The sequence below is a fragment of the Equus asinus genome, chromosome 15 (assembly GCF_041296235.1).
Source record: "Equus asinus isolate D_3611 breed Donkey chromosome 15, EquAss-T2T_v2, whole genome shotgun sequence".
In the NCBI taxonomy this organism is placed as follows: Eukaryota; Metazoa; Chordata; class Mammalia; order Perissodactyla; family Equidae; genus Equus; species Equus asinus.
Window position 1 is genome coordinate 16,487,077 of NC_091804.1, and position 144,179 is coordinate 16,631,255.

Sequence of the window (144,179 nt, forward strand, 5' to 3'; positions counted from 1 at the left end):
CTGCCTTATCATTTCATAAATGGCCTTGCTTCTCTTTCTTTATTTTCTTCACACTTTCTGGCAATTCCCACACATAATGTAATATACTTTTTGGGTGCTCCACCCAAGCATTCAAATGTTGTTAGAGAAATTCACATAATAGGGCTATTGGATGCAACTATCAAATGGTAATAATCATTAGGAATGGGCTGTCAACACTGCTGGGGACTTGTAGACTGCTTTCATTAAGAGTCCTGATTCTTTGCTGTTCCCTGTTTCCATACCCCTTGACATGGACTTTTGAGTTTCTCCTACTAAAGAAGAAGAGTCTGTTACCCCACTCTTTGATCCTGAATTTGGGCGTGTGACTGGCTTTTGTCAATGGGATGTTAGCAGATGTGATGCATGCAGAGGCTTGAGAACATGCTTGCATGTTTCCACTTCTGCTCTTGCATCTCTGTCTTGGCCATGAGAACATGCCTCGGCTAGCCTGTTGGAGATTAGAGACACTTGGAGAGGAGTCATTCATCCCAGTGGCCCAGCTGAAGCCGGCCTAGATCAGTGAAGTCAGCTAGTCTCAAAATATGTGAGGAAGTTCAGACAACTCCAGAACTACGAGGTTAATCTACAGACTCACAAACTAAATAAAAGTGTGTTATTTACCTTTGGGTTGGTTTGTTATGCAGCACTGCCGTGACGATATACTGGTACAAAGCTCCTGCTGTGTGTCTCTGATTTACTTGTGCTCTAATTCCCAAAACAATTTGTTTCATCTCAGTCTCAAAAAATAGCCAAATGCTTCACAGTGATAATGGAGGCCATCTAAGGCTAACTCCCTCAACCTCCTTCCAGGAAATCTATAAACTTTCCAGCATCCACATCATACTATCCTGTGTCTGTCCAATCTCAGTAAAGAACTTACCCTTTAGCTGTCCTTAGAATTTGTGCTTTAAATCCTATTGCTTCCCACTGTTATGTTTTCTATCTCATGTGTGTTCAGCCTTTCCTTTTCCGCATGATATATTCATCCTCAACTCATTTCCATCTGGCCTTTAGCCTCTTCTTTCCATGCAAAATTTTACTTTGGGTCATCAGTGACTCCTAAATAGAAATGTTTTCAATTCTCATCTTAATTTACCTTTGAGAATCACTCAGTAATACCGACCATGCCTTGATTCTTAAAACATTCTCTTCTCTTTATTTCTATGACACAGGCTGTTTTGGTTTCCCCCTTACATCTTTGTTTACTTCTCTTGTATCTCCACTTGAGATTTAATCTTATTTATCCAGCCAAGAAACGTTATTTTTTAAGGTTTGTTCCTAGGCCCTCTTCTTATATTTGACATGAAAACAAAGAGATCCCATCTGGGCTAATGGCTTCAATTATCATCTCACCATAAATGACTCACAAATTAGTGTCTCTATCACAGGCCCGCCGCTGAGTTCAAAACCCCTTCATCCAGCTGCCTCCTTGATATGTCCATTTGGATTTCACTAAGGCACTTCAAATTCAGCAGTTTCTGAATAAAGTTCATTATCTACTCCCCTCCAACTATCTCAGGGAATGACGACCATCATCCATTTGGCTACATAAACCAGAACCTTAGAGCCACCCTTTCCAACCTCCTATCAAACACGGCCACTTAGAAGTCCTGTGGATTTTATCTTCCAACATCACTCAGAGGTGGCCATTCTCTCCTCCTCTAGGGCCATCACCTTATTCCAAGCTTCTGCCTTCTCTTGCGGAGGTTACTGCCTCACCGTAGCCTCCCTGCCACCAAAGTAGACTTGGTCTAGTGTGCAAAGTCATACTTTCTTTCTTTCTCTCTCTCAGACACACAGTCATGTTTAAAATACATCTAATTTTTCATTTCACTTGGAATAAAGATCAAAATTCTTAAGACAACCTGCAAGGCATGATCTGGTCACCACCTATTTTTACAGCCTCATTTCATACATGTACCCCCACTCTCTGCCTTCTAGCCATTCTGACCTTTTCTCCAGTTTCTTGAACTTTTCATGCACCCTCCTGCCATAAGGCAGACCTCCTGATGAGTTGCAGCTTGAAGGTGCCAACTCCCCAGGCACTTGCTCCTTCTCTGGGCAGGAGCATCACCTCTCATATACCACAGTATCTTCCAGAAGTCAAAGATCTACCTATATGGACTTTTCTATGCTTCCTGCTGCTGAAATTTCTTCTAATCATATGCTTTACTTTGTCTTGTCTTCTTAGATTCTATAATCAGCTGGTCTCAGTTTGCCAACAAAAGTGCCTTGATTTTGACATATATCTTTTTCTTTTTCTTTTTTCTTTTTTTTTTGGTAAGGAAGATTGGCCCTGAGCTAACACCTATTGCCAATCTTCCTCTTTTTTTTATTCTCCCCAAAGCCCCAGCACATAGTTGCATATCCTAGTTGTAAGTCCTTCTGGTTCTTCTCTGTGGGATGCCACCACAGCATGGCTTGATAAGTGGTATGTAGGTCTGTGCACAGGATCTGAACCAGTGAACCCCAGGCAGCCAAAGCAGAGCATGTGACCTTAACCACTACACCACCGGGCCAGCCCCAACACGCATTCCTAATTATGAAATATTTTAACTTCACTGTATTCTTGTTTATAAACCCCTGGATGATCCCTGCTCAGATGAGTGTATAGGAGTTTCAAAGAAATCCTTCACACAATCCTTCCTCTGACTCTAGTTAAGTTTTACAATGTCATGGCCTGTATCTGTCTTGTTCGCTAATGCATTCCCAGCTCCTAGAGGAGTGCCTGGCAGAGCAAGCATCAATAAGCATTTATTGAATGAGAAGAGAAGAAAGGGAAAGAGGGAGGCGGGGAGGGAGGATGAGAGAGGACAGAAAAAAAAGAAGGAAGGAATGAAGAGAGGAAACCACATGGAATAAACATGATACTGCTGTTTTCAGGCTCCAGAATTCAATGGTCAATAATAAGAATTAATCCTGCCCCCTTGCTTTATAATTACCAAAGCAGTCTTTCCCTAAAGAGACGTGAAATCCACTGAACGTGTACCCAGCTCTCCATATTGTGGTGTCTAGTCTTTCTTCTAAGAAAAATATAGATGTGTGTTTTTGATGTAGCACTGGAAAGACAGAGTCTGAAATGGCCTCGTAAATCTCCAGAAAGCAAGGGTGAACGCAGACCTTCAAAGGCTCCTGCAGAGCAGTGCTGCCTGCCTCTACAAGCTCCCCCTGCAGCCTGCAGCCGCTTTGGAATGCAGCTGCTCTCCCAGAAACATCTTAGGGCCTACAAGCTGAGGGCTTCTCCTTTGACCTCTCACTTCCCTCTCTTTTGATCGCTTATGTCACCTTTACATTCTGACATGTATTATAGGCACTTTTCTGTCTCTTGGCCTGATTCAGCAACTGTCTAATTTGTTGCCATGGTTGTGTTTTTGGTTTTAGTTCACTGGCAACATTCTGAGAGGTGGGGTCTGAAAATCCAGACGAGTTTCAAGCTCTTCTTTTGTCACGAGATTTTTTTGGGTTCCCTACAGAACGATGATTTTCAGCTAACACTACCTGCATCTTCAGTTCAACGACTCGACAAATAATGTTGTATTGGGAGGGAGGCAGAAGGAATCCTGCTGCCGCCTCAGAAGCTAAGGCAGGGTGCTGTTAGGAAGCGTCGACAGAGAGAACAGAGTTAACAAGAAAGAACAAGGGGGTTGGTCATATCCTATTACCCCGATTCAGAGGCAGTCAGTCCCAGGTTAGCTCAGGTGGATACACAGACCAAAAAGAGAGCAGGTCCATTTTACACATTCCCAAATTCTATTCTTTAGTTTATAATGTGAATATATATTCTGAAGCAGTATATATACATATATTTCAATGGATCTGATTCCCTCCATCTGGCCAAAGTCCTCCTAGATCACTTTTCTCTGGAGGATTTAGATGATCCTGACCCAAAAGGGGTTATTTGAATGAAGGTGCAATGGTGTGTCATCTCTCCCATTCTATTGACTGGGATGGGTCTTGGCGTCGGTCCGACAGGCTTGGTTTCTGACTCCCAACTCTACTACCAGATGGCCCTAAGGACTTGGGTAGGGCAGGTTATGTAACATCCCTAAGCCTCTGTCTTCTCGTCTCTTAAAACGAGCTAATGATAAATACCAACCTCCTGGAGCTTTTGTGAGAACTAATGCCTGAGGTGCCCAGATAATTGCAGGCTCTGATAGGTGTTGAATTCCTTCCCATCTTTCTTGTGGAACATAAGACTTACAGAATCCTATAAAGTAGCATGATTTTAGGATCTTCCTGATTCAGGAAGAGCTGCTTATCTGAACAGAGAAGTTTGATCTTCTACAATCTATAGTAGTTACTTCCTTCTTCCAATGAAAAACTCTGATCCCCAAATTAATTCTTTTATTTATTTTTATATGTGTTTTGCTCGTACTGTTTTTAGCACTGATAATGGTCAGGAGGTTGTTTTATCTGAAGGTAGCACCAAAAACATTATGTGCATTAAAATGCACAAAAATCTATTTGAACTGTAGAACATCTTAGTTGTGTGTATGTGCTAATCTTATGAAAGATACTACAAGGAAGGGTAACACAAAATTCCTGCCTTTCAGCATTTAACACTTATACCACACATGAAGCATTGAATTAGGATTCAGTGATACATTAGTGACCAAAGCACAACAAAGTCCTTGCTTCCGTGAACTTATGATCTAAAGGGTCAGGAACTCTTGCACTAATAAATCTATAATTATGAGGCCGTGCCACTGCTGTGTGCTCCATGCTTGGAAGCACGCATGATGCAAGAATTCGAAACATATTTGCTGAATGACTGAATGAATGTTAGTTGACTGAAGTTGAAATAAGTATTTAAAGAGACAGGAACCTTGATTTAGAGAATGGAGCAAAGAAACTTGACTCTGAAGCATTTTCACAAGGGGTTGATATGATTGGTTTTGCATTTAAGAAATCACTCTGATTTTTGTAAAAAATAGATTGGAGGACGTCCAGAATAACCACAAGGACACCAGTGAGAAGGCGAATATAATACTCTGAGTGAGAGATGATTTGAACCTGGACTCAGGAGTTGACAGGACTGATAGAGAAAAGTCAAAATGGTGATGGTCTGGAAAGCAGAGAGGAGACAAGTAAGGACAACAGCTGGTATTTACTACATGCCAAGAATAGTTTTAAAACTACACAGGTATGATCTCAATTAATCCTTTCCATAACTTTATGAAGAAGATTCTATTGTTATCCCTTTTTACAGGTGAGAAAACTAAAGTAAGAAGGCATTAACTAAGTTGCCCAATCACAGAGTAAGTAGTTGAGCCAGAATCCAAACCTAGATTTTCAAAATATTTTAAGAGAATAGCCTTGTTAAGTTTCTGGATCATTCCAGAAAAAGAGAAGTATCATTATCTCCATTTTCTAGATGGGCTAAATGAAGCATAGAGTGAAGAGTTGACCTACAAACCAGATATAGAATCGCACGCTGTTAAATAAACAACAGTTCTTATATCAGTTCAGGATTTTTCTGTCTTCTGTTACCTAACATCAATATCAATGCAAGTGATAAGTGGTGATACTGTGTTTGCAGCGCCCCATGCTGTGTTTCCTGAGGACTTAAATTTAATGTCATCTTCTTGCATTCTTCTTTGGCCTTCTCCTCCTCCTCCTTATCCAGATTAAATAATCATCACTTATGATTCCCATTTAAATCTCTAAGATTGAGGACAAATATAAATTTGCTATAACTCTTGCACAATGTTCTCTTATAAATGGGAAATGCCTTTGTAACTGTAATTTTCTATTATTTATCTAGGTTATTGATTAACCTTTAAGCAAAGAATTGCGTATTCTTCGATTATTGAATAGAGTATTGATTCTAGAGTATTGATTAACCTTTAAGCAAAGAATTCCTTCCTAATTGTGTTGTAGTCTTCATGGACTATAATAGTCCTTTAGATTATATTTCCTAAGAAGATTCTGAATTATTCTAACATATTTCTCTGACTTGTCCTGGGACCACCATGATTTATAAAATAATCATTTATTATACATATATCATGATCTGGTGCTGAGTATTCAGTGGTGAATGGATCAGACATTGTCCTTGTCTTCATGAAACTTATACTCTACCGAGGGATTGTTTGGTTTTCTAAACAACAACCAATTCTCCAATTCTTCAACACCAACTGGGCGTCCAACAATTCAATTCAATTCTGACACTAGCTACCCAGAGTTAATGCAGACCCTGCAAGTTAAGGGCTCAGGCCCACAAGACTACCTCCACTTTAGATGCCAGCCACAAATGGGGTCCCCAGGCTGCTTGCACAGTCAACTACAAATTATGGGGTTCCCTTAAACTTGCCCTTTCTGGTTCAATAATTTACTAGAACATCTCACAGAACTCAGGAAAGTGCTATGCTTATGATTACAGTTTTATTACAAAGGATACTACTTAGGAAGAGCCAAATGGAAGAGATGCATAGGGCAAGATGGTGGGTAAGGGGAGGCCACAGCTTCCATGGCCTCGCTGGGCACAGCACCCGCTCAGCACATCAACGAGTTCACCAACCTGAAAGCTTCCTGAATCTCGCTGCTCAGAAATTTTTGTTGAAGTTTCATTACACAGGCATGATTGAGTAAATCATGAGCCACAGGTCGTTGGACTTCATCTCCAGCCTCCCTCCCCTCACCCAGAGGTTGGGAGCAGGACCTGAAAGTTCCAACCCTCACATGCTTGGTCTTTCTAGTGATCAGCCTCCATCCTGAAGCTATCTAGGGGCCCCACCATGAGCCACCTCGTTACTATAAACTCAGGTATGGTTGAATGGCACTCATCATGAATAACAAAATTCACTCCTATCTCTCAGGAAATTCCAGGAAGTTTCAGGAGATTTGTGCCAGCAACCAGGGACAAAGACCAAATATCTGTGTTACGCTGTATCACAGGGATACAAGTAAATAGCCAGGAAATTAATTATAGAGATTCGTTCTCTCTGACATCATCTCTAATCAACTTTACTGCACACACAGCTGCTATCAGCCGTGCCCACTCCACTTCTCCCCATCTGGAGCTTGTTCCAACCCTGTGTGGGGTCCAGTGTCAGGATCTTCTGTCCGCACTATATTTGTCAGGTATATGTTAGGTCCTGCAAGGAGCAAAAGGCATGCTTATATGGGATTCTGAAAAAAAGTTAGTGATCTGCCTATGTACAGAGAGAAGCAGGGTTTAGAGATCCAGCAAAAGATGGGAAATGCTCCTTGATTAACAACAGTAGAAATCCATCATCATCTCAAGATCTGAGAGCAGCAAAGACGGAAAATCACATTATTGAGAACTGGCGAGGATTGGAGTGGTAGAAGAGGGGTCACCCTATAGGAGCTGGAGTCCTGGAGGGACACCGGCACTGGCAGAACCCGAGGTGCCAGAAAAGGGAGAGAATAGAGAAGGAAATAACCCAACCTCTCTATTCTCCAGCCACCAGTTCTTTACAGAGCTTAAGTGAGCCTGCGAGATGTAGTCATTGACCCAATGACATTATGACCCAGGAAAGAGAAACAGGAAAAATTCATCTATGAGAGAAATTAGAGAAACACCATCACATTTTCTGCTCAAGTTCATATCTTTGCAATGACTTCTGTGACCACAGCATGCTGGTCCTATTAACATGAATAGCTAGTTGCTAGGAACAATCTTGAAATGCTCCCAAATTTTATTTTAATAGATAATATCTTCTAAGGCTTATGAGTCTTTGGTTTGATGTAATCAACTGCAGGGGTGTGTGTGTATGTGTGTGTGTATGAGTGACTACAGATTGCTTTGGATATTTACCATCCCTTGAATAGAATTAGCTGAAAAATCTAATTAGTAACCAAAATATCTGCTGTTTATTTAGACTTTCTCTAATTTAGGGCTTCTCAATTATCAGCACTACTGGTATTTTGTGCTGGATAATTATTTATTGTGAAGGGGTATCCTGTACCCTCCCCACAACAGTTGTGACAATCAAAACTATCTCCAGATATCGTCAAATGTCCCCCGGGGACCGAAATCACCACTAGTCGAGAACCACCACTCTAATTGATTCTGTGTTCATTAAAAAACAAAATGAAGTTAATAAATCACTGAGTTCTTCTGACACTAATTCATTTATCACCTGTGGTAGACAGCCTACAAGATGGCCCCCAAGGATTCTTGCCCCCTTGTATTCACACCCTTGTGTATTCTAAGCCATATTCTATGAGGGTTGCTTTGTGTGACCAGTAGAATATAGCAGAAGTGATGGTATGGCACTTCCAAAATCAGATTATAAAATATTGCAGCTCGATCTTAGGCTCAGTCTTTGTTGTGTTGCTTGTTCTGGGAGAAGCCAATTGATACGTCACAGGGACTCAGGCAACAAATGAAGAGAGCCATGTGGCAAGGAACCGCGATCTCCATCCAAAGCCAGGAAGAAACTGAGACCTTCCAGTAGCCACGTGCTTGAGGGCAGGAGCACATTCTCCAGGCCCAGTTGAACTCAGATGACTGCAGTCCTGGCCAACAGTTTAACTGTGACCTCATGATAGACTCCAAGCCAGGACAACACAGGCAAGCTGCCCCCAGATTCCTAACCTCAGAAACTGTGAGATGATAGCATTTAAATATTACACAACAAAGCACATTATGAATACAATTAAAAGAGAAGTGATGTTCTGAGAAAAGATCTGTGCAGTTTAATTAATTAATTTGTAATTAAAAACTAAGAATACAAAGCTGTACTTAAAACTGGTGAGAAAAATATGGGTACAAGTTATGAATAGGCAATTCATAGTAGAGGAAAAATATTGACTAATATGAATAGTCCAACAAAGATAGGCTGATGGAAATTTAAATGGATGCCATTTTAGAGACCAGTTTAGGACTATATTATAAAATGTAAAAATCCCAATTTTAGGTATATCATGGCTAAAAAATGTAACTTTTGCACATGTGCATAAGGAAATGTGCAAGAATACTGATCTGTTAATTAATTTAACAAGTATTTATTGAGCACCTATTATAAGTTAGACACTGTTCTAGATTCTGGGGATTTATCAGTACTAATTAGACAAAAATCTCCTCTTACAGAACTTACATTTTACCTGTGAGAAGATACAAAGAAAATAAAAATTGAGTAGGTGCTGTTACAGAACGTGTGGTAAGGAAATATCTGTCTGATATGGGGAGATTTGAGCATAGACCTCAAAAAATAAGAGGGCAACCTAGGGCAGATATCTAGGGGGAAACAAAGGCTCTGAGGCAGGTGTCATTCTAGAAACAGACAGAAGGACAGTAAGACTGGAGCAGAATGGTTGACAGAAGATTTATGAGAGATCAGAATGGTGGTTGAAAAGGCTTGTAAACTGTGATAGTGACTTTGGATTTTATTCTCGATGACATGGGAAATTAGAGGAAAGTACTAAGTCTAAAATGGCATGGTTTGCCTCATATGTCACCCTGGCTGCTGTGTTAGAATAGATTTTGAAAGGCATGAGTAGAAGCAGGGAGATGAGTTAACCAGAGGCTCTTGACATTAATCCAGGTGAGAGGGATGGCGATGGCTTTGATTACCGTGGATATATTCAGAAGATAGAGCTGATAGAATTTGCTGATGGGTTGATAGTGAATGGCAATGGGAAGAGGAGTCAAGGATAGAAAGAAAAGAGTCAAGGATGACTCCTACACTCTTGTCCTACTTTCAGTACTCATAGGAACATTGAAAATTGTAAACAATTGAAGTGACTACCAATAGTGGAATGGATAACCAAATGGTACACATTTGTATATTATATTAGACTAGTATTAAATGAAGGAATTTGATCTATATGTATCAATTTGAATAAATCTTGAAATTATAATTTTGAATAAAAAATGCAACTTGGAAAATTATATTCATGTATAATATCATTCATGGAAATTTCAAAAGATATAAAATGGTAATATATTTATTATGGATACATATATAGTGAAAATAAAGAAATACGAATAGAGGACAGTAGTTTTCTTGGGGCCAGGACTGGAGGAGAGAAAGAAGTGGCAGACCTTTTGTTAGCCATTGTGGTCCCTTTGTACAAATTTTTAAAATGTAAACCAACCCTTTGCAGCAGCTCCACACCAGGGTATTGGCTGGACTAAACCCCTCCATCACCCCTCCTTAGCTGGACATTCTTGGGCAGCACCTTTGTGAAATGAGAAATGGTGCTGCGGAGGGAGAGAAGAAGCCTGCATGCGTATCTACACTGCTTTATTTTTCTTGAAATAAAACAGAACCTGATCTGGAGAAAATATGTCAAATGTTAGTGTATGACGGTTCTTGGTGTAAAGTAGATGAGGAATTGCTATAGTGATCCCTGCACATTTCATATATTAGAAATATTATATTTTCAAAAACTTCAAATTTGGTAAGGGCTACCCTGTCTTAAGGACCAACTATGTGTATCACGGCATCAGCACTTTCACGCAGCCTGAGGGTTTGACAGACCTGCTAGGAATCAGGCTCAGCAACTTAGTTACTAAGACTCCTTCTCCTCATCTGCAAAATGAGATCATAAACCTATCTGCCCCAAAGAGTTGTTGAAGACGTGTGATCTACCGTTATTATTGCCATCAATGCCAGTAATGACTATACACTCACAAAAACATGACAGAGATACGATCAATTCTATTTCCAATGATAGAAAACATAATGTCAAAGAAATTATGTCAATGAAATATTTTAGTTTTCACAATTGGTGAGAAAGAAGACTTAGGATTCCAATCCAGATCTGCATGATGCAAAAATGTGTGATCTTACCCTGATACATACACCAAAAAGGCATTAATTGAATGTGCCATGCATTGGTTTAAGGGACTTAAACATCATAAGGAAGAGAAGAGTAATGCTCAGGCATGTTGTGATGCATATGCAGAGTGGAGAGTGGCTAAATGCATAAAGACGAAGGAGCAAAATCTTGCCTTCAAATAAAAAAGGGAGCATGCAACTACATGTGTGTAAGTATCAAGGTCAGAACCGAGAAGTCAGCTCCCCTGGGGTAAATGCCTGTTTCCTGGGAGTGTGCCACGCCTGTGTTTTATGAGTTCCTTATCACTGGGTGGAGAAAAATTGTGATGGACAGAAACGTTGTCACTGCCTTTAGAGCAAGCATTCCTAAAGGCAAACGAACACATGGTTTCGTTTAAATTTGTAGTTTTAAACATCAAGGCCTATGATAATCAAATTTGTTGTCATCCTTAGAGGCTGCTGTTGGAATCTTTAGTTTGACTGAGAAAGCAACTTCTTAAACTCTTACTTGTCTGTGTCCTGCACTCCCTGTGTTTTACAGAGCGAAGTTTCACTGAGATTGTGCACGTAGTTCCGCAATGGATTATACGCTCAGCCCAGATGAATTAAATCTACTATTTCTGTTTTATAATGATTTGCAGACTGAAAGCGTGTATTTTAAACATTAGCACCCGTAGATTTCTTGTTGACCAGGATCTCCTTTTCATTTATAATGTGAATTCTTCAGATGTTATTGCATTTTGTAAAATGAGTTGACGTTTGAAAGCTAATTGAAGAGGATTTTTTAAAAAGCAAATCCCTCACTGACATCAATAATGTGGCTAAGGAATGTGTTATGAGCCTTGAAAGTTCAAAAGGAGCTTTTTCTTCTAACATGGTTCAATTAGCCTTTTTTCTCCAATTATAATTTTAAACAGTAAGTTCAAATACAGTACACAAATATATTGTCCAATACAGTAGCTATCAGCCACATGTAGTTATTTAAATTTAAATTAATTAGAGTGACATAAAATTAAAAATTTAGTTTCTCGGTCACATTAGCCACATGTCAAGGGTTCAGCAGCCACATTGAGACTATTGGCTGGCATATTGGGCAGCAAATATTCTAGAATGTTTTATAGGATTTCTATGATTGCAGAAAATTTTATCAGCCCTTCTGTAAGGCATATAGAAAAGGACCAGGACAAAAAAATATTCATTTTATAATCCCATCACCATTCTCCCTTACACATAAGAAAACATTTTATTTTATTTCAAAAAAGAAAAGCACAACAAACAACAAACAGATTTCAAGTATTTTAAAAATACGTCTATCAGAAAAATATATCCATGATTAAAGAAACCTCAGGTTTTTTTCTCTGATTAAATACTTTAAGATTTGCTATGCTAAAAACATTACAGTAAAAAGAAAGAAAAACAGTGCTATTATTAACTTCTATTAAAATATGTGCATTTCTTCTAGGATTTTGTTTGAACAAGCCAGATGTCTGAGAATGCTGAGTACCAGTGAATGCATTAATCAATGCAAAACAACGATAAAATATAGGAACAGGCCCCAGACAGGACCGCTCAGGTCACTAACACCCAAGTGGTGGCAGTCTTATCTCTTCTCATTACTCAGCCTCCTCCACTCAGACACAAATATTTTTCTACTGAAAGAAAGGACCCAACCCTAAGAAATTTCATAGTAGAAATTATTCTCCTTGAAAGATTACTTGAGCTAGAAGAATTTCCATCTGGGAAAGGAAATCCATCAGTTGGAAATTCTAACAAGCTTTAAGTAAACACCTGCTTTGACATTCAGAAGGAAAATGTTTCACGGGCCTAGATAGGGTAAAGAAGTGCTTCACTGAGATGAGCTGAAACTGTTTGTACACACAGGAAAGGTCTTGTTGACGCCAGGAACAGTCATACCCATCTCAACCTTTATGGCTATTTTGAACTTCTGATTTGATCATCCATTTAAGTTCTTATATTTACACCCCACAATAAATGACATACTGCTACTTATTATTTTTATTACGGTGAAAAATACATGACATAAAATTGACCATTTTAACATTTTTGGGGCATCCCACATAAAATAGAGGAGGACTGGCAGAGATCTTAGCCACCACAGCACGGCTTGATGAGCTGTGCTGGGTCTACATGGGATCCGAACCTGCAAACCCAGGCCGCAAAAGCATAGAGCACAGACTTAACCACTGCACCACCCGTCTGGCCCCTTAACCATTTTTAAGTGTATGTAGAATGATCATCCACTACTACTACTGCCTCTCTTTAGTTCAAAAATGTAATTATCTCCCATTGCTCTTAGGATAAGTTCTCTAACATTGCCTGCAGGCCCCACACGATCTAGCTATCTGCCCCCTTCCCCGACTCACTCCCTGCCAAGTTCCACCACCACTTTTGCACTCCATCAACCCTGTCCTTCAGATTCTTTGCTTTACTCCTTCCATAGGGCCGACCCACACAATAATTCCTTTCTGTGAAGTGTTATCCTTCTTCCTTGCCCATGGATGATTTCTACTCACCATTTAGGCTTCATTGCAAGCAAGACTTCCTCAGACATGTCTTCCCGGATGATCCTCTGACTAGGTCACTTCCCCTTATTAGAAACTCATCATCACCGTTTAATACTCATTTCCGGTATTTTCAGATATGCAAATTTACAAATGCTGAAGCACTTATTTGAAGAATGTCTGTCGTGCTCACAAGCTGAGGATATCACTGTTGGATCACCATTTTATCTCTAGTGCAGGGTGTCATAACCTCAGTACTACTGACATTTTAGGCTGAATGATTCTTTGTTGTGGGAGGTGGTCCTGAGCTTTGCAAGATTTTTAACAACATCCTTGACCTCTAACCACTGGATACCAATAGTACCCTCCTCCTTCCCACTTTGTCGCAACCCAAAATTCTTCAAGTCATTGTCAAAATGTCCTTGATGGCAAAATCACCCCCATTTCAGAACCACTGCTCTACTGCATAGTATAGAGCTTAACACAGAATATTCTCTCTTTCTCTCTCTCTCTCTCTATATATATATTTATGGAAAATGAATAGAAATTTGCTTCATCTCTGCCCGTCATTGCTACTCCCAAATATTTAGTTGGGCTTCCTATGCTTTGCAAAAAACAGAATGAACCATAACTACAGTAGAATTTAAAAGGCGAGAGGGGAAACTACTTAAGTTAATTTTCAGATGTGCGCCTCTGACTGTTAGGCTTGAGGGATGGACCAAATGCCACTAGTCTCACACAATATAGGTATCTATGTAAGTAAGTTTCTTGCGGAAAGTACGTAGGCAAAGAATCAGCAGAATACAAGCCGAATTCACTGTCTAGCCATTTCACAGAGAGGCACACTTAGACAGACAAGGCTGGATATACTGAGGGTTATGATCCAGGACAGAGGTCCCATGCGCCTGCTGCCATTTTTTACATTTACAGGGAAGTTAGTTGCTCTTTGCTCAGGTGAAATGACTAAATTTGAACTCCCATCACCTAGAGAAATTTGTATGCAAGTGCCAAGTTTGAGTTGAAATCCTAAATCCATTGCTGGTGACCCAGCTCATTGCTGGTGACTCAAGATACAAAATGGAGACGGGACTGGGCAAGGGAGTCCATCTGGGTTGTCCAACACAACAACAAAAAAGATTTAATCTCCCCTCTTTAATGGATGGCTCACTATTCCCTTTTTCAAATGGGCATCCAACTCCTTACCCACTAAAGTAAGCCTAGGAGGCACTAATTTTCATCCCCAAGGGCCTTGGTAGACTAGCCTGTTCAAAGGCTGCCAAAAAGTTGGTAGGGTCTGAAGGCATTCTTTTCTCTTTGTTATGCATATGGATTTACTATGAGCCTGTGTCTGTTCCCTCACTGGGGGGAGGGTGTGAATATGTTTGTGTTTAAAATGTGTGTTTATACATCTCCCGGTCTCCTTATTGTTTCTTAGATCTAAACAAAGATTAGTGAGTCATCTAATTCCTAAATATTCTCTTCAAATGCACTTTTAGTGGCTTGGAGTAAATATACTCTTTAAATCTATATACACCAGAAATGCCGGCTCCTATCCAGGCTGAGGGGGTGAATATCAGGACTCTATTTGCAGAGCCAAGGATTCAAACTGTAGACTAAGCGAGAAAAAGATGTCACTATAAGAAACCCCAAATCACACTAGTGGGAGGTGGCAAAATTAAATTAGAATCCAGGCTCTCTGACTGTAGTCACCATGCTCTTCACTTTGAATTAATACCTTCAAATACTTGGATAGAGGGCATTTGAATCAGTATGTGTTTGTGTGTGAGTGTCTTTGTAGCTGTTAATGATGTGTATAACACATGCTTTGTTGTGAGCTATGAAGCCCAATCCCATAGGCCTATTGTGGAACGGGCTCTAAATATATTCTAGACTCTCAACTAAGGCTGCAGTAAGTATTGATGGCAGAACTGTGCCCAGATCAGCTCTGTGGATAGATAGAGCATTCAGTATACTCAGATGTAAAGGTTCTTTAGCAGAAAGGCCAGAATTTTCTTATCAGAATTTCCACTTGGATATGTTGTAAGTTGCTCTCAGGCAACATCTCAAATTGAACTTACTGTTTCATATCAAAACTGCTTGCTCTGATGTCCCTTCTTGGTAAATGCATCATCTCCTTGTCAGTTACTCAAGCCAGAAACTGGGCCTCATTGTTGAACAGTCATTTCCTCAAACCTGTCACGTCAACACTAAATCTTGGCACTTGTGCATCCTAAAGAATTTTCAAACATAGCCTTGCTGTCCCAGTGTGGTGCCAGTGCCATCACCCGCTTTGGGATCACACTATCGCTTCGTGCCTGAATGGAGACAGACTCCTGACTGGGCTTTCCTCCTCTACGGCTTCATTCTCCACACTGATGCCATGGTGACCTTTCTAATTACAAGTCTGGTTATGTCTTTCCCTGGCCTTTTCAGTTCTCCCGCCTGCCCTCATTGCTATCAGGATGTGGTGCAAATTCTGACGTGATGGAGTCCCAACTAAACCGCACCTTCTAGCAATCCATACTGAAATTATTTTGAAATACATGAAGATTCTAACATGTGCTTCTTGTGCTTTTCTTGACCAACTTCTACTCATCCTTTAGGAATCAGCTTAGATGTCTCTTCTTCCCTGGCAGGCTACCACAATGGCTGATTTTACCACCCATCCTCATACTCCTAGCTAGTACTTATTGCACTGTATTAATGAACTCGTGGATATGGCAGAGAAGATCCACACACAAGCTTCTTTTGGAATTGCATTTAATGATGGATGAGAAGAGAGAGATGAACTACAGAAGGAGATATTCAATTTGCCAGCAGAATTTAGAGGAAACACAGACTTGAGAGGTTGGAAAATCAAACTATGTCATCTCTTGTCTCTCCAGCAGACATAAAATTCTCAAATTAAGAAATAGTCTCACAGTAAATATCAAACTGATAGTGTAGCTGTAAGATAGTTTGCTAAGATCTCTGAAAGATTTAAGTTGGTATCTAGTAAGCCCTCTTATCTGCACAAAAAAGCTTTTAAGAAATTTAAGAGCATGATCACAAAGAAGCCTAATTCCAAAATGGCTCTGAAAAAGCCTAAGAAAGAGGTTACATGAAGAATTATGGGTGTGTTTTTCACTGAATGGAGTAGACTATAATCTGATACATAGGAAAGCCAAAATAATTTTTAAGGAGTTATAGCACCTTGAGCTATAAGTGGCACAGACAGTGCAAAATGAAAACGTACCTCTGGCCCCCCAGTTTTCACAAGTATGAAACAGGATGAGAAAGCTGCTCAGTTAGAAATATGTGGCATTTCTTATGGAAAAGGGAAGACATCTCAGAGGCAAAGCAAAAATCCTAGACAGCAGAGCCAAATACACAAAGAGTAATGTCAAGGCCTAAGGACAGCAATGGACTACAGAGTTACTCTCATGGAGCAGATCAGGGCCCTAATCAAGGACTCTTGTTGCAAGCTCCTGGGGCAAGGAAACTTGATAATATGTGCTGTATATGAATTGCTCTGCACCAGTCTCTGCTAAGTTAGGTTCATTCCTCTCCTTTTTGAATGACACTGACTACTCTAGTAATATTGTCACTATCTCAAAATTATGCCTTGAGCATACGTGAAGCAGATAATGTATCTTTTTACTGGCCTATAGGTCAGGAGAAGCCACACTCAAGAAGCCACATCTACGTCTGGACCAGATGCAGATTTTGGTATATTTTGGTATTTTGGGTCTGATGCGATAATTGGATAAAACTTTGGGGCAGTGGTGTGCTGGGGCCAGCTCATACCAGCTGTCACGAGCTAATTGTGTTCATCCTTTCCCAAATCACACTCAGTGATGTCATACTAGTAGCTTGAAATTATACATGCTGGTAGTATTTAGACCACAGAAATTAGCAAATGCTCCAAATTAGAGCCCTTTGTTTCTTCTCTAGAGAGTTGGTTTCCATACACCACTATTTTGGTGGTCTTAAGAGATGATAAGTATATTTTTTATAATAAGAATCTAAATAATTGTGCCCAAAGAGAGGACTGTGCTACATTTAAAATGACCACAAATTATTTGTAGTTCCTCTCTTTGACAGGTGGAATCAATTTCCTTACCCTTCGAATCTGGCCTGGCCTAATGACTTGTTTGAACAACAAAATAAAGTAGAAGACACATTGTGTGATTTCTGAGTATGGGCCTCAAGAGGCCTTGCCTTTCCTTTGTCCTCTTTGAACATGCTGTTCCCACGTAAGTCCGGGCTAGCCAACTGGAGGGGGAGACCATGAGGGTTATGCTGTCCAGCTGAGGCCCCTTTTCCCAGCTAGCCTCCAGCCAACCCTCCAGCTGACCAGAGCTGTATGAGCAGCCTTAGGAAAGGTCAGAAGAAAAATCACCCAGCTGAGCCCCACTCAAACTGCTGAACAACAGTATCATAAGCAAATAAAATTATTGTGGTTTTCAACTACCAAAATTTTTAATAGTTTGTCATGCAGCAATAGATATCTAATACAGACATGATTTATTATGTAGCCCTGTTGTGACAGAAAGTGATGTAAATCCAGTATTGAGCCAAACATTTGATGGTATTGATATCTAGAACACCTGCTCAAATTGCATTAATAGTTCACTAGAAGAGAATCAAGGTCTAATCCTCATAGATCATCTTGAGAAATCTGTTCTTTAAAAGGCAACTTTAGGATATGGTCTCCATCTGTTTCTAACCCATGTAGTAGTCTTCCACTTGTACATATTTTTACATAACTGTTCATTTAGAGTGTTTGTATTGATTTATTTTGTTTCTGTTTTTTATTTAATCAGGACTATTAAATAGGAGCATGTAACAGGATTTTTATTAAGACTTTACAATTTGTTGTGCCATAATTGTTTTTTCTGGAAAATTTAAATGAATACTTTTGGAACTACGCAACTGGAGAGCTATTAGAAGCCTGTGCTGTAACATTGTCATGATTAATTCATTAATTTATGTGCACAGTCCCTGCAAGTATCTGAGGGGAAAGTACATCAGTCCCATACATACCTCAGAGCTTAACTTGGCTGACTTTCCTGAACTTGACAAAGTGATGCTAAGAGACTTATTTAGGTCTATTACGTCTAAGAATTTTAAAGTTCTCTGAAAGCTAGGTCAAAGCTTCCACTTTAGTTCACCAGAAGAAAGAGCCAAGGGACTAACGTGAGCTCTGAGCTCTTACTATTAATCTTTTGGATTTAAGTGCATTGATTTATATATCTGGACCAAAATTTTTAAACTCATGCCCAATAGCAGGAAGCCAGATGTGTACATGTTTTCCAGAATCACACGCAAGGTGCTAAATTCACATTTACCATGGATGACTATTTATGGGAGCACCTGTTTCAAATTCACCAGTATTTCTAAACTCCTTACCTTTATTAATTTTATTTTTCATGTCTTCAGTCTTTCAATTTAGATTTTGGTTGCACTCATAGACTTAAAAGGAAATGAAAATATTCTCACTCTGTTTTCTTCTTCCATTCTCTCTGCTCTGGGGAGCTGTTAGAAACAGGTGCCATATAAAGAATGATTCACATTAAATATGGATTTCACTACTTCTTATTGAGCAAATATTATTTTTGCATCTTCACAGCAATACAATTTGCATAGAGGTATTACAATTTTTTTTAGTGTACCAGTGTTCAGTATAATTTATGTACGTGAAAATGCTCAATTCTGTTAAGTGTACAGTTCTATGAACTTTGACATATGCGCACAAGCATGTAACCATCTTCCCGATAAAGATACAGAATGTTATTATCACTCCAGAAAATTCTCTTGTGCACCTTTCTAGTTAATATTCACCCAAATCTAAGATAATCACTATGCTGACTTCTATCACCATAGTGTAATTTTGCTTTTTCTTGGATTTTGTGTAAATGGGATCATACAGTATGTACTCCTTTGTGTCTGGCTTATTTTACTCAATATAATTTTTTGAGGTTAAACATGTTTGTGTCTACCAACAGTCAACCGTTTTTATTGTTGTGCAGCAATTATACTAAGTAAAATAAGACAGTGATGAAAGGCAAATACTGCATGATTCCACTTACAGGAGGTTCCTAAAATAGTCAAACTCAGAGAGAGAGGCAGAGAATAGGATGATGGTTACCAGGGGCCCAGGGGAGAGGGAAATGGGGGGTTGCTTAATTGGCCTACAGTTTCAGTTATGCAAAATGAACAGGTTCTAGAGATCTGCTGCACAGTATAGTGCCTATAAGCCAACATTCTATCGTACACTTAAAAATTTGTTAAGAGGGTAGATCTTGTGTTAACATTTCTTATAACAAACCCAGAAAAAAACAGAAACACAAGGAAACTTTTGAAGGTGAAGGATACGCCCATTACCTCGATTATAGTGATGGTTTCATGGGTATATACAAATGTCCAAACTCATCAAATTGCATCCAGTAAATATGTGTGGCTTTTTTTTTAATATCAATCATACCTTGATAAAGCTATTAAAAAAAATCTATCTTGAGGGGCTAGCCTCATAGCGTATTGGTTAAGCTCACACGCTCTGCTTCAGTGGCCCAGGGTTCACAGGTTTGGATCCCAGCCACAGACCTACACAACGCTCATCAAGCCACGCTGTGGCAGCATATTACATACAAAGTAGAGGAAGACTGGCACAGATTTAGCTCAGTGGCAATCATCCTCAAGCAAAAAGAGGAAGATTGGCAACAGATGTTAGCTCAGGGCCAATCTTCCCCACAAAAAAAAAGAAGAAAAACTCTTATCTTGATTTCCCTTTGACATGTGATTGGTCTAACGTTGCGTTCAGACCAGAAGAGAATATCATGCTATACTGTATGGAGGTGGCTATTGCATAATATAAGGGACTTTTATAACTGCTCTTTAGAGTGGAAACAGTAGAGTAACACTTGCAGCAAGCAGATCCTGAACAAGAAGTACCTATCTATGTCCAGGGGCAAATATAGTTTTATAAGTGAGTGCTATATTTTTGTTATAAGCTTTCTATTCCCCTAATGCCCTCAGGCCTGCCCCCTGTCTGCCAGAAGAGTTTAATTCAGTACCTGCATCCACAGTTTTCTATTCCCTCCAACCTTTGCCATTAAAATTTCACCTGTCCTCTGTTGCATACCTTCCGCCATTTGCATTGAGTTAGGTAATTTAATACATTCATCATTCATGACAAAATAGTAATGCAATTTGGGGTTAAGTTATTACTTTTTCCAGTTAAGATATTAATGTTTTGCTGGGAATCCTGTGAAGACAATGATGAATCCAGCAAAGTCCCTTTCATAGTGGATCGTAGGAATCACAGCTGATTGTTGAGTAATGGGATATATTGGTGAGGTGGTATTTTCAGTGCCTCCAAGGGGTTCTGCACTGGCTTAATCCATCTGTGTGGAAGGTATCCTGGCCAACAAAACAAGCTTGATAGAACTACCAATGCCATTTATTCCTTTCAATCTCATAAAGTTTTGTTGACGCCCACAAGGTACGTGAGAGCCAAGGGAACGGGCTGGTAGGCCAGGAAATAGTAGAGACTATTTCAATATTTGAATATCTATAACATTATCCTGCTTATAATGCCAACTTATGTTATAAGCCTCATAACATATATACATATATAATATATATATATTTTTTGACCCAGCAGGGAAAAAATGCTCTTTCTGATCCTGTCTACATAAGTGCTGAGTAATTTCTAAAGGGAGATACCATTAATAAGATAAAATATCTCCTGCTGACTTGTCTTTGCAGGCAATACCTGCCAGAAAATTCAGATACGTAGATCATTCCAGAACAAATAATTCTTACAAAACTTAGTCATCTTCTTTTTCAAATTTACCGTATTAAATAGGGCCCATATTGTACCACATTATTAAAGTGGATTTAAAGGAGAGTTTTGCCAACACTGGCTAGCTGCTAACCAAACCCATTTCCTCTTCTTCCTGAGCACATATTTAGTCTATATTACCTGCCTCCTTAACTGTGATCATGTGACTGAGGATTAGTCAATAGAATGTGAGTAAAGATAATATTTGCCATTTCCGGGCCTGGGCAATACAAAAATGCCACTTGAGGAGGACAAAGGACAGGATGGAAGGAATCTGAGTCCCTGTAAGATTTCTATGAGAAAAAAAAATCAGTAAAATCTTTGGAAAAATTCAATAAGAACAATTCACCAAAAACAAAACAATCAAAAAAAAACTCTGCCAAATTATGTTTGGGAGACATATCTACAAACAATAAAAAAGAAATATCAATATCTAGAAGGAATTGACATTCTAATTGTCTCACAGGTGTCTTTAGTTTTCGTTTTATTTGTTTATTTTTACTGAAGCATAGTTGACATACAATATTATATCAGATGTACAACATCGTGATTCGACATTTATATGCATTACAAAATGGTCACCACGACAAGTCTAGTAACTGTCTGTCACCATACAAAGTTATTACAATATCATTGACTATATTCTCTATGCTGTGCATTACATCCCTGTCACATTTATTTTATAACTAAAAGTTTGAACTCCTTAATCCCCTCTACCTGTTTCACTCATCCCCCAGCCGCCTCCACTCTGGCAACCCCCAGTTTGTTCTTTGTATCTATGAGTTTGTTTTGTTTGTTCATTTGCTTTTAGATTTAAATTAAGCAAGTCAAACTTGAAATCATAGCCAAAGCAGTGTGGGTTGTGCTATTGCAGGAAAGATCCAGAATAACTCCAATCATTCAACAACATACTTAAAGAAAAGTCCTTGACCTTATACAAAAAGGTAAGGAAAGTACATATCTATGTATTAAGTTAAAATAAAATGTTAATTTATAGACACACCTTTTTATTAACTTTAGTCTTGAACAGTCTTTTGGTTGTGATTGCAATTGTCTGATCAACTAGTGGTTCCAATCCACTGCAGTTACAACATACAGAAAGCACCCTGTAGGACTACAACACAAAACAGAGTGGTGGGGAAAAGACTAGTGGGTTATGGACAATAATCAAGTTAGGTTAATCACAGAAGCTCTTTCTAAAGAGTTAGCATTAAAGCAAAGAACTGGAGTTTGGGAAGATGATAGCATTGACAAAATTCAGCAGAAGGCTGGTCCAGACACACAGAACAGCCTGAACAAAGTGGGAAAGAAGTCAGCTTTGCGAGGACATGAAAGTAGGTCAAGTTGTGGTGACTTTAGAGAGAAGAAAGCAGAGGCCAGAGCAGGTAGGGAGCTGCTGTGGTGGGAAATCTGGATTTTACTACAAGTGTAAAAGAAGTTATTGCAGACTTTTAAGCAATGGAACAGTTTATGTTATTTTTAAGTTTTAAAAAGATCACTTTGGATATTCTCTAAAGAATATATTGGAGAAGACAACAGTGAAATGAGAATTTTTTTAGAGGATTTTACAGCAGTCTAGAAAATTTTAAATAGTGGTTTAGTCCAGGGTCGTAACAGTGGTGATGTCCAACAGTGGGTGCATCCAAGATCAATGTAGAGATGAAATTAAGAGGATGTGGATTGAATGTGCGAGTGAGAAAGAGCGGGTGGTCAAGGAAGCTGGACATTTTTTTGTTTGCTTTCTTTTTTCTTTTGTTTGTCTTGTTTTATTTTATTCTAGCAACTTTTTAACTAATAAAGTCATTTCCTCAGGGGTGAATGACTAGAGAAAGAACTAAGAAATTTAGTGGTTTTTATTTAAGATTTTTTTTTTCCTTTTTTCTCCCAAAGCCCTCCGGTACATAGTTGTGTATTTTTTAGTTGTGGGTCCTTCTAGCTGTGGCATGTGGGACGCCAACTCAGCATGGCTTGGTGAGCAGCGTCATGTCTGCTCCCAGGATTCAAATGGTGAAACCCTGGGCCGCTGAAGCAGAGCATGCGAACTTAACCACTGGGCCATGGGGTCGGCCTCTAGTGTTTTTTTTTTTTTTAATGGTAAGAACACTAAATGTGCAATCTACCCTCTTACCACATTTTTAAGTGTTCAGTATTGTATTGTTAACTATAGGCACAATGTTGTGCGGAAAATCCCTAGAACTTATTCATCTTGCATAACTGAAACTACATACCTGTTGAACACTTCTCCATTTTCTTCTTCTCCTTGCCACATCCACCATGATTCTACTCTGCTTCCATGAGTATAATTATTTTAGATTCCTAATATAAATGGAATCATGGAGTCATTGTCCTTCTGTGACTGGTTTATTTCACTTAGCATAATGCCATCAACGTGCAACAACATGTGACAGGATCTCCTTCTTTTTAAAGCCTGAATAACATTTCACTGTATGTATATACCACATTTTGAAGAGATATTTCTCTGAAAACAACATTCAAATGACCAACAACAAATGAAAAATGCTCAACATCACTAATCACTGGGGAAATAGACATCAAAGCCACATGAGATACTACCTCATACCTGTTAGGATGGCAATTATAAGAGGGGAAAAAATGATGTGTTGGTGAGGATGTGGAGAAAATGGAACCCTTGCACCTTGTTGACGGGAATGTAAAATCGTGTAGCCACTATGAAAAACAGTATGGAGGTTCCTCAAAAAATTAAAAATACAATTACCGTATGATCCAGCAACTCCACTTCTGGGTATTTAACCAAAAGAATTGAAATCCGGGTCTCAAAGAAATATTTATACACCCATGTTCATCGTGGCATTATTCACAATAGTCAAGATATGCAAACAACCTAAGGAATTTAGTCCTAACTTTACCTTTAATATACCTGTAAAGCATATAAGCTGAGATTATAAACACACAGTTCAATATATGAATATGGATCCATGAACGTATTGATGAAACTTAATGCCTCAAAAGGATTTTATGATGAAGAAAAAAAAAGAAATTTTTTCCTGAAGTAAATTTGAAGAAAGTCATGTAGAGAATGTATAAATAGTGGGTCTTGTAAGTGTATACTTGCATAGCACCAACATAATGAAACTAAACCATGACTTTGTGACAGTTTATCTCATGCTTGTAAAGTCAATATCCCCTCCTCATGAAGACTCATTATAGGTCAGGTGGCATTTTATAACAAAGCTGATATTTTTTTCTTGAGGCTCCTTTTGATGGAGGAGAAAATTTGAATTAAAATTTCAAAAAACTTTAATTACAACCAATATGAAAAAATTGTTCAATTTTTTTCTGGAGAATTTTTGGTTAAAACTTGTACTGTTTTTCTTCTCATTTTAGTGGGCTCTATTTTGTCTTATCCCACATAAAAAAAAAAATGGAAGAACACAGTTAACTCCACAAATATTTATTGAGTGACTAATATAATCTAGTCATTGTGTTTAAGTGATAAATTTCTCTGCTCTCACAAAAATATCATTATGTTTTTTCTTTTGCATAATTTTTAAAAATTGATGTTTTCAAAGACAATTTGATAGCTGTAACTTCAGTGGGAAACAAGTAAATTCAAGACAGTGATAAATATATTTTGAACCATTTCTGGAGGAGCATCAAGGGTAGATAAAAAAGATGCAGGTGCACACACTTCTGCCTTTCCTTGTATAAGAAAAATATTGATGCAAGACATGAGAAATATTACCAATTTAGAATAAAAGAGTAATCTGTCCCCAATTATCTTGTAGAGTCCCCTGCAGAGATGAGAAATATGTTTCTTCATGTCCATCTAATGTTAAATTAATTGCAAAAATGCTGTTGGCAATCTTAACCAACAGGAGTAGGAAATTCCATCTTAAAGAAAACTCACGTTACCCACCTGCTTAATTTCCAAATACTTTTCAGATGGATTGGCGAATGAGATGGGAATAGACATCTTCTTTTGACCTGAAAAGGTCTTGCTGTTAAATAGCATCTGAATTCCTTACCCCCCAGAAATCTAATATTGGTCAGATGGTTTGTGTCCAACAAATGTGATATGCACAGATACTGGTTTCTGGAGAGTATTCTGGGGTCTGGAGAAAACATGGCCCTCACAAACTCCATCCAGGCACCACAAGGCAGGTGCTGTAAAAGATGAGGCTTCATGTTCACGACCTTTATAATCTATCATTTCTGGTGCTAGAAGAAATCTTGGATGTTATTTTATTCAACCCACACTTAAAAAATATGAAGTACTCTGGCCCAAACACTATAAAACACTGTCTAAAGGAGAGAAGGAAAGAAAGAAAAAGAGAGAGAGAGAGAGAAAGGAAAAGAGACATTGATGTATCAAATCAATCTTGTTGTAAAAAATAAAACACGTCTGTTTTCTGTCACACCCTGGAGCCACAGATTGTGTCCCAGGTCATAACTAAGTAGGTATGGGGCATCAAGCACACTGTTTATTTCCTGGGGTCTTCTGGCAAAGTTAGAGGTGGTCTTGCAGAGGACAGATCAGCTGCTTTAAGAGCTGGCATTTGGGGGCTAGCCCCGTGGCCGAGTGGTTGAGTTCTCCACTCTGCTTCCACGGCCCAGGGTTTTGCCAGTTCCGATCCTGGGCACAGACATGGCACCACTCATCAGGCCACACTGAGTCAGCGTCCCACATGCCACAACCAGAGGGACTCACAACTAGAATATACAGCTATTTACTAGGGGGCTTTGGGGAAAAGAAGAAAAAAAAAGATTGGTAACAGTTGTTAGCAAAAAAAAAAAGCTGGCATATGGCATGTTGTGACTTAGGCACCTGGATGATTTGGGGCACAGCAGATAACAGCACCATAGAAAGACATAACCTCAATGAGGGCAGTAGAGTCTGGGGTCAGACAAATCTTTAAATCTGATCAGGAAAGACTTTGTGTACCAGCGTAAGGAGTTACACAACGTTCCTAGAAAGATGTGAAAATGACCAAATTTGCATGTTAGAAACAGGATATCTATAGAAGAGCCTGAAACCTTAGAGAATAGTTAGGAGATTTTGCCACAAATTTAGGAAGAGAGGATAAGACCTGAATAAAGCAGAAAAATTCTGACAGAGAAAAAGAGATGTATCTTTTGGGGAGATATTTAGTTGGTAGAATCAATTAATTTAATGACTATTTGATGTGGCAAAGAATGTTTAGCTGTTGATTCAAATCTTTTCTCTCTGGGAATCCGCTAGACTCTGTTCCCCAGCCTCTGTTACACTTAAGTGGGACCACATTCTTGAGTTGTCATTTACGGAATATGACAGAAGTGATGTGTGCTACCTCTAGAGGAGAGGGCTTCCTCCGTGACTTCTTCCTCCTTTTGCTGGTTGAGGACCAGTGATAATGAGGCCCCAAGGGATGGAAGAACCATTACATGGTTAAAACCTTGGTCTTTGGTCAATAAATAGGAGAGAGTCACCTGCTGATGAGAAACACCTGTATTGGACTATTATATGAGCAAGAAATAAACTTCTCTTGTTTCCGGCTTGGGAGATGGGGTGACTTTCATAAGAAATTAAGGTAAGGTAGTAGAGTTGGGTTGGGGAATTAAGTAAGTGAAATGAATTATTTACATGTTGGACAGTTTGGTGGTAAAGAGACACAGCAGGCAGAGCAATCAGAACCTGGCAATGACTTCCCCTTTCGTTTAGGACAAAGGCAGGAGTCTTTACGATAGCTTATGTGGACTCGCAGGATGTGGTCTGTGTTGCCTCTGACTTCTACTCACCTCCTCACTCACATTGCTCACACCTCCCCATTCAAACTGCTCTGGCAAACACCAGTCTACTGTCCTAGAAGACTCAGCCTCATGCCTGCAGGACAACATTTGCAGAGCATTGCCTATAACTTGAATGCTTCTCCCCAGGTGTGCAAGGCCTAACTCCTACATCTCTTTCAACATTTTGCTTGAATAAACCTTCAAATCAAGGCCCGCCCTGATAACTCTACTTAAAGCTGCAAGTTCCACATTCTTCCCGGGCACTCCTGATCACCATACCCTAAGACGAAATTTTTTCTCCATAACACTCACTGACTTATAGCACAATGTTTATTTTGTGAATTATTTATTATCTGCCTCTCTTTGTCTCTCTGTTTCTCTGTCTCTCTCTCTCTCTCTCTCACACACACACACACACACACACACAGATGATGACGTAACCTTCTCGAGGGCAAAGATCTTTGTCAGTTTGTTTACTAAAGCATCTCAAGCACTTAATTCCAGCACAGAATACAGCTCAATAACTCCTTTTTAAATGAATGAGTAAGGGAAGGGATGAGCTTGGGGCATGCTGCTGAGGGCATTCAGAAGGCATTTGAAAATGCAGGTCTTGAAGCAGAGTATTGATCTAAGCTAGTGAGTCAGGCATTCATCCATCATACTGGGACAAGGAGAATGGATGAGGTCACCCAGTGGGAATATGGAGACTGAAACTAAGATGAGGGCCAAGAAGAGAACTTTGGATTTCACAACGTTTGAGATTGTACAAAGGAAAATGAACCAGGCATGGAAACAGAAAATGAGTCAGAGGGGAAGAAGGAAAACTGAGAGATACATGGTGGGGTAGACATGAGGCCCAGAGTTTCAAGTTTCTCAAACAGGACAAAGTCAGGACTGAGTGTTGCCTCGCAGATGTGGCTCTCAGAGGCGAACTTTCTACCTAACACAGGCATAGACCATTCAGGCTGCTGGGGAGCTCAGAGTCAGAATTTTTGGAACATAATCACTTGGAAATGAAGGAGAGAAGAAAAGAAGGAAGGAAAAGAAAGAACAAAGACAATATAGCCAAAGTCTAAATGTAGCATCATAAATGAGTTCAATATTAATTATTTCTATTTAAAAAGTCTTTGTTCCCTTTCTTCAAATATATTCATCAGAAAAATATTACATATAAAATGTTAAATGTATGTTAATAATTTCATTGAACAAAGCTATACTACAATTATGCTTCAAGGTCAAATTTTAAATGGATATAGTCTGAACATAAGATTAAAATTTCCTAAGCAGTCATCACTCGAATGTCTATTGAATTGTCATACTGTCTTATACATTCATATGTTCATTTGTAAATAAAAGAGTATATTTAACACACAGTATTCACTCTTATATGGTCTACATTCATGGACTTATCATTATTATATTATCTATTTTTCCCTGGACAAACTGGGGATATGAGCCATGATGACATTTTGTTGATACTGTGGATAGATATCCATTACTAATAATGTTATTTTTAAACAAAATAATCTTCAATTCAATTGTGTTTTGGAGTGAAGATTTCTGTGAATCTGATGCTGGATTATACCACTTAAGTTTGGTAGCAGAGCTGTGGGAATATATGTCATGACTATCAATTTCAGTTATTACTCAATTTGTACAACTGCAGGTTAATCGCCCATAATATATTTTTTGGTGTGCTTAATTATTGTAACTTTTTAACACAGAGAAAAATTCCAAGCTAGAGAAAGAGAGCAAAGCTTTCAATTATTACATTTGCAAATCTAAAGGGGATTTAGAAATTCAAATAAATGCTTTGAAATAATTCTTGTTTGGTTGTTTGTTTTTCAGGGAAAGATTTGCCCTAAGCTAACAACTGTTGCCAATCTTCCCTCTTTTTTTTTTTCTCCCCAAAGCCCCAGTGCATGGTTGTATGTCCTAGTTGTAAGTCCTTCTAGTTCTTCTATGTGGGATGCCTCCACAGCATGGCAACTGAGAGATGGGTGGTGTGGTTCCATGACCAGGAAACAAACCTGGGCCACTGGAGTGGTGAGAGTACAGAACTTTAAACACTAGGCCATCAGCACTGGCTCTAGTTATAACAAAGGTATCCTGAGTAAACAAGGGGAGGTTACCTTAATTCTTCCAAACATTTTATCAAATAAATTAATTTTGAAGCTAAAAATTATGTAACAAATAATGTGAAGAGAAAATTACAACTCAAGGTAAGTTAAAAACACTAATAAATTTCTAATTACTAAGAACATATCTAGATACTATCAAAGCAGAGACAAATTTCAGTTTGGAATCCTAACAGGTCTTGAAGATATTATCTCAGAACTCTTGCTAATTTCTCAGAAATATTAGATAATGACAAAGTTATCAATAGTCCAGAGTGCGGTAAATATTTAATTAAAAGAAAGAAGAAGGAAGAGAGGGAAGGAGAACGGGAGGGGAGAAGGGAGGTAAGTATGGATTCTAGAGATCAGTAAATTACAGTTGTCTAAATTTCCATAAGAGATTATCAAAAATATAAGAAATTTTAAAAGAGTGATGTAATCAGTTGAAGTCAACACAGATTTGTTCAGAACAATTCACAGCATTATGAAAGCATAGAAGTATTTTTTTAAATTCTATCAAAGAAGTATCCAGCAGCCTTCAGGAGACATTACAGATACAATGGTAAATTGAGCTCATTTCTAAATTAATTATATAGATTCATAGATAGGTTAATAACTAATGCACAGTGCATTGATTAATGGCTCTATGCCTACCTGGATGGAAATTTCTGTGGTTCCGTCTTGATCTCATTCTATAAAATTTGTCTCAATAATTGTGATAAAGAGGTTGATGGAATGTTTAGCAAATTTGTAGATGAGAGTTAGTTAATACTTTGTATAACTGAACTTATATATTTAAAGTAATCCTGACAATCAAGAAGGCCATACCTAAAACAATATAAGACATTTAAGAGAGTTAAATGCGAAACAGCAAATTTAGTTGAAAAGGTCATTTGCAAAAATGAGAAATAGTGAAATTCTTAAGATATCAGTAGTTTATGGGCCTATCATCTAGAAACTTTAGTAACCTCTAAGCCTTAAAAAAGGCAGTCATAGCACAATTATTAACACCAATTCAAATTAAATTTTAACCATGGAAATTTACTGTTTGTGCCTCAAGATGAACCAGTCTTACAGATTTCTGCCTTAGTCAGATCATATTCAGAATAGTCTATGCAATTAAAATTAGCTCTCTTTGGGAGGGAAAGTGAAACTAGAATGCCTATAGATGAGACACACAAACTGTACCATAAAAGTTACTGGTCCACAGAGAATCATTCTAATTCTGTTAAATCAAAGTCTATGGAGAAGCATGCTATCAAGCAGAAATGGTTTTCAAGATTAGACAAAGGCAATTGGTCCATGAGTTGATAATGAATTCTTAATTGAAATATCTACACATATCTTCCAAAAAAAGAAAAACTATATAGGACAACACAGAGAACAAACAAAACCAATGGATAGTTGTATAACTAGGAGGTAGAGAATATTTTAAAACTTCAATTATCATGTAAGTGAGTGGACATCTGGTTTTATCTTAGACATGTAGAGAGTAAAGAAAAGAAGTACCCATCCTTAAGAAAGAAAAAGCTGGACAGGCATCCAATTAATAACTTTTCGTGAAACCATCAGAAAACAAGGTCACAGAACAGATGATGGTCCTGAGACCTGGAGAAACAGGCACCTGCAGTGAGATGCGGTACCCAAGCATTTGCTTGCTTAGAGTTGAAGCCATTGGAAACCACATAAGCTAGTAAAGACATTAAACTACAGATTTTGATCAATGAATTTTTGGAGGCTAAGAGTGGTTTAGTGCGAAAATGTGGAACCCCTGGGGGTCACAATCATGGGGTGAATTGCATATTATTGCAGACTTTTCCTCAAGGAACCCCACCAGGCTCTCACAGGGATTATTAGGAGAGTATGAAGAAAGTTCTCCCCATGGTGCTTCTCTGTAGGAGGGAACAGCAGCCACTGCTGAATCCTCCCAGACCCATGTCCCTTATGGAAAAAAAGATTTAATCTTCAGAGGTACATACTGCCAGATTGTACCATCGTAGCTGAAAGAAGAAAATTCCTTCTATCCCCAGCTGCCTTATCTCACCTAAAAAACAAAACAAAAGAAAAAAAGCAGGGCTGGCCCCATGGCATAGTGGTTGAGTTTGCGCACTCCACTTCAGTGGCCTGGGGTTTGCCGGTTCAGATCCCAGGTACAGGCCTACACACTGCTAATCAAGCCATGTTGTGGCAGCATCACACATATGAAAAACAGAGGAAGATTGGCACAGATATTAGCTCACTGACAATCTTCCTCAAGCAAAATGAGGAAGACTGACAACAGATGTTAGCTCAGGGCCAATCTTCCTCACCAAAAAAAAAGAAGAAAAAAAGCACTTAATCTTTAGGGTGGAGCACATCTGGTACATAGATTGAGAACACTGAAGGATATCCACTGCAGCAGGAGAAGGAAATAGGGGGAGGGGAGAAAGCACCATCCCTGGATGAGAGTCAGAATCACTTATAAAGGCCACACCCCCAAGAAACAAGTTCCCTGTGGACAAAAAACATTGATAATTAGTCAGACATTAAGACTGGCTCTCCACTCCATCCCACACTAACAAACCTCCAATAATAGTAGTAATGTATTTCAGTTGAGAGAGATGCACAAGACAGACTCTCTCTGAGTAAAAGCATAAAGTAACGAGCCAAGATAGAAGATAAAAGCAAGTCAACTAGAGGAATTTGAAGATTCTGGTACACACAGCAACAACAGCCCTCAACACTGGTAACCACAGGAACAACAAGTCTCAAACACAGGCCCAGCCCTGGAAGATTAACATAAATAGACTTACTCAGTATCTACTGCCCTATACAATTTATCCAGTTTGCAACCAAAAACTCCAGGGTATGTCAAAAGGCAATAAATGCGTACTCTGAAGAGAAAAAATGATAATTAGAACCAGACTCAGATATGTTAAAGGGTCAATGGAAAGAGAGCAAACATGCAAAATCAGATAGGTAATTTCAGCAGAGGGACAGAAACTATAAGAAAGAATCAAATAGAAACGCTAGAATTATAAAATACTATAACATAAAAGAAGACCTTCAATGGACTCATTACTAGATTTGACAAGAGCTGAAGAAATAATCAGTGATTTTGAAGGGAAGGCAATGAAAATTACACAAGCTGAAGCACAAACAGATAAAGTTTGGAGAAAAACCAGAAGAACAGAGCACCCAAGAGCTATGGAATAATATCAAATGTGATAATATCAAATGGCATAATATATGCATAATTGCAATGCCAGAAAAAGAAGAGAGAGCAGAGCAGGTAAAATATTTGAATAAATAATGCTCAAAAATTTCCAAAACAGGTGACACCAAACCAGAAATTGAAACAGAATAAATAGTCAAAACAAAAAACCTGGGATATCATATTCACACTGCAGAAAATCAAAGAGAAAGATAAATTCTTGAAGAAAGTCAGAGGGAAAGCAATACTTTACCTACAGAGGCAAAAGGATCAGAATCACAGCAGATTCCTCATCAGAAATAATGCAAACAAGAAAATAATAAATTGGGAGTTTTACAGTATTAAAAGAGAAGAAAAAGCCCTATCAATCCAGAATTCTCTATTTACCAAAAATACCTCTAAAGACTTTCTCAGCAAACAAAAGCTGAGAGAAATAGTTGTCAGCATGCATTCCCTATGACAAACATTGAAGGAAGCTCTTCAGGAAGAAGGAATATGATTAAAATCAGAAACTTAGATCTACATAAAGAAATGAGTACTGGAAATAGAATAAATAAAGGTAAAATATAACTTTATTTTTCTCGGTTTTAATCATCCTACAAGATACTTGTCTATTTAAAGCAATAAGTGTAACAATAGGTTAAGCATTCGTATTTCTAGAGCGTGTGAAAGTGGAATACATAATACCAGTGACATGGAGATAGGAGGGAGATATTGGGATTATACTGTAATAAGGCACTTTTATTACATGCAAAGTCGTATAATATATTTGAAATAGACCCAAATAATTTTTTTAAAGATTTTATTTTTCCTTTTTCTCCTGAAAGCCCCCCCAGTACACGGTTGTGCATTTTTAGTTGTAGGTCCTTCTAGTTGTGGCATGTGGGATGCTGCCTCAGCATGGCTTGATGAGCAATGCCATGTCCGCACCCAGGATCTGAACTGGTGAAACCCTGGGCAGCTGAAGTGGAGCGCACAAACTTAACCACTTGTCCATGGGGCCAGCCCCATTTAAAAAGTATATTTTAAACTCTAACACAACCACTAAAAATGTTTTATTAATTGTAAATAATAAGTGAATAGAGAAAATAAAATTGAAGGAAAAATATATAAAACCAGAAAATAGGAAACAAGAAATATGACAAATAGATAACAATATGATAAATTTTAATGTAAATATAGTAACAATTACTTTAAACATGTGTGGTTTAAACACATCTGTTAAATGACACAGATTGTCATACTGGAGAAAAAGACAAAACAAAACAAATAACAACAGCAAAAAATAAGACTCAACTATATTCTGTCTATCAAAACACATCTTCTTTTTTATCAATATCTAGATTTACTAAAAGTTAAGACATGGACAAAAATATATCATGCAAACACTAACTAGAAGGTCGGAGTAGCTATATTAATTCCAGACAAAGCAGACTTCAGAACAAAGAAGATTGTCAGGGATAAAGAGGGACATTATAAAATAGAAGGATCAATTCTCCAAGAATACATAACAATCTTGTACATGCATGTGCCTAACAACAGAGCTTGAGGCAAAAATTGATGAATCTGAAAGGGTAAATAGACAAATCTGCAATGATAGTGGGATAACTGAATGGTCTTATATTTACAAAAGGAATTAAATTTGTAGGTTTAAATTCCTAAAACAAAACAAAACAAAACTCTTCAGGTCCAGATAGTTCCACTGATGAATTCTACCAAGTGTTTGAGGAAAAAATAATACCAACCTATATATTTTCTTCCAGACAATGGAAGAGGGAAAATTCTGAAACCATTCTATGAGGTCAGCATTACTCTAATACCAAAATCAGACAAGGCATTATAAGGAAAGAACACTACAGGCCATTATCTCTCATGAACAAAGACAGAAAAATTCATAACAAATCAAACCCAGCAATATAAAAAGCATAATAGATCAAAATCAAGTGGAGTTTATCTCAGGGATGCAAGGCTGGTTCAACATTCAAAATTCAATCATTGCAATTCACCATATTATTAGACTAAATAAGAAAAACCATATGATCATATTAATAAATGCAGAAAAAGCTTTCAACTAAATCCAATAGACAGTCAGCCATGATATAGTTTGTATATTAACAGTAACAACTCTTGGTGAGCAAACTCCTTTAACCTAATAAGAGATATTTGTTTTTTAAAAAATCCTTCAGCTACCATGATACATAATGGCGAAATACTAAAGGTTTCCTCCTAAGTTGTACAACAAGACAAAGATGTCGTCTCTCACTATTCCTGTTCAACATCACAGCTAGTGCAGTAAGGCAAGAAAAAGAAATAAAAGGCACACACTGGAAAGGAAGAAATAAATCTATCTTTGCTTAGAGATCATATGATTGTCTATATAGAAAATCCCAAAGGATCCACAAAATACTCTTGGAAATGATAAATGAGTTTTACATAGTCTCAGAATAAAAGGTCATCCTACAAAAGTCAATTGTATATTCTGCATGAGAAATTGAAATCTGAAATTTAATAATAATAATAGTACCATTTAAAATAGCGCCCAAAACTGAACTACTTAGCTATAAATCTGTATACAGAAACCTACAAAACAGTAATGCAAGAAATCAAAGAAAATCTAAATAAATAAAGAGTTATACTGTGTTCATGGGTTGGAAGACCCGAAATTGTTAATATGTTATTTCTCCCTTTTTTGATCTATATATTAAATAATACAACCCCAAAGAAAATTCCAGGAAGCCTTTTTGTAAATATCAACAAGCTGACTTTAAAATCCATATCAAACATCAAAGGAAATTGAACAGCCAGATCAATTTTGAAAAAGATGATGAAATATAGAGGCTAATATGTAGTAGGGAACTAAACATCTAAGACCGGTTCAGTTGATCTTGAATGCATATCAGAGGAAAGGTTCAAATGGAGACTGCCAAAAAAAAAAAAAGAAACGATAAAGAAAAAATAATAGAAAATAATAACGCCAATTCATCAACTGCAGATCTGTGCTATAAGAAATGTTAAAGGAAATCCTCGGGCAGAAGGAAAATAAAACCAGATGGAAATGTGGATCCATCCAAGAGAATGAAGCATACCATAAATAGTAACTACATGGGAAAACATATATTTTTCTTCTTATTTAAATCTCCTTAAAGACATTGACTGTTTAAGCAAAAATAACACCTATTATGGAGTTTATAACATATGCGTAGGTAAAACGTGTGATAATAGCATAAAGCACAGGAGAGGAGAAATAGAAATAAACTATTAGAAGATTCTTATACTATATCTGAAGTAGTACAAAATCATTTGAAGGTAAAGATGCATTACTGTAAACTCTAAGGCAACCACTAAAATACAAAAAACCAAAGAGTTATAGCTAATGAGGCCACAAAGGAGATTGGAAAAAAATCATGTGTACTGTATGATTCCATTTATATAAAATTCTATGAAATGCTAACTAATGTATAGAGACGGAAAACAGATCAGTGGTTGCTTTGCAAGGTGTTTGAGAGAAACGCTGCAAAGGAGGAATTACATAGGGACATGAGGAAACTTTTAGGGATGATGAATATGCTCTCTCTTGATTGTGGAGTAGTTTCATGGGTGTATGACAAAAAAAAATTGAAAGCCAAACACTGGAGGAGTTTAGAAAATCAAAGTATGTGTTTTTAACCATAAAATGCAAGAATTTGTAATAAACCTCTTATTGTTTGTACCAAATGGCTCCCTTTGCACTCTTTCACACACACACGCACTTCTTCTCGCTGAATAAAAACCCGTTTTTATGGCTGCCTGAGCAACAGTTCAGGAGTCCTTTTGCAGGCTCAATAGAATAAAGCTGGATTCCCAGACAATATTCTAATAAGTCTTTTAAGATTCCAAATACAGTCTGTTTAGTTTGTAACGCAGTCAGATGAGAGTTACTGTTTTGGTCACAGCCACCTGAAGTTTGCTTGAGGGCCAAGCTCTGCCAGGCTGTGTTTGGAGGAAGCATTTGAGGTTTGCTAAATATAGGCAATAAGGGATTATCGACTGGATTTTTCATGGAAATATAAAATGGACCAAAATGGAAAATATGAAAACAAAGACGCATCCTTCACAGAACTGGGGGGAAGTAAACAACCAATTCAACTGAGTCAAAAAAGATGGTCAGCTTTTCCAAAGGCTGGAGGAGATGCTATAGGGAAGAACTGTGTTTCACCAAGTAGTGGGAGAGCTCAAACTCTTTTAGTGTCTGAGTGATGTGGATGTGCAAATGTGGGTGGCATGTGGGTACATTTGGAAAGGGAAGAAGGTGGTAGTGCTGAACTCCTGAGCTTTCAGAATAAAACAGAAAGAATCAAATGGCTCCCCAATTCTATGTTTATAAAAGAAAAATAACACCTCCCCTCCCAAAGAAAGGCATCCTGACGCGCCCCAGGATGGTTCAATGCAAGTCTTTATGGTGCTCCCAGTACGTTCATAAACAATTACTTTGATTTGCAGTAAAGCACTCAACCTTTCTAAGTCAATATCTCTTTATCTATAAAATGAAATATTGACCTAGATCAAGAATCTTCAATGACAACAATGGGCAGACAAAGATGTGCATAGTGCGAATAAAGCTGTGCAGCTGATTGTGGAAACCACTGGACCAGCTGATTTCTGATGTACATTTCATCAATAATCTACTACAACATGGTGATCATTCACTCTTCCCTCATATTATTATAATAGCTTTCTGCGTATTATAACATCATCAGAGGTTAGTATCTCATTCCAAGTCACACTCCAGGGAGTTCCTTGATCACGGTTCCCTTTGTTCCATCCACTTCTTTCAAACCTTAATTAGCTCCTGGTTTAGTTTCTACTGCATCAAAACTAAACCGGTCTCGTGGCTTACCCTATTCTGGTTGCCAAATCCACAATCTGTATCCAGACTTTCTAACCGTTCTTTGTTGTAGAAGATCACCTGTTTACTGACCGTCCAGGAGGATCCTTCTGTCTTCATAATGAGAAAGATCCTCCAGGAGGAGGCAATTAGGTTCAGAAAATCCATACAAAATCCTAGTGAAATAAATTTCCTATGAAGTAGAAAAAGAGTTGCCTATAATTTTAAAAACAGCCTATATATTCCCAAATAACTCTCTCGTCACCTTACATACAGACAAAAGAGGATATTCTACAGACTCCACAATTGCCCAAAGACAATGAATGAGAAGATTGGGAAATGAAGGTACAGAGGCAGAAAATTATCAGGAAAGGCCCAAAGCTCCATCTGTGTGTTTATTTCAACATTTCCTCTTCGTAGTTTTAGGGGCTGTTAACCAGGAACTATAGTTGTCTTTGTGGTGTATACAGTGTCTGTATTTATCTATCCTATTTATATAGAGAGACAATACATATAGGTATAGTATATGCCTCTTGGGATTAGAAATCATGATATTTCAAATGACTAAACAGTCATAAATTTATAGAGAAAGATGATAAACAACGGCCTACATAATGTTTACCTGTAATATACAAAACCTGAACAATAGATTCCTATGCAATGTCATCAATTTGAATAATCTTCTACTTAGCCTTGTAAGCCCTTGGAAAAGTTCAAAATATCGGCTGGTTTGTAAACTCTGTATGGCCTCACACCTATTTTAAACCTGTTCTCTCTGTGCCGTACATCCTGAATAAGCAAATCCAGATCTTCAGGACAGTGCAACCAGGAAAGGAGATGCTATTATGTTCTCTTTGTTATATCATGTGGACTTTCTCTCTGTGCTAGGGCTAGTGTAGAGTAAGTCTGGTCCAAATCAGTTTCACAAAATGATTATGAGGAAACTTAAACATCACATAGCCTAATATGGCCGGCCATTTGACAGAAGTGTAAACTGAGACACAGAGGTATTCCATTCAAACTTCCAAATGTGACTTAGTGCCATAGACTTTATAAAACGAAAGCTCAACGGCATGACAATGTAAGGAAAGAAACATGTGTACAGATGAAATCCTTGTGAGACATGTTTCTTCTGCATCTGTCTAGATTGGTCAATGGTCCTTTTTTATCACAGTCTTTAGAATTAAGGCAAGACAAATAGTGAACAATAGCAAGTGTACTTAGAGCAACAATGGGCAGATGTATGAACCAAGTAGTCTCAAGATAATCCAGTCCATATTTTTGCTATATTTACAGCTCTTACGAAATCTCCTGGGGCTAGCCTGGTGGTGCAGCAGTTAAGTTCACACGCTCCACTTCAGTGGCCCGGGGTTCTCCAATTTGGATCCCAGATATGTACCTATGCACTACTTACCAAGTCATGCTGTGGCAGCGTCCCACATATAAAGTAGAGGAAGATAAAATCTCCTTTACTCCTATTACCAAACCACCCATTTCTAAAATTTATATTTTACATAATTCAACACAGAGATATAGATAAATAGCTAGATATAAATTTCAATTTTTGAATTACTATGTAAGAGATTGCTCAGGCTATCATACCCTAGAATGACATAGTTGTGTTTTGTTCATTTCTTCTTTTTATTTCTTTTTTCTAATCCACAAGGAGTTAGACTTTGGCTACAGCTAGAATAAAAAACTAGGCTTCTGCAAGATCCTTTACAGAAAGAGCTCACTTCACTAGACTTACAGCAATAGCTGTGAATATGGACACCCTAAGGGAGGTGTGGGCATTGCAGTGATAGAGACAGATATATATGGTCTCTTTTCAGGGATAGTTGACAAACACGAGCTCCACAGTTGCTAGACAGTGAAGATACCAATGGTACCCTTCCTAGGACTGATGAAACTCCATCTTTAGATGGGAGGTGCCAATATCCACGAGAATAAAGTTAACAAGATGAGTATGGTACAAATGAGTATGAAAATAAAGGATGATCCATTTCCATGACTTCCAAATTTAATCAAGGGCATGTGCTGCTGTTTCATACAGCTTATATGAAAACGAGTGCCTGTGTCGATCAAAAGGGCAGGATTCTTACTGTTTACTGTCAACAATGGTGCCTTCTAATGGCCTGAAAATCTCATTTGGCCTGGTCTTTTCTTATTCACTTGTCACTCAAGATAAACCTGGTAATTAATACTTGTAGCATTTTAAATTGTAGAAATTTCAACTGGTTTTCTTTTTTTCATTTCTGTCCTGAAACCACACCAGGAAGTCATGGCTTTTACCATCACTACAAGAAGGGGCACCACAAGACGATGTTTAATTCATGACTGAGGAGATGCAGGTCTCCTGAGCAGACAGTGTGTGTTTGTTAAATAACACCGTGAAACCCAGACATTTTCCTGTTTCGTCCTGTTTGGAAATTTTCAAAAATGATTTTTCCAGGCTTTGCCCATCCATTACTTTTAATAATGACTTTATTGGGATACCAATTATTTTCTTTGGGCCCGAGGAAAAGTGTTAAGCCATATTTCTCCTGTAATTTAAGAATTCTTTTTATGGAATATAAGTTTGTTATTCTATATATAAGATGAAATCCAAAAAGCTGGAGTGGAGAGTTGAGAATGCTCAGTTTTGTGACAACCTGAGAAGTTCTTCGACATTTGTTTCCTACAAAGAAGGAGTCAAACAGAATGAGGGAATCTGTAATGCTGATTTCAATGTTGAGAAATTTCCATTTTGTAATGCTTACCTGAATATGGCAAGAAATTCTTTGGAGAAGACAAACATGTACCTACAACATGATGTGTGCTGACATCTGTCCTTTAACCTTCCAATTCCAGCTTGATCTTAGACCAAAAAGGTCAAGAATCACTGTTCATTTCAGTCATTTCTGCCAGCCAACACTTGCAGCCTCCTTATTCCCACACCCACTGATTCAAACTGTTTTAAATGTCTCTGAAACATTTCAGGGATCTCGAGGGATTTTTAGCTGAAAAGTGGCTGCAAGAGGACTTTTGAATAGTTAGAGTTGATGTCTGCCTGATAGTACGACTTTGGGGACATGGAAAACCTTGTGCCATCCCAGAAATAATTCCACATCTCTTCTCTTATGCCTGCCAACCCAGTAGGGGTTGGATAAGCCATTTATTTCATTTAAGCACCTGTTGAATTCAGAGAAAACCCATGAGGTAATTTATATTGAAGAATGTTTGCACTAGGGCAAAAGAATTGAAAATCTGTCCTTTTTAAATAAGTTGTTTTGAAAGGAAAGAGGAAAGATGGGATAAGGAGGGGAAACAGCAAAGGGGAAAAAACAGTAAAGGGGAGAGTTGCGGGAGGGAGAGAGGAGAAAATACGGGACAAAGGTAGAGAGGATGGGAAAGATCAGAGAGAAAAGGAGAAGAGAGACAGGAGAAAGAGGAGAGAGGGAATGAGGTAAGCAGGGAAAAAAGGGAGAGGAGAGAAGCTGGAGAAGAGAGGGAAGAATGGGAGAAAGGAAAGAATGATGAAGGGGAAGAAGAAGGCAGGTGGGACATCTCAACAAAGAATAAAACTGCTCAGCACATGCCACTTGCAGATGGTTAAAGGAAACCTTCGGTTGGGGCATAACAGGCTACCATCACCATCCATGTTCTAAATAAGCAGTAAGATATGTTCACGGGGACTGGAAAGTCCACTCTCTAGGAGTTAGAAACGTTAATGAATAGTTTCCCTGCCTCGATGTTTCCAAAAGCTGCCCTCTCGTTACTTTTTCCAGGTTGGGCGTTCAAAGAGATTGTGCTGGGGGTTGTACTAGTCTGCTAGGGCTGCTGTAACAAAGTACCACAGACTGGGTGGCTGAGACAACAGGGACTTACTTTCTCACGGTTCTGGAGGCTGTGAGTTCGAGATCAAGACAGCAGCAGAGTTAGCTTCCCCTGAGGTCCCTCAGGGAAGGATCAGTTCCAGGCCCCTCCCCTGGCTTGCAAATGGCCACCACCTTGCTGCCTCTTCACCAGGGCCGACTCTCTGCATGTGCACACCTGCTATCTCTTCTTCTTACAAAGACACCAGTCATATTGGATTAGGGCCCACCCTAACAGTGGTGGGCCTCATTTAACGTAATCAGCTCTTTAAAGACCTTATCTCCAAATAGTGTTACATTCTGAGGTACTGAGGGTTGGGAATCTAATACATGAATTTGAGGAGGACACAGTTCAGCCCATTAACAGAGGTAGAGGAGGACTCAGAATCATCTAGCGAGGAAAACATCCTGCTACATTTGCTCAGAGCCAACATTTCTCCCAAGTCGAACTCACAAGGTGACTCTGAAGATCTCGGGCAGCACATACTATTTATCCCATGCCCCCAAATATCTTCAAAGAGAGCACAGTGGGCAGAAAGGGCACTGGCTGCAAAGGGGTAGATTTTCATCTTGGATCCACGGCCTGTTATCTGTGTGACCTTATATTATTTACCTTCTCAGTCTGAGCTTTGGTTTCTCTCTGGGTAAAATAAGGCTATTCATTATCTGCTGCAAAACAGGGTTGGTCTAGGCAAAGCCTCAGTGAGAGATCATCCTTGATAAAATCTGAAAGTGCCCTGAAAAGCCTGTGCAAACTGTCAGGCTTTGAACAAATGGAAGGGATTATTTTCATCATCACTGTGTGTTTGATTTTAAGTGGTCGTCCACTTAAAATACTTACAGATTTAAATAGAGCCAACTTTAAACCAGTCACGTTCATAACAGACTAGATTCTCTGTGCATATGGCTTTTTCCATGGGGCGTGATCATTAAGCTTTGGTTCAATATTGATTAGCACATGCCTTTAGACTAACTTCTGTCAGGAACACATCTTGCCAGGGCATATAGCTGATGATGCTATCCACCTTTAGTCTGACAAAATGTTAAATAATGAGACAAACTTAATAAGGATCTCAGTGTTGACTTTTCTTCTTTTTATGGGAGACATACAGAAGCCTGAAGCAGGAAGAATTTGTCCCCATGTTCCTACTCTTGTATTTTTGGTGCCTCTAAACCCAAAATACCCCAAAGCCATCATAGGCCACCAGAAAATGACCCTGATAATGGGACACACAAGAAGGTACTCCTCTTAGACATAGCAGTATTTTGGAGAATACTCACGATGATTAAATCAGTAATATTGATAGTGGAATTGCAGGCACCGTGGTGGGGGGAGAGGGGAGAGCGTTAGAACAGTAAGACACTCTATAAGCCTGTCAATGACCCCAGGAGACTGACATTGCTTTCTTCAATAACAGCCTTGAAAATATTATCACATTTTTAAGGCCTTTGTCGTTAACATACTACCTTAGAGGTGAAAGGTAGTGTTAATTATTGCTCCTTGTTTAAAACATGCACTTAAAGAAAAGCACTGAATATGTACCCAAGACTGCCAAGACAAGACTGTAGTTTCCGTTTTTTAACATACTGAGGAAATGAAGTAAACTCTCCTTATCCAATGACATTTGGTAATTGGGGTTGTCTTTCCAATAAGATTGCTAACAATAACTTTATTAACACTAATGAGGCAGAATAGATTGAGATGTGAATAATGAACCAAGTGATTGTTTAGAAATAGTAAATAACATATTGTATACAATAAATAATGTTAATTATATCTATTACATGTTATAAATAAATATATCTTCCATATAGATACTTTACCTTTTAAACCATTTTCCTATATTAATATTAAATGTACATGTAATATGTTAATATATTTTATTTATACTTTGCATATAAATAATTATTTTTGAAATGGCTTTACCTATATCAACATGAACACAATTAATATATTATTCTATATGTTTACTTATGTCTTATGTAATATTTTACATTTTTAATATTTTATATGTAATATAATAAACATGATTAATTGATATTTGACATAATGTTAGATATAAACATATCATATGTATTATATTAGTACTATATATTGTATTAATATAATAAATATTCTTTAAAAATATTAAATAATGAAATATTGTATATATCTTTCATACAGATATTTTACTTTTAAAAAGTGTTGTGGATATTAATATAAATGCAATTAATATAGTAACCACTGTAATCATCATATAGTAATAGGATAAATATGTATAGAGATTATACTCCTTCCTTCTTTAAATGATGCTGCGTATATTATACCCCAGGGAGTTTCTGATTGTAATAATTGTTTTTATTAAGTGGCTTTCTCTGTGACAGTATTCTTCTATACTCTTCACATGGAACACAGAAAGCTTAGGTACTTGCCCAAAGTCTCATAAATAATGCTGGACAAAGCTATTTGCATTTCTTCTGTAGCAGTCTGACTCCAGAAAAAACCATCTAGCATACTATCTCCTTTGTGGTCAGGCCTTTGGGGAGATGCCTGCTCCATTTTACTACCTTGGGAAGGCTACAGTCACTCAACTTCTTTCTGAGACCCCTTAAACATAACGAATTTCTTCAAAGTTGGAGAGGATTGCTGGAGCTCAGGCTGGGGCTGCGGCTGGGGCTGGGATGGAGAAGAAAGTAACAGGCTGGTTCTGATCATTGGCACTGAATGGAAGAAAAGAAGGAACTCTCTGGGCACTGAATGATCCTGACGGGAGAGAGGCCCTGGAATAGCATAATAAGCAAGGAGGATTTCTGCTTAAATCAATTAGAGTGATGGTCTCCAATGTACTCCTGCAGCGTCAGCATCGGCTGATAACTTGCAGGAATGCAAATTCCCATGCAGCACACCAGACACACTGAGTCAGAAACTTGGCATCAGGTCCAGAACTCTGTTTTTTAACAAGACTGCCAGGTGATCCTGATTCTCTCTAAAGTTTGAGAACCACTGAATTAGAGAAAGGAAGGAGACATGAGGTGGTGAGTCTTGGAATTGTTCTGGTGAGTAGGGATAGGCTTTGTTTCACATGTGGCCCATTGAGTCAGAGCAAAGATTAACTGGCCAGATGCACTGATGTCACCCAACTGACCAGTGGCCCGTTGACATCCCTGTGTTCCGTAAAAACCGTTTCCAGGCATAGATCCCTTCCTTCTCCCCATCTACCGCTTTACAAACTGCCCCCTTGTAAAGTATGACAAACAACAAGAGGAATATGTAATATTGTCCGGAGTGAAGCTCGAGGAGAAGTTAAAAGCCGTCTTTTTCCGTAAAGTCATTCTGCACTTGTCTCATTTCCTGCTGACTGACTTTCTCTCGGGAACAGGAACCAGGAAATCTTTGAGGCAGGTGCAGTTATAACAGACGTCACACAGCCTGAGACAGCTCACTGTTTGTCATTAACTGACTAGTTCCTCCACAGAAATCACCTGGGTTCCTCACAGAGAAACGCCTCTTTCCCACCTAGTAGGACAGTATCTCTCTCCAAGGAACTATATTTTCGTCTGGTGTCCCAGACAACTTCTGCTGTTGGTCACAGACTATCAGGGGACATAAGGTTTGTTTTGCTTTTACTCCCACCTCTTAGAAACTGACCTTGACTAGGTACTCTCTTGGCCTCACCAATGTAAAATTTCAATTATCTGGAAACACAGTGTCTTTTGTAAGAACCATCCACGAACCAGATGTTTTTCCTGTCAATTCTGTCAAACAAAGAGAGAAAAAAAAGAGGAAACCTTTTCTGAAATGTACTTTTTTAGAAAGCATGATAAGAGTTGATATGCAGAGCAAAGAAGGCAGAATAGAATCATTGTTCAGCCTGGGCTCCAGGGCCACCTGACTCAGGTCCTGGGGCAAGTTACTCAACTCTCTTTTTCCGTCAATGAGGGTAATAGCTCCTAGCTCATAGGGCTGCTAGGAGGATTACATTGTTAAATACGAAAAGGTCTTACAAGAGTATCTGGAAAGTATTAAGCACTCCATAAGTGGCTGCTATCATATTCTTATTGTTACTATTATTGACCTAGTACACCACAAGAAACTATATCAGAAGAACGACCTAACTCTACCCACCATCTTGTATTTATTAGGGCAGGAAAATAAGCTGGTCTAGAGAATGAGAAGCTAACTTTTAATAGCTCCCTTTGCAGGTAAGAAATAACCTCCCTATGCTGCCCAATTAACTCTCCTGTTTACTAAATTTTCATACACATCTGTCTCAACTCCTCACCTGCCTTCTCTGATCCTTGAGAGCAGGTGCTCTGTGTTAGTTCTCTTTGTACAAACCAGAGTCCTGAGCACAGCAACTTTCATATCATAGCAGATTTAATTTTCAGAAAGACATTTTCCAGTCAACCAGAAAGAATAATTACCCCTAAATCCTCACTCATGCTGGCGTGTTGAGGTTTTACTTTTGATTCGGCTGTTTCTCAGGACACACCCTTGGTGCTGCGAATGGCGCTTGCTGTCCACACTTCTTACTTCGGTGTTTTGATCTTCAAAGTGACTTCCAGGTCAAACAACCAGGTGAGAAAGTACTTAGGAACTACTTATGGCAGCACTGGGAAATTCTGAGTCTACGACATAGCGCTTGCCCCCTTCATCTCCAAATCTTACTGGGCTACCAGATTACTCATTATGAAGAGATTTTTGGAACAATAAAGTAGATAGTCTGGGGGGCATGGGGCGTATTATGCTCATTTGGAAAAGGAGAACTCAAAGTAGATGGCCGTTGTGAGAAAAGACTTCGTGAAATAGTTGGGAACTGGTCTGGATTTTCTACACTCAGGAGCCTAAAGCTCCCCCACCTATCTGAGGAGCATGATTTCACATCATATAACACAGCCCTCCCATGTCCAAAGGACACTCTAACAGAAAAAGAGAATCCAGAAAAGAGTTCATGTTGGAATGACCGATAGAGACATTTCACATAGTGCTAAATGCCCTAACTAGTTCTAAATTAAATAAACCCAGTGAACACAAACAGCTTTAATGTCCTCTTCTTCTCACCCAACCATCCATCCTCAACAGGGCATAAAAAGGATTTCCCCTCTATGAAACTTCATATTGAGGCTGCTACACTTAAAAACGTAGTTTTCTTTTTAATATTGTTAGCCCTTGAAACCAGGTATTCTATTACTCAGGCATTTTGCATATAAAGCTCTACATTAATCAGCTTATCATAAGAAACTTAAAGGTCTTCTGGAAACTGTTGTGATACTAAACCATTAATTTAAGCACCTGGAGAATGAGGTTCTATCTTATTTATCATTTTCCACCAGCACTGCCACATATCAGGCACTTAATATATGTATAATGAATTAATTAATTTATATTCCGTTTAGATTTATTGTTGTGTATCTTACTGACTTCTGTTTTTAAAAGCTGGTAGATCACATAAAATATTTTGGGTTTTGCTTATAACTTGTATTTCATTATCAATCATAAAAGGTAACAAGAACTTCCAATAATAACCAACCATATTTGATAACAAAAATTTAGGCTAGCCAGCCAAAACAATAGTGATCATCATGATTGTTATGATAATTCAACCAGCTTATAGCTTAGACTATAACTTGAAAAATGCCTGAGTATTTTCTCACCCGTGCCAGGATGCCCAGAGGCAAGTTCAGATGTTTCTCTGTTTACCTCAGATTATATATTTTCTCTGTTTGCAGCACAGAGCTATCAGAAACACAGAATTCGGGACCACCATTATGTCTCTGTTATAGTTGTGTGTATGTGTATGTGTGTTCTATCTTGAAATGATAATCTAGTGGTTTCCAAACCTGACTTAAAATTCCATGAAGAGCTTAGCATATAAAATGTAGAGCCATTTGGGCCTCCACCCACACCCTTGACTGAACTGGAGCCTCTAATGGTTCAGGCTGACAGATAAAATTCAAGACACCCAGTCAAATTTAAATTTCAGGTAAACAGTGAATAATCTTTTAGTTCAAGTATGCACCACGCCATTTTTGGGACATACTTACACTAAAAAGTCATTCATTGTTTATCTGACATTCAGATTTAACTGGCATCTCAGTTTTCTGGGTTTTGGTGTTTTTCTCACTGTCTGTTTTCTTTTTAGTAAATCCGGGAATCCTACCAAGAGGAGTAACAATGAATCTGTATTATCAGTAGCTTCCAAGCTAATTCTGTTGAAACTGGTCTTTATTTTTTTTTCAAGTTTTCTCTTTGTTTATTCTTCTTTTTCAAATCCACATTTCAGACTCAAATCAAAGAGATATCACACAAGATATGTATTTTTCAAAGCTTGGAAGTTGACTAGTTCTTCTATAAGTAACACTACAGTAAACTTATTCGTGATTCAAGGAAAGTATTTTTAATTTGTTTTTTCATAAAATGTCTGTTTCAGATGTCTTATTCATTAGGTGTCACTTAATTTACAGAAGTTGTATCCATCATTTTATTTTTCTTCAAAAACCTTTCCACACTGCATTTGTTGTTATATGAGAGCCATGGTCATCCAGTTTGGGTTTTTTACATGATGTTAAATACACAGTTAAGACAATAGGATGAAAAACATGCAAGGGAGGCTCTTTTCCAACAGGATAAGGTTCTACATTTTCTCCAGTGGAAGTAGCCCCAATTCTGAAAGTTTTCTCACATGGATTCAGAATGAGGAAAAGTGTTAACTAGTGTTTCTTTGAAAATTACCCCAAAGGGAGAAAAAGCAGAGAACAAATGACCTATTAAGGCCAGCATAGTCAGATCTCAGGGGAGGAATTTCTTACTCCCTGCAGCATGTAATAGGGAGTTAGGACCCAGGGTGTGAAAAATCTCAAAGCAGGACCATGAAATCCTAGAAACACTCAGTAGGTGCGGAGAATCAAGATTGTATATGAGCAGTTGCTGGGAACCCAGGGTCTGGGAAACACTGCACATTCCAACACAAATCCCCAAGCCCAGGTACCATGGGAACAGCTGATCCTCCACAAACATTTGTCGATATGTGGAGATGAGATGGGTCCTGACATGCTGTCTGGATATTATGAGCAAGGTGAAGGGTAACCAAGGGGACCAGACCGACAGCATGAAGCTGCATAAATCCCAGCTGTGAATTCAAAAGGGATGCCTGGGCTTGACTATTCCTTTCGCCCCCAGCTAATGTGTGTACTGACCTCTGCTAAGGAGTCTGGAAATGTTTCTAAAGTAATTTGCTTCCCATAAATAAAATGTCCTCTTCAGGTGTTGTGTGAGGAGGATCTAAAAATAATTAGGGCAAAAGACTCCCAGACCCTCGACCACCTGAAAGAGCTAATAGAAAAAAAAAAAAAACAGAGAGAGAGAAAGAGGTAGAAAGGAGTAAACTTAGACGCTTTTTCTTAAAAAAGTGTTCTCTACTGGGAGAGGTTGGTAGGAAGTTTTCCTGGAAAAGTTTCCAATAAATTGGACCATTCAGCCACATTCCTCATTGCTCATTAAAAAAATGTAAAACATAATTATTAAGTTCATTTAGTATGATCTCTAAGTGGTTGCTTGAGGAAATGTGTTGCAATTTGTTTGCTATACCTGGCTTTGAATCCTCTGAAACACCCATTTAAAAAATAGATACATTCTGTAGCATTTAAAATACACCCTTCCAAGTCTTTCTGGCTTCTGAATTCAGTATCAAGCTGAAATTCTATGAGGGGCAAATTTCATTTAAACTTGGCAAAAGACAACCTTGGTTCAAGCAAAAGGGAAAAAAGTATAAACAAGTAATAAAATCAGACTTCCTGGAGTGTTGAGTTGTGAAACTTTTAATTTTGGAAAATATTAGGTATTTATTGGGAGTTTCACTGATGCCTTCTAAGTGTTCTGTGAAGTACAAACAGGAGACAGAAATGGGAATCTTATGGAGAAAAGAAAGGAAAAACTGAGGTCTCCTTCATTTTTCCCTGTTTCAGGAATAACCAGTAAGCCAGCCAGGGCTCCACATGGATTGTCTCAGCCATTTGCTTTGGCTCCAAAATACTGAAGGAAACAGTACTGAATGGAAAAAGCCATCACTTCAGGTCACAGTATTTCAGTGACAGAAATTGACCACAGTGACATACAGATCATGAACAATACTGGCCTTTGATCCATCTCACTTGTTAGGTTCAAAGATACTTATTTTGGGACATGTACCTGGATACTGACTTTGGGGATGCCCATCACAGATGTTTCTTGAGCTCAGACAAATCTTCAGAACCAATTGTTTTTTTCACTCTCCTTTTTCACTTTCTTGTCCTTTCCAATGTGCTATCAGGCCAAATATTTTTATAAGGTGTTATGTGTTCTCTCAAATTACTGAAATCAGAAATCAAAGTGGAAATAGTACTACCAAATCTATAAAGGAGTATAAGAGAGTACTATGAAAAATTGTATGCTCATGAATTGGGTAACTGAGATGAAATAGACAAACTCCTAGAAACATACCAAGACTGAATCACAAAGACATAGAAAACCTGAATAGACCCATAACTAGTAAGGAGATTGAATCAGTAATCAAGAACCTCTCAACAATGAAAAGCCCTAGACCTGATGGCTTTACTGGTGAATTTCTACCAAACATTTATGTAAAAAAAAAGCTAAGACCATTCCTCCTCAAACTCTTCTAAAAAGTTAAACAGGAGGGAGAACTTCCTAACTCATTCTATGAGGTCAGTATTACCCTGACACCAAAGCCACACAAAGACATTACAAGGATAAAAAACTACAGACCAATACACATTATGAGCATTAATAGAAAAATCCTCAACAAAGTACTAGAACACTGAATTCTTCAACATTTTAAAACAATTATACACCACGACCACGTGAAATTTATTCCTGGAATGTAAGGATGATTCAACATACAAAAATAAATCAATGTAATATACCACATTAACAAAATGAAGGAAAAAAACCATAAGATCATCTCAATAAATACAGAAAAAGCAATTGACAAATTCAACACCTTTTCATGATAAAAAAGCAAACAAACAAACTCAACAAACTAGGAATAGAAAGAAACTACCTCAACAGAATAAAGGTCACATATGAAAAACTCACAGCTGACATCCTACTCAATGCTGAAGGACTAAAATCTTTTCCTCTCATGTAAGAAAAAAAAAAAAATGGATGCTCACTTTTACCACTTCTAGTTAACATAGTACTGGATGTTCTAGCCAGAACAATTAGGCAAGAAAAAAAAATACAAGGCATCCAAATTGGAAAGGAAAATGTAAAATTATTCTGTTTACAGATGACATGATCTTGTTTGTGGAAAATCCTAAAGATTCCACAAAAAAACCTGTTAGAACTAATAAACAAGTTCAGCAAGGGAGCAGGATACAAAATCAACAAACAAAAAGTTGGGTTTTTATGTACTAACAATGAACAATCTGAAAAGGAAATTAATAAAGCAATTCATTTTCAATAGTATCAAAAAAATAAAATACTTAGGAATTAACTTACGAAGGAGGTCGAAGACATACACAGAAAATGAAAAACATTGCTGAAAAAAATTAAAGATATAAATAAATGAAAAGACATCCTGTGTTCATAGACTGGAAGACAATATTGTTAGGACGTCAATACTACACAAGCTGATCTGCATATTCAATTCAATCCCTAACAAAAGCCCAATAACATTTTTTTTTGCAGAAATAGAAAAATCCATTCTGAAATTCATATGGAATCTCAAGGGATCCCCCAATAGCCGAAACAGTCTTGTAAAAGATGAACAGAGTTAGAGGACTCACACTTCTTGATTACAAAATTTATTATAAAGCTACAGTCATCAAAAAGTGTGATGCTTGAATAAAGATAGACATATAGATCGATGGAATAGAATAGAGAGCCCAGAAATAAACCCTTGCATATAGGCTCAAATAAGTTTCAACAAGAGTGCCAACACTATTTAATGGGGAAATGACCATCTTTTCAACAAGCAGACTGGGACAACTGGATATCCACAAGCAGAAGAATGAAGTTGGACCCTTACCTTACACCAAATACAAAAATTAACTCAAAATGGATCACAGACCTAAAAGTAAGACCTAAAACTATAAAAATTTTTAGAAGAAAATATACAGAAAAAGCTTCATGACAATGATTTCTCAGATATGACACCAAAGCACAGGCAACAAAAGAAAAAAATAGATAATTGGACTTCATCAAAATTAACAACTTTTTTGCATCAAAGGACACTATCAACAAATTAAAAAACCACTCACAGAAAGGGAGAAAACATTTGCAAATCACACATCTGATGAGGGATTAATATCCAGAAAATATAGAAAACTCTTAAAACTCAATAATGAGAAAACGAACAACCCAAGTGAAAAAACGGACAAAGGACTTAAATAGACATTTCTCCAAAGAAGATATATGGATGGCCAATAGGCACATGAAAAGATGCTCAACGTCACTAATCCTTAGGAAAATGCAGCTCAAAGCCATAATGAAATACCATTTCACACTTGTTAGGACGGCTATTATAAAAATAAATAAATAAATAAATAAAAACCAGAAAACAGCAAGTGTTGACATGGATATGGAAAAATTGGAAGCTTTGGGCATTGCTGTCAGGAATGTAAAATTGTACAGCCATTGTAGAAAGAGTATGGCAGTTCTTCAAAAAATTTAACAGAGATGTACCATTTGGTCTAGCAATTCCACTTCTGGGTGTATACACAAGAGAACTGATAGCAGGAACTCAACCAGATACTCGTAGACCAAATGTTCATAACAGCATCACTGACAATGGCCAAAAATGTGTTATATACATAACAATGGAATATCGTCGAACTTTAAAAAGGAAGAAAATTCTGATACATGCTACAACAAAGATGAAACTTGAAGACATTATGCTAAGTGAGAGAAGCCAGGCACAAAAGGACAAATACTGTATGATTCCACATAGATGAGGTACCTCATATTGAAAGAAGTCAAATTCATAGAGACGAAAGTATAACAGGCTACCAGGGGGAGAGAGGGGGATGCGGAGTTGTTGTTTAATGAGTGCAGAGATTCAGTTTGGGATGATGCAAAATTCTGGAGATGGATGGTGGTGGTGGTTGTACAACAACGTGAATGGAATTAATGTCACTGAACTGTACACTTAAAAACGGTTAAGATGGTAAATTTTATGCTATGTATATTTTGCTACAATTTTTAAAAATACTAAAAAACAAGTGAGTGGTTAGATTATAGATTATCTTCTGACACAGAAGCTACCAGTAAGGTAGGTGGGCAGACACACTCACCTAACAGTCATGGTACAAAATTGTACCCACCACTGCAAATCCTTTGCACACTGGGAAACAACGAAGAATGCAAGAATTGTGGGAACTGAGCAGGAACTGGGAGGAAGCTGCAAAGGCATGCCCACGGGGAGGTAAAGTTAGAAAAACAGTTTGGGGCCAGCTTCTTCTGAAAAGCCTTGACTGCCATACTAAGAACTTTGGGCTCTATCCTTCAGGCAATAAGAGCTGCCAGGCTTTTGAGCAGAAGGATGGCTTGACCAGACAAATATCAGGAATGAAACTCTTATGAAAACATGGAGCATGGAGCTAAACTGAATGCAGGAAACCAATTATGCAGTGAGGGAAAGGGAAGTATAAATTTATGAGTGAGCAATTAAATGTATTTATGGAAATTGATTTTCTCAAAATAACTCTAGTGAGTTAAATCTTTCCCTTCTGGTATTTCTTTTTTTTTGTTTTAACATGGAGAAGAAAATACCCACAAGTCTGAGGTTTACACTTTAAGCCTAATCTCCATTCATCATAGCCACTCGCAGGGGCATGGCCATTCCTAACGTTCAGATATGACTAATGAAGCTATGAGTTCACTCCAAGAAAACCCACTCTGATCTGAGCGGAAGAGATCAAGAAAGAAAACAGAGACACTAGCTTTTACCCCAAATGAAAGATATTCTTATGACAATCTTTGATTTCATGCCAACAAATTACAAGAAAAAATGAAAATATATAAACACATACAACATTTACAATATGTCCCTAAATCCTTTTGCAAAATATAATCTTGGATCTGTGATAATTAAATTAAATGGGAAGCAAGATTTTCAAGAAAAGGTCAGGTTTAAGGCTCCTGAAATATTCTTGCTGATTCTTTTTATTTTCATTTCTTGAAATCACAGGTTAAGTTTCTCAATAGTTGCTTACCTCAGATTTTTCCCTTTTTCAGTCTGGAAATACTTATTTTTCCTGGTGTGATGGCCTGACACAATACGACAGAAGGCTTTGGAGATTAGAGCATCATGAAGACATTGGTCAATCTGTGACGTCAGAAGTAATCTCTTGGCATCAAAGGCAGCCCTTGAATTAATTACACAATGCTGGGTTGACAGTCATCTACTCCCATGGCCCTTCCCTATCACGTGCCATCTCTTCACAGGGAGGAGTGGTTTCTTGACATACTTCCATACCTCTGCATAGAAGCTTGGCAGCGTCTATCACCTACCCCAAGATCTTGACCACTTCTGGCCAGAGGCAAGTGACAATTTATCTGGTTTTGAGAGGGTGCACGCTGCTGTTCTGCCCATGAGGAAACCAGACCATCAGACACTTAATGCTCCCAGCCTCAATAAGGTCACATCATCAGGTTACAGTTTTATCACATCTATCCTTTCTGTCTCAGTCATTTTCCATGTCTTCTTTATATATGCTAAATGGAGTTATCCAAAAGGGAAAAACGAATAATATGAATTAAATGATAGAAAATAAAAAATTGTTATCTCTGATATGTGAGCATCCTGATGCGACTGCAAGCCCTATAGGAATTCAAAATAAGAACAACGACAACATTTAGGACTTCAAAACAAATTTGATTTATTAGTAAAAAGTGAAGTAGATACAGACTGAGCAGGAGGGAGGGAGAGGAGCAAGGAGAGCTGAGGCGAGGAGGTGTGAGCTCCTACGGGAGGGCCAACTCCAACGCAGAAGCTTCATCAATGGCAGAGTTGGAAGCAGCTCTATCTAAAATATATGATATTGTCTGAATCGCAAAAACTTTACTTTGCATGAAAGATGCCTCCTTTATATGAAATTCTAGAATAAATGTAGGGTGGAAAAATATCAGAAGAGTGATTGCTCTTAGAGAACTTCCTGAGCTGATGGTAACGTTCTCTGTCTTGACAGAAACTTGAGTTACACAGTTGTTTGTATTTATCAAAATTCAGCAAAGTACGCTTATGATTCCATTCCATTGCATTGCATGTAAATTTTATCTCAAAAGAAATACTGAAATCTACTTAACAATATGCTTGCTAGAGTGTTTAGGGGAAAACATCCTGATGTCTGCATAAAGCAATTTACTTTGAAATGCACAAACAAATAATATGGATTAATTGAAGAACAAAGAGATAGATAAATGGATAGATATGTGAGACAGCAATATAACAAAATGCCATCGGCAGAATCTAGGTGGTGGGTATACAGGTATTTATACTATAAAATTCATTCAATTTGACTGTATGTCTGAAAATCTTTACATAAATGTTAGAGAAAAAGATATTGTCATTCACTTTATTTTTCAACAGAGATCCATTTGTGTTAATAATGTGTGTTAATTCCTTTTTTATATTTGTGTTAATTCTCTTTTTATAATGCCAATGTTTGTGGAAAAGTTAAGGGCATCAGAATCATTGATAAATTTCTACTGATTCCCTCTGTCTTTTTCTTCTAATAAGTAATGGGGTTCAGAATAGAACCAACAGAAATTAATTATTATTGTTGAATTGTGGTGGTGGTGGGCAAGACAGTGGTGGCAGTGTTGATAATGGTGGTGAACCATTGTGTTTAGATGACATGGATCTTAGGGTACAGTCCGAAAAGGGTAAGAAAGCACTAGAAAACAGAGGGTGCATAAAGCAGGATGGAAAGATGCCACAAATCAATTTCACTCATTTTAAAATTTGCCTTATAGTTTGGTCCTAATCATGGAAAATCATGGAAAAGGAAGAAAGAGAGGAGGTGAAGGGGCTCATTGAAGGTTTGTGAATGAAAGAAGGAAAGAATTATTACATTAACTGTAAGTTTCAAGAAAAAATAGTGGGAATTCAATAAATATTTTATATTGTTGAGGAGTAAGTAGATGGATGAGTGACGAGTGCATCTAAGACAATGAAAACAGGAGATATCTAACAAAATGCTGGGTTTTCAGAACAAAACCTATACATTCCCAATCAATTATCTTCTCATACAAAAGAATCTCTCATTTGTCAAGTAAAGCTTGCCACCCATGCCATTAAGAAGTGCAAACCCTAGGAAAGCCTAGAGAAAGCATTTAGCTAACCTGTGTGGGCAGGAGGCCTGTTGAAGACAAGAATGGATAAACAAAACACCTTGTCGCCAAGCATGACCGTTGTGCATCCTAGTCCGTCTACAAACACAGAACAAAAATAATAATGGAGGGGCTGGCTTGGTGGCGTAGTGGTTAAGTTCATGCACTCCACTTTTGCAGCCTGGGCTTCGCAGGTTCAGATCCTGGGCACAGACCTAGCACTGCTTGTCAAGCCATGCTGTGGTGGGAGCCCACATAAAATAGAGAAAAGTTGGCATAGATGTTAGCTCAGTGACAATCTTCCTCAAGCAACAAAGACGAAGATTCACAACAGATGTTAGCTCAGGGCCAATCTTCCTGACACACACACACAAAACCTACTAATGTAGTCGTTCCGGACCTTCAAGTTCTCACCCTCAGTGTGGAATGCTTGTTGAGTAACTTCTTCACGTCTCCAAGTTCTCATTCTTCATTTGTTGACTGTTTTCCATGAAATGTAGCCTCATCTCAGTTATCTTAAAGCAAGAATTTAAAAAATCCTCTCGATTCTTTGCCCTCTTAGTGTCTGAAATAAAGGAGCGCACACTCTCTGCTCCTGGGTCCTTACCATCCACTCTCTCCCAGCTCTTTAGAACCCGACTGCTAGTCCCACCTCCCCACCTACGCTGTCTACCATTGCCCAAACCTGAGCCGTCCACGTCAGCAGCCATGAATCACAGGCAGCTACTGAGCTTTTGAGAAATGTGGCTCATTCGAATTGAGATGTGCTGTGAGTGTAAAATACACGCTGGATTTCAAAGACAGTACAAAACTGAGAATGTAAAACACAGATTTTTATATTGATTACATATTAAATGATAATATTTTTGATATATTGGGTTAAATAAAATATATTTTCAAGCTAAAATTTACCTGTGTCTTATTTGATGTGCTTACTAGGAAATTTAAACTCACATGTGGGGCACACATATTGGGCCATGCTGATAGAGACAAGGTCTTTTCTCAGCCATTTTCTTTCTTGTTTTCCCTGAGGACATTTGAGACTGATAATGGCCCTCCACCTCCCTCCTCTTTCTTGAAATTCTCTCCGTTTTCTTGTTTGCTGCAAAAACCTTCTTCTGTCTCTTTTCTCACCTTCTCTTCTTTTCTTGAATTAAAGCACTTAGAACACGGCAGGCAGGATCTCTCCAGAGCTGAAACTCTTAAATGTCATGCTGTGTTACCAGGCATGTTGAAATTAACTCACACCAAAGGAAAGGAGAGAGAAACTGTCCAAGAAAGCTGTTGCAGGGGAGTCATCGAAAGAGCATAAAGACAGGCAGGTAAAGGCAAGAAGTGGGAGACAACACTGAAAGAGCTTTTTGTACTTCACACACACCTCTCCTACTCCCTGCACAGACAGTTCACTGGGCTCCTCCAGCCTAGTGAAATGCTCTCCTCTCATTTCCACCTGCCAAACTGTCCACAAAGCCATCTCTTCTGCCAAAGCCTTTCCTCTTCCCTCCACACCCCCATGTGGAAGAACTTGCTCCAATTCTCAACTACTAAAGGGAACATTTTCTAGCACTGAACACTTTGAAGTTATTAGTGTGTGTGTGTGTGTGTGTGTGTGTGTGTAAGACTTAGTTTATGAAACTGAAAGTTCTTGGAGAGCAAGAGCCAAATCTGATCACCAGTCTCCAGGAGATGAGTAATCAAGAAGGCTAGTCAAGAAGCAGGTCACATGCAGGAAGACAACAAAGAGCAAATGAATATTCTTTGCATTATTCTCCCTCTCCATATTCATTTTCTCTGTCTCTTTCTCTAGACACACACGCATACATATATATTTATGTATCTTCTATATCTTTATTTGTCTATATGAATACATAGATATAGATGATTGATTGATAGAGAGAGAGAGATTGACAGGTATCTCAAGACCAGGACTAAGATGATAAGGGTGAGACACATCCGGGGCAAAATTTAAGGAGGTATCCTCAGGGCATACAAAGGGATCTAGTCCGAGCCCTACCTCTATATATCTGTATCTGTATATCTATCCCTTTCTCTATCAGTTTACCATTTACCCCCAGGCAAGGTACTTAACCTCTCTATGTCCCAACAGAAAGAGTAACAGTGCCTAACTCACAGTATTGTTGTGAGGATTAATGAATTACTTCACAGAAAGTACCAAAAACATTGCCTAACAATATTCTCAACACATTTCACCATTATTAATAATCATTATTACAATATTATCAAATTTGATTTACTGAAACTAGCAAAGTTTTCAGTGGAAGTGTCTGGAATTCGGTGGTCCAAAGTTGTATGAGTTTAGAAATAGAGCTTTCCTGTGCATGTGTTTATGCCACTTGTGTCCCTGCAGCAGTGAAAATTGGATTGTGCACCCTTTGAATACAGAAAGAATAAACTTAGTTCAGAAATTAACGTTTTATTTTGCAAATGGCAAAATCAAACTGGAAAATTCTAATTAGTCCCATCTGCACTTATTCCCACTATTATTTGTAATATATGCTATAGATTTTTTTAACAGTGATCAAATATTACAGGACCTCACAAGAGCTTGAGTGCTGAACTTTAATTTTAAATCTCGTGTTTTTTCATGAGTGTGGGAAGAATTGGGCAGAGAAATGCTCTTTCAGCTGCGTCGAGGGCAGGGGAATCTGTTGACTTTATTTTCACTATTAAAACTGTATAAAAATAGCATTATTATGACACAGTGAAACCCCCTACAATATGTCGAAATGACTAAGAAAAGAAAATAAAAGGAGGAAAACTTTAAGTGGGTTTGATTTTGAAAGCCAAATATTTTTAGAAAAATGTAATGAAAGCTGCTTATGACTTTCTTACTTTCAACATTTCCCTACATCAAATGTTTATCTTTCGAAGGCGTGGTTTAGAGCACACACCCAGACACACACTCACATACTATTTCTTTTTAACATTTCCCTTTCCTGGTGCTGGGGAGGATATCATAAAGGATAGGCCCTAACATTAAAACAAACATATAAATAAACTACCAATGGGAAAAATAGCACCTCATTTCTTAAAGGACTTAACCTAACCAAGACTGGACTTCCGTGAGATCTGCTTTGCCCTGTTAGACCTGTTCCCGCAGGAAATGGTACATGCGGGAACTTCAAAGTGTCGTAGTTCTAACTCTGTGGATTGCTGTTGTTGCGCCCTAAAGAAAAGCTGTCTAGGAAGTGAAATTCCCCGTAACCCTTGTAGCCAGACCCCTAGAACATTCTCCGTAAACCATCAAAGGTGCCGTGGGCAAAGGTGCTGTGCCTTGTCCTATAGCTCTGGTTCCCGATACTACAAGTGCTGAGCTTCCCCAGATAATGAATGAGCTGTCTGCCTAAGCCTTACGAATGCATGAGAATACAAATTAGTGAAAACCGGGGCTCTCAGAGAAAGGGGTTCACCCTTAAGTAACAAAAACATCCACCGATTAATACTGGCTCATTGTAGACAATGATCTGAAAGAACGCCTGTCTCTTGGGAGTAGGGTGTTTTAGCAGCGGGAGTAAGAAATTCAGGAAATGTGTAATTAACATCTACCGCTTTCCCAAAAACTCAACTCACCCTGAGTTCTTGCAAGCCGTGTCCCGGATAATCAGCAGATGGCGCTGTTCCCTGAGGCTCAGGCTTGTCAGAGGAGCCTGTGTCTTAATTCCGGATCCCGCTTCACAGCATACAGGTAGAATGCAATCGCTAAAAATCACTTTCCCTAAATGCTGGAAAAACCAGATTTATTTGCCACTAAGAATTCACTAGGCAGTTTTGTTAACGGAAAGAGAAGGACTGATAAATCTATGCTATGAAAAGCTTATCATTCCTCTGTGTTGAAACTGGCTGTTTTGACCTATGCTTTTAACACGATTTCCAAATACAAATTTTGCTTTTCAGCCAGTCTGTTCTGCCATGCAGCCTAGTCCCAGCGAGAAGACAAACCGAACTCGACCTCCGGGGAGGCCTGAGATGAACAGACTTCTGGTGTAACACACATGTGGAGGATGACTTTTGATTCAGTCCTGACACTTCTTGCTAATGGAAGAGTAGAGCCTGGAGAGTTTTAACCACCTATTCCAGAATAAGAGGCAGGATGTGATCCAACTTCCCATCAGAAACTCTTGGGAGAGTGTTTTAAAGTGACAGATTTCCAAGCCTTACATCAAACCTGCTGCGTCCAAAACTCTGGGGGTATGACTATGGAACTATATTATTTTTAATCTCCACAAGTCAATTCTGATGCAGCTGGGCCGTTATTTGACAATGAGAACTTCCAAACGATATAACCAGTCCTACCAACGTAATGAAGAATCCCATGATGTATATATTTCAAAGGAAACTTGCAAGAGCGTGAGTAACTTAGGTTTCAGAGACTCAAAGGACAGTATCATTCCTGGAACTCCCTCTTGAAAACTTGCTTTTATGAATATGAATGTTCATGATGGAACGCCATTTATCTAAATAAACTCTAAGAAATCATTGACTTTCATGGGAGCAATCTGTGAATAGAAAGCTATCATGTTGGGGGCCAACCCAGTGGCATAGTGGTTAAGTTTGCCTGCTCTGCTTTGGCTGCCCAGAGTTTGCAGGTTCGAATCCTGGGCGCAGACCTAGCACTGCTCATCAAGTCATGCTGAGGTGGCGTCCCACATCAAATAGAGGAAGATTGGCACAGATGCTAGCTCAGGACCAATCTTCCTCACACACACACACAAAAAGCTATCATGTTGAATTACTCTTTCCGATGATGGTTTTGAGCTTTCCATTCAGTATATGTTGATCACCTACTACATGACAGGCATTCTCGTTGTGAGACCAAGTGCCCTTCCTCAAGGAGCATACCTAGCACAGATGGGACAGCGAAAGGTAAGCAATGTTATAAACAAGAAACTTCAGTCAAGTATCACATAATGACATCTCGGTCAGTGATGGACTACATATATGACGGTGGTCCCATAAGATTAGTATCACAGAGCCTAGGTGTGCAGTGGGCTATCCCATCTAGGTTTGTGTAAGTACACCCTGTGGTGTTCACACAACAATGAAGTTGCCTAATGACACATTTCTCAGACATATCCCCATCCTTAAGTGATGCATGACTGTAGCTATAGGTCATATGTAATTGAACGTAAAGAAGAAATATAAGAAGGGGACTGCAAGAGAGAAAAAATGATGATGCATTCTGACATGCAGCAATTTTGGTTTCCTCCTTAGCAGAAGTGACTTTTTCTTTTTAAGGAAGATTAGCCCTGAGCTAACATCCGTTGCTAATCCTCCTCTTTTTTGCTTAGGAAGATTGGCCCTGAGCTAACATCTGTTTTTTGTTTTATATTTGTTTTATGGTTTATACTTGTTTTTGTTTTATATTTGTTTTATGTTTTCTATTTTATGCCTGGGACGCCCATCACAGCCTGGCTTGATAAGGCCATCTTTCCTTAAGATCCATCAAAAATAGCTCCTGGACCACTAGGAATTCTAGGTAAGCCCCTCTCAGTGATGTGGCCAGCTTCCCCATTCCCTCTGGTCTTTCAGCCCCTAACCTACTGTCATTCCTGTAAAGCTTTCCTAGGAAGAAGTGGGTCAAAGTTCAGCCCCCTGGGCTTGTTGTACACTTCTGATTTTGTAAGGACCTGAAATTCTGCTTGGTGGTCCTCTTTCAGATTAGGAGGAACTACAGTGATACATCACTCTAAATCTATGAATGATTTAACAAAATAGGTCTTGCACATGTCCTGTGGGTTGCTGGCACTGCACTAAATTAGAAAATACTCCATTTTCCCCAGGGTCTTGGCTGCCTTTGAAGTTTTTTGTATCCTTTATACTTTTGTGAATTGCTTCTTATTTTCCCCCCCTTTTTAAAAACAAGCCCAGGATGTTACAGCTTAGAGTTTCTTGGAAGACTTGTTCTTCTAGATTATGAAATGCATAAGACTAAGTTTTATTTTGAGTTGTCACTCCAACGCAGTCGGTGGACCAGAGCTATAAAAGAATATCAAACTCCAGTTGATAAAGTTGTTTCCAGTGGGGGTATGGCTGAAAAATCTTGAACCCACTATACGTGTATACAGGAACTGCACAATTTGGTAAATTCATGGAAGACGATGGGAACTAGGTTAGTCACTGTCAGAGCGGGAAGTTACAGACAAGCAAGGTAAAGGAGATGCTAGAATGATCACATGGTACTGGATTAGAGGTGCAAACATCTGTATCTCATTTTTTTTTTTTTTCCATTTTCATCCTATTGTTTTTTCAGTTTGCTCTAATGGCAAAATCAATGGTAATAGGGATCACAGACATTATTTTGATTGGCTCACAAGGCTAATCAGTAAAACCTGAAAAATGGAAAATGTTACACAGGTTGCAAAGAAAGCACTCCTGGAGTTTCACTGACATGATAGCAGGTAGAAATAATATAAATGCAACAGGTGTTAACATTTAGAACAGTGCTTATAACCTGCTCATTTCTGGACAATTCTGGGACCCTGTTGCAAACTCTTTGTATATCACTGCTGATTTCCTTTGACATGTATGAACTCAGGTTTAACTTAGTGTAGATGCAGATGGATATGCATATAAATATTTATATATGTGTGTATATACAAGGGTTAATATACACACATATATTTTCTTGCTTCTTGAGAGAACCTAGAAACAAATCACACCTCAGAAGCAGCAAGCACATCCAGCACCCATATATTAGTTTCCAATGTCATTCTCCAATAAGAGGAACCAGGAGCTTCTCAGAGAAATGGCTGATTATATGGCAGAGGCAGGGAATATACAAGATGAGCTCGAAGCATCTTGTAGCGCCAGAAAGTAAGAAAGTGCTAAAATAAGCAAAGAAACAAACAACAAAAAACAAAGATGGGGAAGAGAGAAGAGCACAGGCATCATCCGAAAGAGCCCTCAATGGCCAACGCTGAAACAACCTGAGCAAAAAAATGATAAAAATAACCAAGTATTGAGTTATAATCCAAAATATGAAATAAATATCCATGAGTCCATACAGATCTAAATAAGTAAATAAATAGAGAGAATAAACAAATCTTTGTGCAAAGGAATTCCAAGTAACTGATGCAAATAATCTGCCATTAAGGATTTATTTATGCCGATAATAATATTGTTCCATGTATAAGTAAAGGGCATCAAATCAGTTATATAAGCAGAATGACCATATGGTGCAGATTGTAGGTTTAAGTATCTTGATATAATGGATACCATATATATACATATATTATTCTATATACATATATGGTAATATAGTTACTACATTTGTAAGTTTCAAAATACTGAACACAGTAGACCTAATACATTTCCATTGAATGGAATTGAGTATCTATGGGGAAAAAAATCAATTCTAGGAATATAACAACTAAGAAATAGTAAAGAACTGTCTTACAATTACTGGAAATTCAGAAATTTAAACAACTCTAAAACACAGCAGGTACAAAGAACTCTAGGAAGTTGAGAAAGGGGAATTTAAGATTGTGAAAATAAGACATTTATATATGGCAAGAGGAAAAAATAGGGCAAAAGGAAACTAGCAATGGATGAATAGATCAATCAAATGTGATCTATCCATACAATGGGATGCTGTCTTGCACTAAAAAGGAATGAAGTACTTATATGTGCTACAACCTTAAAAACATTATGCTAAGTGGATGAAGACCACATATTGAATGATTCCATTTATATGAAATGTCCGTCATAGGAAAATCTATAGAGATACGAAGTAGACAGCTACACAGGTTCCCTATGGATGGGGGTAGGGTGGGAGAAATCTGGCAGGAGTGACTGCTACAGGATACGGTGTTTCTTTTTGGAAATGACGAACGTGTTCTAAAATTGATTCTGGTGATGGTTACACAACTCTGTGAACTAAAAACCATTGAATTGTACACTCTAAATGGGTGAATTGCATGACATGAATTATATGTCATACAATTTACAAATTAAAAATAAAGAAGACTTGCAAGATAGCCTGCAGTCTTATTTAAAAAGATAATAAATGTTAGGCCAAAGACTTTCAACTTTAGAGATTGAACAGAAAGAGGAGTGGCATATGCAGATGCAAGTTTTAGAAAGAACATTGGGTAGTACTGTATCATGTGAAACAGAGGCAGGGTAATAGGACACTATGGCTATAATGAGGCCCAATGGAACCAGGACTGTGATGGATGGGGCACAAAAGTGGGAGTGGCATAATGGGCACTGGGAAGTAAAACCGACAAGAGTCTTATTGAATGTGAGGTGAAGAAAGAGAAAGAGGGAGAGAGAGAGAGAGAGAGATTTAAAGAGTCAAGTTTGAGTGCTGAATGGTGATTTTACAGTCCAAGATAGATGATATGGGGAGTGGTGGGGGGGGTGTGAAAAAATGTAAGGAATTGATAGATTCAGCTCTGGATAAACTGAGTTTGGGATATAATGAATATACCATGTCAAGATGTCCAAGTAGCTATTGAAACTTGCTCCATACAGGTGAAGGGAGGTAGAAAACAATCACAGATTATGTAGAAAACTAAAAGAGATTGAAGAATGTCAGAGTCCCTCTATTTGAAATTGTTGGGGATAGGGCCAAAAAGCATATTGACAATGGAATGTTTAAAAGGGAGGAAAATATGTATTATAGAAGCCAAAGGAAATGAGATTCAAGAGAGAGGGAGAGCCATCAGTACAGTCAAGAGGAATGTTGTATAACGATGTCGGTGAGCTCTTTGAGAGCAAATTCAACAGCATTCTGTAGATGAAGATAAAACTTCAAGGAGCAATAGGAAAGGGAATGAAGTGTGAGTGTTGTTTGCTCTTTGAAGAATGTGTGTTTGACACAGAAGCACACAAAGAATAAAGCAAACAGAACACAACCCTGTGACACAAGGAAGACTAGTGAGTAGCAGGTCAATTCAGAAATGGTTTATTCTAGCTGTGAGACCAGAGAAAAACAGGGCTAGGGTCCAAGTTTTTTCAGTCATCTCTATCTTTCCTCATTTTCTGCCATGGATCTTTCATCCGTAGATTTTATCCAAATCCCCCTTGTACTAATTTGCACCATCTTCTGTATTGGATTTTAGAAGAGAAATTGTTTTCATACTTAAAACTGTTTCTTTCATTATATTAAAATGACTAAATGTAAAGTACAAAGTATTCAATTAATAAAAGATTTACTGAGCAACTACTATGTGGTAAGTGCAGTACTAGCTATTGGGGTTACGATGAGCAACAGCTGACAGATTCTTCATCATGTAACTAGCAGTCTGATACTGATTAAAGCATTAATCAAATAATCATAAAAATAAATGTAAAATTACTATGGTAAGTGCCACTTCTAATATTCTAGATTATGGTGAATAAGTTTTCTTTATGCTACACTTATCCAGTGTTACAATACTTTATGTTTCTTAGTCTTTTATAGCTTTCAGAGACTGGTGCTATACCTCATTGAATTCTCCTATCACTCAGGTACAACTCTGAAATCTTGCACATTTTATGAAACATCACACAACTACAAAGTTTTAAAGCCTGGCCTCAAAGCAGGTCATCTGTCTTATAGAATTTTATCATCTTATCTCTTCACATGTCTCTGAATATTAAAGAAACACCTATGTGATCCATATGAGGCCTTCTAGAAGAGTATAAAACAATGTGTTATATACAGGGAAAGAATTTCTTTTCTTTTCTCAGCATTGACATTTTCCTGGAATGTTCTTTGGAAATACAACATTATTAAAATACACATTGCTTATGGAAAGCATTAAAACAATACATCCAGATCCTTAAGACAAAGGTTTTATTTAAAGACTTAAATCAGGAATCTGAAGAAGCAAACAAAAGTATGAAGCCACCCTTTTTCTTTGGAAAATATTTTGATAGGCATTTCTAACTCTTATCAACATGGGAGCTGCAGGTCATGGACTTAATGAATAGGGGACATGAGAAAAACCAGGGAGCTCAGAGTAGGCAGTGAGTAGCAGAGGTTGCATTAGGTTTGAAGAACTTATATAGGTGTTGAAATTCAGCTCAGTAGAGATGGGTCTAAGTTCTGGGGACAAAGTCCAGTTGCCAAGAGCCATGCTCACACATGGAAACTTGTCAACAAAGCCCAGGAAAAATATCTGTACAGATGGCACCAGACTCAGGAAAAGATACCGAATAATCTCCATCAATATCCAGTACTTTCATGATTTCAACTGTGACATCTATACAAATGACTCTCCATCTTTGTCTCCATCCATTATCTAGCTCTTCACCTCAAGATTCGTACTATCATCTTCACCTAGATGACTTTCTAACGTCAAACTCAACCAGACTCCCTCAAGCCTGCCTCTATGCCAGGTTCCTCAAGTTAACTGTGCCATTTACCAAGTCATTCAAGTTGTGAAGCCTTAGCTCTCTGACTCCTCTGACACCCTTGTACACCACCTCAGTTCCCAGATCCTCTTGTTCCTACTTCCTTCTTAATCCTGAGACTCACAACCTCCTTTCTGTAAGCATGGCCATTGTCCTGGTTGGGGCTATACCACCTCTCATCTAGATTGATGTGATAGCCTCTTAATTGGTTAGCCTCTCTCTATTAGCTTTCCCTTCTAATTCACTTTATCACATATTGTGAATTTAATCCTGATAAAAGGTTGTAATTATTCAGACATCTGAACAAAACTCCAGGTGAACTCCTCCTAACCCCTTGAATCTTGGACCTTGGGCTACAAGTCACTTGGGTTTCCCAGTTGCCTCACAAGTACTTTCTGGTTTCACGCCCATTGGAAATATTGAGACAAGAGTCTCCTGTTCCATATAAAATAAAATCCAAACTAGCAGCTTAGCATTCAATAACATCCATCTTTTGGCCTCAGTGACTTTTCTAAAATTATTTCCAAATCCTTCTTCAGTTCATGCACTCAATCTTGCCTACTTTCTGTTTGCAATGTTAAGTCCTACTTTTTCTTGTCATAGTATCTTTTTTCTGACTGTTACCTCTATTCGGAATGCCCTCCATCCAACGAATTTCTCTATGCCAAAATCCCACCTATTTTCAGTTCTATTTTCACAAAGCCTTCCAAAGCATGGAAGTTAAGCCAAATGACCCTCTCTTTTCCCCAAACTCTCATAGACCCTGATCTATTTTTTAAAATGATTTTGGTATGTGTCTTAAGTCTCCCTCCTGAATTTTACTATTCTCAAGAATACGATGGGTTCTTACCCAATTCAGAAAGATCCAAAGCACTGTTTCAGTGTGTCATGAAAGACGGGCCACTGGTATTTCTGAACAAATGAATACTTGGAATACTTTACAGATTCAAACACAAATTCTGTAGAGCTACACAGCATGCCCACGGTCACACAGCTGTCAGAGGAGGGCCTCCCTCCTTCCAAGTCCCCTAACTTCTCCCTCATAGCTTTTGTCTTACACCACTGCCTCAAGTTGACCCACAGGTCTCGACACATTCCGTGGGTCTTTTTTACTTTTCGACCAATCAATAAATGTGCTTTCCCCGAGACAGTGGTGGAAAACACAAATGAATGTACTTTTTCTCTTTCACATAATGATGTTTTCTGCCCTCTAGGATCTCAGTTCCACTGAACACAACAGCCCTGCTATGTTTTCCTTGGAAACCAACATGAAATTTAGCTGAACTCCTCCTAACCCCTTGAATCTTGGACCTTGGGCTGCAAGTCACTTGGGTTTCCCAGTTGCCTCACAAGTACTTTCTGGTTTCAACCCGGTTGGAAATATTGAGACAAGAGTTTCTCTCAGAGCGTAGTGTTTGATCACTTTTACTTTTTTGAGTTGGAGGGAAGCGAAGCCTCTAAAAACAAATAAACAACAGTTAATCAAGCTTTTGATCCTCCTCAAAAGTTTGAACTCTGTTCCAGTTTGAGGCAAAAATTTAGGTCAGCTCTCATTTTATTTATTTGTTTCGAATTTTTCAAGGGAGCCCTTCACCTAGGATGCCCCAGGGCACAAACACAGTAACGCACGCACAAGCACACATACTCACATACAATTACCATGTTATTTTAAAATTCATCCACTTCTCCATAGAAGCACTGCAATTTCCAAACAGCTAAAAATAACAAAAACAATAATAACGAAGAGACTCCAAAACCAACACTTTATCTGCTCATCTTTCAGTGGGACCTGCCCAGTTGCTTTTGTGATTTGGTTTAAGTGGTGATGCTAAAAGTTTCTCTTACCCTCACATATCCTCCAAATCACCGTGCCATCCCATCTGAAACCCCCACCATTCGAGAAGTAGCCCTTTGAATGGAAACATTAATCTCAAAAATTCCTTTTATGTCCTAGCCGGGGGATCATTAAGCCACTGACACCTCATTGTAAATTAGTTTATAGGAGATTAATGAATGAGTCATTCTTAAGACCTGGATGAACTCCTCGCAAATTTAGACATTTTCTCACTATCCCCCAACCCTTTCTTCTACAACCCTGTATGTTCCACATTTACTTACTTCTGTTTGTTTATGGGGAATGCCAACCCCTGTAACTACCTGGAATCTGTTTAACAATTTAAAGCTTAGCACAAAGTTCACTCCTTTCATAAGTACCAGGATGGAATGCCTACCATGTGCCAGGTCTTTATACTGCACTGCTTGTTTACTTTTTTGGTGACTATGTTCAGGGGTGAGTATGGGATAAATACATTTCATATATCCTATCTGCCCAATTACCAGAGTTCTGTGAGCTCCTCAAGGGTACAGGCTGTGCCATATGCTTCTTTATATGCATAGTTTATGTAGTTAATGGCCAATAAGAGTTGCTGAATGGAAGACCCTTATTTCTTATGACTACTCCAGTTTGGACCACAATCAAAGCAGAATGGGGTGGTATTTGGCAGTTATTTTTTGAGATGCCAGTGAAACAACCAAGGGGAAGTAATCAGGAAGAGGCTGAAGGTCAATACACAGATTTATCCTGAGCCACATTTGGATATAAATGAGTGAATGAAATCAAAGGCTCTGAAGAGGTAGGTGGGTATATAAATTGAGACCATAAGTGGAATAACAAGCAATGGAGAGCAAAAAAGTAACTTTCTTCCACAGATACAACAAAGAGAGAGTAAACAATACAGAAGCAGATAAGTGAGTGGGGGGGAAAGGTCAGAAAGTTAGTGGTAAACTACATCAAGTTTCTCATAAAAAGACTGCAAGGTTAGGTGCTTAGCATGTGGTATAAGGTATGTCGAGGGGCCAAGAGAAGGGAAGTAAAACTTTTGGAATAGTTTACAAAGGCCTGGGAAAGGAAGCTGTCCGTGGAGAAACAAATTACTGGCGTGCAGTGTTGAGGGCTCAAGTTGGCTGAACACGTACACGTTTGTATAGTACCACAGAGCTGTACTAAAGGGTAGCAAGGTAACATTTGCCATGGTAATTAATTTGCCCTGGTCCAACCTTATTTTGTGTGTATAAGAGGTAAGGGAATACTAAATCCACTGACTTTTCTGCAAACAGAATTACAACTCCTCTAAATAAATCATCATTTGTCTCTCTATATAAGTTGCATATTCAGGAGATCTTAAGGGATCTATAGATCTTCTCTCCATGCCCTTCTTAGTAGTAAGGCATAGAGAATATGATGCCACATAGAGAAACAAGAAATTTGGAACTGGAATTCTTGTACTGTGGTGTCTGAAAATGGAGATCCAGTTAGCAAGTAGTTGCAATATTATATTATCAAAGGGGAGTGCCATGGAGATTATGTCATACAGAATTATATGGCCACAAAATTTGAAGACTAAAAGAGATTTTGTAGGTCTTCAAGCCAGTAAGATTCAACCAGCGCTGCCTAGTAGAATCTCACAGTAATCTTTAAGATAGAAATACCATGCTGAAGCCTCACCCCCAGAGGTTTTGATTTACTTAATCTCTTGTGTACCTGGGGAACAGTACTTTTTAAAAGCTTCCTAGCTGATTCTAATGTGCAATCAGGGCTGGAAACCTATCCCAATGGCTTCTTAGTCTGGGTAAGAAAATTTAAATCCAAAGATATCAGTGATTTGGTCCTTATGACAAAGCTAGTCACAGGGGAAGAAAAGAAACCCCTCTCTTTAGCTCAGAGATTTTGACAGACAAGACGACAACCTGTGAATCTCCTGAAATGCAACTGCTCTCCACCTCCAGTTTGTTTTTAAAATCATGTGGTAAAATGAGATGCCTCTACACACCTATTAGAATGACAAAAGTCAAAAACACTAAAGTTACCAAGTGCTGGTGAGGATGTGGAGCAAGAGGAACTCCCATTCATTGCTTGTGGAAAATCAAAATGGTACAGCCACTTTGGAAGACAGTTTGGCAGTTTCTTACAAAACGAGACATACTCTCACCATACTATCCAGATCTAGCAATTGCACTCCTTGGTGTTTACCCAATTGAGTTGAACACTTATGTCCATACAAAAATCTGCACATGAATGTTTATAGCAGCTTTATTTGCAATTGCCAAAACATGGAAGCAACCAAGATATCCTTCAGTAGGTAAATGGATAGCTGTGGTACATCCAGACAATGGAATATTACTCAGCACTAAAAAGAAAAGAGCTATGAAGCCATGAAAAAATATAGAAGAAACTTAAGTGCATATTAAGAAGTGAAAGAAGCCAAGATGAAAAGGCTACGTATGCATGATTCCAACTATATGAAATTTTGGAAAAGGCAAAACTATGAGAGAGTAAAAATATTAGTGGTGTCCAAGGGTTGAGGGGTTTGGAGAGAGATGAATGGGCAGAGCACAAATGATCTTTAAGGAAGTGAAAATACTCTGTATGATGCCATAATAGCAAATACATGTCATAAATTTGTCTAAACCCATAGAATGTACAACACCAAGAGTGAACCCTAATGTAAACTATGGGCTTTGGGAGATAACACTGTGTCACTGTAGGTTCATAGCTTGTAACAAATGTACCACTCTGCTGGAGAATGTTGATAGTGGAGAAGGCCATGAGTACGAGGAAGCATGGTGTATATGGGAAATCTCTTCACCTTCCACTCAATTTTGCTGTGAACTTTAAATTGATCTAAAAAATAGAGTCAATTTAAAAAATCATATGGTAATTAGAAGTCCAGCCCTAGAGGGAGCAGCCTATTAGAGTTCTAAAAGATGTCCAAGTCTTCTCACCATTTGCCACCCTACCTTCCAGAATCTCTTGCTGCTCCCTACATGCATGAGACTCCTTCCCATAGATTGAGTGTGGGAAGTTCCACAAGTGGTTAAGAAGGGAAACAGGGTGAGCTTTTCCTCCAACCATCAAGAGAAGAAGTGGCTGTGGAGTGGTTGGTAAGACCTGAACCAAATGGACAGTGTTTTTTCAACCTTAAAATATGTCAGAAATTTAAGTTACCATTAGGATCAATAGTATGATTGCCACAGCTAGGCAGGCTAAACTTGTTCATGGCCTGAGAGGAAAGAAGATAGGAAGGAAGAAAAGGAGACAGAATAGAAACTCTAGAGAGGAAAATAAGTGTGTAAACATGAAATGCTTTTCACTCCAAACTGTTGCCTGAAGCCAAGCCACCATTTACATAGACTACTATGTGGATTGCTTGGTTGCTGTCACATCTGAGTCATACTTTCCTCTCCAGCTATACTCATTTCCAAACTTTGGAAATGCAGCAACACAAACTACCTGAAAGCTGGCTTGAGTGGTCTTTCTCCTATATGGCAATAGGTGGTTAGGAAAAAATAAGGCACATTACTCCAAAGCATTGACTTTCCAAAATCTCCCTAATACAACCCTGGAAATGGAAGAAGAGGATCAGTAGGTGAGATACGAAAAGATCAAACCAAGTTTAATAAACCTCTTTCAATTCTAGTGTTTTAGAGGGAATCAGAGATGGATCGTCATGAAGCTAATAAAGCTTAACTTCAAGGCACTTCACTTACATAAACCCTTTCAAGGCTCAGCGATGTCCTCACAAAGTTATATGTGTTTTTTTTTTTTAAGTTTTAGAAATAAGATATTTAAGCAAAATAGATTATATCTATTTGTTTCTTCTCAATTTCTCTTTTATCACACCTCCTCTCATGTTGGGCAGCACTGGAGTGCCATGGGGGTTTGGGGGGTGAGGTTAGGTGGAAGTTGAGTTGGAAGATACATTTACTTTGGAATAGTGAGATAAATGCATGTCTTCACAGTTACTTTCAAGTATCATTAATGTGTGGCTGGAATTCTGGTGTACCAATCACTTCCAAGAACTTTGGTTATGGCCCCAAGCTGTAGGACTGAGGTGCTATCCTGATATGAATCTGTCTTATGGCTTCCAGCACTAAACTTATGTGGACAGTGGAGGAGAAATAAGGTTTGAAACATATGCAGTCACATGCTGGTGTGTGGAAGATTCTCCCAATATTCAATTGTGTAAAATTCTAAGTAGAGCAAATGTAGGGGGAAAACGATTATAGAGAAGCATCTGACAGTTCAATAATAAAAATATTATCTTATTTCCTCTGTATACTTTGTGATACTAGTGGTGTTTGTCAGCTTTTTCTAAATAGGTAAATTTTTATTATTTATTTTCTTATTCTAAACAGATTCACTTTAATACCATTCTTTCATTTGATTTTGATTTTTTTATCCTTTTGGAGAAGGAGATTTTCTTCATTTAATTCTTTATTGTGTAATATTTAAGGCATTCAAAAATATGTAAAATGTCTATTATGGAACATAAAATATGGGTTTTCTTTGTTTTAAACAACATGATGTGCGTGTTGTAAACATTGCGTGTAGGATCACAACACTTGGTTTTGATCTTGTCTCTGCCTCCTTAATTTTTTGGTCTTTGGGAAATCAATTAGTATAAATTTCAATTTTCTTACAATATAAGCTTCAATTTTTTCTTCGGTAGCATCCTCAGCCCTCCCTACTTCATGGGAGATGCTTTTATGGCCAAGTGAGGTGAGATATATAAAAGAACAGGGTAAGGGATGGGATTTTCTTTTAAACTGTGTGTCTTTCTTCTTTAACCCCACTGGGAGGTGGTCTTTTGCAAAATAGACATTCTACTCCATGAGGCAGTCACATTAGCAAGAGAAAAATTGAGGGCCTAACAGGTGATCCAATCTTCAGATTCTGAAAGATCTACTTTCATTTCCTTGGAGGATCATAGAGACACAATACTGGCCCCCTAAGGTAGACTTAGAAACAATGATGCCTGTGGTCATGACCTCACAATATTCCACCAGATGGAGCCAGAGATTGAAGAGATGTCTGTAAAAGGAAGGGAAAAGAAGACCACTACCCATTTAAGGATGGTTCTATTTGGACTCAAAAACAACTTGGGAGTTCAATGTGATTTTATGTTTATCAAATAGACTGTTTTCTGGTTACGGAGGATATTTTCACATCCTTCCACTGCAGGGAAGAAATAAAGTGATGCATTATAAGGATAATAAATTGGGAAAGCATTTTATAAACTGTAAAATACTCTACAAATACTATTTCTACTGATAATATTTTGAAGGATTTTACTCAGAAGCACTATATCTGAACAACAAGCTTAGAAATCATGCTACCATCACTTATTGGGCTTGAACCAACAGGACATGAAGATTCAGAGAGGGGAGATCTAACTCTTATTTTTACAAAACTCACATTCCATGTAGGCTCATAAAATATGTCTATGTAACCCAAATAATTAGGGTATGCCAAATGGTTCAGTCTTACCTTAGGGTCTCATTTATAGGAACATAGGATATTAGTCAATTGTAATTTACCAGTATTTGTGCCCCTGTAGGGTTATTAGAGGCTGTACATTTTACCACCTACAAGAGTACTTCTGAAAAAAATCTAGCTCATCTCTTTCCATAATTCTCATCTCTCTCAGGAGCCCCAGCAATTCTTTTTCTCAACATCTCTCAACTCACTGTTTGAATTTCCCTCTTGATACTCATGCTCCAGCAGAGATATGTGGGCTAATCATGCTGGGACACTGTGGGATAGCCAGAAATTTAACAGTAAGATGATCTATTCCTTAACGCATTTCGAGGGAAGTCCACAGTGTCTTATAAGTCTATAGTTCTTTATTCTCTCTACTTCCTCCACCCCCAACCCCAAAAGACATCCAACAGATAATTTCTAGTGACAAAAAGTTTCATCTTATTGAATTTCCAGAAAGGATGAGTTCATATAAAAAAGAACCCTCATAAAAATTACTTTATTCATCTGTTTTCCTTACTTTTATTCTGTTATTCTTATTTCAGCATCAGAATCAAAAATGTTACCAACTATTTTTTGTGAGATATTTATTGTAGTCAGAAGCCAGGTGAGAATTCTGACACGGAAAATGAATCTTTGGAAAAATTATTGAAGGAGGAGGCTACCAATGGATGAGCCACACCTAGACAGAGACTCCCTGTAGACAACCGTTAGTGACTCTGGAGGTTTCCAGACTCGTTTGGTAATGTTGTCTCCTCAAAATCAAACAGAGAACAAAGTCACTATATGATTCTTTTTTGACATCAATCCTAGAGCAGATAATTTCCAGGTTTCTCATCAAAGCTCCTTTTCTATGTCCAATGAATGGACAAATCCCTCAAACGATTAAATAATTGCCCCAGGATCTAGGTGTAGCTTAATTCAGTTAGATTTAGAATGTGAGGATTATAAGGAAGTCAAATCAAAATATGGAAAAAAACAAACAAGACTTCTTTCTGAGCTAAGCTTCTCCAAAGGCTTTGGGAAAATCAACAGAACCAGTGATTTGATTTGAAAGTCCCTTCCTGTCTTAGGGTTGCACTTTGAATGTCCCATACTTGTTCTTATGGACTGCTGACCAGAGTACCTCCACTCCTTGATTTTCTCCTTAAGAACAAATTTCAGCATCCTAGAGAGAATGCTTTCTAAATGGCAATTATCCTTAGGTTCCTGTTACCTAGGAATGTGTTTACCAGTTGTGAGATAGTGAGTAATAAAAAAAGGAACATTTAAAAATTTAGGATGAACCTGGATGGCAGAATGTCTATACTGATCCTTCCGGCTTTCTCTCAAACAATGTAAGTTCCTTCAGCAAAATGACTGGCAGAGTGCTTTCTCTAGACAACCAAAATCTTCAGTCTTGCTATGCCGTGGCCTTGGCATTTTGGATAATGTGGTTCAGGGCTTTTGTGATTGAAAAGTTCACCTGATTCCCCCCCCCACCCCCCCCCCCCTCCGTATATATCCTTTATCCCCAGTCCCACTACCTAAATTTCTGGTCTGAGATTTAGGGAAATAAAAGCCTCACTGTAGGTAAAGTTAGGGAGTAAACAAATAGATAAATAAAATAAAGGAGCTTATGATCTATTTTAGGTGACATGAAAAACATTTTTGAGAAAGTGGACAAGTCACTCTTACTCTTCTAAAAAGAGAGACTCTGTCTTCTCCTTTTTTCACCTTTCCACACTGCAAGAGAGAAGTGCTATCCTCTTTCCAGGAGGCACAAAAGGTAAACTCTTTTCCTTACCTCTTTTACTGTGATTCTGCCATGAGCGTTGCCAACTCTCCCAGTGAGTACTTAAAGGACTTCCCCGCTTCTGTATCACATTGAGGTAGCAAAGCTGAGATGCTTAAAAGAGCAGAAATGTGGATTGGAATAATTACAAACCAGCCTCTTTTTTTTTAATTCCATAGGAAATACTCTGGCATAAATTGAAACAGGCTGGAAATTGGCTTATGATCTAAATTTATTTTGCCCTCTTTTTCAAACATCTGTATATCTAAATCTCTCTATATCTATATCTGTATATACACATATACATATATATATATACACATACACAAAAACAAGACTTGTTTTGGTGAGGATTTTAGAATGAAATATATGTATGTATGTTTGTTGCTGTTAGTGCCAGTGAATGGATTCTGACTCCTAGTGACTCTGTGTATGGCACAGCAGAATCCTGCCTGGTCTTATGCACCATCCTCTCACCTTCTCATGTTATGTCAGCAAATGCTCCACTGCTGTTCATAGGGTTTCCATGGCCGATTTTTTCAGAAGTGGGTGGCCAGGTCCTTCTTCCGAGTCTGTCTAGTCTGGAACCTCCACTGAAACCTCTCCACCATCGGTGACCCTGCTGGTATTTGAAATACTGGTGGCACAGCTTTCAGCAACACAGTAACACACAGCTGCCACAGTGTGACAACCGACAGACAGGTGGTGGAACCCAGGCTACAGCATAGGAGTGCTGAATCTTAACCACTAGACCACCAGAGCTGTGTTATATAGACATGTATATATACACACAGATATGTACCTACGCATATTTCATTCTAGCATCCTCACAAAAAGAAGTTTTCTTCTTTCCAGAAGTTTTCTTTGGATTTGCTCATAATTTTCCGATGCAGAATTATGTAAATAAATTATGTCATACCAGGCAATATGTTCAAGGAGTTACTACATTAAGTAAGCAAAGGTCATAAAAAAACCCACAAAAACAAAGTCCCTCATTCAGGTTCCTTTGAAACGTGTTTATTCTTGGGAACTCATTCACTCTTCAAACCTTCTTACCTTTAAACTGCTTCCAAGCTCCAAGAGCCCGGGAAGGAATTCATATGCCTGAAGCGATACCACCCTGAGAGGAGCTCCTTAAATTTTACGATTGTCAGGTGGGAGATAGGGAAGGGGGGAGGGCTGGGTTCGGAGTGAGCCGGAAGCGACCTGCAGCACACCTGCAGTGGAGAAGTTAGGGAGTGGTGCCAATGACTCAGGCCCGGATCAGTCTTTTAAACTCAGGATCTGAAGGCTGTAGCTTGTTTTAAAAAATAATAAAATAAAACAAAAAAGCCTTTGGCATAATGTCACTGAGAGAAGGGATGTTAATCCTGTTGTCTGCCCTGAATTGATTCTTGGAACATTATCCTCTGCCTGCTTCAATTTCACCTTTAGGTTGAACTGCACAAGGATCCCTCCTCACTTCCTGTCCCAGGCTGTGGTTCCTCCCCGACCCATTAGACAGCAGCTGTGCTCCATCCCAGAAACAAATGGTTCGTCCATTATGACTCCCTTGCTGCCTTGCAAATTGGAGTGTGAGCCATGGTTGATTTAGTGGGTCACGTTCATGAACATCTCGTGTCCAGTTCTTTTCCCTATATAGGTAGACATATGTGGAAAGGGTAAGCCATTTCCCTGAGAATCTTAACAGTGTTGGGCATTTCACGAAAACTTGGTCATCCTGATGTTAATGCATTTGCTGTATATTTACATGACATGATTCACTGTGCAGGACAAAACCCACCATTTATTTCATCGAAGAGAACTATTATAAAGTCCACCTTCCACTGAAACCAATAGGGTTCTGGTAACAATAGGCATTATCTGTTTTAGAAACAAGGTACCAAGAGTCTCCCAATCTCTTTTTATTATTTTTTAAAATTTATTTTGTTGAAGTCACATTGGTTTATAACATTGTATAAATTTCAGGTGTATAACATCATGTTTCACTTCCTGTATAGACTGCATCACGTTCCCCAGCAAAACCCTAGTTTCCATCCTGTGACAGATGACCTCTTGTCACACTGAGGGAAAATAAAAGCAAACTTTCAAGGTTCTCTCCCTCCACCTCCTCATCCCCCTACAGGAAAGTGACCAAATGCCCTACCTCAGATCTCCAGAGAAACTATGTATCGTATGACTACGACAGACAAGGATTATGGTTATACTGAGTATGCACCTGCAATCAAAGACTTTGATGTGCAAGAAATGCCAATTTTTAAGATTTTTCTTTAAAATCAATTAAATCTTACTCTGAGCCTTCATCTGGTCCAGCTGATGGAAAATATATTTTAGCCATTAAAGGGGAGTCCTTCCTCTCACCTAGTGCTACATGAGAATCCAGGAGGCTTGTGTGATATCTGGAAAATAAAACCCAAGATATGTCTCCGCCAGTCCATCATAATCAATAATGAAATCTACCTTGCTAGGTTTGTCAGATAAAATGCAGGGCACCCAGCTCATTTTGAATTTGAGATAAACAGTGAATACTTTTTATCATAAATATGTCACAAATATTGCATGGGCATACTTACACTAAAAGCAATTCAACATTTACCTGAAATTCAAATTTAATTGGGTGTCCTGTATTTGTATTTGCTAAATCTTACAAGCCTACTTCTTGTTCAAGCCTACAAATCCCTTGATAACCATTAACTCCAACTCAGAAAGCTGTGCTGCCCCAAACTCAGGTTTTGTAATTCTAGAAGACACAGCTCTAGCTTGGGTTCTAGCCTCTTGGATACAACACAGAGCAAGGTTTTCTTTGGTCTTAGTTTTTTTACTGGTCACTTCATATCCACATCTCTCTAGGAGTCTCCCTTCCCTGACCTCAAGGCTTCTGGAAAACGCAAGCTGAGAACTACAACCTCGAATGGTCTAAAGATAACGTCTACTTTTGACCCTGTCACATAAACCTCCCCTGAGGCAAAGGAGTATTTGAGGTTTGGAAGAAAGGAAGGGAAAAATAAAGGAATCATAACACAAATTAAATACCTCAAAAAAGCTTTCTGACAAATGGCAATTTAAAAAGAGATGCCCCATCTCATAAAAATGGACATCTTTCCTTTTCACTTTTCTCTCTAGATTTCCAAAGCGCATGTCATAATTTGGTGAAAATGACAACACTCTTGGATAAACTACTGCAGAGTCGCTATACTCTCCAGCTGTACAGGATGGTTCTAGGACTTGCAGGTGGGTTGAAGCTGAGGAGGTGATTAGACTTGACTTGTACTCAGCCAATAAATCTTTCCATCTGTGTAGTCTAGTTTTCTCTCAATGGACCTGGAAGGAGTCGAATCAAAGTCTATCTGATTTAAATAATAAAACCAGAACCATACAACAAAATCACGGGTGTTGGTCCGGCTTGCTTATGAAGAACATTTGAATTGGGAGTTGGGAAATTTGGCTTGGAAATGGTGAAGCTCCGATCATGTGATCTAGTCATCTAAACCTAAGTAAATTCACCAAGCTTACAGAGATGTAATGAGGTCGTTCGCTGTAATAGGATCAGGCTAATTAACAAGCACTCTAATTATTTGTTATCACTCTCTGATGGGAGAGAGTGATTCCCTATAGAAAAGCTGTGAATGACCTCCACAAGTGTGAGAAATAATACCCTGCAATTTCAGACTTCAGAAGACCCGCATCTGTCTATCTTAAATAGTAGCAATTCATTCATGGCTTGCTCTGAGTGCATTTTAGTTCTTGAAGGAGAAAGCAGGAAGAAAGTACAAAGTCTTACTGTTTATTGTCTTAGCTCCTGCCAAAATACTTTGCCTAAGAATTCTCTCTTCCTCACCAAAGGCCTGATATGCAGCTGTTTCTAAAGCAAGAATCTGGGCTACTTTCTTCAGATAAGAGGGAAAAAGTACAAGATCACAAGGAAGGGCTGGGGAGGGGGAGAGTTCCTAGCACCCTGAAACTAATAGTTAGACAGCTCAGATTAAGCAAATGCTGGCTTTCTCTCCCTCTCCCCACCTCCCGTCTCCTTTTTTAAAAAATTACTTTTTAAAATAACTATTTACTCTGCATTTCATCAGAGAAACAGGATATCCTAGGACCAGTGGAAATACATACAAGGCTCATATAGGTATTTTAAGACGCTGGAATCGAAGGAAACTATGTGTTTTTTAATTAGAATGAATTCAGATGCTTTGACAAGTCTTGAAAGAATAACATATGAGGCATTCCAGGTTTACCCTGCAGTCAAGCTCAATGTTTCCAGCCTTTGAAGTTGCTGATTTACACACATCTGTGATGGGCTCAGCTGGACCCACCGCTTACAGACAAGTTTAGAGTCACAGGCCCCAGGTCCGCTGCATTTAAAGGGGCTGATAGAGCAATAATGTCCCTGTCTGCACATTAGAATCACTCAGGGAGCTTTCCAAAAATCCCTGGGCTACAGCCCAGACCAATTAAATCAGAATCTCTTGGGGTGGCATCCAGATACCATTGTTTTTTAAAGTTCCCAGATGTGAGGTTTAGAATGAGAATAGATGAATTTTAAAGCATCCATCAATTACGATTCATAAAAGGTAGATCTCTAAATGCATTCTGAATATTTAGCTAGGATAAGGTCTGTGGGGTTTAAAGGAGTGACTCAAATCAGGGGAGATGACCCCCTACCTCGGGGATCTAGGAACAAATAAACTTCGCGAAGGAGGCTGCCTTGAGACCTCTAAGGAAGGGACAGACTTTCTACTCAAGATGGAGGGAGTGTAGGGCAAAGAGTGGTGAAACCCTAAATTTTAATCCCCATTCCTCTACTGGTCATCCTATACAACCCCTTAGGCTTCAGTTTTCTCACCTAATTAGCAAGCGGCTGAGTTTTTATCAGTAATTTTCAACCTTGGCCGCACATTAGAATCATTTGGGAAGTTTTCTAAAGCCCACATGCCCAGGTTGCACAGTGAACCAATAAAATCAGAATATCTGGTGCAGGAGCTCAGGCTTCGAGATTTGTTAATGTTCCTTATGTAGACTTGGAGATAAATTGTAGGATGCCAAAGTAATTTTGAATTTCAGATAAAGAGGAATTATTTTTTAGTATGACTATGTCGCAAATATTTGCACGGGGCACACTTATACTAAAAAAAATCATTTGTTGCTTATCTGAAATTCAAATTGCACTGGGTATCCTGTATTTTATATGCCAAATCTGGTGACACTACACGTATGATTACAATATACAGCCAGAACTGCTCATCTTCTTGCTACTCACAGTGTGGTCTCCAGATCAGCAGAATTAGCTTCACCTAGGAGCTTGTTAGAAATGCAAATTCTTGGGACCCCCCATGGCACACCTACTGAATCAGAAACTTTATTTTAAGAAAATCCTTAGGCGTTCATGTGCACATTAAAGTTTGAAAAGCTCTGGCCTGGATGATTTACCACAAAGTTTCCAAGAATCTTCCAAACATCCCAGCCAAAAGCAGCAAATCTAGAGGTTGCTGCACAAATCAAAATGTGTCCCCAAGTTCTTGGAAGCTTCAGGAATGGTTTGGTTACATTTCTGGCAGGGAAACTGGTTGCTTCTATTTTTCACCCCAGTGCCAAGCTAAAATGCTCTTACTTTTGTGTTGAGAGCAATGGGTTTGATGGTCATAGTAGACCTCTGCTCACTACTGGCCTGCCCATGCCTGTTTTCCTCTCCACATGGGCAGAGCCTAGATTTTGACCCAGATCTTGGTCTAGTCAGGAGAACAGAGAGCTGGGCTGACTTCATCGACTTGCCAGCAACCCAAAAATGGTGACTCAGACCTGACCTGTCTTGGCAAATATACTTCCGCCTGCAAGACGGGGCCACCTTACCTTAGCTCATTAACTGGGCCTTTGCTAACACTGAGGACCTCTGTCCTTCAAATATATACACATGTCTATATCTATCTGTATCTGTATCCATATACATTGTTGTTGTTGCTATTAAAATAAATTGCTTTTAACTCTTTCAAATGTAAAAGTATAGCCTTTCAGAATCTCTATAAGATGCCTTAAGCCTAAACATTATTATGCCCTCAGCCATAATTTATCAAACACCATTAGCCACCCGTTCTCTGATCTTAAGGTAAATCCAATTGTAAAAATAAACACCAAGCATTTTGCAGTGTTTGCACTATGCTTCACAAGTGTGTTTGCCTGAAAACAGGTGACTTCCACATCAGTTTTGGATTTCTCAAATATACTCACCTCTTTTTCCAAGTTCAAAGGTTTTGATAAAAGTCTAAGGGCATACTAACCCTCCCCCACCCCTACTAATGTGAACATTCTTATGTATTCAAGAGAAAATTCAAACTTTACGCTTCCAAATCATTTGCACTGAACTCATGAAAGCATTGTTTTACAAGAGATGGTTGCTGTACGAGAGGCCCTTCCTTCCTCCTACAAACTTGTGAGATTAAGGGTAATTAAGACTCCAATCTAAAAGGCAGCTGTTTAATTTGAAAGTACCCTGTAAGTTCAAAAGCATTCCAGATAAATGAAGATGTTCTTCAGGACTGAGACTCCTAAGTCTGGAAATGTCCTCAGAGGTCTTTCATGTCACAGTAAAAAAAAAAAAAACTTGAGAGTATAAGATGGCCAAGGGTCTGAGTTAGACTCTGCATCCCCTGGGTCTGGTCACTTCCCCTAGGAAGCCCCATTGAAGCATTCAGTCACTGAATGCAATTTTTACTCCACTTATTGGTCCAAATTAGAACAATACACATACCATTCTTGCTATCCTAACTAACATTAGCATAATATGCTAAAGTGGCTTCGCAAATAAAAGATAAATTACTAGTGCTATTTCACAGCTAGCAGTTTTCTCCTTCTGATTGGGACCAAGTTGATGATCTAACTTACATTCTTTTTCCCTTTCAGTTTAGTCTAGTTGACGGTGAACTCACTTCTTCCCTCCAGATCATGCCTTCGGCCTTGGAGTTCCTGACGGATGTTAGCTGGCTCTAACTTGCCCTCCTTGCTTGCTGAGGTGACAGGACCTCTTTGCCCCATGGGGACTAGAGCCATTCAAGCTGACACCCACACAGGGTGGGACTAATTCTCCCTGGAAATAAATCTGCCAGATTGTCATCAGCTGGATCATCTCCCTACAAGGACAGAGCAGTGTGAGCAAGCTGAATCATAGATTACTTCACAGCTTATAGCTAAGAAAATAACACACTCAAAGGTTAATGCGATTATTTTCCTGAGCTCAAGACCATATACTGAGACAATTGGTGGAAAAGTAAAAAAAAAAAAAATTGTTTATAGAAAGAAACTCTTACATATTCAATAATTGTGCAAAGGTACTCAAAGTTATTTGCCAAGAAGATAGGGATTAGGCTAATGTGTGAATAATATTCTAAACAAAACATTTTAAAAAGTAAACTGTACATTTAGAAAATTCAAAGTAATGCTTATTACCACATAGATATTTGTTGTAAAAATGTGGCAGATAATATAAAATGGCCAATTAATCATTCCTTAAAATGAAAACTGAGGCATTCTTAAGTATCATGAAAATTCTTCTTTTTTTCAAAGATTGGCACCTGAGCTAACATCCGTTGCCAATCTTTTTTTCTTCTTCTTCTTCTTCTTCTCTCCAAAGACCCCCGGTATATAGTTGTATATTCTTGTTGTGAATGCTTCTGGTTGTGCTATGTGGGATGCCGTCTCAGCACGGCTTGATGAACAGTGCCATGTCCATGTCTAGGATCTGAACCAGTGAAACCCTGGGCCACCAAAGTGGAGTACACAAACTTAACCACTCGGCCAGGGGCTGGCCCCAATAATCAAAATTCTTCACCTGTAATTCTTGGAATGTCATATCTTTCCTTCCCTTACTTTTCTCCTAGAGACAAAATGCAGCCAGTTCTGATAGAAGTAAGGGTGTCTTGAATGGAGGTCAGAATATATTAATCAACCTGGATAAGGAGGAGCCAGGCTTGATGGCCTTATGGTTAACATTTGGCACACTCCACTTTGGCGGCCCAGATTCAGTTCCTGGGCGAGGAACCACACCACTCGTCTGTCAGTAGCCATGCTGTGGTGGCAGCTTATGTAGAAGAAGTAGAAGGGCTTGTAACTAGAATATACAACTATGTACTGAGGCTTTGGAGAGGAAAAAAAAAAGAAAGAGAGAAGAAGATTGGCAACAGATGTTAGCTCAGGGTAAATCTTTAAAAAACAAAACTGGATAAGGAGTATTGTGGGGTAGGAAACTCAAATGTTTACTCCATGAGAAGACCAAAGGAGATGAATGAAAACAAGAAGTATAGTTGTCATGCCTATGTACCTTTGATGTTGCTGAAGAAGATGCTCTGAGAAAAGTGTACAATACCCAAAACTTTTCTCAACACTTTTTACAGAAATAGAACAAAGAATCTGCTATAAAATACAATTAAATTTAACTTTCTCTCTACAGTCTTGTTCCTCAAGTTGTGAGTGCTCTGTTCCAATGAGCTTTAATCAGGAGTCATCCCTTGAAATTTTGACTGTTCCTGTTACTATTGCTGAATAACAAATTGTTCAAAACACTTTGGGACTTAAAACATGCTCACGATTTTGTGGGTCTGGAATTTGGGAAGGGCTCTACTTGGCCGTTCTAGTTTCGGGTCTCACATATGGTTGCAGTAGATGTCCTCTGGGGCTGCAGTAATCTGCAGGCTCAAGGGATGAGATGTTCAAGAAGGCTCTCTCACCTGGCTTGCAGTTGGTTATGACCGTTAGCCTAGATTCAGCTGAGGCTGTAAGCCAGAGTGCCTCCTACATGCAGCCTCTCCAGCACAGCAGTTTCTGGGTAGTCAGGGTTCCTATGTGGTCTCCCAAAGTAAGTATCCCAGCTGCAACACCTTTTATGACCTAGCCTTAGAAGTCACACAGTGTTGCTTATGCCATAATCTATTGGTTATCAGCAAGTCTCAGTTTCAAGGGAAAGAAAATTAGACTTCATCTCTTGATAGGGAATGGCAAGGTTCCAGAGATGTGGCACTGGAGATAATGCAGCCATCTTTGGAAAATCTATCTGCCACAGATGCTCTTGGAATTAACTAAAGTAGAATGGATTCAAATGGAGATTGATAGATGATAGATAGATAGATAGATAGATAGATAGACAGGATTCAATTAAATTATACATATGACAACAACTGAGTATCTGTAGGTAGTGATTCCTCTGGGGTGAGCCTCCACTCTAGATGGGCTCCCCTCCTGACATCCATTCAACAGGAAGAGTTGGCATAAGTAAGCAGGTAGAAATTGTTCTAGTCAGTGATGTCTATTAGCATCCCAGGAAAAGTTTAGGAAAGGAGAGATGGAGAGCACAGAAGGAAGGTGTGAGGGAGAGGGAAAGAGAGGAAAGAGACGGGAAGAGAACAGAACAGGAGGGAGATAACACCCAGAAACCTTCTGTTTCTGCCAGTATCTGGCCTCCCCGCGGTGTCATTCAGTCCTGTCTGCATTAGGAGAACAACCCCAGGACACAACTTAATTGAGCAAGGACTCATGTCTCTTTTTTCAGTGACCCATAGACAGTCTATTTCTATGTATATTCATATGTCACATCTTAGCCATTTGTTCGTTTTTTTTATTTGTGTGAATTGTCTGCTTTTTTTCCCCCTTCACCTAGGTTTACCTACTGAGACTCAACTCAAAACGAAGAGCTATAAATTCAGAAAGGGATCGACTCATTCATTTTTGTGCACTGGCTCCAAGGCCCCAGTCTTGATCTCTTTCCACGTTAGATGTCACGAAGCCTCGCTATTACATTGACTTTATAACGAGACCTTTAGGAGTTAACTTATTGCTCTGTGTTTTGACAAAAACAAATAGCAGCATTATTTCTACCTCAGAAGTTTGAAATAATTCACTGATACCCTTCTCCTGACCTGAGCTTATTTAGAGGATTCCTTTGCTAGATTTCTTTTTTCTAATACTATATCCATTTATTCAAACTTTGTTTTTCAGCCATAGACCGTTTCTATAGAAGTCTAATATTACCTTAAGTATTTATGATGAGATTAAGGATAATTAGTGGCTTTTTAATGCCAAGACTCCTCTCTTTTTGGACTCCAGTACTCCTCACAGCAACATTTTAAAACATATATATTTATCTGGCGTATTTTTTTTAACGGGAGGGAAACTGTAAAGTTTATTTTTAACTAACTGGTTCAATGCAAAAATAGACTTTGCCCTTGGATTGTCCTTGTCTGTAGTGTGCATATCAGGAAAATAAGGCAGGCCAAGCGGCGATGGGGCTGCTGGTCGTGGCTTTGGCAGTATGGCAGCCAGGACATAGAGTCCCCCTTGATAGGACTGTTGAGCAGACCAACTTTGTTGTAAATATTTAGACAGAAATGGGCTTTAGAGCAGCCACATCTGAAGACCCACAAGTCTGAGTGTTATACAAAGTGCGCATTCTGTTTTTGGCTTTGATTAATGTCTAAAGGAGAGAAATCCAATTGACTCCTGTCGTGTTAATGTTAATTAATTGCTTGCGGTGTCTGTTCATCAAGTGTGAGCGTGGAAACCTGTTAGTTCACTTACCACAGGGGCTGGGCTTAGCAGATGGGAAAAATATTATTTTGGCATGTTTTTAATGGCAGCACAATTTATTTTTATCTCACTCTCTTTGGTGTGTATAAAAGGAGACTGCCACCTGTGCTTTGTGGATGAGTGTCAATGATTTGGACAGATTAATTTACGGCATAGTAGAGAACCACCAAAAATCTCTGGGGCAGAACTCACCTTTCGATCCAGCATTGACAGGAACTACAATTTTACTCCATTTTCCAAGGCCTGGAAGACTGCATTTGGGCAATTTTATGCCAAGTAGAATATCAGCTGTGCTTTCTCTTAATCATGGAAAGTCGAAATAAAGGTATAGATTTGTTTCTATGTATCTGTATGCTGTATAACTCTGACTTCCCTCGGTTATGACATTTGTAACTGCCTTCTCAAATGCTGGAAGCACGAGATTTCTTGAATAATGTAAAAGCACATTCATATTTTCAGCAATAATACTTTGTATAACACTATTGTAAAAAATTGAAAATATTAACATTATGATTTATAATGCTATTTGCTTCTGGAGAGTTGGCATAGAATACCAATTATGAAAATGGTACAGGGATAGATTTCTTCCCAAATTATTCCACACACATTATACTTTGCAGGGAGCAGGTCTGACTTAAATGTAAATTACCAGGGCTTTTCGTTTGCTCTTTCAAAGGGCTGTTTGTTGTATTACCCAGTGCTTTTCTATTCCCTCATCGTTGGAATAATTAAGATCATTTGCAGGGCCTGCTTTGCTCATTTTGCTTAGTTACTTTGCTGCTATGGTCCCTTCTGTCTACAGGGGAGAACCATTATTTAATCTGAACATCTGGAATCCATCATGTGTAGTGAAAGACAAGATGTATCCTCAGTTTTAAGCCAACTTCATGATAAAACTGGTGGATGGAACCAATGTGTGTAGGTGAGGAAGATTAATACTTGAGACACGTATCTTGTGATTGGGACATCACAAGGGAACTTTTGTTTTATTTCATTTTTTACTTTATTCTATTTTACTGTATTTTATTTTATTTATGGCAGAGCAATCAGAATCTGGTTGAGGGCAAACGCATCCTCCTTGGACCAGAGCCAAAGCATTTAAAATGGAGAAAGAACCTACATTTCTCAATTCTCTCTAATCAAAGACTTCTCTTTGCTATAACTCCTTGCTCAGCAAGGGTACTTTCCCGAAGAGTTCCTGGTACTCCTGGGACTAGCTGTAGACAAGACCTACCAGATATAATGGGCACATCTCTCTCATGCCCACTTCTTCTCTCCTGTCTCTACAAGACAGTGAAGTTTTATTGGAGTCCAAGGTTTGCTTTGGTTTATTTTAATCAGAAATGCCTATGAAATCCAAAGCACCTTGACTTCATTTTTAACAATGCGAATCACCCCATGTTTATACGCTTTCTCTGGTCCTTAACCTTTTTTCTTTTTTAATTTTAAGAACATCTGTCCCCACTGCAGCTTCACTCTCATCAGGAAATCCAATTACAAAGATAGAAAAAAGTGTAGCAGGTGAAGCAAAATATAGCTGCTCCACCTCTTAATACTGGATACTCAAATGACTCCCAGATGAACAGCTGGATCCCTCCACAGCTAAAAAGCAAGATCACCTGGTATAGAGAAAGGGGCAGTTGATGGATCAAAGAAGCAGTAGAGATAAGAGAGAGTGAGTGATGGGGATATGAAATACATTATGGGGCATAAAAATTCAGTTCGGCCAAGAGTTATTTCTATTTATGTGTTGATGAGGAGACATGGGGAAAAATGGCAAATTAAAAAAAAATCTCTTTGGCAAGTTTTAACTTTGCCTCTATCCTTTTTCTCTTAATCTGCTACCCAGATATGCACTTAAAATAGGAATGCGGGCCTACTGGGGCATGAAATAGTTGAGAACTATTCAACAATGAGGAGAATGAGAGAAATCTCTTTAGAAGCACCTTTTGGAACTTCAGCCAGTTGAGCCCGAATAGCCACAGATAATTTAACATGACCGCTAAACCATTAGGAGAATTTTTATGAGGACTTGACTCTGTATTAAAGATATTATCCTTCTTAGAAATTGATAACTGTAGAAGTTATTTTATGATATAAGATAAGCATGACTGTTCTTCATGTTTACAAGAGATTAGTGTAGATAAGAACAAGGTGAGGGTTATGAAGCCCCTGGGATCTCCTTCTCCCACTTCTCCAAGTCATGGCCAGTCCATGGAAGCCGCGTTTCTTCTTCCTTCCCCATTTCCCTCATAGACAAATGAAAATCAGGAAAAGGGCCAGAATAATTATAAAAATGTCATGTGAAATATTGAGACAGATGTACATCTTTTTTTCCGCATCTTTTCTCATTATTCAATGAACCAAAACAGTGTCCAACTCAACGTGAACAGTTGGGAACATACGATTCTTTTAGTCCTGCCTCGCTGGTTCACAAAGTTAGTCTAAATCTTTCCAGAGGAGAGCCTTGATTATCAATACATGCCGTCACTACCCCTTTTGCTTTTTCCTACCACAAACCACTTGTTAAACTTCAACTTCCACAAAACCAATTTCTGATTCAACTCCATTCATCCTGAGATGCTAACTGGCTGTGACTTTAATTTACAGGTGCAGTAACTCTGTTAACTGCTGTTCTAAGGAGCCCCAGCCTCATTGGATGGATCTGATTACCAACATCTTAACCAAACTCCTGATTTTAAATTTTAATTTGGCATATTTAGTACAAAATTGGATTGCCAAATAAGTATCCCATTTGATTTACTCTGTAAGTCATGCAACTGTTTGTCTTGATTTGACAAATACTACAGTTAGACACTAGGAAGTCAAAGATGAAAGCTCGGAATGTGATGATCTAAGTCCAGAAGTCACAGACCAGAAATCAAGGAAGAGAAGTGAACAGCACACGTCCAGGTCTCCAGGAATTTCCAAGTATAAAGCAGAGCTTTAGGAATGTGAAACGTTCCATGTTTTTTTTTCTTTTCTTAATCTGAGTATGTTTTTTACATAGTGCCTTTTCTGGTAACTTCATTAAGCCTGTGTAATTATAGTTTGCTTCAACCCAAGGCTGCATCAGTATTCATTATTATCTATTTGGTGCATTGTAGCAGCATAAATATAACTAAATTACTAGGGTCAAACCATAATGGGAGCTGTTGTGATGGTAATTAGAAGAGAAATGTAGTCTTTTTTAGTGCAACTTGCAGAAATGTAGCATGGGGTGTGTGCTTCTAGGGTGCACTTAAAGTTAGGTTGTGGGTTCAAGGTGGTAAAATGATAGATAATGAAGGTACACCATTAATCACAGTTCTAGAAGATGCTCTGTACCAACCCTCTTTTTTTCTCTTCACAAGGTAACTCTGAGGTTGACGATAGGAGAGAAACCAACAGAGGGCTTGGAGTTAAGGTGCAAACTTCCATTCCTTTACTAATTGTCACTGAGCAACTAGACTTAATTGAAGCTATTTAAAAGGGAGAAAAAGACGCTAGTAGAAAGCACAGTTCCCCATTCAGCATCTCATCGTGGGTATTGAAGTGATTACATTTTTAACTCACTGGAGCAATTATTTGATTCTGTGTCTTCGCCCAGATGAGCTGACTCTCACAGAACATCTTTAGAACACCCTTTATCTCAGAGCAGAATTACCCTTATTGTCTTCACACACATCCCATGGACTTGGAAAGCAGAAGCAGAAACGCGCTCTGAGCACCTTCGGTTTGTAGCCTTTCTAAGTGTGGTGATTGACTCCAATTGAGGTATGTGGAAACACTTAGCATAAAGCCTCAAAATCAATAAATACCTGCTGATTAACTTTTTTCATTAGAAGCAAGAATTAAAAGGATTCTAAATCAATAAATTATCTCATTAAAAACTCAGTTGAGAGAATTAACAGTGTTCCCCAACTCTTAGAAATGCCTGCTCTTTAAGCAACACAATCAAAGCAATTAGTGTCTACCCAGGAACCCTCATTTTAGTCTCATTCCATGTTCTCCTGGGAATCTGTTACACATGTACACATGCAGAATGTTCAGGGTTGTAGGTAACCATTTTCAAATTATGTCTTTCGTCTTTCACAGCTTTGTGGAATTAAAAAAAAATTATTATTTACACTCATGTAGTGGAAGTTTTCAATTTGTAAAGCTGTTTACAGTTACGATTGTTTCTCCAATAACTATCACAGAGCCTAGCACACAGTAGGCATTTAATAATAATTTTTTTGAAAGAACAAATAATTTACTAGGTAAAGTCAGTGGGTATGAAAGGGTCCAATCACATATGTGAATATTAGACTAAGAAATGGAAAAAACAATTGAGTTCAAACTGCCTTAATGACAAGGAAAACTGGGTCCATATCTTCTGCTCCCTTTGACTTTCCAAAATACACAGTAAAAATGTTTCTCAGAGCGCAGAACTCAAAGGTTTGGAATGGTGAGTTGTTGAATATATTATTCATGATCATCATTTGTCTATCTTTTGACATTGTTATCCATCTTTGGGGATTTCACAGTTAATTAGATATAGCTTATTTGAGCCTTCCCTTTTTCCTTAAAGAACTTGAAAATTAGATGTATAGCTTTATTTAATAAAATTAGTCAAGTTCTAGGTTTTTAGCTATAGACAACTTAGATTATATTTAGATGAATTTTTAAAAACTGATTGAAATAATAAGCCAAAATAACTATTATGGCAGATTGAGTCATTGTTTAGAAAGTATTTGCTCTTTTCCCCCACTTTCATGCCTTGACTTTCAACTTGGCTATGTAACTTTCTCTGATCAATGGGATGTTAGCAGATGTGACTTCAGCAGAGGCTTGAAATGGCTTTGTGCATTTGGGCTTGCTCTCTAGCTCTACCATCTTTTGCCATAGGAAGACTATATCTCAGCAGCCACTGACTGGGACAAGGAGGATGAGAAACAGCTGGAGCAGACCTGTACTAGGCCTACAGCTCTGAGCCAGGCCCAGCCAAACACAGTCTAGATTTGGCAGATACCATACTGGCCTGAAAAGATGGGAATGGAAAAATCATGGTTATTGCTGTAAGCCACTGAGTTTTGTGTCTTGTTATGAAGCATTATTGAAAAAAATAGCAGACTGATACAACTAGTCATGAACTAACATTACTTTTAGGCACTTCTTCTATATGTAGGTACTGTGACATACGATATTTCACTTAGCCCTTACCAGAATCCCATAAATCAGATACTACTTATATCCCTATTTTACCTATTTGAAAGCTGAGACCCAGAGAAGTAAAGAGACCTTCAAAACAAGACTTGACTGCAATCTGTATAGACTCCCAAGCCCATATTTTGTCTTGCTTCATCTATCTAGATGTAGCTGAATGTGCCTACCGTTCTCTCTAGTACTTAGGAAGCACTCAGTAAATCCCAATTCACTTAATCTCCTTTTTCCTTTCTTTAATTTCGTTTATCAAGTTAAATAAAAACATTTGATTAAAATGGCTAATTAAGGCTTCGTGTGGAATAGGAAGAGCTATCAGGCATGTTCTTTCCCAACAGGGTGCTTATAATATTGTAGTGGAGGCAAAATAAGGTACTGCAGAGTATAAGAAGTTACCTAATCACATATTTAAGCAACCAGTTGACGTAGTGATTGAAGCAGTGTCTTAAGCCAGACATAGTTAATTGAAAAATTGAGTTTTCAGTTAAAAACCACCTTAGAGGGTAACAGAAAGGAGACATCACAAACTGTACTGATCAAAGTAGGCTTAATCCATTAATGTTATCCCACCTCTCCTTAAACTGGAGATTGGGTTGATGATAAGTATTTTGTAGTTAATATATTTACCCTATAACAATGTTATAAGAATAGAGTCTCCATCTCCTCTCTGAATGCGTATTTTAAGTTGAATTATTGTGTTGCAGAAGATGATCCATCCTGAAAAGACATTTGCATTTGCTCTGCTTCTGTCTGGAATACCCTCCCCTCCCTTGTATGCTTGGTAGATTGTTAAACTAATGCTTAAGCACCATCTCCTTCCTGAAGTATTTCCTGACCTTCCCAGGTAAACGGTCCTTCTCTCTTCTAAGCTTCTGTAACAAACGCTGATAAATTTTATGGGTTTTTTACACTGCTGTATTCACGCCATCTCCCTGTCCTCCTCCTCTAGCATTTCTTTGAGGGCAGGTGTTTGGCCTCCCTTGTTAGCAAGCCCAGTGCTGGGCATGCAGTAGGCACTGCCAAAATATGGAATGAAAGAACAAGCACTGTTTAATCTTCAGCCTTTAGGAAGAGAGACAGAAATGTAATCATTTATAAAGAGGGCTGAGAAAACTAGTTCTTGATGCTAAGAGGGCGTGTCCCTGTTATACAATTGAGTTAGGATCAGGGGGCAAGTTAAGTGAGGAGAAAAAAGAGAAATTCAATGAAAAAGACAAGGAAGAAGAATAGGGATAGAATATCTCCTTTTATTTAATTGGCTATTTCTTCTTTTCCTTGAATCCTTGAAGTATTCTGCCAGCTGGAATTAAATATTTATCTCATAGTTTTTATATGTGCGTAAATAGGCTACATGGGTAATTACTGAGACAGCGGCATGACATAATCAGGTCAATCAAAGCCAATATATTTACTTAAAAATATATCATCTCAAAAAGTTCCCCCATTCCATTTCTTTCAAAGCTGGTTTTCTTTCCCTTGCCCCATTGCCTTTCTGCTTTGGGAGAAAGGCTGGAGATGAAGAGGTTCTTACAAGCGTAGACCTTGACAAGACAGATATAATTCTGACACTAACTTCAGCTTTCCTGTTGAATTGAAGTCTGGACAAAACCCGCTTTATTCTCCCTGCTACAACACACATACATTATATACGATAAAAACATTCTGAAGCCAAATTTAGACCTTTGAGTCTCAGAGTCACTGACTTTTTGTATACCCAGGATGCTGATTCCATATGCATAACTTACATGTGAAATGAGAGTCATATAAAGACGTCAATTGCCCCAAAGGTTTGGCTAACCTGCTGCAGTCCTGCAATGTGGCTTAGAACAGGGTGAGAGGAGCTAGAAACTTAGCCCTCAGTTGCTGTATGTCAGTCTCTTCATGGTAAAACAAATAGGGCTAATACAAGCCATCTTAAACGGGGCTAACAAAATTTACCTTTAAAAAATGGGACATTAAGTGACAAAATGTAGGTATTGGAGATATTGTAGCATTCCGTAAATATTAGTGTCTCTCATCTATCTATCTATCTTGGTATCTATCTCTCTATCTATCGTTCATCTATATATCTATCTTGGATGGTAGATTGGTATCCAACATTAATTTACTTGACTAAGCATTGGCATTCAGTGTGCCTTCCTTGGAGAAATTGTAGTAAAGGAGTATGGACTCCTGAGTTGGACATTCTGGGTTTGAACATGGACTATGTGGCGTTGGGTAAATATACTTAATCTCACTGCTTTTAGTTTTCTCCTCTGTGAGATGAGGATAATGACAGTCCTTATGTCATGGAGTTATTGTGGGGAATAAATGCGCTAATACTTATTGCAGTACTTAGAATAGTAGTTGACATGTAGCAAAGAGTCAATAAATATTAGTTATGGTTGTTTCCACAATCCTCTAAAGGGTTACTCAGTTTTGACTTTTATCTAATTTTCAGATAAAAAGGGGTAGAAGAAACCCTCTTTGTGTGTGCATTCTTGTGTGTGTGTGTGTGTGTGTGTGTGTGTGTGCGTGCGCACAGAACTAGAGTAACTTAAAGAAAATTTTATAATGTGCCTAAAATGATGAAATGTTCTTAAATTCTAAAGTCTAAAGTTTAAAATCAATTCTAAGTAGTTCCTTAATTTAGTTAAGACCTTTCCATCCTTGTGTTTTCGGATAAGGTCAGGAAAGGACTGGCTGCAGTAAATTGTGCTTTTGGAAGGTATTGTCTGCCTATTGACAGTAAAGCTGAGAGCATAGATTTGTTTCACATTACTTTCACATGATATTGCTTGTCAATGACCCGAGCTGAATTTGAACTGGCATTCTTGAAAAGAAAGACTCTCTTTACAAATCCCTTAAGCTCTAATGCAGTCATTTTAATTCACAACAGGCTAGAACCTTGTATAATTGTTCTCAGCTCAATACAATCTTTAACAGCTTTTGATTTACATATTGGGCAGCTGTTTTGAATAAGAAGTTGTCTATCATGGGTCCTTTTGTCATCTGTCCAAGGAATGTGTTTATAAATGGTTCCAATTAGAGTAATGAAGGATTCATGTGAGAACAATGATCAATAGCCAACCTTAGGAACAATATAAGTCAAAGACAGATGTAAACTGTGACAGGGCATAACAGTGTCAAGTTATCTATGGGGAATGTGCACAATTGCTCCTGGAAAACAAATGGAAATTCTCAAGTCTTCGACTATTGGACAGAGTTTGATTCCATGACACAGAAGCATTCAGATTCTGTGTTAAATAAATCATTGACCCACACATGACTGAGACTATGCAGATTAATGTGAACAACAGCGGCCAGGGAAAAGGCAGTTCAAAGAGGCCAGCCAGATCAGGTCTTTACTGTGATTATGGACTGCACCCTCCATCAGCCTTCAGGAACAGATGTCCATTGCTATAAGAATGAGCCACGTTGATAGCGAGGTTTCTGTGCAAACACATTTTAGACGATGTCAGACACATCTGGTCAAGGGCTTTGTAATAGCTTTATTTATTTCTTGCCTGAACTGGAACGTCAGAAGCATGCACTCCACATTAAGCCAAGAGTTCCCTTTGTTCCACACGGCTGCCACAGCTGGAACTTTTCGTTGGTTCACACAGCCAGATCTTCTGTAGAGACCATTATATTCTTTGGCGTATTTCAGTGAGTTTGCGTCTTTTAATCTACCTCAGCAAGCAGTGGGGAGTTTGTAAGGGCCACGCGCAGACCGTTCTATTGAAACTACACAGGGACACCAGCTGGGAAGGCAAAATTGATAGCATCTAGGTGGCCTGCTACCAAGTTGGCCTTGGTGGGATAAGCTCTTTGCCATAGCCCTATTCGCTTAGATCATTTAGGAAAAAAGCATCAAAACAGAAGTAGCTTCTCATTCTTATGTGTTGAGGTTGCTCATAGATTACTATCTCTAGCCAAAAAGAAAAGAGCAAAAGAAATTTTCTTGTAGACCATAAGATTTGTGCATGATGCACAGTTTCATGAGAGTTACTAAAAAAACATCTGGCCTACAAAAGTTGAAGAAGAGGAGACCAGTTCAAACCAGGTTCTGCCTAGATTTCTAATACAATTAAGGCTGTTTTTCCTCTTTAACCACATCAATTGGAAGCCCAATTTCAACGTCCTATACCCTTGAGGAGTCATAAGTTAAAGGGAGGTGGGGGATGGGGCTGAAAAACATAAGCAGATATTCGCAAATGTGCACCTAGAATAGTCTTTACACACATGCTGAATTGATTGTATCTGGCCTGGTTCAGATAAGTTCAGTGCCTGTTTCTAGTTTTCAGGAACACACTGTCTCAAAGATGAGAGGGGCTCTATTCCAGCCCCGGAGCACCCGCCCTCACTTTGCCTTTGCCATTTCTGTCCTACTGATTGACCCCCAATTCAGAAGGGAAGCTGCTCTAGCCCATCCAGTTGGCAACCCCACGACACTCTCATGGATTTCTTTTCTCAGTGATCCACTCAACCAGTGGTTAAGCTCCAGCACTTGTCATAGTGTTTGTGTAGATTATACTTCTGACTAAAACTAAACTTCAGGACCCTCTCCTCTAAGCTTCTCTTCCAAAAGTGTCTGTTGGGAAAGAAATCTCCTCCAGGGCCCACTCCATCCCCATGAGATTTCTTGAATTATTGAGAAAGCCCCTAAACATAATTTCCCTTGATGTTGCTAGAGCATCCCACTGTGAAGCAGATGCATAAAGAACTGTTATGTTGCTATGGACATACAAATGTGTCTAACACTTTGCTCAATACAGATAAAACTACAAAACTCCCTTCTAGAAAGGGAACAGGCACAAAATAGAAGAAAGGTCTTCAGTTTATCCGTAGCAAGAAGCACTACACAGGAAGCCTAGACAAAAGAGACAAATGAGTATGTGTATGTACCAAAGATTAGAACATGCATAGTAAATGAGCACCTCTGAGAATTTAACACAAAAGGATAAATCTGATCTCATAATAAGCAGCATGGTAGAATTAATACGTGTGGAGAGAACACAAATTCTGCAAGTATAAAAATCTGGATTTGATCCCAATTCAGCTACACAGTTGAGTGGATTTCAAAAGTGAATTTCAGAAATCACGTCAGTCCTATGAACATCAGTTGCTTCACGTGTCAGATTGGACTAAGCTTCTTGAACATCTGCTTCTAGTCTTGTCATTTTATTCTATTGTTTAGAAGCAAGTTACTCAAGGGAGGGGATTCTACAAGGTTGCAACTACTAGGAGACAGGGATCGTTGGGGGCCGACATAAAGGCTGCCTGTTAGGGTAGTCTAATAAAAATGTCACAAGTCTTAGAGTCAGATTTTTTTTTTTTTTTTTTGGTGAGGAAGATTCCTTCTGAATTAATACCTATTTCCAATCTTCCTCTCTTTTTTTGCTTGCAGAAGACTAGCCCTGAGCTAACATCTATGCCAATCTTCCTCTATTTTGTGTGTGGGATGCCTCCACAGCATTGCTTAATGAATGGTATAGCTCTACGCCCAGGACCTGAACCCAGGAACCCAGGCCCATGAAGCAGAGTGTGCTGGACTTACCCACTACACCACAGGGCTGGCCACGTGGAGTCAGATGTTCTTGATTTCTACTTCCTGGTCCAACAGTTCCTAGCTGTTTGAGTAAACTGAATAATCTCATTGTGTCTCAGTTTCCTCATTTGTAAATTTGGATAGTATTGTCTCTTTGTAAGAAATCCTACCAAGATAATCTCATTTCTCTTTCTATGTATATACATAGCAATGTATGAAATATATATATCCTGGAAGCATTTGTTAGATACTCAGGTTATCTAATTTGAGATACCTTGAGATATACTTGAGATATCAAACATAGGTTAGATACTTGAGGACTCTAAAAGATAAGTAATAGCAGGCAGAGTAGAAAGAGGATCATAATTTAAAGTACCACCAAACTGGAAAATGTTACCATTTTTTTCCTTCCAATCTCCCCACTGTTTAGCCATACAAGAGCAAAGTAAACTCAAAGAAAGAAGGAAGAAAATGATAATTCAAAAGTACAAACAATAGTGAAATTAAAAAACAAACAAGTGAAAAAACAGAAAAAAAGCTAAAGAAATCAAAAGCTAGTGCTTTGGAAAAATAAATAAAATGGATGAGCTTCTAGCAAGAAGGATGAGAGAGAGATAGAAGACAGACAGACAGAGACAGAGGCTGAATATAAATTACCAATGATATAGTAATGAAATAGGAGGTGCTACAGATATCTATAGACTTTAAAAAGATAAAAGGAATACTATGAACTCTATATACACAAATTTGAAAATTAGATGAAATGAATAATTCCTCAAAACCCACAAATTGTCAAGAGTCACTCAAGATGAAATAGAGAGCATAAGCAGTCTTACAAATATGAAAGACACTTATTTAATACGTATTTTAAAGACTCAATAAAGAATTCTCTAGGCCAAGATGGTGTTACTCTTGAAATCTATAAACATTTTTGAAATAATGTCAATTCTAGTCATCCTCTTCTAAAAAAAAGAAAATGAAGGAATACTTCCTGACTCATTTTATGAGGTCAGCATTACTCTATTACTGGAATTAGACAAACACAATTCAAGAAAAGTATGCACTAATGTTCCTTATGAAGATAGACACAAATATCCTCAACAAAAATATTAGCAAATCAAATCAGGCAATATATAGAGAATAATAATATAATAAGAATAATGTACCACAACCCAGTGGAGTTTATTCTAGAAATGCAATGCTGGTTCAGTATTCAAAAATGTAATAATGTAACCCACCATATAACAATCTAAAGAAGAAGGATATCTCTCACTTTATGCCTTTGCACATGCTAATTTCTATGTTGGAAGCATCTTCACCATTATCTTACTTAGCTCATTCTTAAAAATTCCATTCAGAAATCATCTCCTCTTCACTATTCCTTCCTCCCCAACATTGCTTTTCTCCAACTCTTTCTAATGACTGGTAAAATTCCAGATAAATTTCTGTCACTTCACATTTCCCATTGAATTGCAATTGTCTTTTTAATTCGCTATCTCCTTCCCTAGACACAAGACATATTTAGGACAGTCATTTCCCAATTGGAGTTGAGAGATTGATGTTTGAAGGAAGATGCAACTAGAGCAAAGGTACTTTGCTCCAGAAAATGAGGAAAGTTTTGCTTATAAAATTGGTTTGAAGTAATTGTTCCAAAGAAAGAGATATCTCCCTCAAAATTATTATCAGCATTTATTTTTCTTCAGGATTTTGATTATAGAACAGGTAATTCAGCATGAAGTTCACAGCCGCCTATAAGTGAACTGGAATCTGAAAATGGAAGATGAAATCAGTGTCTCACTCTTAATGAGTGAAAGATAATCCCTAATTTCCAGGGAAATTATACCAGTCAAGATGAGGAGTGCCTGCCTGGGCATAAAGACAACAGGAAAGGATCCAGGAGCCAGATTAGATCCCCAGTTTTATAAACAGCCTGGTAATAAGACCACTAATGTGTTAACTTGATCCTAGGTTATGCAAAGAAGAGTATGCCAATAAAGGCAGGAAGTAATCTTTCAACTTCTCACCACAGTGATCAGGTTCTTATTGGTATATTAAGACTAATTTTTCTTCTTGCATCTAGAAAGGATTTGGGGAAAAAAATTTGTTGTATTAGGCAAGCTAATGATCAAAGTTTTTCAGACAGATATTTCTGGGAAATAGACTAGTTAAAAAACTGGTATAGCCAATCATGAAGGGAAATGTTTTTTTGAGTCAATAGAGGATTATAGACCTGCTTTTCTCGAGCTTAGCAGAGAAAAGAATGTGTTTAAAGGAAATAAATAATGATAGTTTAATGTTAGGGGAAAATTGACCATGACGCACACTCAGGGAGGCAAAGGATATGAATTTTCTCTTAATGGATATTAATTAGGAGTAAACTGAATGGTTTTGAGGATTTCCTCTAGATCTAGATTTCTAATGGGAAATGGAAATTGAAAATTTTTTCATCTCTGCATCTGAAAATGCTCACTGTTCTTTATTACTGTTAATTCCTTAATTAAGTCCTTATGTACTACCACTTCTGGCAGGCCTTCCAGTTTCTCCCACCCACCCTTTCCTTTCCCTCCTGTGGGGGAATGAGTACTTAATACTTCCAATTTCTCATCACTCTTATAATCTCTTCCCCTCAACTCGCCCACGTGTCACGTAACTTCTCAGTGCTTTTCCCTGATGAGGTGGAGTCCATTCCCTCCACACCTTGATTCTGAGTGTAGCCGTGTCATTTGTTTTGCCCAATAGGATGTTAGCAGATGTGATGTTTGCAGAGGATTGCAAAATAGCATGTGTGTTTCTGCCGCTTCTTTTGCCCTTACACAGTTGTCATGAGAACATGCCTGAACTAGCCTACTAGGGGATGAGAGATGTGGAGCAGAACTGTATCAGCCATTACACTCCAGCCATGTCTACACTAGATAGGTCAATAGCCAGCTAACACCTAGGCATATGAGCTAGCACAGCCAAGATCAACAATGAGACCTAGCCAAGCTACAAGTGGCTAAGCCTCTGTGGAAGGAAATCTTGTTAATTTAGTGCTATTTCCCTCTCCCTTCCTCCCTGATGAGAGATCTCACTTACTGGATGGCTGGGATGTGTCAGGGTAGAGTATTTATCTGGTCCATTGAGGTCCTCTTTCCTCTATTGTCATATTCTGTAATATAGTTTATCACGTCTGCTTTTGGTGATCCCCTTCTACTTGTGGTGCTTTTTCCAAGATGTACCCAACTTCAAGAAATTATGCAAATCTCCCTACCTTCTCTTTGTCTGCAACATCAGGATTCTGTAGGTCTTCTGTCATGCACCTTCTGGCATGGGAAACATTTACATCTTCTCCCACACCTCTCTGCGAGACTTCAGGAGACCAGAGTGTGAGAGTGAGAACAGCTTCCTTCCGCGTTACCTGTACCTATCTTGCTTTTAATCTCTACTCTATAGATCATGATGGCATAGAGGACATTTGTTTGGTACTTTCTATTCTTGTAATCTCGGGATCTAAGCTCACACCTGACCTGGGAGCAAGTCTCTTCTCCCCTTGGAAGGCCTTTATTTCTGTCCAAACATTCCTTTCTTTAGCCCTTGCTCCAAGAGTCACTCAGGAGGCAGATTCCTCATTCCATTTTAAGAACTCACTCATGTTTTAGTTCTCCTCTTCCTCTCTGAAATTCCCTCTCACTTCAAACAAATGAAACTTTATTTACTAGTCAGGGACAGCACAGGCCTTTTATCAATTGTCTTATGCAGTATTACTTAGGGCATAATCTCTATGCTTATTTGCCATCAGGTCTTATTTTTGGAGCTACAAAATATCTGTCTTTTGCTAATCAATAGCTTAGATTTTTAAGATTACTCCCCTGATGAGTTTCAAGAAATTGTTTTGAAATTCAAAGCAGGAATATGACTTCTTCCTCTCATTGTGTCATTACTTCGTGGATGCCCTCTTATGTATGGAATGTTTCTGGTGGAATATTAAGGCGGGGAGAAGGAGGGAAATTATACATCAGGAAAATAGGGGTGAAAATCCTTGGCTAATATCTAACAATTTTATCCTAACACTATAAATTAAATATAATAATTGAGATGAGATGGTCCAGAAGTATTTAAACAACAACAATAGACATTAAAGACAGAATCTTGGAGAAGATGGACGTTAAAGGAACAGGAAAAGAAGTTGAAACTGTGAGAGACATAAGAAGAAGATGACAGAGAAGATAAAAAGAAAGCCAGGAGAGTTTGGTGGCATACAAATGAGGAAAAGGACAGAATTTCAAGAATGAGGGAATGGTCCACTGGGTTAAATGGAAAAACAATATTGTATAATGAGAAAAAATTTGGTCTTTGAAATCAAATATATCTAAGTTGACATACTGACTCACACTCTTAACAAGTTTCTCAATCTCTTTAAACTTACTTTGATCTTCATAAGGTATGCATAAAATAGTATCTGATACTTAGAGTTGAGTTGTGAAATAATGAGATAACGCATACAACGATAAACTACAATGAACAATGATTTCAGTATCAAGGCTACACTCCCTTCATGAAATCATGAAATCAATTGGAACTATTTGCTGTATGCTAAAGAATACTTTTAATAATTGGAACAAGAGCCAGATGACATAGGATATTTGGGGGAAAACACATTTTGACAACTTTTATTCCACTTATTTGCCTATTCAATTTTTCAACTACATCTTTACTCAATTTTTGGTTTCCTATCTGGACAATGCGTATTGTGTTTCCACATCTGAGAGGATGCAAAACACGAGATAATCCAATTTTACCCAATAACCAGCAAGAATTTCTACACAAGAAGTACTCAAAACAAAAGAAATATGAACTTCGTTAAGGGAATCTCTCATACAAATGTGACTCCTAATATCTACTAAGACTACAACACTTAAAAGTCTTATATTTCACAAAAGATTCACCTATTTCCTCCCCTCTCCTATATAGTCTGACAATGAATTCGACTTTTGGGAAGAGGGTGTTAAAGAAACACTATAAAAGCTGTGTGTTAATTTTCATTGTCAGAAGGAAATCCAGGTAGAATTCCTGAATTTTCGGATAATATTCATGGTTGACAAACACCTCAACCAAGGCAACATGCTAAATGAACTCAAAGTAGGTGAAATGAATTCCGTTACAAGAAAATGTAAACAAGTATAGGAAAAGTTTTCGCTCAACCCATAAACCACAGCAACTCATAACTCGACTTAGGATCCCCCATCCAGAGACACCTGGAAAGCTGAGGTGACACAACCACCAATATCCAGCCTTTAAACTCGGGACTGAGGGGAGATCAAAAACAGTGCCCAGGTAAAGTACTCAGGTAGTCAAGGAGGTCCAGCTGTGCTTTGTTTGTGAAAATTAAAGGAATAAAGAGAGACATCCATGCAGTCCCTAAAGCTAGCTGGTCTATAGCTGGTCATGCATGAGACTTAAGGTATTAAAACTAAAGCTGCCTTTGTCCTTCACTCATTCCGTGTTTTGCTTGTCCTACGCTAGAACCTTGGCTGGGAGTGTGCTGACCCAATCCTTCATTTCTGTGGGATCTGAATCTGGGGTTACCACAATCTTCCATTGACTAGGACTATTTGTAAATAAAGTATCAAAAGGTGCTACCAGAAAACCCTCTGGGTTCCAAACATAGTCCTCCTTGCCCACATTGTATAATATTAACCCTAATCCTACCTTGTCATAAAATTCAGCCTTTGCACCTAGAACAGTAGTTCCCTTTCCTCCTTGTTGGCTCAGTGACACAAGTCTAAAATGTTGGTACAAAGAGGATGGTTTCAATTGATCAGAACCATGGCTAGATGACTAGAAGAAGCCTTTCCGCAATGGGCACTGGGACCGCCAAAGCTCACAAGCCCAAAGTTGATTTGGACAGGAATCAAAAATTCTTTATGTGGGTTATATGTATTATAGTGAGAAAAGTCACTTCCACCTCAAACACTCAATTCTTAAATCTTTCATTCTGGCTTTAAGAAGAAGGAACCATACTGTGGCCATTATTACTTTTGAGGACCATTCCTGAGTAGAATTGAAAGCAATAGCTCTCTACTTCTGGCTGGTGCCAGCATGCCATGCATACCCATCCACAAACCAAGCCTGAGCTTTTTCCTCATCTGCTAACTGCTCCCAATGAGCTCACCTTGACAACATATTAACGGAATGAGGGAGAGGCAGAACAGCAAAAGGAGAGGTAAAGTGGAACAATCTACTCTTGCCATTTTATTTATGCCTTCCAAGCCTGCTCAGTCATAGCCTCACAAATATGATTCCCTTTTTGTAATGGAATGCAGCTGTGCACACCCAATTTTATGGTTCAGTAGATCAGATAATGCTTAGTGCATGACAGGTAATTCAGACTGCATAATCACTTGATATTCCACAATCAAGTATTCGGTCTATCAGGACCTGATAGCAAGCCAGAAATTGCTTTTCAAACAGAGAGTATCTGTTGCCTGAAGACGAAATGGCCTTATTCTAAAACCTTAGGAATCCACTGTGTGGTTCTCTTGTTGGAACTTGCCAAAGATTTCATAAAACTTCTCTTCTGGCCACACACATATCAGCATTATTGGGTCTGGTGGGTCATAAGGCCCAAGTAGCAGGGGAACTCAGATGACAGCCAGAACCTGACCTGCTGCAGAATTCTTTCTTATTCCAGACCCCATTCAAAAGGACAGCCTTAAGGATAATCTACAAAATGGATCCAATGAGCCTCATGCCCAAATGTGGTACATATTGCCTCCACATCTGTAATTAAATACAAGAGAGACAGCGCTTGCTAAGTCAGTTGCATACAAGCTGTCAGGGACTGTACTGATTTGTTCTGAGATTCCAGTCCAAAACTACAATTGTGATTGACACTCCCACCTGATTAAGTATGCAGATATTTACAATCATTATCCATCTGACTTGTGCACAGGTCAGAGAGGAGAGTTAAATGGAGAACTGGTAGGAATCCCCATCTCTGCATCATCAAGTGTTTTGTGCAGACACCAATCCCTGCCATTGAGAGATCTGCCTAGAGATGTGCCATTGCTTTTGCTTTACAGGGTGAGAGTGTGAGGGACAAAATGTAGGGGAAAGGCAAGTTCTGTATTTCCTTTCCTGCCATAACAGCCCTCAATCTACAAATCAGAGAGCCAGTGTATAGATTCTGTGGGTTGCTAAGTAATCTATTTCTGCTTTAATATTTGGGATTCAGAAAATAACTACAGGATGGGTCTGATGTTCCATGGGCCACCACCTGTCTCTACGACTCTGAGATTCCAGTGTTCTCACTGACATCTATAAACCTAACTTCATTGAAGTACCCCCCATCATCATCTCTGGTCTCGAGGAAGCAAACCACTAGACAGCATTTAAAGGTTTCTAGCACATCCACATCATTGCCACCATCAATGGTGCTTCCTGCCTCTTAAGGAGTATTTTCTAGACAGCTCAAGGGCACAGTTGGAGGGTATAAGATAGAGTAACCAACAGCTCAGTTTGCCTGGGACTGTCCTGGTGTTAGCAATGAAAATTCCATGTCCCAGAAACTCCTCAGTCCTGGGTAAACCAGACGATTGATTGCCTTAGGAGAAGTAGGTCATGCGTAAGAGATCTCCACCAATATTTCCATCTCCCTGATGTCTCACTTTTCTTCAGGATGCCATGGATGTTCCAACATTTCAAGCTCATTTTGTTCAAAGTTCATTTAGCTGACCTATCAGGCTGTGAAGTCCATTTACAAGTGTTCAAACGAATGGATTAATTCCCAAATTCTGGGTGAATGTACTCATGTCAATAATTTGTCTTATTCAAGTCTTGTTATTTCTCTTTCTTCATCTAACACCCTTAGCTTTCACTGTCATATGTGATACTCAGACCCTGGCCAATACAGATTGGTGAAATTCTATAACTGCTTCAGCCTATAGACTGCTCTCTTTCCAGATCAGACCTCATGTTTTTTCTGCCTGGGTTATATCGCCATCTAAAACTTTTTATGGGACTGAAGGCAATTAGGAGTGGTGTAAGTGTGTCCTGAAAAGAATTGACGTCGGTTTGTGAGACAACTGCCCTTTATGTGCAGGTCTTGAAGTCACTGTAAGACTTTTATGCAGAGGATGGATGGATTCCTCAGTAGAGAAGGAGAGTTTTCCTCAGCCAGCAGGAAAGGATCAGGGGAAACTGGAGGAATCAAAGTTCTCAGGCCATCTACATTTGTCCAAATTATTCCTCTTGCCATGTCTCAGAGTACCAGTCCTTCTTCTCCTGAGCCCTTACTTTAGTGCAAGAGGTATGGTAACCTGAGCGTGTACAACACACTGCTACTCTGTAACCTTGAAAATTAGATCCCTAAGCCAGGTCCTCAGACATACTTATCCTGCAGCTACAAGAGATAAGGGACTCCTTTAGAGTTGCTTTCAATACTTTCTGACGGTCCACTCACATTCTCAGTTGGATATTCATAGATTTCAATTGCTTCTTCTTGCTGAGTGTGCTAAGACCATAAAAGCTAACTGATCCACGACTATACCATCACTAGTGTTGCCATAGTGACTAAGTGCCCCAGTCACTTGAACTCTCAATGCTTTGCCTCCACCTGCACTGTATTCCATCTGACCACCAGCACTCATTTAAGCAATTGTGACACTACTGAACTCGATGGATTTTCAGAGTTTCATTTCCCTCTGTCTACATTATCAGGGCACTCTTCAAATGTAGGGTCTGTTTTCTGGGAACATTCTTCATTCTAATGACTGCATCCAGAAGGAAATAGATGGCACACTCAAATTGGGTAATATGGAGAGAATTTCATAAAGGGACTACATGCACAGATGTGGGTAGGGTATAAAATGTCATAAGAAATACGGCAGTACCACAGAACTAGTAACTTTGGATTGTTACTACTACAAGGCCTAAAGGGATAAAGGGACTGAATGAATGGTTATCAGAACTGGAGAAATGGCTGCCTAGTAGGAGTTGTGGTCTTTGAACAAGGAATGAAGCCAACCTGTGACAACTGTATAGGAATAGATATCCTGACCTCTTCCCTGCAATCTTCTCCAGGGCTCATCGTTGGTCAATTTCAGCACGAAGATAAAAAATAAGGGAGCCCAGTGATGCCATCCATATGGATCAGACAGTCAGAGCACTGAGCCTGAGGGAGAAGGTTAGAGAGCAAGTCTGGACCAGCAAGGAGGATTCATAGAACAGATGAGGAAGATGAATTAAAATGGCATGACAATCATGCAAATAGACTACAAAAATAGAAGAAGGAGGAAGGTGGGAAGGAAGGGAGGGAGGAAGAGAGAGAGGAAATAAGGAGGGAAAAGTTGAATACTTGGGAAGTCAGTGTACCCTGGAAAATGAGAAAAATTCTTGTAATGAATTTCTCCTCTGAAAGAAATAAAAGCAAACATGCAATGTATAAAGATAAGTTGATAATACAAGAAAATTAATCAAAAGGGGAAGATTAGGAGAAAAGAAGCATATTCAAGGCAAAAATTTGAGAAAGTGATAGAGGAAATCTATGACACAAAGAAATTTTTTTAAAGAAAATCCAGAGCATAATGAGGAAGAAAAACAAAGATGGATGTGGTTCTAAAAAGACTACAAAAGTGGAGAATAGAAAACAAGAGATCCAACACATAGATGGTTGATGCACCTAAAATAAAATAAAATAAAATACTTTTTGAAATGATAATTCTTTCTTAATAAAGAAAGAAGAGAGGGGCTAACCCAGTGGCATGGTGGTTAAGTTTGTGCACTCTACTTCAGCAGCCCAGGGTTCGTAGGTTGGGACCCTGGATGCAGACCTGCATATCACTCATCAAGCCATGATGGAACACCATATACAAAACAGAGGAAGATTGGCACAGATGTTAGCTCAGCAACAATCTTCCTCACCGAAAAAAAAAGAAAGAAAGAAGTGAATGTCCAGTTTGAAGGGGTATATTGCTTTCTGGGAAAGAGTGATGGACAATGAGCAACTCTGCAAAACATCCCAATGAAATTCCTAATATCAAGACAATAGAAATAATCCTACAGTCATTTAAACAGAAGAAGCAATTCTGTGCAGATTGGATAAACTGGTTTGACCTAAGATTTCTCTGCAGCAACTTTAAAATTCAGAGGCCAGTCGAATACTGCTAGAGTTCTGAGGCAAAAATGGATGTTGACCAAAAATTTTACATTCCACAAAAGTATTCTCAAATGTGTAAGGGCAAAGGGAATCTGCATGAGATTTTTGGTTGTTTTTTTTTTTTTTTTAAACTGCCTAATGAAGGAATCCCGCTAACCAGAATGTAAGCAAATGGAATGCACAGAGAAATGGTGAAGCGGTCAAATATACATAATCAGTGGTAACCATGGATTCCATTAGATATGGGTTTTGAGGCAAACTATGGGACGTTCCATTGCAGAAAGGAATGTAAACATCATAACCCTTGAAGGAAAGCTTCATAATGTAACTATAGTATGGATCAGTGCAAAAATCCAGAAGCCAACTTAAAAATCATTATTATTCATAGATACTGTCTTATTTTTAAGTGAAAAAAATCAAGAAATAGGGTTTATTAAATGTAGACTATTTGCAGTTATAAAATCAATCACATAAAAATAAATACAGAATAAATGTATTCCAAATTTCTATGGTGTGTGTGTCTGGGAGAGGGCAGGGGGAGGACAGCCCATGCAGCAAAGTGAGAAAATAGAGGAAATAGCAAAGGATATCACATAAAGTAAGACAGCACAATTAAAACAACCACTTCTAGTATGTCTATAGAAGCACCATTGATTTAAATGATATGAATTGTCAACAATAAAATCCAATTATATCCTGAATATAACACTTATTAAAAAAAGAAGTAAAGGGGCTGGCCCCGTGGCCGAGTGGTTAAGTTCGCGCGCTCCGCTGCAGGCGGCCCAGTGTTTCGTCGGTTCGAATCCTGGGCGCGGACATGGCACTGCTCGTCAGACCACGCTGAGGCAGCGTCCCACATGCCACAACTAGAGGAACCCACAACGAAGAATACACAACTATATACCGGGGGGCTTTGGGGAGAAAAAGGAAAAAATAAAATCTTTAAAAAAAAAAAAAAAGTAAAAATGTGGAAAGTAAAATGCAAAAATATGTAGAAAAATGAAAAAAAAAAGAAATAAAACACAAAGCTGCTGTCCCAACATTGGTATTGGAATAAGTGGAATTCAAGCCAAAAGCTTAAATAAGATCAACCCCAGGGGCGTGTTGTAACATAAAGGATAACATCCATAGTGAGGAAATGTCCGTCATGATATTTTTTAATACAGCAAATAACATAGAATCCAAATACACAAAGCAAAATCTAAAAATGTATGGAGAAATTGGCAGAAGCAAAAGTTATAGAAGGAGACTCAATCTTACCTCTGCCAGCTCATGGGAAAATAAGTACAGACGACGAGAAATCACAGAGAAGATGTGAATAATGGATATGGTTGATCCACAGCTCAAGATCAAATTTTATTCCTTGAAAATACAGAGCACACATTCTTTTTAAAGGGCCTGTGGATTATTGATAAGACTTTACCACGTATTAGGCCGAAAACAAAGTTCCAATATATTTTTTTAAAGTTCATCTATAATAGTCTATATTCTTTAATCACAAATAATGCTATATAAAATAGACATTACAGATGATTAGAAAAATCTACTTACTTTGGTTAGATGGTTAGAAAAATCTATTAATATAAATTAGTATACAATAGCATAGTATCATCTCATTTATGCTAAAAAGATAACTGCCAAAGTTTTACGTTCATATCTGGTTCACAAAATAGAATGAAATAATAAAACAAAACAGATGACAATTCTTTAACAAGTATATACTCAAAGTCAGCACCCTGCAAAATGATGAAATACTGGAAGCATCCCCATAAATCACAAGACAAGGATACCATTATCACCATTGTTACTTAATATTCTTTTGCCAAACTAGCAATTAACACAAACAAAAGATAAAAAAGGAGAGGTACACTTAAGAGAGGAGGATTAAAACCAGTATTCTCAGATTATAGGATTATTTGCCTAAGAAGCATAGAAGAATGCATGAAAAACTTCTAAAAGGTAAGAATCATAAAAGTGGTTGAAATAGTTAACAGAGATAAATGCATAGCTCTTTTTGATAAAACAAACAAAACAGCTAGAAAACCATAACCAAAAAATAGAGCATTATAAGAGGATAAAGGAAAAAAAAGAAGACCACAGAGTTAGGAATGAATGTTAGATATCTATAGATTCTATCAGAATAAAACTTTAAAATTCTTCTAGTCTGTATTTTTTGTTGTGTGTGTCCACTGGAGTCTCTTCTTAGTTATCTTCTTTTAAAAAAAATTGGCCCTGAGCTAACATCTGTTGCCAATCTTTTGTTCTTTTTCTTCTCCCCAAAGCCCCCCAGTACATAGCTGTATATCCTAGTTGTAGATCCTTCTAGTTCTGCTATGTGGGACTCCGCCTCAGCATGGCTTGATAAGCAGTGCTAGGTCCACGCCCAGGATCCGAACTTGTGAATTCCAGGCCACCAAAGAGGAGTGTGTGAACTTAACCACTCAGCCACGGGGCTGACCCCTCTACTCAGCTATCTTAATGGTCAGCTAATGACTGGAAAAAGATTCTTTAAAAGCTTGAAACCAATAAATCTTCCTGTCTTTGCTGAGGAATTCTCTGTGTGTGCTGAAGTAAACCTTCAACATTCAGTCAGGCAGTTTACAACTCTATTTTAGCCTTCACTTCCTGCTTACATGGAGCCTCAGGATTAATCAGAGATTACAGTTTAGGTTCTCAGGTCTTTTCTGAGCATGCTCACAGTCCCAGGCATGTGAACAGCCCTACATATGTGGGCATTTGAGACGCTCGGGAACATCTCTGAGCCTTTCAAAATCCTTATGGGCAACGCATTCCCCCACTTTTCTTTTTAAGCTTTTTTTTACTCTGCCATTTTTGCTGATGATGCCTCAGATTATATATTGTGGACCAAAAGTCTGCATTCATGGGTGTATCAAATTGATCCTAGGGGGCCACCTCAGAAATCAAACACATGATATTGAATCTTTCTAAGGGTTGGTCACATAGCTTGAGCTAATCAATTGCAAATATGACATGGATATTTGCATGAAATCTCCTGAATATTGTATGTAATCTTTTGATGAGAACAAATCGCCCTGAAGATCAAGAGATCAGTTGGTCAAGTAACTATTGCCGTGTGACAAATCGACCTAAATCCTAGTGACCAAAGACAACAACAAATGCTATATTATCTCTCATGAATTTTGTGGGTAGGGAATTTGGAAAGGATTTTAGCTTTGAACTGTGGTTGCAGTCAGATGATAGCTGTAGCTGCAACATCCAAAGTTGGGGAGCTGAAGCAGCAACTAGCTGGCATTTGCCTGGGCATCTCTTTCTCATTGTGTAGTCTCATGCCTTCACCATGTGCTCTTTATGTGATGGATAGTTTCAGATTCTTCACAACCCGGCAGCCTCATGGCAGTCAATGGTTTAATATGGCCTCTGATGGCTTCAAGAATAAGTATTCCAGCAAGTAAGACAAAAGTGGCATATCTCTTATGACCTAGCCTCAAAAATCATACAGCATCAAACATCACATTTTATTGATTACAAATAAGTCTTAAGCCCACCCAGTATCATATGAAGAGAATCCGGATTCTTCATGACAGGGGAGTGGCGAGGTCTTGGAAGAGCATGTGTGAATGGAGATAATGTTGCAACCATCTGTGGACAATACAATCTGGCACCCAATTAGAAACCTCATTAACAATTATTGGGATTCTTGGGATTTGAAGAACACAATGTATCACTCAGTGAAGAACTAATAAGTGCCTTTGATCCTCCAAAAAAGTCCATAAACCCATTTACAGTTAGTTGATGCCTTGAAAAATTGAAAATTGAACTCCAGTCACACCTCAGTGTAGTTGGTTTCAGTTTTCATTGTAAGTTAATTATTCGCCAGTGGGATGAGATAGATTTGCCAAACCAGTTTCACTTTTGACTCATCATTAAGTATATTCTGCTCCATTACTCTCTTGGCTTCTATTAATACAAGGCCACAAGTTGAAACATTGCTTCCAAGTCAATTGCTCGATTTAAAAGGCAGAAAATTATTTTAGTAAGACATGATGAGGATGATGAAATGCTTCACGTATCATTCCGCTTTATGGACATCATGATTCTGACAAGTTTCATTCCTCATTTGATATTGAAACATTGCCATCTTCATTAAACTTGTTGTCAGGTATATCTGTCGAGCACCCATTTGCTGTAGATTTCCTGCCTACAAATTGCCTGTGGAATCAGGCATTTGTAGCTGAAGTGGAGATTTGATATGCAGGTTGAATCAGGTCTCATTTACAACAATTACTAGCGTTCCTCATTTTCAAGTTTTCTAAATCCTTAAACAAAACCAAATCCTTTTATGTTTGGACCCAAGAGGACTCATTGCATTATTTTAACAATCCAAAAATTCAGATTTGAATTCTTTTGATTTTCATTATAAGCAAAATCCACTTTTCTCCAAATTCTCTTTTACCAAGTCATCTATAACAGCTAAACTATCTTTTCAAATTTCACGTAGTCTTTTCAAACTTTGTATAATGCCAATGCATAAAGTTTATTAGATGAAAATATGTAACTACTTTTTAAAAAAAAAATTTAGTGCTTTCTGAGTCTATGGTGAGACATATCCCATTAAGAATCACTTAGATATTGCAGAATCACTTACGTGGTGCCTGGCACTCTTCATTTTATACGTGTCTCATTTAGTACTCGTCACAGTACTTTTATTACTTACTCTCATTTCATGGATGAATTTAAAGAACCAAAGTGAAAGAAAACAATTTGCCCGAGGTCAAGCTGCTGGGGACAGAGCTAAGATTTGAACCCTGATAGTCTCCCCCTAGATCCCATGCTTGTAACCAGTATACTAAACCTCCTCTGTTAGATACACACTCCTGCCTTCCGTGAGATCTTTCAATAAATCTAGTTGTACACTAAAACTAGGCATTAAAATTCTTAAATTTCTATATAGAGGAGATTTCTTAAAATTGTGTTTATTTTCTCTCCTTGAGGTATGAGAACAAGAGCACAATTATTGGCTTGTATATGGGATTTTCCTTAAGAATATTGTTTATCATCACATTGTACACTTTAAATATCTTACAATTTTGTCAATTATACCTCAATAAAATGGAAAAAACTGTCAAAAAAAATCTAGTTGTGCCTAAATTCTTTTGTTCCTAATGAATTATCTCCATGGCTTTGTGTAAGTCGGATACAGTGGAGGACAGCCAAAAAGCTTTGTCATGCAATGGAAGATATCAATGAGCTGGCTGGAGAAACAAGAATCACATTACTAACCCACATCAGGAGAACTGGTGTATCTCTTGGCTCTCTTATGGCCTGGTTAGAGTCAGCAGAATCATCCCCATGAGACTAACACATGGAACGTCCAAATGAACCAAATTGCAGCACGGTACTAACAGAGAGACTCCGTGGGACCTTGTTGGCAATATCCCTTCACCCATTCACTCTTTTGCTTCTTGTCCCCTTGCTGTTCTTGGGGTCAGATTTCCTCTGTACCCCCACTAATTGTTTCCACCACTCAAGCTTATTTCAGCCTACTCAATGGCTGACATTCAGTTTCCAGCCTTAGCCAGGCACTATTCTTAATCTATTCATGCTTAAATCTGGTGTCCTTGGGCAAGTCACCAACCCATTTGGCTGTTAGTTTTATTGTCTCTAAAATGAGGCATTTGAAGAGAATGACTTCCAAGATATTCGCCAGTTTCAAAATACTATGCTTTCTTTCCAAGTACTTGCAATGTGGCCTCCTGGGTGTCACTATAAAGTATCACCATGGTTAAATAACACTAGGAAAGATTTATTTTCAGATTTGACATAAAGAAGACTAGATACGTTTTTTGTCACTTTATGTTGAAAGGAGCCATAAATATTTGAATATTAGGGAGGGGACCCTATGAGTGATGAATTATGTGTCTAATTCAGTTATTTAGATAACTTCTTGGCAGGTGTTGGCAAGGAAGTCACATGCTACCCTGGGCTAGCTATAATTTTCTTTTATAACTCTTGTATAAAGAGATTAAGTACTTATTCTGGACTTGGTAAGGATAAGTTGCTCTAATAACATAAAACAAATTTTGTTTATCATCAGAGTTCTTTATTATTGATAATAACACATTGAAGAATATATTAGTCTGTTAGACTTACTGTTGTACCCAGAATTTTGCCAGGTATCACCAAGAAGGAGACTTTAGGAAATATAATTCCCTGATACATGGCATCACACTGCTTAATCTTAATTTCGTATTTTGCAAAAAAAACAAGTGAAGCAAGGGGGCAATTCATTTTGGAAAACTACAGATGTAAAAACATTAAAACTATTTAATTTATTCAATTTGTTAGGCAACCAATTAAAGTCAACATTATTAATCTACTAAATAAAAAGTTAGAGCCAAATAATGCAGTTTAATTGGTTGTCTTCTAAAGAATGAATTGAGTTGATTTATTTTTCCAAATAATCATTTTGATAGAATCCCACACATCTGATGGTTTTATCACCAGTCCCCTGAATCTGTTTGTATGTGCAAAAGCCTCTTGGTTAAATGCTATTGAATGCGTATTATTTAGAAGAGAAAGTTAAGGGGTTATTCAATACTGATCTTCAGCTATAATGGGTTATTTTCAGGCTGCCAATGGGACACTTCTTTGATTTCCACAAGGATACAAGACATGTTGATGGGAGAATAAAATTAAGATATAGGTAAAATCTCTTGATGTAAAGGATAATTAAATAATGATAAAAATAAATATGTGCATTTTGTATAGGAAGAACATAAAAATATGAAACAAATGGATTTGCTTAATAAATTCAGCATAGACTTGGAGAAAGGGAATTAATTTTTTTAAATTCCTTCAAATCTGCAGGTAAGATTTTTTCTCAATTCCCTAAAAACTGCAATCTAACAATTAATATCCTGTTACAACATTGAATTTTTTAAATACCCTAAAAACGTTAGTTTATGTTCAAGAATATTTTGCTGTCACTCTGATGCCATAAAAACCAATCAAAAGTCAGCACTTCTCCGGCTTCAAGTGTAAACTCATTTCCTTAATTTCTGGTTCTTTTCTAAACCCAGAAGCTCAGAGTGTGAGCGAGATGCATTTCTTCAGTTTTATCTGCCTCAAGCATCTCTAATAGATGAGGCCATTTTACAAGTTAAAGGGCATTTTTCTGCTCACTATTATTTGATGCAAAAATACAAGAAGATCAATTAAGAGGTTCTTCTGCTATGAGAATCCAGGGGACAGCAAAACAGAGCATCTTTTTCATGAACTGCTAACTGTAGACAGGCTTTTAGGAGAGTAACTTCAAATTAATGGGAGCAAGTCTTTGATGCAGTTAAGACTTCAAAGACATGCCAGGTTTTTATTTGTAATAGAAAAAAAAAGCAGTTACCGTAAGAGGAGGGATCAAATTAAAGCTTACCAAATCTCCCTAAAGGCCTTGGACTGACACGGGGTGTGGCAGGGGGTTCATCCTTTCTTCTTCCTTCCTTCCTTCCTTCCTTCCTTCCATTCTTCCTTCCATTCTTCCTTCCATTCTTCCCTCCTTCCTCCCTCCCTTCCTGCTTTCCTTCCTTCCTTTTTCTTTCTTTCTCTCTATCCCTCCTCCCTTCTCTTTCTCTCCTTTATTCTCCTTCCTTTCCTCTTCTCTCCCTCTCTCATTCCTTCCCTCCTCTCCCCTCACCTCACTTCCTTCTCTCCTCCCCTCCCCTCTCCTTCTCTCCTCCTCTCCCTCCTTCCCTCCATCCCCGCCTCCCTCTCTCCTGCCTTCCTTCCCATGTTTCCTTTCTTTATGGGATATCTGACTTAATTAACAATGACCGACAAACCAACAGTCCCAACTCTCCAATATGACAAGTTGAAAAAACTAAAAGTGACCCTCATGTAGGAAAGATTAAATTATCTTGGGTAATCTTTTTTTTAACCTGTAAATTTTGTGAAGGAGGAGTCACTCTTTACTTGGAGAATTCCTTTTGTTTGGCAAGATTGGGGTGCCATACATCATATTTGAACTATTTAAGAACAATCACTCACTCCCAAACAGAGGAGAAGAAGAGGGAAGAAATGGCTCAAGGAGCTTCAGCTAATGAAGAGGGATCAGCTGCATTTCTGTGTGTGCCTCACGCTAGGAACTGTGGGCAGCTGCTCCACAGACGCAGGAATAATCAGGGCTGACCAAATAACAGTCATAAGAGAGTTATCAAGCACTTCCACAAGCTACAGCTCTAGAAAACAGAGCGTCTAATATCCCTCCAAGCAGTTTCTTTCTCTCTGATTACGGTGCTGGAGGCTGACGCCTGAGCAATCTGGAAGATAGCTAAAACAACCAATGCCAGGATAACTAGTTTCTGCTCTGTTGACTGAAGGCAATGTATTTGTTTGTGTAAATTATACACATATGCATTTGCCAGCAAAATCATCAATTTTCCTCTCCTACCTCCTCTCCCAGCTCACCTCCTAGATTAGAGCAGCTAATTCCCTTTAGAAATAAACTTTGGGGGCTGGCCCAGTGGCACAGTGGTTAGGTTTGAACATTCTGCTCTGGCAGCCAGAGTTTTACCAGTTCAGATCCTGGATGCAGACCTACACACCACTCATCAAGCCATGCTGTGGCAGCATCCCACACATAAAATAGACGAAGATGGGCACGGATGTTAGCTCAAGGCCAATCTTCCTCAGCAAAAAGAGGAGAATCTTCCTCCAAAAAAATAAACTTTGCCAATGGAATAAAAAACTTGCTGTCATTCATTTTAAGCTAAAAGTCTGTCTATCATTAGCATTCCATTGCCAACAAACAGAAATTATTATATCTTAAATTAGAATTTTATTTTTGAAATATAAATATGTATTTTCCACTGAAGCTATTGCTATTATTTGAGGACTTTTTTTTTTTTTTTGCTAGGAAAGATTTGCCCCGAGTAACACCTGTGCCAATCTTCCTCTATTTTTTAGTATATGGGCCACCATCACAGCATGGCCACTAACAGAGTGGTGTAGGTCCACACCCAGGAACTGAACCCGGGCTGCTGAAGCAGAGCACGCTGAACTTATCCATGAGGCCACTGGGCTGGCCCTTGAGGACATTTTTTATATTTTCAAAGGTATGTTGGAAAAGATTGTTTCAGAATAATTTTTGCAACAAAGCATTCCAAATTTAAAAATTACCTTAATTTAATATCGTCCTCTATATTTTCCTTAACTATATCAACTGTATTCTCTTCAATTTAGTTTAATTGTAATTCAAATTTTAAAATTCTGTTATAGAAGTTAGAAGCAGACTTTTCAGCAACCAAACTTCATAGCTTTACTTATGGGCCTTTGATAGAAATTAGAATGTCAGCACCGTGAGAGCTCATGTTTCATCTATTTTATTTGCTGCTCCATCTCCAGCACTAAAAGAATGTCTGGCACATCATAAGTGCTCAATAAAAATTTGTCAAATTGAAATAATCAGAAACTAAATGATATTTTTTCACATGGATATGAATTAACTACTAGATAACACAAAATGTTGAAAAACTGGAGCTTTGTCTTCCATTTATTCATTGATGTATTTTTGCAGAGTGTCCCAACTGAGGAAGCATTTATGAATAAAAACAAGTTCACTCTTACTCTTTATGGAGATGACAGTCTCCCAAGAGATGTAGATATGAATCCAAATACCCCATCAATGAAAGTACGATGATTGCAAACTGAAATAGTTCTATGAGAGATGAAAGGAAGGACAGAAGGACAGAAGGAAGGACTTACCTTCAATTATGGGCTCAGAAAATGTACACTTACGGAATTGAAGATTAAGTTGAGATCTAAGGAGAAAGTCAGTGTTAACTAGATAAAGAGAGGGAGAAAAAGAATTTTAGGTATAGGGAACAGACTTGGCAAAGGCCAAGGGCAGTAGCAAACAAGTCTACTTTAAGAAACCCAAAGAAAGCTAAGGAGTCTGGAATCTAGAGAGTGGAGGACAGCGGTCACCTCTGTTAAAAAAGAAATAGCCAGCCCAAAACGGAGCCACTTGCCCCCACAACAGCAAACCAACATTAACTGCAGTTTCAACCTCTCTAAGGGATGTGAACTTCAAACAGGCAACGTGAAATTTCCTGATTAGACCTAGTGAGGTAATCTGCAGAAGACCCTGCACTTCCCTTCTCCCAAAAAAGATGACCTGACCTGAAACATCTTGTCTTTTCTTTTGCTAAAAACTTCCTTGCCTCACCCTTCTGCCCATAAAAATCTTCCATTTTGTACAACTCCCCAGAGTCTCTCTCTATTTCTTAGAAGGGATGCTGCCCAATTCATGAATCACTTAATAATGCCAATTAGATCTTCACATTTACCCAGTTAAATTTTGTTTTTTGTTTTTTGTTTTTTTTTTGAGGAGGAGGATTAGCCCTGAGCAAACATCCGCCACCAAGCCTCCTCGTTTTGCTGAGGAAGATTGGCCCTGAGCTAACATCTGTGCTCATCTTCCTCTATTTTATATGTGAGACGCCTGCCACAGCATGGCTTGAAGGCAGTGTGTAGGTCCGCACCCGGGATCCCAACCAGCAAACCCTGGGCTGCTGAAGCAGAGCACACGAACTTAATTGCTACACCACTGGGTTGTCCTCTAAATTTTGTTTTTTTAACAGACTTGGCAGCAGTGGTGGGATCCAAAGTGAACTTATGGCAGCATTCAGGGATAACAAGAAACACAGGTGTGGCACCCACAAACCCCTTTTTGTTTATCCTCTTTCTTGGCATTTCTGAGGGCCGTGGGTAAGTTCTTCTCAGTTTAAGCTCTGCTCTCTCCTGCATCGACCTCCTGATCTAATTAGCTTTCCTTTACAGGGCGGGTCAGCCTCAGCTGGCAGTTGGTTCTGTCTGAAGCCCAACTGAGCTGGCGGGTGGTCCCGCTTGGAGCCAAGCTCCTAGCCTTTAAGACACAATTCCCAGGTTTTCGACTAGAAAATCCCAGCCCTTGGTTCTGTCCCCAGATTCCACACTGGAAACGGCTGGCAGTTTAGTTTGTAGTTCCTATTTGCTTGGAATCCTTCTGCAGATTCTGCATTGGGAACTGTTGATGGCAGCTGCAGGTCTCCATTTGTTTGGAATCAGTCTGAAGTCCCCGTTTGTTGAGATCTGCCGGTTCCTTTTCCTAGTCCAAAGTTCCATGGGAATTGATGGTGGTTACTGGTCAGGATTGGACTGGATGTGATTTAAAAATTGGAGTGGGTCTGGGATTGGACTGTGTCGGACTTGAGTTGGACTGGGTCCGGTAAAGGCTACTGCTAATGAGGATTTCAAAAGCCAGAAAGCTGCAAAAATTGGTAGACATGGGTTGAGTATTTAAAGGCTGTTAGAGGACTCGCCATCTCAAGAGGACTCCTGTGATAGGAAAAGTTGGTCACAAATGGGTGAGATTGACACTAAGTCAACCACCAACCTCAAAAAATTTTCCATGCAGTGAGGTACACTGTAAAACACCGCACAATCCTCAACCCTGTGGCATATCCCTCTTATTTACTAGTTTGGCTCCAAGAAACCCCAAGGCCTATATAAAAGAAATGGGATCCTTTATATCCTAAGAGTTAAGCATGTCACCTTCTGGCACACTTGCTTATTTTTATTTAAGAATTGCAGTCCTGGAAGCTGTAAATATCTATACAAATGACAAAATCTTACTAAGGACAACCTAGAAGTACAATAGCCATTATGGGGAACATTACAATTAGATAAGATTGCTCATTTAAGAAGTGCACTTGAAAGTAAGGGTTCCCAAATCAAATGAACTCAATGGGATATCTATTTTAATTGGCATACAGAGGCTTCCAAAATGCTGCAATTTTCCAAAATAGCTTCATTGAAAGATTCATTGCAAAAGGCTAATAAAAAGTTGAAGACACAAAAGGTCTCTAGAATGACACCTGGGCCTCTAATATTATACCCTCCTAGAGGTCTATTGTCAAAATGTTGTCCCAGAAATTGATGTCTTAAGTGTATTCAACTGGGACGCTGGAAAAGAGATTTTCCTCAAAGGGCCTATGCACATTCCTCAACATCAACTCGGAATGCATTCATATCTACCTACAAAGAAGGGCTCCCATATGGGCCCCTCCCAAAGTTGACGTGACTCTGAGAGATTTTCTGATAAACCACCACATTATTCCCTTAAACAGCCAAAGGTAGACTAAAATTAAAATTAATTGTGTAGTCTAATAATGCCAGAAATATTTGCTGTTTGTCTCAGGTGAAAACTGAACAACATATTTGAAAGGATTTAATAACCTTATGTTCAGAAATTTGGCCAAATTGGAAGCTGATATTAGGAATCTGATAGAAAATATTTTTTAGGCCTTTTCCTCTAAGTTAACCGTACCCAGAGGAAGAGAAAACATTGCAACATAGGTGGATAGATGTGTCAGTCTTTTGACATCATTTAGGCATCAGGCCAGTCCTTTGGGGAATTGAATACAATTGTCTTTGCCTTGCAAATTTCTACAGAACCAGAAATGTGGCTCTAGATGCAATTCAAAAGCTTACCTATCTTTACCATTCTTAAAACCTCCCCTATTCATTTCAAAATACTTGTAGATACTGGGATGTTAGAATTGTTTTGCACTTAAAAATTTAAATTATCCTAGATCTCTAATAATAGGCAGCTATGCCTCAAAAACTCCATCTTGGAGAAAACTTGAATACTTTTCTCTGTGCATTTGTAATGTAGGTTTTCTACTCTCATTTTCTCTAGGAACTAAGAGCAATTTTTTGAAATGCAAACATTAGGGAGATGTTTCTCATCAGAATAGATAAAAGGAAAGTATTTGGAAATTTGGCAAACAATCTTAAGTATCTTCTCTGCAAATATTAGTAACTATACAACCTCTGTGTCTGTAGGTGTCTAAATGTGTATGTTGTGGATGTGCAGTATATTTTTTTAACTCTGGATGGTATTACTAAAATTAATTTATAAAAGTCTATTTAATTGGCTTAAAATAAACAAGTACATATATAAATTAAGTATTGGGTATTCTAAAGTTCTCATAAATATAACAGACACTAACCCAAATGCTTTTCAAGTTCATGTGATCTGGGATAATCTTCAGTAAATAAAAGCTAGTTTGTTGGTGTAATTAAAATAGACAAGTCTATAGAGTTATCAGCATTAAATATAATACTTTTTTCCTATCTAGTTTTTCTAAAGGCCAAATAAATTCATGTTATTTCTTACAAAATTTGTCAGCAAGAGCAATAGCCTAAGATGATGACTGACTTTGTCTGTTTCATGAAGTTTTTATGGATAATCTAAACATAGTTAAAAACAAACGAATTAAATAGCTGAGATAAAAAGTTTTTAGGTGAAGTCTTTAGCAATAATTACATTTTATGGTATGTATACTTAAAAATACTTTCTCCAGGATGGCATCAAGATGACAGTGTAGGTGGACTCTGAACTCACCTCCTCCCATGGACTAAACAAATTTACAACTACTCTTGGAGTGATTACCCCTGAGAGAATTGAAAACTGGATAAAAAGATTCCTCACAACAAAGGCTGATGCTGACTGAGGTGGAAGAGGCAGAAATCCCTTTCTGGAAAGAAAAAAGCCACCTTCAAGCTGCAGTGCCTCATGGCCAACCAGGAGCAATCTTAAGGTACAAAGCCTTCCTTGGAGGAGTTGGGGATCTGAGTGGGGGAGCATTACCACAATAAGGCACTTTTGGACTAAGCACAATCGAGACAAGTGTCATAATATCTGGTTTTCCTGGCTATTAACTACAATGGGGAATATTTCCAGAAAAGCTATTGGACATAAGGGGGAAAAAACCCTCCTAAAGGACCCATGCACAACTTCATCCATTTTGGAAAGTAACCTAAAATTACCAGAAAGAAAGGTACACTGTGCTTTGCTGAGAAGAGACTCACTTGATAGACTCTGGGTGCACCTCGTTGAGAGGTGAGACCTTTCCAGGGACTGAGACGTTGGAGGCAACCATTATTGTGACCTAGAACAGGCATGCTGACAGATGCCATTGGAGTTCTTCCCCTGACCTGTTAGTCCAGGAGTCTCCCCCACCCACTAGAGCACCCATTTAATCCATCTCAGCCACAGCAGGCAGCCTACCCTAGGGACTGCCCCAGAAAACAGCAAGCCCTCGGGCAACTTGTGGGCCTGCATAGGTGGAATGCCTGGAAGCTCTGTACTAAGTGGGTCTGCCTCTACAGTGTGTGTGTGAGGGATGGGCCTGCATTGCTGGAGTGTGTGGGGCCTCTGCAGTGGGGTGACTGGATTTGCTTCATTGGGTCAGGGTGTGCATGGGGCAGGACTGTGTTCACAGAGCATGTGACCCAAAGGGCAGTGGGTCTTGTCAGCTGCAGCAGACTTGTGTTTCTCAAACAGCCCCATAAGGGATCAGCCCCACCTTCCAACGCCTGAAACAATCGGGTGCTCCCATGCCAGGAGCTGGCCCCACTCAGCTGCAATACTGAGAGAGCTGACAACAGTCCTGAGGCCAGAGGCCTACAGCAATTGTAAGCCCCCTAACCTAGCAACAAGTCATCCTGGGGGCCTACTCACTTAACAGGAAAACTGCAATAGGAATGTGCTATTAGACTTTGCAGCCAACTGTGCTGGGGCTTCCCATACCCAATAAAGTGTCTGAAGGGTCCATAGCAGCCACACACAGCTGAGCATTAAAGCCAGCTGGCCAGAGGGACAGCCTAGCTTCCCTGGGCACATGCAGCAAGAGCAACCCTGCCACAACAAAAGGACACATATAGTTCACACAGGGGACACTTCTGTAACACTTGGGACTGGTGACAAGAGAGAAACACATTGTAGGACCTCATAAGGCATTTCTTAGATAAGGCCACATCTCCAAAATCAGGAGATGTAGCTGACCCACCTAGTACATAGATATAAGCACAGAGAAAGAGGCAAGATAAGGAGGAAAAGGAGAATGTTCCAAGCAAGGCAAGAGGACAAAATCCCAGAAAAAGAACTAAACGAAACGAAGATAAACAATCTACCTGACAAAGAGTACAAACTAAGAGTCACAAGATGTGCACTGATGTTGGGGAAAGAATGGATGAACTCAATAAGAATTTCAACAAACAATTGGAAAATATGAAAAAAAGTCTATCATAAATGAAGAATACAATAGTGGAAATGAAAAATTCATTAGAGAGACTCAATAGCAGAGTAGATACAGAGGAACAGATCAGTGAACTAGATGAAAGACTAGAGAAAATCACCCTAGTTGAACAGATAAAAGAAAAAAATAATTAAAAAGAACAGGGACAGTCTAAGGGACCTCTGGGATAACATCAAGGACAGTAACATCCATATTATAAGTGTCCCAGAAGCAGAGGAGAGAAAAAAGAGGCAGAGAATCTGTTTGAAGAAAGAATAGCTGAAAACTTTCCTAACCTAAGGAAGGAGACCAACACCCAGGATCAGGAATCACAGAGAGTACCAAACAAGATAAACCCAAAGAGTCCTATATCGAAACACATTATAATTAAAAAACAAGACTTAAAGATAAAGAGAGAATCCTAAAACCCACAAGAGAAAGGCAACAAGTTACTTTCAAAGGAAACCCTATAAGGCTATCAACTGACTTCTCAGCAAAACCTCGCAGGCTAGAAGAGAGTGGCATGATATGTTTGAAATGCTGAAAGGAAAAAACTACAGCCAAGAATACTCTACCTGGCAAAGTTATCATTCAGAATGGAAAGAGAAATAAAGAGTTTCCGAGACAAGCAAAAACTAAAGGAGTTTATCATCAGGAAATCAGCCTTAAAAGAAATGCTAAAGCGACTTATTTAAGTGGAAAATAGGAATAAGAAAATTATCCAAAAAAAGACAATAAAATCACTGGTAAAGACAAAAATACAGTAAAGGTAGCAGATCAACCACCTATGAAGATAATATGAAGGTCAAAAGACAAAAGTACTAAAATTATCTATTTCCATGATAAAAGTGTAATGGATACACATACACAAAAAAGAGGTTACATATGATATCAAAAACATACAATGTGGGAGGAGGGTAGTAAAAGAATAGAGCTTTTAGCAAGAGGTTAAACTAAAGAGATCATCAACAATATAGATTGCTGTATACATAGATTATTATTTATGAACCTCATGGTAATCACAAATCAGAAACCTATAATAAACACACAAAAAATTAAGAGAATTGAACCCAAACATAATACTAAAGAAAGTTGTCAAATCACAAGGGAAGCGAGCAAGAGAGGAAGAAAGCAAGAGAGAAGAATGACTAAAATGCCCAGAAAAAAAGTAAAATGGCAATAAGTACAATCTTATCAATAGCTACTTTAAATGTCAATGGGCAAAATGCTCCAATTGAAGGGCATGGGGTGGCAAATTGCATAAAAAAATAATAAGACCCATATATATGCTGCATATAAGAGACACACTTCAGACCTAAAGACACTCACAAACTGAAAGTGAAGGGATCGAAAAAGCTACTCCATGCAAACAGCAATGAAAAGAAAGCTGGGCTAGCAATACTTTTTCAGACAAAATAGACTTTAAAATAAAAACTGTAACAAGAGAGGAAGAAGAGCACTACATAATGATAAAAGAACAATCCAACAAGAGGATATAACACTTGTAAATATCTATGCACCCAACATAGGGGCACCTAAACAAATAAAGCAATTATTAACAGACATAAAAGGAGAAATAGATGGCAACGCAATAATAGTAGGGGACCTTAACACTCCACTTACACCAATGGATAGATTGTCCAAACAGAAGATCAATAAGGAAACATTGGCCTTAAATGACACATTGGACCAAATGGACTTAGTAGATATATACAGATCATTCCATCCAAAAACTGCAGAATACACATTCTTTTCAAATGCACATGGAATATTCTCCAGGATCAATCACATATTAGGTCACAAATGAAGTCTCAATTGAATTTAAGAAGATTGAGATAATACCAAGCATCTTTTCTGACCACAACAATATGAAACTAGAAATCAACTATAGGAAGAAAATAGGAAAAGCCACAATATGTGAAGATTAAATAAAATGCTACAGAACAACAATTGGGTCAATGAAGAAAACAAAGGGGAAATTTAAAAAAAAAAACCTGGAGACAAATGAAAATGAAAATACGACATGCCAAAATTTATAGAATACAGCAAGAGCAGTTCTAAAAAGGAAGTCTATAGCAATTCAGGCCAGTCCAACAAACAGTAAAATATCAAACAAACAATCTAATAGTGCACCTAAAGGAAGTGGAAAAAGAAGCCCAAAATCAGTAGAAGGAATGAGATAATAAAAATGCAAGCAGAAATAAATGAACTAGAGACTAAAAAAAAAAATTTAAAAATCAATGAAATGAAGAGCTGGTTCTTTGAAAAGATAAACAAGATTGACAGCCTTTAGCTAGACTCACCAAGAAAAAAAAAAGAGAAGTCTTAAATAAATTAAATAAAAAGTGAAATTACAAAGGACACCTCAGAAATACAAAAGATTATAAGAGAATACTACAAAAAACTATATGCCAACCAATTGGATAATCTAGAAGAAATGGATAAATTCTTAGAATCATACAACCTTCCAAAACTGAATCAAGAAGAAATACAGATTTGAATAGACCAATCACCAGTAAGGAGATTGAAACAGTAATCAAAAACCTCCCACAAAATAAAAGTCCAGGACCAGATGGCTTCCTTGGTAAATTCTACCAAACATTCAATGAACATATAATACCTATACTTCTCAAACTCTTCCAAAAAATTGAAGAGGAGAGGAAGCTTCCTAACTCATTCTACAAAGCCAGCATTACCTTGATACTAAAACCAGACAAGGACAACACAAAAAAAGAACATTACAGGCCAATATCCCTGATGAATGTTGATGCATTATTCCTTGACAAAATACTAGTAAAACAAATACAACAATACATTTAAAAGATCGTACACCATGATCACATGGCATTTATTCCAGGGATGGTTCAACATCTGCAAATCAATCAACATGATACACCACATTAACAAAATGAAGAATGAAAATCACATAATCATCTCAATAGATGCAGAGAAAGCATTTGACAAGATACAGCATCCAGTTATGATAAAAATTTCAATAAAATGGGCATAGTAAGAAATTAACTCAACATAATAAAGGCCATATATTACAAACCCACAGCTAATATCATTCTCAATGGAGAACAACTGAAAGTTATCCCTCTAAGAACAGGAACCAGACAAGGATGACCACTTTCACCACTCTTACTTAACATAGTATTGGAAGTCCTTGCCAGAGTAATCAGGCAATAAAAAGAAATAAAAGGGATCCAAATTGGAAAGGAAGAAGTGAAACTGTCACTATTTGCAGATGACATGATTTCATATATGGAAAACCCTAAAGAATCTACCAAAAATCTTTTGGAAATAATAAATGAATAGGGTAAGGTTGCAGGATGCAAAATCAACATAGAAAAATCAGTTGCATTTGTATATGCTAACAAAGAAGTAGCAGAAAGAGAAATTAAGAATACAATCCTATTTACAATTGCAACAAAAAGAATAAAGTACCTAGGGATAAAGTTAATCAAGGAGGTGAAAGACCTGTACACTGAAAACTATAGAACATTGTCAAAAGAAATAGAAGATACAAAGAAATGGAAAGATATTCTCTCCTCTTGGATTGGAAGAATTAACATAGTTAAGATAGCCATACTTCCTAAAGCAATCTACAGATTCAATGCAATCCCTATCAAAGTTCCAATGACATTTTTCACAGAAATAGAACAAACAATCCTAAACTTTATATGGAACAACAAAAGACCCCAAACAGCCAAAGAAATCCTGAGAAAAAAGAACCAATCTGGAGGTATCCCACTGCCTGAGTTCAAAGTATACTACAAAGCTATAGTAATCAAAACAACATGTTACCGGCACAAAAACAGACACACAGATCAATGGAACAGAACTGAGAGCCCAGAAATAAACCCATACATGTATGGACAGCTAATTTTCGACAAGAGAGCCAAGACCATACAATGGAGAAAGCAAAGTCACTTTAATAAATACCATTGGGAAAACTGGATGGCCATGTGCAAATGAATGAAAGCAAACCCTTGTCTTACACCATACACAAAAACTAACTCAAAATGGATTAAAGACTTGAATGTAAGACTTGAAACCATGACACTTCGAGAAGAAAACATAGGCGGTATGCTCTTCAACATCAGTCTTAGCAGCACATTTTCAAGTACTATGTCTGACCAAGCAAGGGAAACAATAGGAAAAATGAACAAATGGGACTACATCAAACTAAAATGCTTCTGCACAGCAAAGGAAACCATCAACAAAATGAAAAGACAATCTAACAATTGGAAGAAGATATTTGCAAACCATGTATCTGATAAGGGTTTAATATCCAAAATACACAAAGAACTCCTACATCTCAACAACAAAAAAGCTAACAACCCAATTTAGAAATGGGCAAAAGATATACAGATGGCCAACAGGCACACAGAAAGATGTTCATCGTGACTAATTATCAGGGAAATGCAAATCAAAACTACAATGAGATATCACTTCACTCCCATCAGAATGGCTATGACTAACCAGACAGGAAACAAGTATTGGAGAGGCTGTGGAGAGAAGGGAACTCTCATCCACTGCTGGTGGGAGTGCAAACTGGTGCAGCCTCTATGAAAAACAGTATGGAGATTCCTCAAAAAATTAAGAATAGAACTGCCATACGATCCAGCCATTCCACTGCTGGGTATTTATCCAAAGAATATGAAAACACAAATGCATAAAGATATATGCACCCTTATGTTCACTGCAGCCTTATTTACAATAGCCAAGACTTGGAGCAACCTAGGTGCCCATCAAAGGACAAATGGATTAAGAAGATATGTTATATATACACAATGGAATACTGCTCAACCATAAAAAGGATGAAGCCTGGCCATTGGTGACAACTTGGATGGACCTCGAGTGAATTGTGATAAGCAAAATAAGTCAGAGGGAGAAAGTCAAATACCATGTGATCTACTCATAAAAAGAAGATAAAAACAAGAAGAAACAAACACATAGAGATGGAGATTGGATTGGTGGTTACCAGAGGCGAAGTGCGGAGGGAAGAGGGCAAAAGGGTGTTTAGGCACATGTGCATGGTGATGAGTTGTAATCAGTCTTTGGGTGGTGAACATGATGTAATCTATACAGAAATGGAAATATAATGATGTACACCCAAAATTTATATAATGTTATAAACCAATGTTACTGAAATAAACAATAAATAACATAAATAAACAAAAATTTAAAAATAAAATAGTCTCCCAAATCTCTTTGGTAACTTGAAACTTTAAAGTTTTGCTAAGTTAAGTTAAATGATGGAAAATTCATTGAATATCTAGATCATTTCCAAAGAAGATTAAATACTGAATATTAATTGCTAAACATAGGTTCATCTACTTTCAGGCTCCTATGCAGAGAAACTAAAGGTAAATTTGGGTCTGTTAGTAATCATGTCTTTGTGCCACATAAAAAAGTTGTACTGTAAGGAAGCGTATGTCTTTAAAAATTATAAAATGTGGTTATAAATTTGTCAAGTCACAAAATGCTGACAGTTTAAAATTGTTTACTTCTTATCCTTCATTAAGTTTCTAATATATGTAATTAAAGCCACCATAAATAACAAAGGAAACAACTCTATGTGCAAGGATAGTTGGATGTGTTTTTTGATGAAGAGAAAATACAAAGTATGAACATGTGTTTTTGTTAAGAAAAGAGAGAGACAGAAAGACAGAGAATCTTGCTTTTTGCAGTCAAGTTGGCTAAAACTTGGATTGTTATTATAAGAGTTTTAAAATAAACTTTATCAGTAATATACATATGTAAAACTAAAAGTTGATTTTCTTTCATCTGTTGAAAGGTTAAAGCTTACTTGGACTATTGGTCTGCTTCTGATATTATGTAAAATTTTCTGTTTACAAAGCAAAGATTTTGTGTCTTACCAACCGTGCTTCACACTGTCTTCAGGTCTTTAATTGCCTAAAATTGAGTCTTCCTAATTTTAAAAATACCAAGATTTGCTTACAACTGTGTAACCTACAGTATTTACCTTTGAAATCTTTTATTGTCTCTTTGATCAAAGAGATAATTAAGTGTTGTTTCATAATGATCTGCAATCCTATTTACTCAAGTGTCCAAATCTTTTGATATCATTGACAAACTTCCCAAAATCAAATTCTAAATTAAGTTCTTTTGACCTCTAGCTAACTTTGAGATTTTTCAGAGGGTCCCTGAAACATCTCAAAGAGAGATATTAAATTAAATAGGCTTACTTGGTATGTTAAATTGCATGGGAAGCATTGTTAAGTAAGTCATGCTAAATCTTTGACTCTATTTGTGTAGATACATGTCACTAATACAAATGTTCTAAAAATTTTATGAAATCCCAAAAAATCTGATATGTCTTGGCATAATGTTATCATTTGTAATTCAGTTATTATCTTAAATGTTGTGTATCACAGAAATAACTAAATTTTCTTATCAATTGCATTATAATGAACCCTAATCAGATCTTTAACCATGCGGTTTTTAAGTCTTTCGTTTTTACAGTTATTGTTTTATCCTGTTTTGTTTATTGTTTGCAAAAATGCTCCATCTTTGGTGAGACTCATGGAAAGAACTGAGTGTAGCTTTCTGACAACTTTAAAATCATCAAACTAAACTGGGTAAGAACTCTTCCTCACTATCTACATGATAACCAAACATCAGGGACTTGGACCTTGGGTACACATCTCAGAGCTAAAGAAGCCTCCACCTGACTCCTGGTCCTAAGTAGACAATGGAGACCTCGAAATCAGATTGGCCAGGAAGAGAAGTAGCTGGCATTGAGGGAGACTGTTTCCTCTCAAGACGACGAAGCAAGACTTCACACCTTAAACATGAAATGCTTTTTCCTTCTTTTCCTTTCTTTTGCTCTGGCATTTACCTGAGGAGATAACACCCTCATCTGTCTATCCAAACCATTGCTAAGGGGAGTCACCTTTCACGTTGCTGGGTCTATAATTATCTAGATCAGATTTTCCCCCACTCATGAAGAGATCTCATTGGAAACACCCACCTCTGCAAGGCATTTAGGATGACTCTTTATTTCAGGCAAGGATATTCTCTTCCCATGTACTCTAAAAACCTGACTGACCCCTGCCTTAAACAGGTAAATGCAGCAATCCCTGTGAATAGATCCACTCCCGGGTTAGGAGTAAATACAAATAAGAATATGACCAGAAACCTCTCCTTAATTCTTGGAAACCATTGCAGATTCCATTGCTAAGACACTAGCTGCCCAGCAAAAATCCTTAGACTCTCTGCCCAAAGTTGTTCTTCATAGTAGGATAGCCCTTGATTATCTTTTAGCTAAGCAAGGAGGTATCTGTGCTATGGTCAACACCACGCACTATACCTGGATTGACACTTCTGGAGAAGTTGAAACTCAGTTACATAAGATCAGTGAGTAAGCTGCTTGGCTTGAAAAGGTGACTCCTTAAACAGGGTCCTTCTTTGATTGGTTTGGATCTTGGGGACTATGGCTCTGAAGTGCACTCCAAACATAGAGAATTATCCTACTTTTAATCTCCCTGCGGCGTAGTATTTTTTCAAAGGCTTTAAATGCATGTTTGCAGCTGCTTACCACCAGGAAAATGATCTAAGACTGGAATGTCAGAAAAGGAATGAAGAGAAAGACTGAGTTAAAAACTGTGAACCTGAAGTCATGGCCTGTGGATATCACACAAAGGATCAGTAAAAGCGATGAGCAGTAGCTGAGATTGGTCCTGATGCTTTAATTTTTTATCAGGTCTCTCAGTTAGGCTGAAAGTTTGATCAAAAGAAGAGAATTATTTAAAAAATTAAATAACAGGCCCAAAATGGAGTCATTTGCCCCCACAACAGCAAACCAAGACTTCCTTGCAGTTTCAACCTCTCCCAGGACTGCGACCTTCAAACAGGTAATGTGAAATTTCCTGTATAGCTCTAGTGAGGTAAGCTGTATGATACGACCCTTGCTGTTCTCTTCCCCTAAAAGAAGAAAGAAGATGACCTGGCCCGAAACAACCCTTTCTTTTCTTTTGCCAATAACTTACTTGCCCCACCCTTCTGCCTGTAAAACCCTTCCATTTTGTTAAACTTTGAGTATCTCCCTACTTGCTAGAAGGGGTGCTGTCTGATTCATGAACCAATTAGATCTTCAATTGTACTCAATTGAATTTCGTTTTTTAACACCTTTTAAATGCTGGATGATAATATGTACTGTTGTTTGGGCTGGCAGACAAATCATCTGACTTACTTCTGGTAGGATTCTGGCAATATTGAATTAGCTTACTGTTCACCAATGCAATACTACGCAATTCCTGCGGCCATGAACAGGCACTTGATTCAAAGGTAGCCCCACCCAGGGTTTCCTAGCCAAGAATCCATGTTTAGAGAGCTCTGCCCGGTGGCAGCAGTGGTAATTGTCTAAAACAGTGGTTCTCAAACTGTAGACATCATCATAATCACCTGAAGGACGTGTTAAAGGAGATTGCCAGGCCCTACCTACTGGCGTTTCATACAAACATACTTCTAACAAGTTCTCAAGTGATGCTGAAGTTGCTGGTCCACAGACCACTCTTTAAGAACTACAGATCCATTAAAAAAAAAAAAAACTAGATCCCCAGTGTTTTGGAGATGAGGAAACAGGTCATTATGAAGCAACAGGATAATGTAGCCAATGATCTAGAAGAACAGAGATCCTATGAAAGAGAGAAACTCAGAGGAGAAGGGTCTTTCATTCCAGTCCTATCTATCAATACTAGAAATTTCCATTTCCATTTGCAATATTTAAGTATTGTGCAATTGTTCTACAGTCCTGTTTTGCTTCTTCATTGACGTGTTATCACCAAAATTAGACCATGATGTTCAGTAACTTTGACATTTTAAACAGATGTCTTTTCTTTAGCTTCTGAGTCTTTTATCAAGGAGTGATCTCTTTTAAGTTGAGACAAATAGGAAAAGAAGGAATTACAGCGATGTCCATAAAGAAGAAATAAAAATGAATAGCAAAATACCTTACTTAAAGGTAAAGTAAGATAATCGATTAAGACAGTCATCCTATCAGGCACATCCTACACACAATCTCATTTAATCGGCTCAACAACATGATTAGATTGTTATTCCTGCTATTTCACAGAAAACGTGGAAGCCCAAGTTGATAAGTACTGGCTGAATCTGTAAGGGTCCAAACAATGACTTTTTCTCTGCAAAAGTAGTCATCACTTTTGCATCACCATATCAGCATATGCATACATTTTGCATCACCACATGCATATATGTAATGTAATATAGTGATTAAAAATTGGGCCTGTGAAGTCGGACTTCACATTTTCAACCTCAACTTCACCACTCATTGTGTATACCTCACAGGCTGCACAAAGGCTAAACAAGCTAACATATTTCAAGCAACGTGAACAGTTCCTGGGACTTAAAAAGCTTTATCAAAATGTATGTTTAAAGAAATGAAATAAACACAAAAGAAGAAAGATTACCATGGCACATAATAAGTTTGCATTTTTTAATTCATCATGACAGAAAAAGAGTACCAACATCCTATTGGCCTTTGCAGATTGCAGATTTACTGCCTTGATTGTTCTGAATCTCTTCCCAATGGAACTGACTCCAATTGCAACAGAATGTGGGGAAGTTCAAGCCTAAAGAAGCTCTCAAATACATTGGAGGTTGTGGTGAACAGCAAGTGGGAGGAGATTGGTAGATTCATTGGAGATATAGGCTAAATTGCAGGCTGGCTAGTTTGCTAAAGAGAACTAAGGAAAGAGACAGCTGGAGGGAGGACTCCTGGGAGAAGAACAAATCTCAAACACTGATCTCAAGAACTATCCCTTCAAAAAAACCAAAATTTGATTAGGTAACTCCCTGGAGTAACTTATATCCTTAGAGCTTTACTGAAAACAAGAAAGCAATCAAGCAGGCAGTCAGAGGATCTTGACGTCTGGGTGTGGTCAGGGAAGACCATCAAAGAGCCCTACCAAAGCCACTGTCATCCTAGGATAACTGTGGACATATCCAAGACTGCATCCGCTGAGGAGTAACCTCAGAGCCTTCACACTGTGGGGAGAGAGGAGAGGATGGAATGGACTTTACTAAAAACATCTAGCCAGTCACTAATCAAATAGACAAGCAAATAGCAATAACAACCTTGGAGTGGGGAATTGGTACTCAGCGTTGCTACCATATATTATCTAAAATTTCCAGTTTCCAACAAAAATTTATGAGACATGCAGAGAAATAGCAAAGTATTCCTTATATGCTGTAAAAGAGCAGGCAACTGAAACTATCTGTGAAAGTAAACATATGTCATATTTAACAAAAACTTCAAGGTAATCATTATAAACATGTTCAAAGAACTAAAGGAAACCATGATTATAGAAGTAAAGGAAGGCATGATGACAACATTGCATCAAACAAGAAGAACCATAGAGATAGAAATTATAAAAAAGAAACAAATGGAACTTCTGGAGTTGAAAAATATAACAAAAATTCACTCAAGGAGATCAACGGTAGATTTGAATTGGCAGAAGAATTAGTAGACCTGGGAATGTCTTAATTGCCCCCTCACTTTAAAAGGACAGTTTTGCTGGATATAGAATTCTTGGTTGAAAATTTTTTTCTTTTAGCATTTTGAATGTATAGGCCCACTGTCAACGTTTGAATGACCCGTAATTGGGGGCTTAGAGAAAACAAGTAGCAAAGGTGCAAAAATCCCAGAGTCTCAGGCTAGCAGGAAGATAGCTGAGATTATATACTTTCAGGATTAGTGAAAGGATGAATTGAAGAAAACCTATTAAACAGCAGGAAAAGATAAATATGTGAATAACCTTTTCTCTTTTTGCCTGTGATCTGGGTGAAAAAAATTCTCCCCTGAGAATTGTCAACTTCAGTTTTGCTCTTATGGGGGTTTGGAGTTGGAATTAACTCACAGCGAAGAAACAAAATTGCCCTAAAAATGCTTATCTCCCCAACAGCTAAGTTAGCTATTCCAAGCCAAGAAATGAACATAAGGGTATTTCCAGGGCAGTGATACCTAAAGGACCTGGGGAAAGAAAATCCTAAGCTCCCTGGAAGACACATCTTCCAAACAGACTGCATATGAATCCCTGCTGAAAATGAATTCAAAAGAAAAATATAATTACAAAATACAAGAAGAATAAATTTCCATGTGTCCTCCATGAAAGAATTTTAGGAGAGAAATGTTTAAATATGTATGGTGAAAGTATCAAAGCCATAAATGATGAATAACAGTTGGTAAGAGGAGATGAAGTTCCATAAAAAAAATTAAAGTGTTGAAATGGAAGAGATACAAACAAATAACCTAATGAAATCTAGAGGGGTATATATCTGCCTACATATAATTAAAATACAGCATAATAATTGCTACAAGCGATCAATAAACTGAGCAGTATTTCACAAGAATATATAAGACAGAATGTACCTGCTGGGTAGCATTAAAAAAGTCTTCCTCTACTGATGAAATATTTAGGATGAGATTTTAGCTTTAAGTTGAAACCTTTAGGAAGAATGGATCCCTTTGCCAGGAAACTGTTGGCAGGGGCACCAGTTTGAAGTTGGGTGTGCATACAATACAAAGGGGAAACATAATCAAGGCCAAAAGCTAAAGAAAGGAAGCCTTATTTGAAGAACTTCAAATGGTTAGTGCCATGTGGCATCTTGTGCAATAAGGTGAGGGGCAGGATTTAAATTTGGTGGTAGCTAGATTAGGCAAAAACAATGCTTCCCTTCACAGGACTGACTTACTTCCCTTCAAAGTCTTTCTTACTAAAGAATTAATAAGAAAAAAAAATGTAAACTATCACATATATGTTGAACTTATACTAGTTTGGATACATTGAGTTAGATAAAATGTATCATTAAAATTAACTTACCCTCTTTCTCTTTTACTGTTTATGTGGCTACTGAAAGTTTGAAACAAAATATGCAACTTGCATTATATTTCTGTCAGACATTGCTGTTCTGGAACAAGGGCTTGGCACATGGTGGGTGGTCAATCAATACTTGATGAAAGAGTTTTACAGAAGTTCTTAGTGGTCTTTCATCTTTTTATAGCCTGTCTACATTGCTGGGCCATACTAGTTTCCTCCTGGTAATGAAACGCTTTAATGCCTAAAGAGAAAAGCTCATGGTATGAGATAAGGAATACCAGACTTTGTACTCCTAAGTTAGGTATTGAAGTTCCACTTCAACAATTTTAGTTCACCTACATTGGAAAGTTACCTAAACTTCTCTAGTTTGGGCTTTTTATGAACTAAAAGTCAGGGTGGGGATGAGAGTAACAGAACTTATCCTAAAGTTGATTGTTAAGATTGGATAAGTTACTCTCAAGGTGAGAGTATAGAGAAGGGAATGTAAATGAGGAAGATGACACTGGGGCTTCAAATGTATCTGTAGTATTTTAACTAAGTTGAGTGATGGTCACGTGAGTATTTGCTACATAGTGACCTATATATTTCTGTATGTGTGAAATGTTTCAACAAATGAAGATTGATTACTAAGTAAATATGGACGTTCTACAAGTAAAAGTCTAACTGAATATTAATTGCTACATCGTTAAATCTTTTTTTTTAGGGGACCAAGGGATACCAAACTCCACGTAGGAAGTAGGAAAGGAAATGGGTCAGTGAAATCCTCTGTTCCCATAGCCTGAATTGTATGCGTAGATTATCAAGATACTCAGTGTGTTTAGTTTTTAACTTAGCCTGAAGAGGAACCCTTTGCTCCTTGGGAATGATCTTATCCCAATGTTGAGTTCTGAGGCCCCAAGCTTTCCTCCCCTGCCACATTTGGCCCCTGCTGTGCGCCACTCATGGTGACCACCCATACTTTTTTCCAATAAGGCTCTTGTTCCTAGGACAAATTAAATTATTATGGAACATGTTTCAAAACCCAGAGCAAGGCATTACTTCTGAATAACCAGGAATTTCTCAGAAATGAAGACTTTAATTTGAACAGAGCTCTTCAAAAAAAAGGTGCCAAGCCATTCCTTTCAAACACATAACCCTGACTTCCACTTTTTCTGCCCCACCAAAATCCCACAATTTCAGCAACAGGAAACAAAACGTTGCCACTCTCAATCTATGGCAGTACATCAAGAGTGTCTGTTGAGGGGAGGAGATTGTTTTTTGAAAAGCATCTTTTACTCATTCATGTAATCTGAAATGCCCCCTGGCCACGATCACTGTCATCTTTGATGTGGCTTCCGCATATTGTCTGTGCATCACTATGCCTTTCAAAAGAATGGGGACGCCTAAATGAAAGCAGTATGGTAAGGCTTGAAAGAAATACTTAATTATTGAACACAATGTCTTAAAACAGAAGCTTTGTGGATTTCCCCCTGTTGATACAAAATGATAGTTCTCAAGACCTCACAGAAACATCTTCTCGGATTCAGTGCACAGGTCCCACAGGGAAGCACATCCCTGTGGCTCATTCTGGCACATCTTGGCAAAGTTCCATTTACCATCTCAAGGAAATTAAACTCAGGCAATGGTTTAACAAATGCATTCAAGGTCAGAAAATATTTCCCAGCAATGCTATTGATCTCTTGGCTTACTGCAGAGAGGACACGAATCACTAACTTAATTTGATGGTTAAAAGTCCTTTATGGGCTGCTCAGAAGATAGTTCCTCTCTTCTCCTTCAGTCCTTATATTCCTAGGATTTTGGTTTGAATGGAAGAAGGGGGAAGTAATCTCATCATCTCTTTCTCTTTATCTTTCCGTCTTTCTTTCTTTCTCTCTCTCTCAAACACATACAGATGCAACTCATACACAAATACATTTGCAGAGAGCTGTATGGTAAAAACAACAACAACAACAAGAAAAACCTTCAAAGATATTTAAGAAACATCAGAGAGATCAAAACAGTGAGCTCCTCTATTGGAATTTAAAACTCTAGTGGTTTTCCCATCAATCTATGTATACCAGAGCACACAACCACAATTTTCACTTATTGTGCAGCATTAACTTATTAAGATAATGTATTTTGACAAATTTATGAATTTTCTCCTTCACTCCTATATTTATTCCCATCCGCATTTCACTCATCACCTCTGCAACCTACACTTTTTTGATATTTCCCATTATAGAACTTGTCTCACTACTTCCACTGAAGGTAAGACAACCAGTGGTACAACCTAAGCAAACCCGTTGTAGGTTTCTCTTCTCTCCTCCTGCCACCCTATTTCACTATGCTAGAGAAACTCAATGACCTCAAATCTCTTCAGTCTGGCCCCACACTCTTATCTAACTTGCCTGAAAGTGAAGTTGCTTTTCCCTTCAACATGAACACAACTTCTCTCTTTTTTCCAGCAAAATTAACCACAGTTACATGTTAGGAGAAAAACAATTTTATTTCAGTCTTTTCCACTAAGACATAAAACAAAAACCTGTTTTCCTGATTCTTTAAATATTATCTGCATTTATGAAAGATAAAGGTATAAACACTTACTGATGAAACACTACAAGGACTTTCATTTAGTCCTCTCTCCCCCTTGTCAGTTGTTTGACTCTATTAGTCAAATTAATGCCAGCTGCTATAACAGTGACAAAAGGAAAATGTATAATGGCTGATACCCAATGGTAGATATTTATTTCTACTTCCAAAATAGCTCATCCTGACGGGTAGATAGCTCTACTCCAAGTGGCAGTTCAGGGATTCAAGCTTCTTTCATACTGTTCTTCCAGTTCAAGTCAATGAAAAAAGAAAGAACAATAGAAAACCAAACATGGGAGATTTTTGTAAGATAGGTCTCAAAATAGAAAAATCATATTTTAGTGGCTTGAACTTAGTTATCTAAACACACTTCAGAATAACAGATGCTGAAAATGTGTTGTAGCTGTCGGCTTAGATGAAGTCAAGACGGGTATGAAGACCAGCTAGCCAGTCTCTGCCAAATATACTTTCTGTTTAGAAAAATTCCTTTAGCTATTTTTTGTGAGCTGATTTGCAAGCAACAAATTCTCTTAGCTTTCCTTCATCTGAGAATGTCTTTATTTCCTCTTCATTCCTGCAGAGTATTTGCAGTGGACGTAGAACGCATAGTTGACAGTTCTTTTCTTTTAGCACTAGAAAATATGTGCCACTACCTCTGGCTTTCATGATATGAGGTGAAAATAACACTGGCATTTGAGTTGGTGTCCCCCTAAATAATATGATGTTACTCTCTGGTTACTTTCAAGATTTTTCCTTTGTCTTTATTTTTTCAGAAGTTTTCATTATGATGTGTCTTAGCATGGATTTCTTTGGGTTTATTCTATCTGCGATTGTCCCAGCCTTTTGGATCTGTAGGTTTATGTCTTTTGCCAAATTTGAGAAGTTTTCAGACATTATTTGTTCAAATCCCTTTTCAATCCTGCTCTCTCTCCTTTTCTTCTGTAACTCTAATGATATGAATGCTAACACTTTTGTTGTTGTCCCACAAGTCTCAGAGTCTGCTCTCACTTTTCCAGAGTATTTTCTCCCTATTGTTCAGTTTGGGTAAATTCTATTGATCTCTTCTAAAGTTTACTAATTCTATCCTCTGTCATTCCACTCTGTGGTTGAGTCCATCCAGTGAGTTTTTAATTTTAATTATATTATTTTTCAGCTCTAAAATTCACATTCAATTTGTATTTACTACTTTCAATTCTTTGCTGAGATTTTTTAATTTTTCATTTATTTCAAGAGAATTTGTAATTACTTGTTGAATCATTTCTATGTTGGCTGCTGTAAACTTCTTGTCAGAGAATTTCAACTCTCTGATGATTGTTTGGTCTCCTTGTAGTTGTGATATTCCTAGTTCTTGGTATTGTGAATGATTTTCTATTGTATCCTGGACATTTTGGATAATATTTTGTGAGACTCTGGATCCTATTTAATCTTCTTCTTTAGTAGACAGTCTACCTATTAACATGTAGCCTGAGGACCATGTGGATTGGGTGGGGTGGAGTGGGACCTGAGAATCTGAGATTCTAACAAGTTTCTAGGTAATGCTTTTGCTGTAGGTCTGTGGGGTGCACTATGAGAACCAGAGAATTAGACTGAAGGAAAGCTAGGTTCCCATCCTGGAGAATTTTCCTTCCCATTAGGCCCTCCAGAACCATTCCAGCAAAAATTTGGCACCAACTCAAACTTTCCTGTTGATTCCAAGTGAGGGTGCTAGGGACTTTTACTTCCCTGCTGGGCCTTGCTGACATCTGAGAAGGGAGAGTGGAAGGCTGACTCATACTGACTTGTTGCTGGAAGGTGGGAGCAGAAGTTCAGCTGCCCGCTGGGAACTTCTGGTACCAGAGACGGGAGAGGAGGAGGCAGCGTACAGTTTATCCCCACCTTCCATTACCCCACTGTGCCTTATTGATGCCAAATGTGGGAACTCTACCATTTTTGGACATTTCCATCTCAACATGTGGCTTCCAGAGTCACCGAAACACGGAGAGAGAGCAGTGGAGGACCCTGATTCCCTACAACCTTCTTCAATTGAGAGCTTTGTAGACGTCTCCTACATTCTGGCAGATCTGTCCAGTCTCCAAGTCCTTTTTCTCTTTTGTCTCCCATCCACTGTTGACTAAACCTTGCATTCTGATATTTTCTATGCAAAAAAAAAAAAAAAGGGCTAAATGTTATCAGCTCACACAGGTATGGAAATCTTACTGACATACCCTAATAGCAAGGAGCAGTCCAGGGATTTAAGTGATTCACCCAGGGTGATAGTTAATATTATATGTCAACTTGGCCAGGCTGTGGTGCCCAGATGTTTGATCAAGCATGAGTCTAGATGTTGCTGTGAAGGTATTGTTTTTTAGATGTGATGAATATTTAAATTACTAGACTCTGAATAAAGGAGATTTCCCTCTGTAATGTGGGTGGTCCTCATCCAATCAGTTGAAGACTTTAGGAGGAAAAAGTTCAAAGTTCTCCAGAGGAAGAAGGGATTCAGCCTCCAGAATGCCTTCAGACTTAAGCTGCAACACTAACTCCCCTGAGTCTCCAGCCTGCTGGTCTGCCCTGCACCCTTTAAAATAAATTCCTCCCTTTCCATATCTCTGCCTCCCTGTCTCTGTCTCTGTCTCTCTCTCTCACAGTAGGGTGTGTGTGTATTATGTATACATACAGAGATATATATTTATATATACATAAGATACGTATCTATATACACATATCGCACACACACACACACACACATGCATCCTATTGCTTCCATTTCTCTGGAGAACCCTGGCGGGGAGGTAAATAGTAACAAATTTCATTGTTTTGATTTCTGCTATGCTCACCATGCTAAGTGCTTTAGATTCCCTATTTAAATTTCAAAATTAGTGTAGGACATAAGTACTACTATTTCCACTTTGAAAATGAGGAGAGGGAGTTACAAAGAGGTTAAGTAATTTGCTGGTAAGACATTAGCATTTGATTGGAATTCAAATGTGCTGCCTCCAAAGTCTTTTAACAACCACTACACAAAACTTGACTGAAATTCAAAACTCCTTGGTAACAACACTAGAGTTGTATTATCTTTTTCTCTTGACCTTAAATGCCTAAATCATGAACATGCGGCACCTTTAACATCAGGCTCTGTACCACGTTATGTACATACACAGATGAACTGTAGGTGGTCTCTGCTCTAGAGAATAATTCAATATTGAAGTTCATCTGCTCACCTTTTTTTTTTTTTCATTTTCCTGGCTATAAACTTGAGTATCAAGAGATACTTGGAACTTCTTCACTCTTGATGAAAGAGAGAATAAAAGGAAGTTGTTCACTGCAGTGTTTTCTTCTCTAATCACCTATGGAGCTCCTTATGGATGCTGTTGAGGATTGTCAATAAACCAACAAGTGTTTGAGAGTTTATTCCTTGTCTTTTCCCACTACTGCAGCCAGGAAGAAACAGTAAGATGCACTAACTTGTGGTGGCATTTACAGACTGTTAGAGAAGCATAATGAACAAATATAAAGCAATTAGAGAGCAGCATAATCCAGAACAAATTTAAGTGACAAATTGTTCAGAGAGGCAAATTTGCAAATGGACTGGAATAGCTGTGAAAGATAGCACATCAGAGTGAGAGCCACTAGGGTTAGAAAAGTAAAAAGGATGCATGAGATCCATTTGGTGCATTATTTTAGGCCAGTGGATCTCAAACTTGAGTGGAAAACAGAACCACATGGAGAGAGTGTCTGTTAAAACATAGATGACTGAGCCCCATCCCTAGAGTTTCTGATTCAGTGGGTCTGGAGTACAGCCTGAGGATTTGCATTTCCCAGGTGCTGCTAATACTACTGGTCTGAGGACCACACTTTAATTACCACTGATCTATCTAGGCCATTCACACTAACTGCCTGGGTCTATTAGCACCTTACATGTTTCGGAGATCAACTTATAACACCTGCTGTTGGCTTTGAGGTCTTCTGATTTTTCTTTCACCTTCTTGAATTTCATTGCTTTACCTACAATAAATATATTCTAATAACAAACTCTAGGCTATGCCACTTCAAAGAAAAATATGGCAGTGGAGCAGAAAACTGCCTGCCTGGATGAAACCAACATTGGATGTTCTGTCTGAAAATAGTTCAATCTTTGATACTTTCCTATTCAAATCCAACATCAAAGCGAACTCACAGGTTCTGTCAGATTTCTTCTTTCTAGTAAGAGATGAAACGTTTGTCTGCTGTCATTCTCTTAACGTGATAATTAGACAGTGTGATAATACAATTTTCCTGGTGTTTATAATCCTTGATCATATATTGTAATCATAAATAGAGGCCACAGACTCAATGACTTAATTATAAGCCTGATGGTAGACTGATAGAGAAAAACCTCATACTATCCTCAGGGCATAAAAAGAGTCTTTTTGAACATATTTTAGAATGAATCTATAGTAAACATTTAAAAATGTATTGAAGTAGTGATAATCTAACAGGATGATTTCAATATACCCCAACATACTCACCTTCACGTCTTTACACATGCTCCATTGAGCATGTTCTCTCATCTTCATCAGACCAAATTCTTCAACTTTTTTCAAAGCCTAGATCATGTTTGCTCAATCCATTGACCTATTACTTCTTTTGTTGATACCTGTTTATTTATTAAACACATCCTGCATACCAGGCTCTGTGCTGGGTGGTAAAGATACAAGGTGAATGAAATGCAAGAGAATACCCTACGGTGGGACAGATAGACTTAGTAAAAATATAAATGCAGTAAAGTATTAGAGGGGCTATCAGAGAAGTATAATGGCCACATTTTGACTCAAAGAAAAACAGTCGACCCTGTTTTTATATTATTGTCTAAAATGTCGTGTGAGTGGATTCTGTCTTCCTCTGTCAATGCAGTATTTCCATATATTCTCAATAAATCTCTCAACAAATATTGAAACAGTCATTGATTTGTACATTTTACATTCAACTTGTACTTTGTGAAGCCTAAATACTTAGAAAACCCCTCTCATTGTACTGAGAGCATAAAAAAAAGTGAGCCCCTACTCTGTGACGTTGTTTCCAAAATATGGTCCCAGACTCTTAAAGAAATGGGCTTAGTCACAGTTTCATCACTAAGCAAAATCCTCCATTTGTTTGTTGTAAAGATGCTTCTTTTCTTAAAAATATTATTTTTCATGAATCTGTGATTCAGAGAGGCAAAGCCCATTATGTACTTCTGTTCTTTATAACAAAATTGCTGGAGGAATTGAAACCTCAACATTGCATCGTTATGATGAAAAACACAAGAACAAGAGGGTGACTTTATTAATCCCTCTTCAAGGGTGTGGTGTGAGAGTCTAATTACACCCATGATAGAATATGGAGCACTACTCTACCTGGTTCATCTTCAGATATTTGCTGCATGAGTGAAGACCTTGCAAATAATTTAAGCTTCTGTACTACTGTGCTCTGCTTTGTTAATAAAGATGGAGCTTCTGACCTAGCATGAGGAGAACGTGGGCATTGCTCTGTTTTGCCAAGAGTATTTATTGATTTTAAGGGCACTTTATTTCTGGTAAATAAAGGTATACTAATAGAGGAAAAATGAAAACTTTCCCAATATTTAAAAAAAGGGATCGTGTTAAGACAGAAAATAATAATTCACCCTGAATAAATTTTATTTAAATTTCATAATTATCTTAGAAGATAAAGAAACAAGGCAAAAAAGTGTTCTGCTCAAGGTTAGAGAGTGAGTTTAGCACAAATAGTGAAATGCCTGCCTTCCTAACTCTATATCACAATCAGGCCTCATTCATCTTGTGGTTCCAGTTTCCACGTGTGTCTCAGGGAGAGTTGCACTCTCTCCATATCCATCCTCAGTCTTAGCTTGGAGGAGGCATGGGGTAGTATTAGTCAGCCAGTAAAAGCTAGATTGACTTTCTAAGCCTGAATCACGTTGAGATTTTGCTTAGGCTGCCAAGTTCAAGCACAGTTCCTCTCGCTAAAAGAGTTTTACTATTGTATGATGGGGACCACTGAGTCATTTCCACCCCCTGCTATGGGCACTGCTTCAAACAGGACCTCACTTCACCCTCTCCCAGTGGAAAGGAGCCACAGGATCTGCTAAATGAAAGGCTGCTGAGCCTTGAATGGCTTTGCTAAGGTTCCTCACAGTTGGCCTTCTCTCAGAATTACACTTTAAAGGGAGTAATGCCCCTAAGGGCTTGGTCCTGTTCCTTTAATTGGTTCTAATTTATGCTCCCTCTTGATCCCTACCTTATAAGAAAATTTAAACTCAGGCTAAACAGCACATCTCTCTGTAGAATGCAGAGTAGGAAAGGGTGCGAGATTTGAAGGAGGAGGGGAGCTAGCTGTCAAAGGTAAGTTCATTTCCAGCTACTTATGTTTGATAATTTCTTGTTCCTATCTTATTCAGGGGTGGGTTGTAGGAGCCCTCCAGGCATCTCATATTTGAGAGATATAGTCTGATCTCTTTGGGTGCCACAGTCAGTCAGACAATTTTAGATCTTCTCGCCTCAGGACAATTCCATTTCTAGAAATTAACCAAATCAACTCAAAATATGACAACAGAGTTTTATTTTAAGTACAAGAAGCTCCCCTTGCTTGAAAAGTTGGTTTTAATGTAAAAACATAGAAATAAACAGAATCCTGCTCAGTATTCAGAAACAACTATAAATTGGTGTGAACATATGTTTGTTATTGAATATTCATGGGAATAAATATTAGGACGATTTCACATTCAGCTTAAGTGTAAATTACTCTAAATTTAGAACAGACTAAGAAAGAGGTTTATTTTGTTTTCCTTTAATTGTTTTATTAAATCACCCTATATGAAGTTTGGAAATTGGAAGACTACAAATCTAAATTACACGTTAATCCCCCACCCCACCCCACCTGCCAAAAATAAAACCATGAATGGTAGTAGGAAAAAGTAAGAGTTCAAAGTCCATCTTCTTGATGCATTGAATGTGGAGCACAACAATACAATGTGAGGAGAGGGGAACACCAGCTTGAATACACAGGCATCTTTGTTTGGTAGTTCCAGTTGAAACTATTGGAATGATACCCTTATAAAAACAACTACAGGTAAGGACCTTTAGAGCATATAACATACTATTATTTAAAATTCTAAGTAAATCTTTGGTCCTAAAAGGACCAAATTATGTGTGTTATAACTCAGATCCTGGTTAGGGTCTTCAAACACCTTGACATCTAGATAATAATAATTTGAGCCCCAGTTCGTGTCCTGTGGAAATTCAAAGGCCCCTCCCCAAGTTTACCGTGATTTTTCTAAAGGGCCTTACATTTTGGGGGGACCTTCCAGTTTTAAATATCAGCCTCTTTGGTCTCTGAGTCATTTAACTTTTTTTTTTTTTAATTAAGCATCAGCATATGATGAGCCTAGCTATTCTGTGGGATCTATCCTGATGATATAGCCAAAAATAGCATGTCAGGTCTTACCTAGAAAGTGTACAGTTTGTACTCTGTGCTTATCCCACAATGTAAGGAGGTCATTTTGCTCTCTAAATGATTAATTTCACAAAGGGGAGCAGTGCTAGAGAAATGCCAAAGGGGAAAGGTAAAGATGTGCGCGACTCCGTTTCCAAGGATGGCCTCTATTTATAGCTTGTTTTTAGCCCCTTTCACTACTCTGCCTCATTATCTAATCAACCGTTTCTACCGAAATGAGAGTTACAGCAAATTTATCCACCTGGGTCTTATTTGTAGCTATGTGATGTGAAAAATGAAGGCTTCTTCAATCCATAAGACTTTGTTCCTTGGGGACAACTGTCATTCCTTTAAAATACTAATTGGGACTGAGACTCAATTTTTTTTTTTTAAGAAATGATAGGTTGTAATATTCATACCTCCTGGGAAAATTAAAACATGCAAATCTTTCAGGTGATAATTTAGCTAGCGGTCTTCTAATAACGGTTTTTAATAACAGAAGTTTTTTCCCCAAAGTGTGACCCTAATATATAAAGAAGGTAAGAGGGGTAAATATTTTAGTGTTCCAATGCCTTGCGCATTTGACACCCCTCTTTTTCTCTATCCTCTCAAGGAAGTATGATGTTCCACGGAACTCAACCAGAAAGCAACAGGACTAAACTAAGGAGCAATTAGGAAAATAGTTGAAACAAATGGTTATATTTGACAAGAGTCACATAAAGGTGATCACTGTTCATCACTGACATGTCTTCTTTTATTTATATACCGTCCACAATTGATCTTTCACACCTTGCAATACTTACAAAGATTTAAGAATAATTTAAGAATAGGTAATCTGTAATTGTTGTGGCTGTTTTCATCCTAATTCAGCATTCCCACTCTCCATTCTAGAGTCCAAAGTTGCTTATTTAACACTCTCCTTTGCCACATGAGTCACCTATGCCTTTCCTCAAAAACAAGAATTCATCTATAGACACACCATCTTCCTTTCAAGTATCAAGACCCATACACCTCCCTTGGGGAAAGACCATATTAAATGGGTGCAGCAAGACCAGGAGCCCCATCCTTTAACCCCTGGAAAATTTTCAGTCCTGCTAGTCTCTTCTATGGCTTTCTATGACTTAACTAAAGATTGCTACC